Source organism: Oryctolagus cuniculus, chromosome 11 (assembly GCF_051225735.1).
Source record: "Oryctolagus cuniculus isolate XC-2025 breed Fujian yellow rabbit chromosome 11, ASM5122573v1, whole genome shotgun sequence".
NCBI lineage: Eukaryota > Metazoa > Chordata > Mammalia > Lagomorpha > Leporidae > Oryctolagus > Oryctolagus cuniculus.
Window position 1 is genome coordinate 68,374,769 of NC_142877.1, and position 144,179 is coordinate 68,518,947.

Below are 144,179 nucleotides of genomic sequence, written 5' to 3' on the forward strand. Positions count from 1 at the left end.
GGGGAGAATAAAAAGCAAAAAGAGAATTTCATCCAGTGGTAAGTGATTTTTTTAAGAAGGCTAGCAGGACCAGATCAAGTAAGACCTAGATTCTATTATGTACATGGAAAGACAATGAGAGGCTGTAAGCATGAAAGACAAATAAATCTGACTTATATTCTAGACAGATCACATTGATAATATGTAGAAAACGAATCAGAAGGAAGCAGGGGCTGGTATGGGCAAGAGTTGATGGTGATTTGCATTAAGGTGAAAGCATTAAAGCAGGAAGAAAATAGGTAAATTTCCTAATGCATTTTTGGTAGTTTGGATGTGGGGAATAAAGGAAAGATGGGTCAAGAATGACCAGGTCTGTGGCTAAGAAATCAGGCAGCTGGGGGTTAGTGTTATGGCCTAGTGGGTTAAGTTGCTACTTGTGACACTGACATCCTATGAGGGCCGGTTCAAGTCCTGGCTGCTTCACTCTGATTCATTTCCTCGCTAATAATGCACCTGGGAAAGTGGAAGACAGCCCAAGTACTTGGGTCCCTGCACCCACATGGGAGACCAGGATGAAGCTCCTGGCTTTGGCCTGGCTCTACCCTGGCTGCTGTGGTCATTTCGGAAGTGAACCAGTAGATGGAAGATTCTCTCTGTAACTCTACTTTTCAAATAAAATAAATCTTAAAAAAAAAAAAAAAAGGAAAAGAAAGAAATCAGGGCCAGCACTGTGGCTTAGTGGGTAAAGCTGCAGCCAGCACTGCCAGCATCCCATATGGGTGCCAGTTCAGGTCCTGGCTGCTCCACTTCCCATCCAGCTCTCTGCTATGGCCTGGGAAAGCAGTAGAAGATGGCCCAAGTCCTTGGGCCTCTGTACCCATGCAGGAGACCTAGAAGAAGCTCCTGGCTCCTGGCTTTGCATTGGCGCAGCTCTGGCTGTTGCGGCCACCTGGGAAGTAAACAAGTGGATGGAAGAACTCCTTCTCTCTCTCTCTCTCTCTCTCTCTGCCTCTGTAATTCTACCTTTCAAATAAGTAAATAAAAATCTTAAAAAAAAAAAAAAAAGAAATCAAGCAGTTCAAAGAGTAAAAATAACAAGAAACATGAACTTGAAGGCAGAAAAGAATCCTAAGGAAAACAGTTTACCAAATGTGGAAGACTCCTCTATCCACAGTCTGATCCTCATTTAGCTCCCGGAACACTGCAAGAATGAGAGTATCCAGATATACCCTAAGCAGATTTGGTGTCCAGAATACATAAAGAATTCTTACACACTATTAATAAAAGTACAATCAACATATTTTTAAAAAGAGGAGGTGGTGGCAAAGTTCTTAAATATAATATTCTCAAATAAGGTATGCAAATGGTCAATAAGCATATGATAATATGTTCAATAGCATTATTCATTAGGAAAATGCAAATCAAAATCATAAAGAGATACTGCTTCATATCCACTGGGATGGCTCTAACAAGAAAAATGAAAAATAAGTGAGGATGTGTATCTCATACATTGCTGTCAGGAATGTAAAATAGTGTAGCTAGTAAAAGAGAGTAAGCAATAACTCACCATATGATCTAGCAAGTCCACTCATGTATATATCCAAAAGAATAGAAAAAACAAAAACTTGTACACAAATGTTCACAGCAGCACTATTCATAACAGCCAGAAGACAGAAGCAATCCAAATGCTTATCAACAGATGAAACGGAAAAATATATGAGACATATACATCAACTATTACTCAGCCTCAAAACGGAAGGTGTACAGGTTGAATATCCCTAATCTGGGAATCTGAAATCCAGACATTTGTGCTTGCCTGACACAAAGCTCAAGTGGTTTTGGATTTCAGACCATTTCAGATTTCAGATTTTTGAATTAAGAATGCTTAACCAGGGCCGGCGCCGTGGCTCAATAGGCTAATCCTCCACCTTGCGGCGCCGGCACACCGGGTTCTAGTCCCGGTCGGGGCGCCGGATTCTGTCCCGGTTGCCCCTCTTCCAGGCCAGCTCTCTGCTATGGCCAGGGAGTGCAGTGGAGGATGGCCCAGGTGCTTGGGCCCTGCACCCCGTGGGAGACCAGGAAAAGCACCTGGATCCTGGCTCCTGCCAACGGATCAGCGCGGTGCGCCGGCTGCAGCGGCGGCCATTGGAGGGTGAACCAACGGCAAAGGAAGACCTTTCTCTCTCTGTCTCTCTCTCTCACTGTCCACTCTGCCTGTCAAAAAAAAAAAAAAAGAATGCTTAACCAATAAAGTTTATGTAAATAAACTAAAATCTGGAACACTTCTGATTCCAAGCATTTAGAGATACTTAACCTGTATTGATAAATGTTACAATGAGGATAAATTTCAAAAGCATTATGCTAAGTGAAAGGAGCCAGGCACAACACATCATATATTGTATTTCATTTATATGAAAAATCCATTGAGACAGAAAGTACTTTAGCAGTTGATAGAGACTGGGGCTTAGGAAAACAGAGATTGCTTAATGAGTTCAGGGTTTCCTTTGAGGGTGATGAAAATGTTTTGCAACTAGAACTGATATTTGCACACTATAAAATTACTAGATGCCAATGAACTGTATGGTTAGTTTTATGTTTCATGAATTTTGCCTTAGCAGCAAAAAAAAAAAAAAAAAAAAAGAGAGAGAGAGAGAGAGAGAACAAATGGGTAGGGATGGCATGCATGTGAGGAAATGGAAGTAACAACCGAAGGCAAGTATTTCAACAATTTAAGGACCTGAAATAGGTACTTGACTAGTAATTAAGACCTCTACAATCCACACCAGAGTGCTGGGATTCAGTTCCAGGAAGATTCTGAGAGACAGAGTAAGTAACTGAGTTCCTGCCGCTCATGTGTTCCTGGCTTTGGACAGGTCCAGCCCAAGCCAATGCAGGCATCTGGGGGAGTGAACCAATGGAAGGAGCTTTATTTCTCTGCTTCTCAAAACCTTTTTTTTTTTTAATTTTTTTATTTTTCTGACAGGCAGAGTGGACAGTGAGAGACAGAGAGAGAAAAAGGTCTTCCTTTTCCGTTGGTTCACCCCACAAATGGCCGTTCTGGTGGCGCGCTGCGGCCCGGTGCACCGTGCTGATCTGAAGCCAGGAGCCAGGTGCTTCTCCTGGTCTCCCATGTGGGTGCAGGGCCCAAGCACTTGGGCCATCCTCCACTGCCCTCCCGGGCCACAGCAGAGAGCTGGCCTGGAAGTTTCAAGGAGAAATGAAATACATCAGCAGATTGAGAGAAATGTGGACTCAAGGAAGAATTTTTCTTTCCTTTTTCAGTGGGACTTCTGAGAACATATATGGACTGACCCAGCAGAGGAGATTGATAAGGAAGATGCTGTGCCAAATGCAAAGCGGAAAATGATTCAAAACATCAATCAAGAAATTAAGTGTTTGAGGGACTGCTAACAAAAGAAGGAAGAGACTGAAATTCTTACAGACTTGGGTAGTAGGAAGATGAAGATTCATTGGCCCTATTTTTCAAAAAAGCTAAAGTAAAAAGCTTCCTATAATTTTTACTTGGTGGAGTGGGAGAAGGATAGAATGGGAAGAGAAAATTAAAAATGGTCATTTGGAAGAATGGGAACAGAAATTTCTAGGATTGAAAGGTTCAGGAATGCTGCTATCTTCCTTGACCATAAGATACCTAACATACACTTCCATTTTTAGAGTATGTATGTTAGGAGTGCTTAATTTAGTTTGCTGCCTTATTGGTCCATTAGGATGTAAAAACCAGTGACCCTTTCCTTCTGCTGAAACCAGCTTTACAGACAGTTTCCAACTTCACACTCTGATTACAACACTGAGGTCCCTAGGATCTGTCAAAACCAAGTAAGATGAAACCTTGTGACTTTCAGAATATATAGGGGTCTATGACTCACAGAGGGAACTAAACTTTACAAGAGTAAAACGAAGTGCTTGCTATCCTGTCTACAACCTTACTGAATTGTGAACTGTCTCAACCAGGACATGTTGAGGTTCGTCTATTCCTGAGACACTCAGGCTATTGGATAAGTACCAAAGACCAACCCTGAACAATCCAAAACATGCCTATTCAAATGGACTAGCTTCAGAATGGTTTAGCATACAATTTGTAGTAGCACCAAGCCTTCAAAAAATAAAAATGTGGTATGGCAGATTTGCAGGAAAGTTGGTATGGGAATAGTAGAGGACAGCTTTAAAGGGAAAAAGAGGGGCTGGCAATATGGTACAGTTGGCTAAGCCGCTGCTTGCAACTCTGGCATCCCACATCAAGCACTGGTATGGCTGTTCGGTTCCCAACCCAGCTTCCTGCTAACACACCTAGGAAAGCAGAGGAAGATGGCTCAAGAGCCTAGGCCCCTGCCATCCATGTGGGAGACTAGGATAGAGTTCCTGGTACATGGCACGGCCTTGATGTCATGTGGCCATCTGAGAAAAGAACCAGTAGAGAGATCTTTCTCTCACACTGTCTCTATGCCTTTCCATAAATAAGTAAAAATCTTAAAAAAAAAAAAAAAAAAAAAAAAAAAGCAACACATAAACTCACCTTTTTCATCTGTCACCTCACATTCCATTTTCTCTTGGTAATGTTTGGGTACTACCACAGTTGCTATCTCTTTAACATCTTTCATGACAACATCACTGTCTAGTTTGAGAATACTTTTAAGTCTGCTCAGCTCCTTTGGGGCATTCTTTTTTCTCTTTTCAGCACGCATCTTCCTTTTCCACTTACTCCGTAAGCTTTTGGCCATGTTTTACCTAGAAGTTAACAAAAACATACATTCAAAAGTAAATACGGACTATTTTTTTAAAAAAAGGTACGTTCTTAGGAAACCAGGCCAACAGATATCACTACCAGACAGGAACCAGTGGAAGGTAAAGCTCTTCAGGATTTATGAGAGGTCTTAGTGTGCAAGTTTGGGGAGGATCAATGTGACACAAACAGCCATTAAAAACTCAACAGCATATCTAACAGCCTTTCTTAGAATTCTTCAGTGACCTTCTCCCTCATATAGTTCACACCTACAAGGTCACTTATGATCTGCCTACTTCAATTCCATCTCCTCTAACTCCCCATTCCCACACACATCTGCAAGCTCCAATTACATCTGAAACAAGTCCAAATTGCGTCCACGTCGGTGCCTTCACATGTGCTGTTGCTGTCGCCGGGTACTGCTCTTCCCAAAGCTTGCTCTGACGCCCGAGTTCCCTCCTTGTAAATTCAGGCTGCACCCTGAGGACCCCCCCCCCCCGCCCCGCCGCCGCCGCACCGTCACTCCCACTGCACTTCAGGCTCCACCAAGTCGGAGCAGCGAAGTAGTTTTGTTCGCCGTTCGTCCCCCAGTGCACAGCGCTTTGCATTCAGTACAAGTTATACAAAAGCTGTTGAACAGATGGCTAGTCTAGTAACATTTTTTTGAACGCCAGCAATCACAAACTCAAATGTTTCCTTGTCTACAATAAACTGAACCCTGCCAGGAGCCCAAGGGAACCCGAGCATCCTTGACCGACGACGGAGGTCTGCACTTTTCACAATTTCGGGAGGCCAGAGGGCCGCCCCAAGATCGTGGAGGCCCTTCGCCTTGGATGGAGGTCCGCAACTCCAAACCAGAGATCAAGTTTGGTCCCAAAGCTGCCAACGCTTGCCACGAAACTCTATAAGGGCCCACAGTTCCACGGCCCACAGGATCTAGCAGCCCCCAAACTCACCCGAAAAACTTCCAGACGCTCGCGCCACAAGCTGATCACGCCGACCGGACTTCCGCCTTCCGGACTGCGCCGACGTGGGGCGGGCGCACTGCACGAAGGGAGCCAATTGGTCCTGGACGGTGTTGAGAGGCGGGTCTTTGGGAGCCTGGGGTGACGCGCTTCCTGCCTTTGGGGTGAGTAAGGGTGGAGCTAGAAGCTTGACTGGTTGCTTGCGGGTTTAGAAGTCGGATTTGGAGAATGCAGAGTAGCGTCCTGGGCGAGAGGGGCGGCAGTGGGTCAGCCTCACAGACGTGGGCGGGGTAACTTGAGACTCAGGCGGGGAGTTCGAAGGCCACTTTCTTTCTTGCTTTTTTTTTTTTTTTTAAGCTTTACTTATTTATTTGAAAGAGTTTCAGAGAAGCAGAGAGAGAGGTCTTCCATCCACTAGTTCACTCATCAGATGGCCGCAAACGGCGGGAGCTGGGCCCATCTGAAGCCAGGAGCTTCTTCCAGGTCTCCCACGTCGGTGCAGGGGCCCAAGGACTTGGGCCATCTTCTGCTGCTTTCCCAGGCCATAGCAGAGAGCCAGATTGGACAGGACAGGAACAGGCGCACATATGTCATGCAGCACTGCAGGGAGCCCTACCTCCTACGCCCACTTTCAGATGTCAGGCCCGCCTCACCATTCACAGGAGCTTAGGGATTGTCTTAGACTGAGTTTCCGAGATCACGTGTTCTTTCACAGGGCCTGTTATCAACTTTTTTTGCAACCTGTAGATTTTCCCATCAGGAGTGATGATCTCTTAGATGTACACACTTGTCAGAACGTATCAAATTACACTGTTAAGTATGTGTAATCTACGGTGTGTCAGTTATGTGCCAATGCTATTGCCTAAACTAAAAACAAGTTCCCATCCCAAAGAAGATGAGAAAAATGTTGCTTCAGTCCAACCAGTGTTTACCTTTCTGATCACTTCCATAGACAGAATGCTAAACCAAGGCCAACTGTTTAGGTCAGGAACAACACCTATTTTGTGTAAGCTTCCAGTAGCATAAACTTTGCAACCAAACAAATCTGTGCCGTGTTCTTGGTTCAAACACTTGTGAATGGTACAGATGAGTAGTTGTCTTAGAACCTGTATTTCTTGTACCTAAAGTGAAGATAATACAATCTAATTGATCCTAGGTACATGATAAGATCTTAGCAAATGATAAACTCTTCACATTTTAGTTTCCAATATACACACTGTTACCTGTAAGCAGTATTTTTCTAAAGATCTACAACATTATCAAAAACAAGAAGGGAATTGTCTTTACTGATGTCCTGGTTAATTCCCAGGTTTACTGGCTGCTGGTAAAGGAGAGTTCTTTGTGAAACAATTTGTGAGTACCTTCTTTCTTTAAATTCTATCTCTTTAAATTCTATCTTTTAAGAAACTGCATTGTATGGAAATTACTGAATTCAGAATATAGGAAGTTTTTAAGAAAGACTGAAAAACTCATAATGTCTTATGAAAAATAAAAGCATGCCTGAGAAATCTGGTTTCTTTAAATGGGAAATTAAATTCTCAGAGCAATTGAATTTCTGTTTTACAAGTTAACCATCTACATGTACATAGTTTTTTTTTTTTAAGATTTATTTGTGGGGAGCAACTTGGACTAGACTAAGTTACTGGAATTAAGACTTATTCTATGCATCTGCTCTCCCACAATATGGCGCTGGGAGAGGAGTAAACAGCTTCTACGCAGCTGCCTCCAGTTCAACCAATAACCTGCAGGACCTGCTCCTGATTGGAGGAGAGCAGCATACTCGGCGTGTGGGCAGCAGAGTTGGGATTGGTGGAAGAGGACTATAAAGGAGGAGAGAGACAACATGCACGAGGAACATCTAAAGGAAACATCCGGATAACATCTGAGCAGCTCCCGAGAGAGCCGGCCGGCGGTGTGCTGCTCCCCCGCGGAAGTGGGGAAAGTGGCAGGGAGAGCCGCCCTTCCACGGAGGTGGAAGGATCGGCAGCCAACCCGGGAAGGACCAGCAGCAAACCCGGGAAGGGCCGAGCAGACAAAAGAACAGCGCAGGGTCTAGTGTCGTTCCTCTGTGAAGAGGGGGAGCGACATTTATTTATTGTATTTAAAGTCAGAATTACAGGGAGAGAAGGCGGGAAGAGAGACAGATTGTCCATCTTTCTGGCTCACTTCCCAAATAGCTACAATGGCTGGGGCTGTGCCAGACAGAAGCCAGGAGCGTGGAACTTCATCCTGGTGTCCCACGTGTGTGGCAGGGACCAGAGCACATCGGCTCTCTTCCTCACTCTCCCAGGCCCTTGAAGCAGGGAGATGGATCAGAAGCAGAGCAGTGGGGCCTTGAACTGGGCTCATAGAGGATGCCAGCATCACAGCTTAACCTCTGTGCCACATGCTGTCCCCATATATACTTAGTCTTTCAAATTAGAATTTAGCCACCTCTCCAAAGGTGACTTCATTTTAGAGAAAACTCACACTCAGATTGACCAAATCGCCTGTATCTTGCTTACCATAGCAAGGCTTTGTTTTTTAATTGATTGATTTATTTGGAAGTCAGTTACAGAGGAGAATCAGAGAGAGAGATCTTCCATCCTCTGGTTCACTCCCCCAAAAGGTTGCAATGGCCAGGGCTGGGCCAGGGGGAAGCCAGGAGCTTCATCTGGGTCTCCCATGTGGGTTCAGGTGTCCAAGCACTTGGGCTATCTTTGTTACTTTCTCAGGCACATTAGCAGGGATTGGAAGTGGAGCAGCTAGGAATTGAACCAGTGCTCATATGGGATACCGATGTCAGCAGGTTAAGCTGCTATGCCAAAATGCCAGACTTCAGGCCAAAACTTTTAATAAGAAAAGAAATAATAACTTACCTGTTATGAAAATGTGGTGGTGGTACAATACATGTCACAATTTAACATTACTAAAGCTGAATCATGGAATGCACTATTTTAAAAAAGCTTTTTAACTTGTGTTTCCTACCAGTATGTATGTACAATTGTGAAATGGACCTAGTATATTGAAAAAATCCCTCATTCATACATTTGAGAATGTATAGACACTATATACAAAGATGAATAAGTGAAAGTGCTACATTCAGGAAATTTTAATTCCTGATTAAAAATAAAAAGGCTTAAGGTCCAAACTGGACATTGCTGTGGCTCCTCACATAGTTGGATGGAGCTTATGGAATTAGAAACACTGGATAGCCCTGAATCCCTGACAGGAAGTCAGGTGTTTCCTCTTCTAAAAGACGTGCTATACGACTGGCACCACCAGAGAACAGAACCCCTGCAGTCAGGCCTCTCCTATGAAATTCTTGATGTGCATTATCACTTAGTGAGGAACAGGAAGAATTCTGGGAATCAGAAGGTGACTTCTGGTTGTCCAATTCCTAGACATTGGGGGACTTCAAACAAATCTCCACAAAGATAAAAGAAACATGCAAAAAGAGTTGTTAAGTTCTACTTCATCTTTAAAAAGGCCTGCAGCTGGCTGCTTACGCCACTTTTACCAGAACGGTATTAAGAGGACCAAAGCCATGCCTGAGGTCTGCAGGGAAGCAATGAAGATGTGTGCACAGAGCCCCCTGCACCTCCTTCCCCATACTACACTCAATAAATATGATAGTTCCGATACTGCTCTTCTCTCATTTTCCTCCTACTTCTGCCTGTTGTTCCCTTGAATCCTGCATGTTGAGTTGCTTGTTGCACTGTGCATGTTCTGCTTATTCAAGTTTTCAAACATTTCCTGAGTTTGCATATTTTCCCCTTTATTTGAGGTAAAACAATTGAAGTTGTATGTGCTCTTGGATCCAGTAACCCTTTTCTAGATGTATTCCCTATCTAGGCAAACTCTCATACACAGGGAGTTACAGAACACATAGCTGCACTCATTATAATAAAAAAGGAAGAGCCATACAAGATTCATTGACAGAAAAAATGTGTGAATAACTATGGCTCATTTAGAAAATATATTCTATACTGGTATTTTTCAAACTTTTTAAAAAAATTTATTTTTTTAAAGATTTTATTTATTTGAGAGGTATAGTTACAGACAGTGAGAGGGAGAGACAGAGAGAAAGGTCTTCCTGGGGCTGGCACTGTGGTGGAGCGGGTTAACGCCCTGGCCTGAAGCACTGGCACCTCATTTGGGCGCTGGTTCAAGACCCGGCTCCTCTACTTCCAATCCAGCTCTCTGCTATGACCTGGGAAAGCAGTAGAAGATGGCCCAAGTGCTTGAGTGTTTGGGCCTCTGCTCCCACACGGGAGACCCAGAAGACGCTTCCTGGTTCCTGGAGTCAGATCGTCTCAGCTCTGGCCATTGCGGCTATCTGGGGAGTGAACCAGCAGATGGAAGATCTCTCTCTCTCTCTCTCTCTCTCTCTCTCTCTGCTTCTCCTCTCTCTGTGTAACTCTTTCAAATAAATACAAATCTTTAAAAAAGAAAATGGGGCCAGCACTGTAGAGCAGCAGGTTAAAGCCCGGCCTGAAGTGCTGGCATCCCATATGGGCACCAATTCTAATCCCGGCTGCTCCTCTTCCGATCCAGCTCCGTGCTATGGCCTGGGATAGCAGAAGATGGCCCAAGTCCTTGGGCCCCTGCACCCACGTGGGAGACCCAGAGGAAGCTCCTGGCTCCTGGCTTCGGATCGGCGCCGCTGCGGCCATCTGGAGAGTGAACCATCAGATGGAAGACCTCTCTGTATCTCTCTCTACCTCTCTCTGTAACTCTTTCAAATAAGTAAAATAAATCTTAAAAAAAAAAAAAAAAAAAAAAGGTCTTCCTTTCATTGGTTCACTCCCCAAATGGCTGCAATGGCCAGAGCTGCACCAATCCAAAGCCAGGAGCCAGGTGCTTCTTCCTGGTCTCCCATGCAGGTACAGGAACCCAAGCACTTGGGCCATCTTCTACTGCTTTCCCAGACCATAGCAGAGGACTGGATTGGAAGAGGAGCAGTTGGGACTAGAACTGGCGCCCATATAGGATGCCAGCACCGCAGGCGGAGAATTAACCTACTGCGCCATGGCACGGGACCCAAACTTTTTTTTTTTAAGATTTTATTTATTTGAGAAGTAGAGTTAGAGAAGGAGAGGTAGAAAGGTCTTCAGTCCACTAGCTCACTCCCCAAACAGCCACAATGGCCGAAGCTGGGCCAATCCAAAGCCAGAAGCCAGGAGCTTCTTCTGGGTCTCCCACATGGGTGCAGGGGCCCAAAGACTTGGGCCATCTTCCACTGCTTTCCCAGGCCATAGCAGAGAGCTGGATTGGAAGTGCAGCAGCTGGGACTCAAACTGGCACCCATATGGGATGCTGGTGCCACAGGCTGAGGCTTAACCTACTACGCCACATGCTGGCCCCATTGTCAAAGTTTTGGTTTAAAAAAATCATTTAAAAAGTATAAATTAATTACATATTATTTCACTTTTGATTAATACAATGGAATACCTGAGACAGGGTACTTGTGAAGAAAAGAGATTTCTTTTGGCTAATGGTTCTGGTGATCACAGTCTAAGATCCTGCAAGCCCCATTAGTGTGGCATCTATTGAGGACTGTGTATGGTATTGGTGTAATGCTTACTGAGGAAGAGTCACATAGTAAACTACGAAGCTGAGATTGATTGGGCCCAACTTAGGCTTTTATAACCAACCATCTAGCAAGACCTACCTGTCAAGGGCATGCCTCCAGTGACCTAAGAATCTCCCACTAGGCCCACTTCCTAAATACCATAATTGGTGTTTAGTAACCATTAATTTGACTTTGGGGTTTAAAGTCCTGTGTGAAATTCAGGAACCAAATCATGTTCAGATCAAAGCACATATTGTTATTTTTATAAAATAACAACTATTTCCTGAATTAAAAATTACTCAGTAAAATAACAGCTTTGTTTTACACTTTTTAAATGTTAAATCTCTTGTTTAATGTCTTAAGTCACATTTCAGTCTATTTGAATTGAAAATTCTAGTAGCAGCTGGAATTACTTAGTTTACATGATAATCTATCTTATTTCATCAGAATAACAGTCCAATAAAGTAGGGGTTATTATTCCCCATCATAAAGATGAAGCAAAAGTCCTGGTAAGGAAGTACCTTGCCAAGCATCACATAAGCAGTTGGATGCACAGCAAGGATTTTAATCTAGATGCTTGACCCATTTTTTTCTTGTTATACCCTTTATAATTTAATTGCATTGCATCATGCAATTGGGTATTCAACGATTGATAATGATGCATTAAAATTACATTCAAGCACGAGGCTAAATCTGTGTGACCAAATTATTTCAATTTGATAGCCCAGAAATAGTGCTTGGTGAGTATTATGGGCTGACATCTAACCCCCTAAACCCCCAATTCATATGAACTCATAAGCTCTATTATCTGAAAATGGGACTCTATTTGGAAAGAGGTCTTTAAAAAAGTAATTAAGAAAAAGGCCATTCTGGTTGCACCTCAAATATGAATGATGTCCTTTTAAGAGGAAATCTGTACAAATACACAGGGAAGATCATGTGAAGAGACTGCAGGATAACTGCCACATACAAGCCAAGGAGAGAGGTCTCAGAAGAAACCAACTGCCAACCCTCTGGTCGTAGTCTTCTAGCCTCCAGCCTCCAAAACTGGGAGAAAATGATTTTTTTTTTTTTTTTTTGACAGGCAGAGTGGACAGTGAGAGAGAGACAGAGAGAAAGGTCTTCCTTTTCCATTGGTTCACTCCCAATGGCCATTGCGGTCACTGTACCACGCTGATCCGATGGCAGGAGCCAGGCGCCTTCTCCTGGTCTCCCATGCACTTGGGCCATCCTCCACTGCACTCCCCGGGCCAGAGAGCTGGACTGGAAGAGGAGCAACTGGGACAGAATCTGGCGCACCAACCGGGACTAGAACCCGGTGTGCCCACGCTGCAGGTGGAGGATTAGCCTATTCAGCCACGGTGCCAGCCAAGAAAATGAATTTTTGTCATACTTTGTTTTGGCAGCCCTAGCAAACTAGTACAGTAGTTAATTTAGCAGTGCTCTGTGGTGTGTATGTTCCTCCCGTGTATGATAGAAATTGAAGACAGTACCAAATCCTATATATACTATGTTTTTACTATACTTACATACTTATCATAAAGTTCTACTTATAAATTATGGGGCTGGCATTGAGGCACAATGGGTTGAGTCACTGCCTGTGACACCGGCATCCCATTTGGGCACCAGTTCAAGTCCCAGTGACTCCACTTCTGCCCCAGCTTCCTGCTAATGGCCTGAGAAAAGTAGGGGGAAGATAGCTCAAGTGGTTGGGCCCCTGTACCCATGTGGTAGACCCAAATGAAGTGCCTGGCTCCTGGCCTGTGGCAGCCATCTGGGGAGTGACCCAGTAGATGGAAGATCTCTCTCTGGTTTTTTTTAACTCTTTCAAATAAATAAATAAACCTTAAAAAATTTATAAATTAGGTACAGTAAGGTATTAATGATAAAAACTATAATATATTGCAATACATCTATTGTACTCACCCTTTTTGTGTTGGTATGATACAATGCCTATGTGATGGCATAAAGTAAGGTGAATGACACAGGCTTTATGACATGCAGTTAGGTTACTGCTGGCCTTATGATGACGCATCAGAAGTTGGACCATCTATTCTTGGTGATCCTGAATCACTAAGCCATTTGTTGCATATATAGCATGAATACACTGGACAAAGTGATGATCTACATCCCAGATAGGATAGAATGGGATAATGCAGGATTTCACTACCCTACTCAGCTTGCAATTAAAACTTATGAATTATTTACGAAATTTTCCATTGAATATTTTCAGACCACAGGTGCCTGAGGGTAACTGAAACTGGGGAAAGTTAAAGGTAAATAAGGAGGGAGTACTGTACAGTGACAGGATTTGCTAATGCTTCATTGGTCACTGACACAAACTTAACATGCTGTGGGGACCAACACAAAACCACAAGACACTATTTCCAAATATTTTTATTTTGAATTATATATACTTAATGACAGGTGAACCCATATCTTTGGGGTCCTCTAACCACATAAGCTTGGTATAATTTTAAAATGAAACTTGTACTTCAAAAAAACACAAATAATTTGTTTCAAATTTTGTTTTAATATCTAGCTTTCAAGCAAATTAATTTTTAATGAAATGTCACTAACATTTAATATAATTTTAATATAATATTGAATACTTCCCTATGAAATTTACCTTTTATATTTTTTCCTTTCTAAAGGAGATTTATACTTTTAACGGTATTAGTGCCACTAACACTTTAGAATAAAAACATCAATTAGAATAAAAAACACATTAATTTAGAGAAAGTTTAGCTAAAATCACCAAAGTAATAGATATTTTTAATCTAATTGCTCATAAAATTACTTTCAAATTTCAAATGACTAACTTTGTATGCTAGTCTGGGATTGAAAAAAATTTAAAAGAATAGAATTTGGTATTTCTTACCTGAGCATCTAGATCAAGGATTCAGAAATGAGATACAATAAAGAATAGTAATATTTTAAAGCTAAGAAATACACAGAATATAAAGATCATAAAGGTACTTAATACTTATTATATCTTGAACTTTATTACTTAATGAAACAGTTTCTAGAGATGGCTTTCAATTACTTTTTATTAACTGCTTCCAGAAAACGTAACAGGTGCAGGAATAGATTGATAATATCCAAGTAGAGGCTGATGGCAGCTAACACATACTCTTCAGGTGATAGTTTATGCATCAGAGAGTGGGTGTCATAGATGATGAATCCACAGAAAAGAAGGGCTCCAACAGCAGCCAAGACCAACTCCATTGTCTCACTATTAAAAAATGACTGTAGGCAAGAGAGTAAAGAAATATGTTTTATTTGAGAACAGTATTAAGAGCACTTAAGTTACCTCCCCCAATGATCTGTTACATACATATTAAATAATGATATATACAACTTTATATACACAGGCTAGAAGTACAAAAAGGCAAGTCAGGTCCAAGCTTGCTTCTGTTGGATGGAAAGATGACTAGATTAATGGACAGATAGTTTCCTTTCAATTAAATTACCCATTTGATTTGAACAGTAGTATTCCAAATATAAATTATTTTGAAATATATTTCTTTTTCAGAATTAAATGTGTTACTTAGAGGCTGGCATTTAAAAATGAGGGCATTTTTCTATATAACTTTATCTTTCTTTCAGTCATAACAGTGATTAACATAAGAACTTGAGTTTTTAAAAAGATTATGGTACAAATATTCTATATACAAATGTCACAGACAGTTATAATAAGTGTTCTACCATAAGAGTATCTGTTACCCTTTTGATCTTATTTATGATGTGACCAGTATTATAGTTCAAGTTAACCATTCTAATACAACTTACCTTCAAGATTCCTGACAAGCATAAAATCCACAAAACAGCAAACAGTCTATAAAACCAAAATTTTAATAATTTAGAATATACTTCCTTACCAAAACTTTCTAATTCAGAGATTTATCAAAGCTATATGAACAAATGAACAGAAATGCATTTTTAAAACAATAGCAAGTTATTCTGTGAATATATCAAAGTTCACAATGTACTTTCTATTCTTATATATGAAAGAACTTAACTTATATATGCAAATTTGCCATTGCTACAGTTTTACAAGTTACCATTCAATTGTTTAGAAGTCAGTCCTTGGTTATCAAGTATGAGAGGTCAGTGTTCTGTTATCAAATATGAGACATACCTTCCTCCAGGGACCTCAGTGTACACACAATAAATGGGTTATTTAAATTCATAGGCTCTGTTTTAGAAGTTTCTGGTAGAACTTGAACCTCAGGGTTTATAATTTGTGAAACTATTCTCTGTAAAGACAGTACTATGTAAAGACTTAAAAGTCATATCTTGCAAATACATTCTAAGTTGTTATATCTCATTAAACATTTAAAAACCAAAGAGCAAACTCTCTGTGAATATAGGTAAGATTTAGTGAGAAATGCCATAGATATAGTGCTGATTTGACTGACAAAAATAAACTCCATCCTCTTTTCTCCCAACAAAAAGCACAAAATAAGAAAGAGCACACAATAGTTAATATACTGGTAAACTGGCTCTCTGGGGGAAAAAAATAAGTCAAAGTTTGTAGCAATTCCTGATTTTTTTTAATGTAAATACCTCCACCAGGCCTATATTTAAGCTTCCAACAATTTAACATAACTTGCAAGATTCTTGAAAGCTCGTAGTCAGCTGCAGCACACCAGTGACAAGTTTGTATAAGTATCATATGTAGTTCTGAGATTTAATTTCTTTTATGGCAGAATTATACAGTATTAATAATGATGTTACAAAACCATGCGAGCTATTAGTCAATGTATGAAGCAGTGCCACCACTGCCTGCTACCACGGTACATTTATACAGCTAACAAATCTTCCTGAGTCTCTACTATAAGTAGCAAATAAACTTTCTGAAAAATTTTTTTTGAAGCAGTTGTTTTTGCTCAGACTTTATACCTCATGTTGGCCTGAGTCTCCACAACCATTTCGGTTTTGGAGCTTCACAATAACTAGTGCCATTCAATTTTGCTTAAAATGATATAAAATCCCACTTTTAAGTATTTAGTGTACTGGTGAAAATATAATTATTGGGGCTGGCGCTGTGGCGCAGTGGGTTAACGCCCTGGCCTGAAGCACCTGCATCCCATATGGGCGCTGCTTCAAGACCAGGCTGCTCCACTTCCAATCCAGCTCTCTGCTATGGCCTGGGAAATCAGTAGAAGATGGCCCAAGTCCTTAAGCCCCTGCACCTGCATGGGAGATCTGGAGGAAGCTCCTGGCTCCTGGCTTCAGATTGGTGCAGCTGTGACCGTTGCGGCCAACTGGGGAGTGAACCATCAGATGGAAGACCTCTCTCTCTCTCTCTGCCTCTCCTCTCTCTGTGTAACTCTTTAAAATAAATAAATCTTGATAAATATAATTATTAATATTTTGCTAGGTAATCATTACATGTCAATATTCAATAACTTAAGGTAGTAAATGCATTATCATGGTGAATTGGGCTATATCCAATGAGCAGTAGTGAGATGTTTATGGGTTTTAATAGTGCCATGATCAATTTTATATCACCTAGTTGCTTTGTGGATAACAGAGTAGAAACTGGCAGGACTGGAGATGGAGAACTTGTTTGTACTAACACAGGTAAGAAATTTTAAAGGGTTTTGCTTCCAGTATTATAGAAAACAAGGTTATTAAGACCATTTACTGGCACTCCCCCCTCCCCCGGCCCCCCAAAAAAAAAAAAAAAACCTATTAAGATAATGGATTAAAAAGAAAATAATATTTCTTTTAAAAAAAGATTATTTGAAAGGCAGAGTGACACACAGAGAAATTTTCCATCTGCTGGTTTACTCCTCAAATAGCCCCAAAGTCCAGGGTTTGGCCAGGACAAAGCCAGGATTCAGAACTCCATCTGGGTCTCCCACATGGGTGGCAGGGGCTCAAGGACTTGGGCCATCCTCCAGTGCCTCCCCAGCACATTAGCAGGGTGCTGGATCAAAAGCAGTGTAGCCAGAACTCGAACCAGCATTCCAATTTGGGATGCATGCTGGCATCGCAAGTGGTAGACTGCACCCCAATGCCAACCAAAGAATATCTTCTTTTTTTAATTTTTTTTTTTTTTTGACAGGCAGAGTGGACAGTGAGAGAGAGAGACAGAGAGAAACGTCTTCCTTTGCTTTGGTTCACCCTCCAATGGCCGCCGCACCACGCTGATCTGAAGTCAGGAGCCAGGTACTTCTCCTAGTCTCCCAAGCAGGTGCATTGGGCCATCCTCCACTGCACTCCCGGGACACAGCAGAGAGCTGGCCTGGAAGAGGGGCAACTGGGACAGAATCCGGCACACCGACCAGGACTAGAACTCGGTGTGCCGGCGCAGCAGGTGGAGGATTAGCCTATTGAGCCGCGGCACCAGCCCAAGAATATCTTCTTAAAACCATCAAATAACTGCTAAGAATCATCAAGCTAAAATCTACATAAAAGCAGAACCCAAAGTAATACCATGGTATGGTAGTAGCTGGATTTGCCTAAAACCTATCACCTTAATGTTTGGGCAAGCCATATATCTTCTCCTATACCCACCCAGGAACTACAAGGCAAGTTATCGAAGCAAGGGGAGAAGAAAACACCCCTGGGAAATTGTTACCGCAAACTTTCTCTCTACAGATTTGTTGTCCAAATTCATAATGCCTAGTCAGTTGAGAAACATCTTTGGTCATGTATTTTAAGTGGATGTAATTGAATAGTTTCCCCAGCTGCTGGTCACTCAATGTAAGAATGCACCGTCAACCTAGACCTCGAGAAATTCAACAAGTAATTTTTTAAAGAATAATTGTAGGGCCAGTGTTGTGGCATAGCAGCAGGTAAAGCTGCTGCCTGTGATGCCTGCATCCCATATGGGCACTGATTGGAGTCCCAGCAGCTCCACAACCAGTCCAGCTCCTTGCTAATGCACCTGGGAAAGCAGTGGAGGATGGCCCAAGTGTTTGGGCCCCTGCACTCATGTGAAAGACTTATATGAAGCACCTGGCTCCTGGCTTTGGTCCATCCTAGCCATTGAGGCCATCTGAGGAGTGAAAGTGGATGGAAGATCTCTCTCTCTCCCACTCTCTCTCTTAACTGTGCCTTTCAAATAAATAAATAAAAACATCTTTTTTTAAAAGAATAATTATATAGTCAAGAATATCCAAGCATACAAGGGAAAATATCACAAGAATTAATCAGAAACAACAGACACAGATGTATTGATCTCAGAAATATTCAGATCTATATATGGTAATTGCAATTACCAGTTGTGTAAATAAATATAAATTAATTATGAAGAGGCTGAAATATAGGAGAGGCTGTTTACCAGAACAGGATTTTAAAAGACATACTGGAATGGATGGGAGGGGAGCAGTTGGAGACTGGGATGAGAAGAGAAAACAGAGCAAACTTTTCACTATACATACCACACAATTACATAGGTAAAATCTCTTCAAGAAAAGGGGAAAAAGTCTCTCCCAAATCAAACTCCACTCTAATAAAACTAAGCAGCATAATACCAACAATAGTGTTGGTTGATCAACTATATTTATCCCAACAGAGATTTCTTGTAACCTGAGAGATCAAAAGGGGAAAAAAATGGGGAGAGGGAGTTGCAAGAGTAGACTTTTGTTAATATTTACTATTAAAACAGGAAGAACAGAAAATGGTTGGGTGATTATGTGCCAGCAAGAAGCCAGTGTGAGCTTAGCAAAGAGTCCACATTGTCACCAAGAGAGGGCAACACAGTGCCATTCTCCTAATATGAAAAGACCATTCCCTACATTTGTTGAAGGAAGATAGACATTAATCTAGATGGATCAAAAGGTTTTAAAGTTCATGCAGGCATTTCCAATGTCTGGGCCTTTTTCATTGTTTACAAAGATGTGGATGAAGTCTTGGTAACAAGACCAAAATAATTTTGGTAAATTAATAAAGCATATAAGTCTTGCCTCTCAAGAAAGCTGTTTTTTTTCTTTCTTATTTTTATTTTTTTTACATTCACTTGCTTTTATTACACAAGGGAAGCAAATGACACAAGCCACTTTCCATGTCCTTGTATTATCTGGAAGTTTAGGGCCTTGATTTAGTATTCAAAGAATGATTTCTTTTTCTTCTATTTGGAAAGGTAGTATTCAAAGCTAACAGTATAGCACGTTTCTCAAAATTGCTCATAATATTAAAGATTTACATTATATCCAAGAATATATAACTTACCCTGCTCCAAATTTGCTGAAATCTCTCTTAGATTGTAGAGTATATGCAGTCAAACCAAGAAATACTGCAGTAGTCAGTATAAAGGCTTGCAGAACAACATACACATCATAGAAAGTAACTGTAAAATTAAAACACTGATTAAAATCCATATAAACATTCTAAAACAGCTTTTTCTAGTGTTTATAGAAATGATTTGTTTTCTACTCTATAACATACCAATAATTATGAAAAAGCCCTTATCTAACTTGAATATGAGTAATAGAATAAAACCATATCTTTAATGCAATAAACAAGTTCCAAAAATTCATTCATACAAAATAAGGGGGTTGCATGACTATGAAGTTAGTGAAATGGCTAGAGGTAGCTGGTTAGGATTTTAGGGATCTGATAGAGTGACTAATTTATTTCTGTCTCAACTACAGTTGAGACATCTGTGGGGATTTTCCATTATAGTTTAAAAATCAGTAGCCATTGGGGCCTGCACTGTGGCATAACAGGTAAAGCTGCCGCCTGCAGTGCCGGCATCCTATATGGACACCGGTTCAAGACATGGCTGCTCCACTTCTGATCCAGCTCTCTGCTATGGCCTGGGAAAGCAGTAGAAAATGGCCCAAGTCCTTGGGCCCCTGCACGCGTGTGGGAGACCTGGAAGAAGCTCCTGGCTTCTGCCTTTGGATTGGCATGGCTCCAGCTGTTGCGGCCAACTAAGGAGTGAACCAGCGGACGGAAGACCTTTTCTCTCTCTCTCTCTCTCTCTCTCTTTCTCTCTGCCTCTCCTTCTCTCTCTGTATAACTCTACCTTTCAAATAAATAAATAAATCTTTAAAAAAAATCAGAAGGCAGGATTCTAGGTCCTCCAGTTGGCTGGGAATTCCTAGAGAACACCAATTCTAGCAATCAGCTAGTAGGTTGTACCCAATTCATCACCCCAATCCAAGGCAATTGGGCAAAAAAATATTTGGGCTGTCTGGGATTGCCTCCTAATCATACTTTACAGAGAACAGAAACAGACTGTGGGCTTTGCTGGCTGTGTAGCAGTTTCTCTTCTGTAATTTGAGAATAACCACCAGATTTACCATAACTATTATAATAGAAATGCTTAACATTTTAACAGAATGCTAAATTTTAACCTGTTTAAAGGAGGTTCAGTAATTTTTAATTTTCAAGGATGAAATATCCACATTATTTGTAGTCCTAAATGCTACATTGTTGGGCTTTTTTGCATTTATGCCATTATGGGATTAAGAAGGTGAACATGGAAAAGATAAAACATGAAATCGGCCGGCGCCGCGGCTCACTAGGCTAATCCTCCGCCTTGCGGCGCCGGTACACCGGGTTCTAGTCCCGGTCGGGGGGCCGGATTCTGTCCCGGTTGCCCCTCTTCCAGGCCAGCTCTCTGCTGTGGCCAGGGAGTGCAGTGGAGGATGGCTCAAGTGCTTGGGCCCTGCACCCCGTGGGAGACCAGGATAAGTACCTGGCTCCTGCCATTGGATCAGCGCAGCACGCCGGCTGCGGCGGCCATTGGAGGGTGAACCAAAGGCAAAGGAAGACCTCTTTCTCTCTCTCTCTCTCTCACTGTCCACTCTGCCTGTTAAAAAACAAACAAACAAACAAACAAACAAACAAAAAAAAAACACCACAACAACAAAAACATGAAATCAATTTTGTTCTCAGATCACCTTATCTATGTATTTCAAGCCCCAGTTCCAATAATCCTGAAATTTATTTCTCTCCTATATTCCTTATGCATGGTGAGGGGAGTGGGAGAGGGATAAGATAGATTTGATAACACTAATAGATTATATTAACACCAAGTAAATAATAATACCTGCTGTCTATGTTAAAAAGCTTTAATCATTTATTTTAGTATATATTACTAATTATATTGTCTTTCTTTTAAAAAGATAGGTATAGATTCAATGACATAGATGTACAAATTCAACAAAAAATATACATTATGACAAAGCAGGCAGGGATAATTATATTAACCATAGTACTAACAGTTTGCTATTATTGAGAGTCATAGTTAACTTTTTTGGTAGCTAAACTTAACCATTTTAAGACAATCAGAATGTGAATGTTTGCTGTTAATTTATTGAAGTTCTTACTTGAGGCATTACACAGCATATCAAGTAATAACAGACAGCTGGCCTTCAAATACATATTTCAAGTACATATTTAACATGAAGTAAAGAAACAGAAATTACCACTATTTTCTGTCATATCATTTAGTAAAATAAGAGGAGACAGAATGAAAGCATGGTTTAATGCAGGTGATTTTTAAAGGAGCTAAGTTTATATGATGAAAGTACATGGCTCAAAACACAGCTCATGTAAGATCCCTTTAAATTTGGGAGATTAGCTATGGTTGTCTTATTTTCATAAATGGGAAACATAAATGAAATATTATTCTCCTTTCCTTTTCTTTCCCTTAAACTTTTCTACTTACTCTAAGCTCACTGTAGAGGACAATACTTGACTTTTGCTTATACTTTAGGAATTCTTCATCCTATACTCTGTTTTTGAAATATGACATTGCATGGTGTTAAATCTTAAGCCCAAATACTTTTTTACTAAAAAGATTTATCTACATTGTAACATAGAGAAGTGAAATTATGGCTTACCAGCAATGCCCACAGTCAGAGCTTCCAACAGTGTCTAAGAAACAGAATCTGAAATTAATGCATGTAAAATTTACATGTACACTTTCTAATCTTTAGCAGTCCAATGTGATCCCTTATGGACAATCTCATTTTAGATTCAGAGGAGGCCTGTGAATTATATGGGACAGTTATTAAGCTCACCATAATGAAAATAAGACCTCAGTTTAATGGGCAAGGATATGTGGATCCTAATTGTGATTCTATCACTCTTTAAGCCTTAATCAGATTTGTAACAGGAAGATTATGGAAAAAATATAAAAAATTTTTTCTTTGTAATATAAATAAAAATACTATTTTATAAATCATGTACACATTTAGAAAAACCTCAATATCTCATACAAACATAGGGAGAATAAAAATATTTAGGTGGTACTTTGCTGTGATGGAGTCTTGAAACTGTCTCCCAATATTCATTCTCTTCCCCATAACAAAATTTTAGCTGGCCATGTGACTGTTAAGATTAAATTTTTACATTTTTTAGCCTCTCTTGGAAGTACATCTGACCATATGACTATATCCTAGCCAACTTAAGGTGAGTAAAGAGGAGTACTATGTTCCAGACTGTGTTCTAAAGCAAAAAGCTATCTCTCTCACTTTCTTTCTCTCTCTCTCTCTCTCTCTCTCTCTCCCCCCCCCCCCTCTCTCCCCCTCTCCCCTCTCTCCCCTCTCTCCCCTCTCTCCTCTCCTCTCTCTCTTGAAATGCCTGAACCATTGCAGAAGCCTGGGCCCTTGACAGTTTCACTTGGGAGTACTTGGGAGCCAACAGTGGGTCACATAGAAATTAAAGTTGGAAAAGAGAACACAATGAGTAAGTACAGTTGTGAGGTAGAAAAGAGGTATAACAGAACAGGGAAGGGAGACCACAAATCCTGCCTCTAAATTTCCTAAAACAGCATCATTTCTAGAACTTTCTTGCAGTTCCTCTTCTTGAGGCCTGATGAGTTTGAGGATGGGTTCTGAAGCTCGTACAACCTTAAACTCTCTTTATTTGAAATAACTTGGGTTGTACTGACAACTTTACAAACAAAAGAGCTTAAAATTTAATTGAATAATTACTCTTTATAATAGTTGAAACTTCCAAAGACATGAGCTTTTCTTTCACAAAATTAACACAAACTCATTATCAGAATTCACAAATTTCTTTAGTTAAAAGCATTTTAATCTGATCAATAGCTTTTTCACTTATTTGATTACAGATAATTCTTATCAGTTTCAAATGTTTTGAACTAAAATTTTAGGTCAGCACACAAAGTCATAATGGATTTAAGAAGAGACAAAATAATTTTAAAAATACACAACTTGCCTTACCCACTCGTGCTGGTCATAGTCTAAGACTGAGTTTTTAGAGGTAGTAGGTTTTAATTTTAACAAAATTAGAGAAGGAAAGTTTCACAAGGATTATCTACTTAATATTATCATTTTACAAGTGAGAAAATTTAGATACAGTAAGGCTAAATGCCTTACCAAATGTCATATAATCAAACAGTGGGAAAGCCAGGTGATCTAATTCCACTTAAAGATTTTTTTCTACTATATCCTAATGTTAAATAAATAGCTTTGAAACTGACAAGCAATTTAAAATCCTAAAAGACTACAAAATTATAAGTAATTTCCTAAAATACTCTAATAGGAAAAAAACATTAATTTTGTTGTCATTTCATTAAATATGCATTCAGTTAAATAAATACATGTAAAACTCAGAAATAAATGTTAAAGGAATAGACATTTGTCAAAATACTCACAAATCCAAAAAGAAGGTACAGGTTTAGGGGATGCTTATGTCTGTTCAAAGTCAATGCAAAAATGAAACCCAAAGATCCAAGAGCAAACACCAAAATTAAGGCAGGACTGAAAGACATAATAATAAAAATATTTCAAATTTAAAAATAGCATGAATCATATTACCCAACTTAATAAAATTTACCTATTCTATGTGAATATGAAAGTACAGGAAAAAAATGACCCATACCAAACTGGAAATAAATTACTTTTACACTGGAAAATTGGTATGAGGTAGGGAGGAAGAGCAGCAGGACAGAGCAAGCAGCCCACAATGAATAAAGGCTTTTTACTTTATAAACTTCTACCAATTTGAGTAATGTTTGAAATTAGCATACTACTGCTATTAGCATACTATTTTTATAATAAAAATACAATAAAGAAATTAAATAATGAGTGTTAATACTTAACTGCATTTTTAGGGTATTTACCATATGGCTATACTTCAAATTAAAGACTTACTCCAAATAGCAAACTATTCATTTAAGACTCCCCTTTCATAGGTGTGAAAGGGGGAGTAAGAAGAGAAATTCTCTATATCTAAGAAAATATTCATTCTTTACTTTTCCTTTCCTTTAGAATAAAGAAACTATTATTTTTAGCTGTGGAAATAATTATGTTGGAGGCATGAATTATCTTCAATTAGACATGAATCAATTAGAGCTATTTTGAAAATTTCTTGATGAAATTATCCTAGTCACAAACCCAAACTAAAATTAACTCACAGTTTCTAAGTACATTTATTTTTTGAGGATGTCTTCAGCTTTTGGGACAGGGCATAATTTATAAAACTTCATAGAGTAAACTCTTAATACTTTTCCAGGAGTTGAACAGTTGAAAGGTAAACACTATGTTGTGAAACATTTTTCTTCATCAAAAACAAAACTAATCTGACTTGTAAGAGTTATATAATGAAGCATTTTTACATTTTAACCTCAAAAGTTAATAGAAAAAATGAGCTTTCTTTATAATATGCCTTTCTGATGACACACTTACCTTGCATGAACAAATACCCGTATAGATTCACAGTATAAAAAGATTGCAGAGGTCACTGTAGTTAAGAGAACTTGCAGGGAAAGGATGCTGTACACTTTTCTTAGAAAGGCTAAAAGAGAAAAAATTACATGTGACTATATTATTTAGCATTTATCTTAGAACAGCAAAGTGAAATTTCTTAGTCCATATAAGGTGATTTTCATTAAAACCAGAAAAAAAGCTTCCAAAGTAATTTAAAACATTGTAAGGAATCTAATCCTCCAAAAGCATGAGCTTAAAAAGATTAACTTGATGGGGCAAAAGGTAAATGTTTTCATCAGAATAAAAGGAAAGTATTAAATATCTACTTATACACAAGAACATACAACAAAGCAAAAGGTAAAAAATAGAATATTTTAAAGAAATTATTTTATCTTCAATCTGAAAGGCAGAAATAGAAAGCATTCAAGTAGATATAAAATTTTTAGTACATTTAATTTTTTTTATTTTATTGATTTGAGAGAGAGAGACAGATAGGCAGACACAGAGAGATCTCCCAACTGCTAGTTCAGTCTCCAGAGGCCTGCAACAGCCAGTGCTGGGCATCCTGAAGCTGGGGGCCTGGAACCAATTGACATCTCCTCATGGGTGGCAGGGACCCAAGTCTTTGAGTCTTCAGCTGCTACCTCCTGGGGTACACATTAGTAGGCAGCTGGAATTGGGAGTGGAGCTAGAACTCAAACCAGGCATTCCAATATAAGATGCATCTTAACCACTTTGCCAAACACCTACCCCTAAATATTTTTTAAAGTCTTAATTTCCATAGCAGTAAAAATGTTCCCCCAAAATGAAACTTATCCTTTAAAGGCAAATAACATTTTTACTTATGTATTTTTATTTCTTACTTATAGTACCTATCTCTCCAGTTTCTATACAATAGAAAATTTTTCCTTTCAGAATTTTTTAAATAAATCTTTTTTTAAAAGATTTATTTATTTTACTTGAAAGTTAGAGTTACACAGAGAGAGAAGGAGAGGCAGAGAGAGAAGGAGAGAGAGAGAGAGAGAGAGAGGTCTTCCATCGGCTGGTTCACTTCCCCAGTTGGCCGCAATGGCCGGAGCTGTGCCGATCCGAAGCCAGGAGCTTCTTCCGAGTCTCCCATAACAGGTGCAGGGGCCCAAGGGCTTGGGCCATCTTCTACTGCTTTCCCAGGCCACAGCAGAGAGCTGGATCAGAAGTGGAGCAGCTGGGACTAGAACTGGCGCCCATATGGGATGCTGGCACTGCAGTTGGTGGCTTTACCCTCTACGCCACAGAGCTGGCCCCATCCTTTCAGAATATTTTATCACCAATATCCAGAAATCAACACCAAGACTTAATAATTAGATAATACTTATTAAAAAGTTTTCTCATATAAAAAATACAATGACCTTCCAGGAACTCACCACCACCTTCATAAAAAAAAAAAAAAAGTTCCCACTTTCTCCCTGTGTGCACATACTAAGAACACTCCCTTCCCCTCACACTCCTAGCTAACCGCCAGTCATTTCTCAAAACTCAGCCTTTCTCAGTTCCTCAGTCTGGATTAGGTGTTCTTCCTTCATGTTCTCAAGGGACCTTAAACGTACCTCTGTCACTTTATGATCGATAAGCCTACTTGGTATTCACCTCCATTAGACTTAACTTAGACAAAGACTTAATGCTCACTGATAACAATAGGGAGCAAGTCTTTTTCATTTCTATTCACTTGGCACCCAGCCTAGTGGATGGCACAGAATAAACACTCATTAAATTTTATCTGCTTTTAAATAAATTTATATTGGACTAATAAAAGGTACCATTCCCCAAATAATACATTTATAAAGGATTAATATCCAGCATAAATAAGGAAATCCTACAATTCAACCAGCAATAAAATCAACTTGATTTAAAAATGGATAAAGTAATGAAATATCACCTTATACTCATTTTGATGGCTAATTTAATTAAAAAAAAAAAAACATGTTGGCAAAGGTGTGGAGAAACTTGAACCCTTGTGCACTGCTGGAAGGAATATAAAATGTACAGCCAGGATGGAAAAAAAGTATGGCAACTTCTTATAAAATTAAAAATAGAATTATCATACAACCCATTAAGTGTACCTCTAGAAACCTATTCAAAGAATTAAAGCAGGGGGCTGGTACTGTGGCGTAGTGGGCTAAAAGCCTCCACCTGTGGCACCAGCATCCCATGTGGGTGCCGGTTCTAGTCCCAGCTGCTCCTCTTTCAATCTAGCTCTCTGCTGTGGCCTGGGAGGGCAGTGGAAGATGGCCTGAGTGCCTGGGTCCCCATACCTGCATGGGAGACTGGGAGGAAGCTCCTGGCTCCAGGCTTGACAGGCCCAGCTCCAGCTGTTGTGGCCATCTGGGAAGTGAATCAGCAGATGGACAATTTTTCTGTCTCTCCCTCTCTCTGTAACTCTACTCTCAAATAAATAAATAAAATCTTTAAAAAATTTAAAAGCAGATCTTGAAGAGAGATTTGCACACCTATATTCACTAAGAAACCCAAGCCATGCAAATCTCCACCAATAGATGAATGTATAAACAAAATTTGGCAAATACACAGAATGTGATATTATTCAGCCTTAAATAGGAAATTCTGACACATGCTACAATGTGGATGCAACTTGAAACTAATTGGAATAAACCAGTCACAAAAGAAAACAAATAATTGATTCCACTTGTATCTTGAGAAGTCAAATTCATATAGACAGAAAGTAGGGTCTGGGAGAGGAGAGAATGAATTTATTATCGAATGGGTATAGAATTTGACTTTTGCAAAATCAAAAAGTTCTGGAGAGAGGCAGGCATTTCCAGGCCCAGCAGTTAAGACACCTGCATCCTACATCATAGAGTGCATGGGTTTGATTCCCAGATCCATTTTCAATTCTAACTTCCTGCTAATGTACTACTTGGGAGGTGATGGCTCAAGTTGCTGTTTCTGTCACCCATATAGAAGACCCAGTTTCCAGCTCCTGGCTTCAACCTGGCCCAGGCCTGGCTCTTGTGGTCATCTGGGGAGGGAATCGGCAGGTGAAGGATCTCTCTAACTCTGCCTTTCAAATAAATAAAATAAATCTTTAAAGAATTGTTAAAATGGTACATTTTATGTTACATATATTTTACCTCAAACATTTCTGTAAGTGCTTGTTTCGGCAGCACATATACTAAAATTGGAATGAAAAATTTCTTTATAAAAGAAGCTGAGCTCACTTGCCAAAATAATTGCAAAATTCAATTCCAATAATATTGATAGTAGGCATCAGGATTCTTAATAATGCATCAGAACTATCTTCATAAGCTTTCCAGAATGAGTTCCAAATGCCTGCAGAGGTTGAAAATCTGGGGAAGCTTCTGTAATCAAAGGGCTAGAATAATTGTGTGCGATGATCTCTTCTGCGTATTTTAAATTCACAATCATTTCTGCCCACTGGATACTGCACAATAATCTAAACATGGAATTCCGACTGGAAGTTTCCAACACCAGCAAATTCCTCACTAATGCTCAAGCACATTCTACGTCCAATCCCCAAAGAGAGAAAACAGTGAACAGGATAGATACGGGCTCTGTCCTCACACGAGCTAACAGCCCAGTGCGGGAGACAGGCACGTCCACAGCAACTTCGAACTCAAAAACATCAGGCGGACAACTCCTGACGTACACGGCGATCACGTCCTCCACTTATTTCCAATACAACTGTTTCTCTCAAAGATGCCAAATCAAGGGTGCAGACGCTTTCCTCTGCCCCGCGGCGCCGAGGGCCCCAGCTGCGTTCTCTGAGAGGAACGGGAGCACCACCGCTCCCCCAACAGCGCTCTCCCTAGACCCCTGGGGAGGGGAGCGAGCTCGTCCTCCCCGCTATCGGAGCAGGGCGCTCTTCCCCGATCCCTAGGGCGCCCGGAGGGAAGGGGCGGGTAGGGGAGAGCCGACTCTCAGGAGCTGGAAATCCGCCTCCTGAGGCCCAAGGCGCAGCAGGGCGGACGAGGGGCGCCGGGGCGCACGGAGCCAGGGTGCGCGTACCCATCCGGATGTGCACGCTGGCAGAAGCCACGCAGCTGCCGTAGTTGAAGTCATCCTCGATCGAGGAGCGCGGGTAGCGGGGGTCCGGGTCGGCCATGTTGGCAACAGAACCTCCACCCATCCTGGCCGGGCCTGGGAGACCGCACTGACCACAACGGCCTTCAACCCACTTCCGGGATGAGGCAATCCAGCCCAAACTAGCTGAGTTGCCTCGGCGGAGCGAACCCCGAGCTAGTCGATTGCTTCAATTCAGGCCAAGGAGGAAGAGCTAAAGTCATCTAAAGTGAAACTTTTCCCAGAGTTTCGTCAAGAAGGTTTTAAATCCTCTCAAGGGGAGAGTTGTTAAAAGTGAAGGAAGTGATGTCCAATTCATCCAGCCATCCAACAAATATCTCATCCATCCACCTCTTTAATAATGCATTTTAGGCCGGCGCCGCGGCTCACTAGGCTAATCCTCCGCCTAGCGGCGCCGGCACACCGGGTTCTAGTCCCGGTAGGGGCGCCAGATTCTGTCCCGGTTGCCCCTCTTCCAGGCCAGCTCTCTGCTATGGCCAGGGAGTGCAGTGGAGGATGGCCCAGGTGCTTGGGCCCTGCACCCCATGGGAGACCAGGAAAAAGCACCTGGCTCCTGGCTCCTGCCATCGGACCAGCGCAGTGCGCCGGCCGCAGTGCGCCGGCCGCGGCGGCCATTGGAGGGTGAACCAACGGCAAAAGGAAGACCTTTCTCTGTCTCTCTCTCTCACTGTCCACTCTGCCTGTCAAAAAAAAAAAAAAAATAATAATAATAATAATGCATTTTTTATTCTACCATTTTAATTAATTAAAAAAATCATACATTTGTTGAGACTTTCTATAAACCAGGCTTTAGGAATGAAGAAATACTAAATCCTGAAAGGCAAACAGGAGCCCCTCCGGAGAATAGAGTGATTTTCCAAAGCGGCCCGCATCCATAGAGGGGCAGAGCAAAATTTATGTGGCCAAGAGTGAGGCTGGGAAGATGAACAAAGGCCTGATCACTGCATGTCAAATGCAGAGTACACCGCGGAAATCATGATAAAGAAGCATGGAAGAGGAGATACTGAGTTCATCTAAGAGCTGATGGCGGCAAATACAATGTCTCAGAGTGAATATTCATGATATTGTCCTTCCTATGCAAAGATGAAGTGTAGACAAGTACAGAGTCATATCATCCCAGGGCCCATGGAAGTTTTTCAGTGCGTTTTCTTTGATCCACCCCCCTTACCCAGTCCTCACTTTAACCGCAGCACCCAAAAAACTTGGCAAGTGAAGCAGAATAGTTGTGGAACAGTCTATTCTGGAACTAAACCCTTAAACTTGATGTTATCAGAAGTTCTTTTTGAAAGAACTTACAAATTAATAAATTTTAATCCCCCACCTCTTAGCAATCACAAAAACTAAATTCCGGATGGATTGTGGATCTAAATATGAAAGGCAAAACAGTAAAACTGGATGAAAATTATAAAAGAAAACATCTCTAAGATTCGAAGGAAGGCAAAGATTTCTGAAATTAGATATAAAATAGCACTTAACCTCAAAAGAAAAGACGGACAAATTAAACTATGTTAAAATTGGGAACTTCCAGTAATCAAAATACCCTGTAAAAGAGTGAAAAGGAACTAGAGCCGGCGCTGCGGCTCACTAGGCTAATCCTCTGCCTGCGGTGCCAGCACACCCTGTTCTAGTCCCGCCAGTTCTGTCCCGGTTGCTCCTCTTCCAGGCCAGCTCTCTGCTGTGGCCAGGGAGTGCAGTGGAGGATGACCCAAGTGCTTGGGCCCTGCACCCACATGGGAGACCAGGAGAAGCACCTGGCTCCTGGCTTCGGATAGGCGCATCGTGCCGGCCGCAGCGCGCCGGCCATAGCGGCCATTTTGAGGGTGAACCAACGGAAAAGGAAGACCTTTCTCTCTCTCTCTCTCTCTCTCTCTCTCTCTCTCTCTCTCTCTCTCTCACACACACACACACACACACACACAGTCTAAATCTGCCTGTCAAAAAAAAAAAAAAAAGGAAAGGAAAATAGAGTGGGGGAAGATATTTGCCAACATGTAATCTACATAAGGTTCCTTTCCTAAATATGAAAGCAATTGTTACAAATCTAGAACAGCAACAACAAAAGATAGGCAGCCAGTAAAAATGGCCAAAACACCAGAAAACTGCCTTCCTCAGCACACAGAACCAAATGCCGAATAAAAGTGAGAAAAGCTTACTCTCATTAGTAATCAGAGAAATGCAAATAAATGCCAAATTTAGATATCTCTAAGCACCTGCCAAATGATTAAAAGAGATTGATAATATCAACTGTTATCATGACTGTGGATTAATTGGAACTAAAATTGGAACTGGCCTCATAGACATTTGACCTGTGCTATTGATGAGAACCCTGTACTGAAAAAAATCTTACACTTGCTTCAATACTACATATTTTGTCTTGGGATTTGTGTTTTATAAATGAATTCTGCAGGATCAGGAAGCATGACCATGAGAAGAAGAGATATACACAATATGGATGTCCACTGTTCCCTGCTAATCATTAGCATTTAGCACAGGATTTTGTTGGACCTATAATTCATGGGAGTTAATCTAAACTCAAAACCAGTATAAGATGAACATGTCACATCTACAACTCAGGAAAGGGAGTAGGAAAGTACACGGAGAGCCCCAGGAGGCCAAGCAGTTTTTACAAAGTAGAACTTTCTGTGAATGCAGAAAACAAGGCAGTGCCATCCTGAGAAACAAGAATGACCAAGGAGTACTATCACATCCTCTTTTACTTGTGTTCCTTCCTTATATTAGTCACTCACTTATAACATGAAGACAGAGAAGGAAAGGGAAAGATAGGGTGAACATAGTTGCTTTTCTTTTCAGTCCATCCTCATCGGTAAGCTAAAGGTAAAAATGCTGGGTAATGTGCATGTATCAAGAAGTGATATACTGGTGGGCATTTGGCACAATAGCTAAGCTTTAGCCCGAGATGCCCATATCTTATACCTGAGTATCTGGGTTTAAGTCCTAGCTTTGCTCCAGATTCCAGCTTCCTGCTGATGTGCACCATGGGAGGCACAGGTGATGGCTTACATACTTGGGTACCTGCCGCTCATGTGGGAGATCTGGATCATGATCCACACGTCTGGCTTCATGCTGGCCGAGCTGCAGCTGTTACAAGCCATTTAGGAGGTGAGGCAGCAATTGGAAGATTTCTGTCTCCATCTCTCTGCCTTTGAAATAAGTAAACAACAAAAAAGCTTAAACAAAGTGATATAGAATAATTGAGCTAGTTTTTGCAGCTTTTCCACAGTTACTGGAAGAATGAAATATGTATGAACATAAAAGCTATTAAAGTATTGCATAATCTTTGGTGATTCAGCACGTGAGTTAAAGTCCCCTTTATATTTGCATTCAAAACTGGCATTCGAGGGGAGGCACTTGTTGCAGTGGTTAAGTCCCCGCCTGAGATGCCTGTTTCACATATCAGAGTACCCAGGTTTGAGTCCTGGCTCCACTGTTAATTTTGCATTCTGCTAATGCTCACTCTGGAAGGGGCAGTTGACGACTCCCTGCTACCCACATGGGAAGCTCAGATTGAGTTTCCAGCTCACAACTTCAGCCTGGCCCAGACTTAGCTGTTATAAGCATTTGGGGAGTCAACTGGTGATGGAAGATCTCTCTGTCCCTGTCTCTGTTCATTTCAAATAAGTGAAAATCAATAAATAAAATCAATAATTTTTTAAAAAATTGACATTGCACAGGTATAAATCAATGGCACAATTTGTGTTAATAATTTGAAACAATGCTTGTACTTTTATTATTTTTAAAAAAGATTTATTTATTTGAAAGGCAGAGTTACAGAGAGGCAGAGACAGAGAGAGAAAGGTCTTCCATCCACTGGTTTACTTCTCAAATAGCTGCAAAGGCCAGAGCTGGGCTGCTCTGAAGCTATGAGCTGGGAACTTCCTCAGGGTCTCCCACCAGGGTGCAGGGACCCAAGGACTTGGGCCATCTTCTACTGCTTTCCCAGGTCATAGTAGAGAGCTGGATTGGATCAGAGTAGTTGGGACTTGAACTGGCATCCATATAGGATGCCAGCACTGCAGGCAGCTGTACCTGCTGTACCACAGCACCGGCACCATAATGCTTGTATTTTTTTTTCTTTACTTACTTTATGACTTAAAATTGCAAGTAAAAAGCATGGCAAGTCAAGTGGTTGTAAAATAAATGAAAAAATGTTTATATTTTAGTTCCTATGGTTGGGCTTTTCTCCTGCATTTTGGGCAAGAGCTCCCATATTTTCATTTTGTACTGGGCCCCACAAATTATGTGACTGACCCGGTAGTGGAAATGCAAAATTGGGCAATTCTTTTGGAAACTGTATGACAATATCTACCAAAGCTGAACATACACTACAAATTCTATGATTCAGCAATTTTACTCTGAGGTAGAATGCATGCCCAACAGAAATGGGTATGTATGTTCACAAAAGACACATCCATTAATACACATAGAAGCATTATTTATAATAGCCCCAAACTGGAAAAAACCAAATGTGCATCATTGGGAAAATGAGTAAATATATTGCGGCATTTTAATGCAATTGTATGATTTATACAATAAAGATGAACAAAGGGTGCAGATGTTTGTCCTAGCAGTTAAATCATCACTTAGGATGCCCACATCCCATATCTGAGTACTTGGTTTCAAGTCCTAATTCTGCTCCACGTTCTGCTGATGTGCACCCTGGGAGGCAATCGTGAGAGCTAAAGTTGTGATCTCTACCATCCACAAGGGGAACCTGGACTGTGTTCCCAGCTGCCAGCTTCAGCTTTTGCACATATTTGGTGTGGGAACCAGCAGATAGGCACTCTCTCTGTGTCGCAAATGAATAAATAAATACCTTTAAAAAATGAACAGATTTCTATTATCTGCAACGTGGATGAACCTCACAAACAATGCTAAGCCAAAGAAACCAGACACAAACAAATATACATAATAGGACACCATGTAAGGTTGAAAATCAAATAAAATTAATCATCAGAAAATGGTAATTTGGAGAGAAGAAAAGGATGATAATAGAAGGGGGAAGCTTAGAAGGACTTCTGAGAGTCTGGAACTGTACTGTTTCCTGCTGATTGCATTATCATTACTCTGTATAATGTTGATACTGAGGATTGCTGTACTGCTCTGTATACTGCATTTAATTTTTCAGAATTTTTAAAAGTGAAAAAGAAATGCTGCTTCTCAGTTTAGTTAAGAATGCTATCTTGTGGTTATAGGCTGTTTACTTACAGACATGAACTCTAATAACTCCCTATCCTGTTGTCTCTCCATTTCTTTTAAAGCTGTAATTTCAAGAAAAGTGCTTTGTAAATGAAGCTACTTAATGAAATGTTGGTGGTTTTGAGGGCCTATCTGTATGCTTCCTCTTTCTTCCAACCGTCTCTTCATCTTTCTCCCCTCCTTTTTATCTAATGTCATCATTCTACAAATCCCAAGAAAAAATATCTTCTATTCTCAGACTATAGTTCTGTTCTTATCCCTGGATTGATTAGAAAACACATTCTTTTTTGGTTTTTGGATAATAGCATGGATTCCACATTAAAGGCAGTAGAGATCTAAGTTGCAACTATTTTTAAAAATGCTTTTTAATTTATTTATAGAGTTGTATCTACATCTCAATTTTAGGGACCAGAATGAATAGTGGAGTGTCGCTCCCCGTCTTCGTGGAGGAACGACACAGGACCCTGCGCTGTTCTTTTGTCTGCTCGGCCCTCCCCGGGTTTGCTGCTGGTTCTTCCCGGGTTGGCTACCGTCCCTTCCACCTCCGTGGAAGGGCGGTTCCCCCTGCCACCTTCCCCACTTCCGCGGGGGAGCGGCACACCGCCGGCCGGCTCTCTCGGGGGCTGCACAGGTGTTCCTTCAGATAGATGTTCCTGGTGCATGTTGTCTCTCTCCTCCTTTATAGTCCTCTTCCACCAATCCCAACTCTGCTACCCACACGCCAAGTACGCTGCTCTCCTGCAATCAGGAGCAGGTCCTGCTGTTTATTGGTTGAACTGGAGGCAGCTGTGTAGAAGCTGTTTCCTCCTCTCCCAGCGCCATATTGTGGGAGAGCAGATGCATAGAATAAGTCTTAATTCCAGTAACTTAGTCTAGTCCGAGTTGCTCCCAGTTGCTCCCCACAGTGGAGGTTTCTAAGTTTCACTGATTATTGAAAAAGAACATGGGCTTTACAGTCAAATAGATTTAAGTCTGAATCATAACTTACTTGCTTTCACACATATACATAAGTATCTTGAGGCCTAGATTTCTGTACTGTAAAGTAATACTTAGAATATCTAAACTGTGGAATTGATGAAGGATGAAATGTGGCAATACATAAAGCACTCAGCTCTTTTGCTCAATAAAGTTTCCTTTTCTTCCTCTCTCAACCCTATTAGATAGGTCTGATTTGATGTTGCTGTGGTTTGGGTATGTTTTGTCTCTATCAAAGCTCATGTTGAAATTTGAGTCCCAGTGTAATAGAGATAACCAAGTCCTGAATAGATTAGTGTCTTTCTTGAGTGACTGAGTGAAGTCCCTTGGGACTGGATTACCTCTTACAGGAGTGAGATGAGTCTTGAGAGACTGGAATAGTCACCAAAGCATAGGTTGCTGTAAAGTAAGATTACCAATGCTGCTTTGGCCTCTTTTGCATGCATCCATTCCTCACTCCCTTGAGCAGTCCTGCCATGTAATGCCATCTGTCATATTGATGCAGCATGATGCTCTCAATGGATGCCATCACTCAATCTTGAACTTTCTGCCTCCAGAACTTTAGAAGAAATAAACCACTTTTCTTTATGACTTAACACCCTCAAGTACTTTTTTTTTAAAGCAGCAGAAAATGAACTAAAACAGGCAGCTATTGAGGAATGGGGGAGAATATTAGAAGGAGGGAAGAAAAGGGGGAGGAAGAATGACCAGAGGTAGGAATGTACACAACTACCATGAAGTGGACTTCAGAGAGCCCTGGCTCTATTATGTACTAGAGAGACACTAAAGTCTTTTTAGAGGAAATGATAAGATGAAAACTTTAAAAAAAATTGCTATTTGAAAGGCAGAGGCCGGCACCGTGGCTCACTAGGCTAATCCTCCACCTGCAGCGCAGGCACCCCAGGTTCTAATCCCGGTCGGGGCGCCAGATTCTGTCCCGGTTGCTCCTCTTCCAGTCCAGCTCTCTGCTGTGGCCCAGGAGTGCAGTGGAGGATGGCCCAGGCCCTTGGGCCCTGCACCCGCATGGGAGATCAGGAGGAAGCACCTGGCTCCTGGCTTCGGATAGGCACAGCGCGCCGGCCACACCGCGCTGGCCATAGCGACCACTTGGAGTGAACCAACGGAAAAAGGAAGATGTTTCTCTCTGTCTCTCTCTCTCTCTCTCTCACTGTCTAACTCTGCCTGTAAAAAAAGAAAAAAAAAGAAAAAGAAAAGAAAGGCACAGTGATAGAGTGTGGAAACAATATTGTGAAAACTCTTTAAAAAAAAAAAACAACTTGTGTGAAAGGCAGAGACAGAAGAGGAAAGGAAAGGAGGGAGAGGAGAAGAGAGGAGAAAAGGGGAGGGAATAAGAGAGGGGAGATCATCTATCTGCTGGTTCACTCCCCAGCTAGAGCTGGCCAGGCTAGTGCTAGGAGCCAGGAACTTCATTCTGGTCTACCATATGGGTGGCAGGGATCTAAGTACCTAGGCCAGCATCTGCTGCCACCTAGGGTGCACATTAGCAGGAAGCTTGTTTGCAAGCAGAGGTGAGACTGGAACCTAGGCACTCCAATATGGAATGTGAGCATCTCAAGCAGCAGGTTGAGCAGCTGTGCCACAATGTTCAGCTCTGAAAACTATTTAGTGTAGATTCATCTGGAGATAAAATGGATTCGGAAAGGGCTGATGTTTGGTGCAGTGGTTAAAATGTTTCTTAGGATACCAACACATTGGCATTCTGGAGAAGAGAAGGCACAGAAACTCCATGCCCAAGATACTTGCAGACCTTGCCACTCTATATATCTCGTCATTTCATCATTCATTTGTGTCATTTACACTAAAATGACCATCATAAGTATACTGCTTTCCTGGGTCCTATGAGCTGTTCTAGTGAACCAGGAAATTTGAAGTGTGTCATGGGGACCTTAACATTTGTAGCTGGCCAGGCAGAAGTGCAGATAGCTTAGGGATACCTAAGACTTGCAGCTGGTAAGGTGTTTTGTGGGACTGAGCCTGTAACTTGCAGGGTCTGCATTAACTCTGGGTAATTAGTGATAGAAATTATGGACTTTGACCCTAACTTTTGTTAGAATTCAAAACTAGGTTTATCTAGTTGATGTTGGAAAATTGGCAGGAGGTGATGTGTAAAGTACTAACATTGTACCAGGCATGCAGTGAGTGCTCAGAAAATGGTAACTCTAATTGTTGCTGGTTAAAGGCAAAGCCATCACTTCTTTCACTCATTAGACATTTATTAAGTAGTTTCCCTGGCCCAAGCACTGTGAAAGATACACAAAGATGATCATGACTCCCCTGCTGCACATCAACCCTCAACAAGTCCACAGAGGAAGCAGCAACAACAAAAATTTAGGATAGCAATAAGTACTATAATGGGATCAAGAAATAAATGATTGACTTTGAGGAAATTATAAATGGCTTCACAGAGTGTTTCTCCTAGGGCTGCAGTAATAAATTACTATGAACTGGGTGGCTTTAAACAATAGACATTCCTCCTTGTTGGTTCTGGAGGCCACAAGTCTGAAGCTAAGACGTCAATATGGTTGGTTCCTTTGAGAGGCACTGAGAAGAAAACCTGTTCTAGACCACTCCACCAGCTTCTGGGGGTTGCCAGCTGTCCTTGGAGCTCCTTGCCTGTGGCTAGATTACTGTAGTCTCTGCCTCCACTGTCACATGACTTTCCTCTGTGTCCCCATGTCCAGGTTTCCTTCTTTTCATAAGCTCACTAGTCATTGTATTAGGATTGCCTCTTAGTTCATCTGAAAATGAAGCTTATATTCTAGGGTACAGAAGGTTGGGGCTTAAACATATTTTTGAGAGACACAATTCAACCCACAGCACAGAAATGGTGACTTTTTCAATTGAGTCATAAAGGATAAGTAAGGTTCACCAGGTTGGAGATACTGCAGAAATCCAAGCATAAGGTAATGAATATAGACAGATTGGAAAAGATCCAGGCACCTAGCACAATGGCTAATAAAGTGGGTGCTCAGCAAATCCTTCTGAAGATAGTAGTCAGTTTGTCAAAATGACTCAGATTCCCTTGGCCTGTGTGACCAGCAACAAGGAAGTTGATTTTCTAAGAAAAGATCAGTTTGGAGCATGTTGATTTGAGATGAAAGAAGAAAGCAGAGTAGAATTATTCAATAAATAATGTAGAGAGGAACTGAGAAGGGAATCTGTAGGACAAGTTAGGGCTGAGAACACAAATATGAGAAGGGTCCACCCTGAGATAATAGATGAATGCATGTTTCTATTCAGATCAGAGGAGTGTGGATAAGCGAGAGAGATCTGAATGAGATAGGATTGTACTGAGCTACATATTATTGGGAAAATTCCATCACTTTTCAGCTCAAATCTGAGTGCATGGATCATTGCAGTTTTAAGTATGGAGGTCACAGTAGAACTTAGTCATTTGGGGAGAGCATGTAAGTCAATGGAATGGCAAGTGCAAAAGGTTTAATGTGGGATTTCCCTGGTGTGTTCAAGGACCAGCAAGGAAACAGAGTGGTTAAATCAGAATGAAGAGGAGACAATAGCAGAGGGAGAGGGAGAAGGAGAGGGTAAAGTGGGGAGAAGAGGGAGAATGTGGATCATATTAAGACTTAGACTCCTTTTTTATTGTTTTAATTTTTTTTGACAGGCAGAGTTAGAGAGAGACAGAGAGACAGAGAGAAAGGTCTTCCTTTTCCATTGGTTCACCCCCAAATGGCCGCTACGGCCGGCACGCTGCACCAATCCGAAGCCGGGAATCAGGTGCTTCCTCCTGGTCTCCCATTCGGGTGCAGGGCCCAAGGACCTGGGTCATCCTCCTCTGGGCCACAGCAGAGAGCTGGACTGGAAGAGGAGCAACCGGGACAGAATCTGGCGCCCCGACCAGGACAAGAATCCTGGGGTGCTGGCGCTGCAGGTGGAGGATTAGCCTAGTGAGCCGCTGCGCCAGCCTTTATTGTTTTAATTTTTAAAGATTTTCTTTATTTAAAAAGCAGGGTGACAAAGAGAAAGGAAGAGAAGAGCCAGAAAGAAATCATACATCTGCTGGTTCACTCCCCAAATGGCCACAATGGCCAGAGCTGGGCAGGTCTGAAACCAGGATCCTGGAGCTTCTTCCAGATCTCCCATGTACCTGCACCATCCTCCACTGCTTTCCCAGGCACATTTGCATGGAGCTAGGTCAGAAGTGGAGCAGCTGGGACTTGAACTGGCACACATATGGAATGCCAGCATTGCAGGCAGTGGCCTCACCCACTACACCACAATGCCAGCCCCCTCATCAGTAGTTTTAGACAGAGTTGGTCTCCCAGTCCTTCTTGGACATGTTCTTCATTTGACTTCTAGGAAACCATATTCTCTTAAAATTTTCACTTACCTCATGGATCACTCCCAGCTTCCTTTACTGTTTCTCCTCTTCTCTCTGAACTCTTCACATTGGAGTGTCCTAGGATTCAATCCCTGGTTCTTCTGTCTACATCCACTGCCAGTTTCAAGATCTTACCAGGTATAAAGGCTGCCAAATCTATATGTCTAACCAAGATTTCTGAATTCAACTTGAGTCACATTCAAAATTGCCCTCTTGATCATGCCTCATGGACCTGCTCTCCCCTTGTTCTTTACTTCTAGGTTAACAGCATCTCCATCTTTCTAGTTGCTTGATCCAAACCTGTAGTCTCATCCTTGATTGCTTTATTCCTTCACAGTCCATTTTTAAAAAGATTTATTTATTCATTTGAAAGGCAGAGTTACAGAGAGACAGGGGCAGATATTGCAGAGTTACAAAGAGGCAGGGGCAGATATATATATATATATATATATATATATATATAACTCTGCCTTTCAAATATATATATATATATATATATGAGAGAGAGAGAGAGAGAGAGAGAAAGAGAGAGATATTCCATCTGCTGGTTCACTCCCTAGATGGCTGCAATGACTGAAGCTGTGCTGATCTGAAGCCAGGAGCTTCTTCCAGGTCTCCCACATGGGTGCAGGTCTCAAGGACTTGGGCCATCTTCTACTGCTTTCCCAGGCCATAGCAGAGAGCTGGATTGGAAGTGGAGTGGCCGGGACTTGAACCAGCACCCATGTGGGATGCTGGCACTGCAGGCGGCAACTTTACCTACTATGCCATAGTGCTGGGCCCCTGCAGTCCATTTTCAATCCATCAGTAATCCTGTTGAATCTACTCAAAATTTGAAGAATCTTCAAAAATTTTGGGAAAATATTGTGAAAAAAACTACATGTGAATTTCAATTTTTTTTTGAAAATTTCTAACTCTGGCTTTCAAATAAATAAATAAATAAATCCTATTAATTGGGAGCCGGCACTGTGGCATAGCAGGCTAAGCCTCCACCTGCAGCACCAGCATCCCGTATGGTCACCGGTTTGAGACCTGGCTGTTCCTCTTCTGATCCAGCTCTCTGCTATGGCCTGGGAAAGCAGTGGAAGATGGTCCGGGTGGTTGGCTCCCAATTAATAGGATTTTTTCCCTTCCAGCTACACTATAATTCACGTGTAAAGAGCTAACAATGAGAAAATTGGATTTCATCAGGATGGTATGTTTCACAAGCGAGTTCAACAAGGTGAAAGAGAATCTATAGAGAATAGAGGAGAGAACATTATACAAAGAAGTGATGGCAATAATTCAGTGTTGGGACCAGCGCTGTGGCATAGCCAGTAAAGCAGCCGCCCGTGGTGCCGGCATCACATATGGGCACCAGTTGGAGTCTGGCTGCTCCACTTCTGATTCAGCTTCTTGCTAATGTACCTGGGAGGGCAGCAGAGGATGGCGCAACTGCTTGGGCCCCTGCACCCATGTGGGAGACCTGCAGGAAGCTCCTGGCTCCTGGCTTTGTATTAGTCCAGCTCCAGCTGTTGCAGCCGTTTGGGGTGTGAACCAGCAGAAGGAAGACCTTTTTGTCTGCCTCTCAAAGAAATAAATTAAAAATCAGCCCAGCTCCAGCCATTGTGGCCATTTGGGGATTGAACCAGAGGATGGAAGATCTGTGTGTGTGTCTCTCTCTCCCTCTGTACCTCTGCCTTTTAAAAAAAATTGAGTACTGCCTATGTGGATGAGGAGAAAAGTGAGGATGTCAAGAGAGTGGGGCCAGAGAAGAGGCAGAAAGACTTTGGATTAGATATCTGGATAAAGGGAGGATTGCTGGAGTCAGAGAATGGATTCATGAAATAGAAACAGAGAGGATACAGTTATTGATAATGCTAAGTTCTAGGAGATGATCATGGGAGTGAGTAGCTGAAATGAGGAATAGGGTAGAGCACAAGATCATTGGAGGAGAGGAGTCAAGGAACTCAGATGCCAGGGTATTGGAGAAATCATCACCCATTCTACATGCATTTTTAATCACCATGATTTAAGATCAGATTAGTATTGGAGATAGTGAGTGACAAGGAGCAAAGAGCTATAGAGGCTAAAAATGAGGAGGAGAAATTGGAGTGGGAGAGAACAGTGGATGACAGCCACAGGGAAGAGGAGTAGTAGGGGCATATATGTGGCATGATGGTTAATATGCAGCTTGGGACACTTGAATCTCATATCACAGTGCCTGGATTTGATTCCCGACTCTGCTCTTGAATACAGCTTCCTGCTAATGTGGACTCTGGAAGGCAGCAGAATGGCTCAAGTATTTGGATTCTTGCCACTCACACGGTCGACCCAGGTTGAGTTCTGGGCTACTAGTTTTTGCCTGGCTTGCATCCAGCTGTTGTGGACACCTGGGGAGTGAACCAGCAGATGGAAGTTACCTCTGTCTCTCTCTCTTTCAAATATAGTGAAAATAACAAAAGATTGCGAGTGATATAATCTGATGCTATAAAATTCAAACTCAAAGGCAGTTTTAGGAACATGGAGTAAGCATGATCTGATAATACTTGCTAGCATTGAAAACAGGAGATTTTACATAATCTAGCTTTCACGTAAAATCGTTGCATCTTGAGAGTATTGGCTCCACCAATTTTCTTCTTTTTTTCCCCCTAAGATTTATTTCATTTATTCAAAAGGCAGTTACAGAGAGAGAGAGGGAGAGATACAGAGATCTCCCATCCACTTTGGAGTCACTCCCCAAATGACCCCAATGGCTGGGGCTGGGTCAGGGCAAAGCCAGGAGCCAGGAGCTTCATCCAGGCCACTCACATGGGTGCAGGGGCCCGAATCCTTGGGTCATCTGCTGCTTTTCCAGGCTCATTAGCAGCGAGCTGGATCGGAAGTGGAGCAGTTGGGACTCCAACCGAAGCTCTCATGTGGAATGCCAGCATTGCATGCGGTGGCTTAACTCGCTACGCCACAACGGCGACCTCTCCACCAATTTTCAAAGATATTTTTATGGACTACCTTCTCTGAGAACCACTGACAATTTGGGTAGAGGGAGGAAAGGACGGTGTATCACCATTGTTTATCTCTAGGGGGCGCTGGTACTTTTAATTCGATCGCCATTATCCACTCTTCCAGTCTAGGGGGTTGTTGGGATTTTTCTCACCACTTTGGAAGCATCTCCATTTATAATTTTATCTATTTTTATTTGTTTTTGAAGTTGAGAAGCTCCCAACTGCTAGTCCACTCCAAGCCAAATGTCATGGCTGGGTAAATGTGAAAGCCAGGACCCGGGGAACACAATCCAGGTCTCCAGGAGACAGTAGGGATCCCATTACCTGACCTATGACTGTTGCCCCCCCTGGGGCTGCATAAGCAGGAAGCTGGAGTGAGGAGTCAGAGGCAAGAACAGAATCCGGGCACTAGGATGTGGGGTGTGAGCATCTTAAGGGAACTGCTAACTGGGCAGCTCTCGTGTTGTCCATAGCAGTTGCATCATGTCCAGGGTTACAGCAGACGATTTCAAAACAGTCCGCTTTTACTCAAACGCCTTGTTGAAAGCAAACGGAAGAGTCTGTGAAACACTTTGAGGAAGGAAAACGTGGTGGAACACCATTTCATCAGGGTAGCCCCAGGGGAAGAGAAGTTAATAAACCGGAGCCTCGAGGAGGAGGGGCTGCCCCCAGGAGAAAAGGACCGGTTTTACTCTGATGTGGGTGGGCTCGCTTTCGTTTCGCTGTTATTGGTGGCTCTGCTTGTCTTTGTCAGTAAGCCACCTACGCAAGTTTTTCATGTTTAAATTCCGGGACAGCCTGGGAGGAAAGTGTACCAAAACGTGCAGAGTGCTGGTCGTCATGCGTTTCCCAAGTGTGGGTAACTCGAAATCACACACCCTACAGCCGTCCCTGCCAGGGCAGGCAGACGGGGGTGGCAGGCTCTCCCTGGGTTCTGCACTTACAGTCCCTCTCCAGCTCTGCTCAGTCTCCCCTCTCCCACACCTAGGGCAACCGAAGGACCACTGAGCACCGAAAGCACCCCCGAGAAGAGGCCAGCCAGAGGCAGGCAGACCCCGCCGCGGCCCAGCGTCCTACAGGGGCATCTAAAGGGAGCGGTGCTCTGCGTCATGTGGGGCCCGCCCCTTCGAGGGCCCGGGCACGGCGTGTTCCAAGGGCTCGGCCGCCGTGGTGGGAGCGGGACTTCCGTGGTTGGCTAGCGGCGCCTCGCAGGGCGTGCAGAGGGGCCCGGGCGCCGCGTGCGGGTCTCCGGCGGCCGAGCCATGGCGGGGCGCGGCGGGGCCCGCGGCGCGCTGTCGCCGCACACTCTGCTCTTCGACCTGCCGCCCACGCTGCTGGGCGAGCTGTGCGCGGTCCTGGACAGCTGCGACGGCGCGATGGGCTGGCGCGGCCTGGGTGAGTGCGGCCTGGGCGGCGGCGGGGCGAGGGGGGAGCGGCGCTCCGGGGCCCGCTCAGCGCCGCCCTGGACTCCTGGGGCTGGCGCGGCCCCCGGAGCTCCAGGCAGGGACACCTGCCCCGTCCCATGCCTGGGAAGGACCCAGTTACTCCCGAAGACCCAGACATGAGCTCCCCCTTCTCTTTCAGAGAGACTGTGCGGCTCGCTGCCCATCGTCCAGTGAGCTGAGGCTTGAGAAGGACAAGCCCACTGTAAGCTTCCTAGGTTTACCAGCCATTCCCAGCTTGCCCGGCCTGCGGTATTGAAGCCCCACAAGTCTCTCTTAAGTACAGGTGTTTGGGGTTAGATCGGATAACCCATGGTGTCGTATTTAAAGTTAATTGACAATAAATACGATCATATCGAAACAACTTAGTTGTCTGAAATAGTGTTTCTTAGGAGAAAGTTCTCTTTGTTGTTGATAAACGATATAGCCACACTTTATGGAATTGTGGCATAGGACTCCAAGTTGGTTTTGTTTTTAAGATTTATTTATTAGCCGGTGCAGTGGCTCACTAGGCTAATCCTCCACCTGCGGCGCCGGCACCCCGGGTTCTAGTCCCGGTCGGGGCGCCAGATTCTGTCCCGGTTGCTCCTCTTCCAGTCCAGCTCTCTGCTGTGGCCCAGGAGTGCAGTGGAGGATGGCCCAAGTGCTTGGGTCCTGCACCCGCATGGGAGACCAGGAGGAAGCACCTGGCTCTTGGCTTCGGATCAGCGGGATGCGCCTACCGCGGCGGCCATTGGAGGGTGAACCAACGGAAAAGGAAGACCTTTCTCTGTCTCTCTCTCTCTCACTGTCCACTCTGCCTGTCTGTTTATTTGAGAGGCAGAGTCACAGAGAGAGGGAGAGAAGAGAGGAGAGAGAGAAGGATAGGTCTTTCATCTGCTGGTTCACTCCCAGGGCTGGGCTAGGATTAAGACAGAAGCCAGAAACTCCATCCAGGTCTCTCACATGGGTGATGGGGGCTCATGTACTTCTGCCATCATCCACTGCTTCCCCCAGGTGCATCAGCAAAGAGCTAGATCAGAAGCAGAGCACCTGGGGCTCAGCCTGCACTCTGATAGGAGATGCTGGAATCCAAGTGCCAGCCTAACCCACAGTGCTGCAACACCTACCATGGCCTCTAGCTTTATAAAGATTGTTTATCTATTTTAAGTTCTGTAACTTGAAATTATAGCACTGCTGGAGTAAAAATCTTAGAGAAGTGTACCTTACTCTGCTTTCTGGAAAAACATAGATTTCCAGTATGCATTTAAAGGAGAAGACCCCTCACCCATCAGATCTCTCTCAGAAGAATCAGGGCATGATCTGTATTTGCACCCACATATTTCCAAGAGTTACTGACTTTGTGGAAGGAGAAGATTTTTTTGTCTGGACCCAGGTATGTGTCATCAGTGTGTGAAGCAGCCTGCTAGAGGTGATGAAAATGGAAGAACATCTATGCCATCCGAAAGGGGCAGGAAGCCAGTTGGTCTAGTGGTTAAGCAGCCCACCTACTATATCTGGCTTTGAGTTCCTGCTCCAGCTCCCTATCCCAGCTTCTTGCTAATGCAGATCCTGGAAGGCAGCAGGTCATGGCCTAAGTACTCCTGACAACCATGTCCAGGAGACCTGGTTGAGTTCCTAGCTCCTGACTTCAGCCTGGCCTATCTCCAGCTATTGCAGGCATTGAGGGGAGTGAACAAGTGAATGGGCAGTATCTCCAGCACCTTCCTCTCTCTGTTCCTGGCAATGTAACCCAGGCACTCATTTTTTAAAAAAAAGATTTATTTATTTGAAAGGTAGAGATAGAAGGGGAGAGAGAGTTATCTTCTGTCTGCTGGCTCACTCCCCAAATGGCTGTAGAAGCCAGGGATGGCCTAGACTGAAACCAGGAGTCAGGAGCTGCTTCTGGATTTCCCACGTTGGTGCAGGGCCCTAAGCACTTGGGCCATTTTCTGCTGCCTTCATAGTTGCATTAGCAGGGAGCTGGATCTGAAGTGGAGCAGCCAGAACTTGAACCGGCACCCATATGGGATGCCAATATTGCAGGCAGAGGCTTAACCTTCTACGCCACAGTGCTGGCCCCTTGACACTCATGCTCTACATGGCTTATCTCGTATAACCCCATCAATCACCCTGCTAGCGATTCAGGTGCTATTATTCTCCCCATGTTATAATAGGTTAGGAGACTGTGGTAACTCACCTAGGTTCACACTGCGGGAAGTGGCAGGGCCAGGACTTGAACCTGGCAATTCAAGCATGTGCCCTTAACCACAGCCACTTCAAACATCCCCTCACTGCTTTGTTCTTTACAGCTGCACCTCAGAGCCTCGCTCAAGTACAGCTGCCCCTGGTCACCTTGTTTTCCTAGTTGTGGAAATAAAAGAAGATCACATAAATGAGAACAAGCACAGGCTATTCAAAGCGGGTCAGCCAGCCACTGTTATTGAGCATTTGACTGATTAAAAAGGCAGGGAGAGGATGGGAAAGCTTTGGGAATGCCTGATTGCAGGTTATTGGCATGGCAAAGTGTTAAGGGGTACATATTTGGCTTTATCCAATTGGTCCTAAATTGAAAGTTGACAGATTAAGATTAAGGAAGCTGTCGGTTATTCCTGATTGGAACCAACTGCTACAAGGATTATTTGGCTTCCTGGACTTGTTACAGGTAGCAGTTTGACTTCTTGGATGAGTTACTATAAGATAGTGGGTTGGCTTTTTGGGTTGGTTGATGTGTGTTCTGACTAGAGTTCTATTTTATATATAGTCTGCCCATTGCCACTTTGTATATTCTCTTCTAGGGGAAGGATCCAGAAGGCTTAGTCTTTGATTCTCCAGCTAGTATTCATTGTACAGGGAGCTGTATCTACTGACCGCCTGCTCCACATAGCTGGAACTGACCAGCAGTTTCACAAGTTGTTGGTTCAGCAAGAAGGGCAGGCTGGTCCAGTTCAGGGTGTAAAGGTCAGCTTCCCCGGGTGAACATGCTGAGTTTGCCTGTGGGTGTAGGCAAGGGAGAAAGAAGGGAAGGGAAAAGGAGAAGGAAAACCTTTGACGAGGGAGGAGAGAATGATGGAGAACTGAACCAAAGTGACAGGCCCCTCTGTGCTCAGGACAGCTGGGCGCCTGAAGGTACATACGGCCCACAACTCCAAATAGAAAACAACTGTGATGGTTACAGGCACAACTGTCTGAGGCCAATCATGATTCTTGATGATGTTGCGTATCAGGCTACGGTTAGAAAGGAAGCTCAGACGAAGGCAGATCATATAGCAGCCTTCATTATACGGTCAGTGTGTGGGGGATAATGTAAGCCAGTCCTTCCCAAACTGGAATCACCTGTGCAATTGCCTTTTACTCCATTTTAAAAATTATTTATTTGAAAGTCAGAGAGAGGAAGACAGAGAAATCTTGTATCCATTGATTTACTCCCAAATGCCTGCAACAGCTGGGGCTAGGCCAGCCCCAAGCCAGGGGCTAGAGAATTCAATCCAGGTCTACCATATGGGTGGCAGGGCCCCAAGTACTTGAGCCATCATCTGATGTGTCTCAGTAAAAGCATTAGCAGGAAGCTAAATCAAAAGTGGAGCCAGGACTTGAACCCAGGACTCTGAGATGGGGTGCCAGTGTCCCAACTGGCATCTGAACTGCACCAAATACCAACCCCTATGCAATCTTTTAAATATACATGTGCCCAGGCCCCAGGTCTGGAGCTTCTTGGTCACTGTCTGGTGTGTTTCATTTTTCTTACTCAGCTCTCCAAGTGAATCTGATGTGCAGCCTGATTTCTCTTCTTTATAGCATCTGCCTATTACAGTTCTTTGATTACATTCTTTCAGTACTTAATTCTTTTTGTCTTAAGCATATTCTGCATATTACTCTTCAGCTCACTTGTGTCAGGTGTGTTATTAAAAAGTGTTATCTGAAGATAGCATGCTATCCAGTTGACTTTGATGACTTTTTGGCTTTATAGTGAAAGTGGGAATCCAAATTGGAAAATGTTATTTACTTTACAGAGATGATAAGGTGTATACAGAACCTCTGATGATAACTCACTTCATTAAATTAACACAGATTGGCATTTATTTAAATTAAATTGGAGTAGCTTACATGGTAAAACCTCAACACTTACACTGAGAGAGAAACCATTTTTACAGACACTTTGCACTAGGTCAGATGTTATTTTTTTCCTCTCAAAAAGCAAAGGAAAGTATCATATAAATTATTATTTAAAACAGATTAAATGTAAAATCACACTAAATGTACATTTGAATGTGCAGTAATTTAAAATGATAGCAGTAATAATAATGGCTGCCTCCACTTGCGTGCTCACTGTGTGTCAGACACTGTGAATTGCACGAGTGATCTAACTGACTTACCACAACATTTCAATAACGTATTTACTCCTCCTTTTCACATGTTATAGGTAGAGAAACTGACCTGAGAGATCTTGAGTAATTTGCCTTAAGTCAGTCTGCTGAGTGACAGACTAGGAGTCTAAGCAGAATCTAAGGCCTATGTCCTCTTTGCTATTTTACATTTTAAGTGGTCTTTGTTGTTTAGAACTGTTTTAAATTCACTGAAAAAATTGGAAGGTAGTTCAGAGATTTCCTCTCTATTCTCTAAATCCTCCCCATATGCTGTGCACCCAGGTTCTCCAGTAATTAACATCTTACAGTAGTAGGGTGTGTTTGTTGCGGAGACGTTACTTCATTCACATGCCTTTGTCTTTTACCTGGCATCCTTTATATTATAAGTGTTCATCCAGGATACCACGTTGCACTTCTTTTATTTGGTTTTAAAATTTATTTGCTTGAGAAACAGAGAGATGGAGAGGAAGAGACAGATAGACACACAGAGAAAGAACTCTCATTTGCTGATTCAATCTCCAAATGCTCACAACAGCCAGGAGCTGGGAACTCAGGTCTCCCACATGAGCCATCATTGCTGCCTCCCAGGCTCTGCATTAGCTGGAGTCAGCAGCTAGAGTGGGCATTGAGCCCAGGTATTCCCATGTGGGATGTAGGTATCTTAACCACTGGACCAAACACCCACCCTCATACTGCATTTACTAGTCATGTATACTCCAGCTCCTCTTGACTGTGGTGGTTTCCAGATTCTTCTTTTGTTGACCTTGACAGTTTTGAGGAGTACTGGTCAGTACTCGTCGACTGTTGTTGAGTGTTCCTTGATTGACATTTGCCTGTTGTTTTTCTTGAGATCAAACTGAGGTTATGGATTGTGGAGGAAGACCATAGGCATGAAGTGCATTTTCATCCTATAATATCAGTGTATATATCATGTACATGAATTACCACTGTTGATATTAGCTGTAGCTGAGATAGTGTCTCTGAGGTGTCTATACTGCACAATTATTCCCTCTACCAACCCATATTTTACTCTTTGGAAGGAAATTACTGCACAGTGTCCACTTGAGGAGTAGAGAAATGTGTTTCCCATCCCTGAAGGTGCAGTAACACCTATTTTTGTGCCCACTCTGTTTTTCCCATCTACCTGTGTTCTCACTGCTACTCTAAGCCACCACCCTGTATCTGTGTTCCCCTGGGGATTCCTCTTGTCAGAGGTCACTGTGATTAAATCCAGTGATCAATACTCAGTCTTTATCTCTTGACACAGTTGACCACTCCTTCTTCCTTAAAGCACTTCTACTTCTGAAACATTAACTCTTTGTTTTCTGCTCACAGATTCCTGTCTTTTTGCAATGCCCCTGGGCTTAGTCCACAGACTCCATCTCTTCTGTTTATTCACTATAGTTGCTACCTTGTATAAATTCCATCTTTATGCTAATATCTCCCAAATTTCTAACCTGAGTCTCTCTCTTGAATGTCAGCATCATCCATGTAATTGCCTGCTGAACAGACATCTCCAGCATTGCACCCTCTGCAAAACAACATCTGAAATTAATGGCAACACCTTCCTTTGTTCAGGACAAAAATATGAGTCTCTTCTAATTTCTCACCTTCTCTCACAAACCACATCCCATCTCTCAGCAAAGGATGCTGCTGACTCTGCCCTCAGGTTCTTATCTCATAATCTGACCGCTTCTACCACTGTTACCACAGCCATCCTGGTGCAAATCACCATCAGAGTCTACCTGGATTATTCTAGCAGTCTCCTAACTGGATGCCCTGCTACTGCTCTCTCTTGCCCTTCTTAAGTTTCTTTCTTTCTTTCTTTCTTTCTTTCTTTCTTTCTTTCTTTCTTTCTTTCTTTCTTTCTTTCTTTCTTTCTTTCTTCCTTCCTTCCTTCCTTCCTTCCTTCCTTCCTTCCTTCCTTCCTTCCTTCCTTCCTTCCTTCTCTCTCTCTCTCTCTCTCTCTCTCTCTCTCTCTCTCTCTCTCTCTATTTGGAGGGGGAGGGAGAGAGAGAGAGATCTCAAGATCTCCTATCCACTGGTTCACTCCAGATGCCCGCAGCAGCTGGGATTGGGTCAGAATGAAGGCATCACCTGCTACTTCCTTGGGTCTGCCTTGGGAGGAAGCCAGAATTGGAAGCAGAGCCAGGACTCAAATCTAAGCACTCTGATATGGAATGTGGGTATCCCAAATGGCATCCTTACTGCTACACCAAACACCTGTGCTTTGTGTTTCTTTACAACACAGCCATCAGTGAGTCTGTTAAACACATTAAGTATATTATTTCACTATTTAGAACCCTCTACTAGCTCCCCATCTCACCCCAGGTGTTGTGGAGGCCCCATACCTGGGTCTGCTTGCCTGAAGTACAGCAAGCCAAACACTGACATCAGGGTGGTTGGGAGAAAAGTGTGTGTTTATTAGCAGAGCCCAGAGCAAATCACGTAATTCCTGGGCTCCTTGAGAGGCTGGGTGTAAAGGCTCAAACAAACTGAAGTTGGGATTTAGAGGTGCACGTTCATCTCACGTGCCAGTCTCTGGTTGGCCCACAGTGCTTGTGGCCCTCCTTTGATTGGTTGATTACATCATTTTGGGGGAGAGAGGACAGATTTTGATGATGGCGAACTGGGATTCAGTCAGGTGGAAGTTACTCAATGCCCAGAGCCTGCAGTTTCTGGAAAAACCCTCAAGACAAGATCAAACATCAAAATTTTAGCTACAGAGGAAATAAAGGACTTCATAAGTTTTGTGATCAAGGACCCTGTGGAGCCCACCGTGCCACCCCCTCAGTTTAGCGAGTTAACTTACTAAGAGGTTGATTTGCAAAGAAATTTTAATATAAGAAGAGAGGCGAGGGCCTAATAGTATCTGGTATCTACATCAGAGATGCTGTATAGCAGCTTGATTTCAAACATAGACACTGGAGGCAGACATTAACCTAATGGTTGGGAAGCCTATGTCCCATATCAGAGTGCTTCATTTGATTCCAGACTCCCTACCCCTGACTCCGGCTTTGTAACAATGCAGGCCCTGGGAGGCAGTGGTAGTAGCCCAAGTAATTTGGTTCCTGCCACTGATGTCAAATACCTAGATTCTGTTCCTGGTTTCTGGCTCTGGCTCTGACCCTGGCCCAGTTTGGTTCATCAGAGGCATTGAGGAGTGACCAGCAGATGGGACAGCTCTGTCGCTCCTCTTGCTCGCTCACGCTCTCTCTCTCCCTCCCTCCCCCACCCCATCTCTCCAATAAATAAATTTAAAAAAAAAGCGAACACTGAAATCTTACATGACTTTTTTTTAATTTGAGAGGTAAAGTTACAGACAGGGAGAGAAAGAGAGAGAGGTCTTCTATCTGCTGGTTCACTCCCCAGATGGCTGCAGTGGCCACGGTTGGGCTGATCGAAGCCAGGAGCCAAGAGTTTCTTCTGGGTCTCCCACATGGGTGCAGGGGCCCAAGGACTTGGGCCATCTTCTACTGTTTCCCAGGCCATAGCAGAGAGCTGGATTGGAAGAGAAGCAGCTGGGACTAGAATGGATGCCACAGGCGGAGGCTTCAGCCCATTATGCCACAGCGCTGGCCCCTACATGGCTTTTTTTTTTTTTTTTACCCCCACTTTCTTTTCCTTCTTGTTTACTCAACTCCAGCCACATTATCCTCCTTGAACATGCAAGGAGTATTTTTCTATAGGTCACTTTGAAGTATGCTTCTTCATTTCCTTCATGTTTTTGCTTAACTACAAGTATTATCTACCATGACTGCTTTTTAAAAATTGGCACCCTCCCATTCCCTTATTATCCTTATTTTTGTTCTCTATACAACTTAGCAACTCTCTCATACTTCATATATTTGAGTGTGTGTGCATGCTTGTTTGTGTGAATGCTTGTTTGTGTGAGCGTGTGTTTATTGTCCACATAGAAATAAGCTTCATGATGTTGAGTCCGGATCGGAGATCCTCCCCAAAACAACCCACAAAAGGCAGGCTGGATGCAACAGCAAGAGGATTTATTTGCAGCTAGCTGGGGCTCCTGCTGGCATCTATGACGCAGTGCAGTGCTAAGGTGAGAAGCCCTGTCTCTCCCCTTCCCAGCATTTTCATACACTCGAGTAAACAAGTACATACGTCACTACACACGTAAGCGAGTTCCTTATTCTCTATATGGCAATTACCTAAATTTATGCATTTTATTGATGCATTTGAGCAACTCGGGGGCTAGGCGTCACACAGGAAAGTGGAAGAATCTAAATTCCAGGAATAGTTTCACACCCATACCCTTGGGCCTGTCTTTTTTCTGGCTCAAAATGAAGCCTGTCATGGAGGAACTGCGGTTCTCTCAACAGGTCCTAAAAGCTCCTGAGACCAAGAGTCAGCTTGACTGCAATATATCACCCCATATTCTACATCACTAAAACGTAACCTTAACATACTACATCACCTATCACACACTGTGAAGTCTTAACTCCAAATGTACTTAATCTAAACTAACCTACGGTTTGAATTAATTACTTAAAACTTGGGCCGGCACCATGGCTCACTTGGTTAATCCTCCGCCTGCAGCGCTGGCATCCCATGGGTGCTGGGTTCTAGTCCTGGTTGCTCCTCTTCCAGTCCAGCTCTCTGCTGTAACCTAAAGGGCAGTGGAGGATGGCCCAAGTGCTTTGGCGCCTGTACCCACATGGGAGACTGGGAAGATGCACCTTGCTCCTGGCTTTGGTTCGGCACAGTGCCGGCCATGGTGGCCATTTAGGTAGTGAACCAATGGAAGGAAGACCTTTCTCTCTGTTTCTCTCTCACTGTCTATAACTCTACCTGTCAAAAAAAAAAAAAAAACAACACTTCACAATGAGGGCAGGAATTTTTACTTGCCTTATTTCCTGTTCTCATTGAGAGAATTGGATAAATATCTGCATTTTGGGTAAGTTAGTTGTGGGGAGCAACTCGGACTAGACTGTTACTGGAATTAAGACTTATTCTATGCATCTGCTTTCCCACAATATGGCGCTGAGAAGGGAGTAACAACTTCTACGCAGTTGCCTCTCGCCAACTTGAGTGATGACCTGCAGGAGCTGATCCTGCTCCTGATTGCAGGAGAGCAGCATACTCGGCGTGTGGGTAGCAGAGTTGGGATTGGTGGAAGAGGACTATAAAGGAGGAGAGAGACAACATGCACCAGGAACATCTAAGGGGAACACCTGAGGAACATCTGAGCAGCCCCCGAGAGAGCCGGGCGGCGGTGTGCCGCTCCCCCGCGGAAGTGGGGAAGGTGGCAGGGGGAACCGCCCTTCCACGGAGGTGGAAGGGTCGGTAGCCAACCTGGGAAGAACCAGCAGCAAACCCGGGGAGGGCCGAGCAGACAAAAGAACAGCGCAGGGTCCTGTGTCGTTCCTCCACGAAGACGGGGAGCGACATAATGGTGCCGTGACTCGGATAGGAAACCTAGGCAGGGTTTAGTGTCGTTCCTCCATGAAGAGGGGGAGCGACATTAGTGAGCAAGCAGACATCTGTTAAACATCCAAAACCTTGTTGGGCAGAATCATAGAGCACTGTACTAGAGGCACTGTTGTGGTTTCTGCTTGTAGGGATTTTCTAATTTCAGGCAGACAACAAGCCTGGATAAAGAATGCATGAGGAAATAGTATTCATCTTCACTTAGGTCTGATGTTACTCAGCTTTTGAGGTGTAGATTGCAATGCCAGTGTTGAGGGTAAGCCACTCTGAGGTCTGTCCCAGAGGTTAGTTGACAGTAGGTCCTCACATGGGTCTACAGAGGATACTGGGGAAATAATGCACAGGCCTCCCCCGATATGGAATATGAGTCTTATTTGGGTATGGGGTAGAAAGTACACAAACTTAAGTATGAACAAGTATTATTTCTGGTAAAATTTATGAACTAATGGGTTTTAATGCTTATGATTTTGTCTGAGGAGCAAAGCTAATGTACACTTTTGAATTTCATTTCAGTTTTTTGGAAGCAAAACTACCTTCCATGACCCTTCTGAAAAATTGCCTAGTATCTTTGTATGCTTTGTAGAAAGAATGAAAAGGGGTATCTTTGTTCTCCCCATTGTGCTGCCTGAAAACAAGCTTTGCTAGAATGTAGTCTTCATTTTCTAGGGGTTTTAGCATGTGGTCATAGGCAAATACAGAGTCCAAATAGGGGTGTGTTGCATTATTCTAAAAAACCCCTTCAGTACATATTTGCATACAGAGATGTGATTTCTGTAGCTGAATTCCCCAGTGGTTAGCACTACTAGACAGCCCTACACTCTCAAAACAGCATCCAAGAACCTGTGCACATTGAGCGATTATTAAGCAACCAGTATGTTGAGATAAACTGGTTTCTGAACTTCTCAGGTAGACTTTTTTTTTTTTTTTTGGTTTACATCATGCCATGATGTCTTTCAATAAAAGGCTTACCTTCCAAAAAATGTTTTAAACAATGTTTAACACAGTGTATTTTTCTTAATTTATCTGTTGAGAACGCTCTTAACCTTAGCAACACAATTACTCATTGAGTACTTTCATTTTTATTTTTATTTGATTTCTATTTTGCGTAAACAAAGTTTTGTGTTCTGGAAGGGAATAAGTAAGCAAGAATTGGAGAAAACTATAAACATTAAAGAATGTAATTAACATGTTAGAGTTGGCATTCCTGTTGCATCAAATTGGAGCTATTTTATAGAATTGGATCTAAAAGAATTATATATTTTATAGATGTTAATAATGCTCCTTACTGATTTTGCTATTCAGAATGCATCATCATTAGAGGAAAGCTATTAAGGTTGTACTGTGAATCACCAGTGAGAGAAAGAGAAAACATATTTCATCTCTAGTCCTGGAAGCAATCCATGTGTGCAGGCAATATCCATTTTAACTTAGCCAGATCAGTTTCTCACCATGGACTTTTACTATTACAAAAATACTTTGCCTGATATTGCCTTTTTTGTGTTTAGTGAAAACTCAGAAGCCTTTGCCTTCTGGTCAGTGTTAGGGAGCTAAAAGCCCCACCTCGCTTGGCACCTGTGTTTTCCTGCTCTGCCGAATCTCGGAAGTGTGCTTAAGGGCAAGTGCCTCTTAGCGGTTTCTGAGCTAAGTCATGGGATGGGAAAGGACGGGGTCATCGCCTGCTGCACTTTTGAGAGGGAAATTCCAAAACTGAGAAAAAGGGAAAATAGAGAATGGGGAATGGAATTATGTGGGAAAGCTTACATCTGCATGAAACTTAAAAAGTTAACTCTGGATCCTGTTAATAAACTATTCCTTTCTTATTATGACAATAAAATGTGTCCACCTTTTAATGTATAAATATTATATACAAGATTCCTGCTGCTATTGCTACCAGATGGATCTTGCAAAATGTAAAGCTTCTGTTTTTATGTCACTTTCTTGGACATCTTAGTCAGGTCCCATTGCTTTCAGAAGGAAGTTTAAGTTCAAGACCTGTGTCTGTTATTCAGTAAATAGCTACTATATGCTAAGCATGTTCCTGGAGACACAGAGGTAATGTGGAGACTTCATGGGGCATCTTCTCCTTTTCTTTAACACGAACCTTCTGCTTTAAGCATGCTGGTCTCCTCTCTGTTCCCTCATTCCCTTTCCCCATTTCTGGACCAATCCCACTTCCTTCACTCTTCCCTCTGCCTAGTTAAACCTTGCCCCCATCCACCCCTGTTATGGAGGTAGCAGATGTCTGGTCACCTTTACTACCTTCCCTGACTGCGATAGCCCACAGAGCATCTTCCCTCTTCACTCCTGATAAATCACATGCATGTGGCTTACTGCAAATATTCAAAGTGCAGAGGGGTACCAGTGTTTGGCACAGGAGTTAAGATGCCACTTGGGAAGTTCATGTTCCACATTTGAGTGCCTGGGCTCCAGTTCCAGCTCCTCTGTTGGCTCCAGCTTTTGGCTAATGCACCCCCTAGGAGGCAGCAGGTGATGGCTCAAGTAGCTGGGTCCTGCTACTCGTGTGCGAGGCTTGGATTGAATTCTCAGCTCCTGGCTTCAGCCTGACCTTACCCCAGCTGTTGCAGGCATTTGGGAAGTGAACCAATGGATGGGAGATCTCTGTCTCTCTCTCTCTCTGCCTTTCAAATAAACTCAACAAGTAAATAAATAATTTTTTAGGAACTCTTAAAATATAGAATTAATTATTGTATTTAAAAAATAAGCCTATCGGCCGGTGCCACAGCTCACTTGGCTAATCCTCTGCCTGCAGCGCTGGCACCCTGGGTTCTAGTCCCAGTTGGGGTGCTGGATTCTGTCCCGGTTGCTCCTCTTCCAGTCCAGCTCTCTGCTGTGGCCCGGAAAGGCAGTGGAGGATGGCCCAAGTGCTTGGGCCCTGCACCCGCACGGAGACCAGGAGTAAGCACCTGGCTCCTGGCTTCGGATCGGTGCAGCGCGCCGGCCGTAGCGGCCACTTGGGAGGTGAACCAACAGAAAAGGAAGACCTTTCTCTATGTCTCTCTCTAACTCTGCCTGTGAAAAAAAAATAAGCCTATCATAGTATGCATATACTTGTTATTACTAATCTGTATGGTGCGTTATGCCTAATAATCATAAATTATCCCATTAATTTTCTAATAGGAACAGTTGAAACCTAACCTTTCCCTTTGGTGAAATTTAATATTTAGGAAGCTTTCATTGCAATGTTAACTTGGAAACTAAGAAATATTTTAAAGTCAGTGTTCATATAGTTGGCAGGCCAGGGAAGAGAAACCAAATTTAGTAAACAAGGATGTTATTACAATTTTGTGGAAAATACAATTAAAAGATAGGTTTACTTCAGCATAAAGAAATTTTGAAATGTATGCATAGTTTTTCATAATACACATTTCCATGAACTTTTTGGAAACTTAGCATAAGGATTTCCAAATGTTTTTGCATCAAAATAAACCTGTTTTCTTCCATTTTCTGTGAACTTTTTAAAGTACCTCTGTATGTTCAGTACAGCTCTAAAATACTTATATCAGACCATAAATAACTCAGATGCACCATTTTTGAGCAATTAAAAACCTAGGATACTAGTGAAATATTTTCCATTTCTTACCAGATAGTAGCTTTTAACTCCTCAAAAATGCACATTAGTACAATGTGAAACAAACATCTTAAACACCATTCCATGAAAGCATCAACAGCTGAGTCTAAGTGTACTGCAAATGAGTGATAAGGGGATGAGGAAGAAAAGCATTAATTTCAGTAACTTCAGAAAACTGCATCTTAACTGGATGCTTGAGGGGCTAAGGCCAAAAAGGATCACTGTGCTCTAATTTGGTTCATGTGTTTTTCACAGGGATGTGGGTTAGCAATTCTCAAAATTATCTGTGTGTTTAGTAGAATCAAACAAGTAAATATGGTGTCCATAGCAAGAGCAGTTTCTTTCTATTCAACAATGGAATAATAAATTAAGGAAGACTAGACCACAGCCTGAATGGTTGGATTGGAATCAGAGGTATCAGGATAAACTCTTGGTTTTTAATATGGGTACACAGAGATTGAGAAATACAGATGCAGGGGGTTAGTGTCTGTGCATTTATTTAAAGGGCCTAGAGGCAATGAAACCCTATCACATCCAGTACCGTTGTCCAATAAAGTCCAGAATCCTTGAACAAATAATTACAGTGCTGCAGAAGGGGAAACACAAAATGAACCCAGAGTACCTTGTACAGCAAGCAAATAAGGAAGTGCTAAAAAAAAGAATTAAGAAAAAAAATTGTTAAAAGAACACAAGAGCCAACCAATGTGGACAAGGATAGAACAATTTTAGCAACAAAACAAATAATCCTAGTATTGAACTTCAACCTACAGAATGAAATCACTAACCAAAAGTCCATACTTATATAAATGAAAAAGTGAATAAATAAAATAAGGGGGGAGGGAGATATGATAGTTCTTTCTTATAGAAGAGTTACAGTTAAATGAACATAGAAGGAAAATTCAAAATAAAAAATAAATTCAAAATAAAAAGTTGCAAGTAAAATTGAGTAAAACGTAAGGCACACAAGAAGAAGTATTCCAATAAAGATAAAATATTTGCTTCTTTCTACTGCAATTTCCACAGCGGAGCGGCTTTCAAACAGTTGGCTAGATGTTCGTCTTATTGAGAAATATGTAGACCAAGGTAAAAGTGGGACAAGAGAGTTACTTTGGTCCTGTGCACAGAAAAACAAAACCATCGGAGACCTTTTACAGATTCTCCAGGAGATGGGACATCATCGAGCTATCCACTTAATTACAAACCATGGTAAGCACTTATTCTTATCATGTGGCTCCAAATCCATCTTCAAGGAATTGTAATTTGTAAATGTAAATATTGCTTTATATCCAAGACATTGACTTGTCAAGGTAGGTCTGTGATTCCTTACCTATCACTTTTATCTGGAGGGGACCTTGCAACTTCACATTTTTTGGTGATTCTTTCCCCCCTTATTGACTAAAATTCAACAGAGTCCTTTCTACCACTTTACACTTTTGTTTTCTTTTTTTAAAACTGTTCATTACAACTTTACTTTTTAAAATATTTCATTTTTGGCAACCAATAGAATCAACTTTCTGACACAACTCTAAATCACTTTGAGTCCTAAACAATGAAGAAAGATAATGCTACCCTTTGTCTTGTTGTGTTATTTGAAGTAAAACTGTAATTGGCTTCCCTCTATCTTGGTGCAAATGATACCTCCAGAAGAAGCCTGGGACTTTCCTTTTAGTGCTGGTGTTAAGCCACAGCTCAACCTTGCTTGCTGACCATCCATTCCCCAGCACGCTCATTCTTTCCATTTGTCTTATTTGTTTTTGTGTCCTCACTTACTTAGAAAAATCTGATAAAGTTCACAAAGTCTTCTCTTTTTTCAGTAAAATAAAGTCTTAGTATCACCTGTTCTATTTATTCCACTGAGATTTATTCACTTCAACAATAATAATCTTGAGTGAGCCTTTTGTTGTAGATTCAGGGTTATTCAGATAGAAAATCTTTTATTCATTATCCTGTGGTTCTTCCATATATATATATATATGTAATATAATATTTATTTAGTTTATTTATTTTGAGAGGAAGAGATGTTTTCCTATCCACTGGTTTACTCCCTGAATGTCTGCCACAGTTGAGGTTTGGACCAAGCCAAAGTCAGGAGCAAGGAATTCCATCCCAGTCTCCCATGTAGGTGGCAGGAACCTAAGTACTTGAGCCAATACCTGATGCCTCCATGGGTCTGCATTAACAGGAAACTGGAATTAAGAGCAGAGACTGAATTGGAACACAGGCACTCCAGTGTGGAACACAGGTGTCTCAAGGGATGTCTTAACTGCTGGGCCAATGCTCATCCCAATCCAGGTGTATTCTCCATTCTGTATATTTGCACACCTGTTGTTTGTTAATATATTTAGTGTACATAAGCCTCTTCCTAACACCCAAATAAGCTTTGCACATATAAAGAAGAAATGTTGAGAGATTTGTATGAGAAAGCTGTACCTTCAGATTGATTTTTATTATGTAGATTTTTCATATTAACAGGATATTACTTCCTAGGCTTCCATCATGATATTAACTGTATAATTTGGCTAATCCCTTTTGTCTTTTGCACATTATTTCTTGACTTGGTTTACTGCATTAGAATGTGTGACTTTAAAGCTGACTGATCAAATCCCTGGGAACTGTATATTCAATGCTATTTTATTATCTGAGCCTTTTCCAACCACCGAACCACCCACAGGGCTTGCTGTTCACAATATAAACTCACACCAATTTAATAGGACTCATGGGCAATGTTTTATACTTCAGTGTTCTGGAATATATTTCAGAGTATATTTACACTCTCCATTTGTTTATGCAGCAGAGAATGATTTGTACTTTAAATAGACAAAAATTTCACATTCTTCTCTTAGTCTGTTGCACATGCAAGATTGATTTCTTTTTTTTTTTACATTGTGAGGTTAGCTAATTGGTGGGAAGATAATCATTGACTGCCTTAGAATGAAGACACATCGAAAAGTTTTTAGAAAAATTGAATTCACAGATGAGTTTATTTTGGTGCCAAAATTTTTGAAATTCATGCATGTGTGGGGTTTTAAAACTATTTATGAATGATTTTTTCATAAAAAGTATGTGGATGTCTTTTTTTTTTTTTTTTTGACAGGCAGAGCTAGACAGTGAGACAGAGACAGAGAGAAAGGTCTTCCTTTTCTGTTGGTTCATCCCCAAGTGGCTGCTATGGCTGGCGCGTTGTGCCAATCCAAAGCCAGGAGCCAGGTGCTTCCTCCTGGTCTCCCATGGGGTGCAGGGCCCAAGCACTTGGGCCTTCCTCCACTGCCTTTCCGGGCCACAGCAGAGAGCTGGACTGGAAGAGGAGCAACCAGGACAGAATCCGGCGCCCCAACTGGGACTAGAACCCAGGGTGCTGGCGCTGCAGACGGAGGATTAGCCAAGTGAGCTGTGGCGCCGGCCAAGTATGTGGATTTCAAACACTGTTGGAACCAAAATAAACATCTTTAAATTCCATTTTTTCATAAATTTTCTTGAAGTGCCCTCCAGAAAGAGGTAAGTCTGAGATGATGGAAATACTACTATACTCTTTGTCCTTTATTAAAGAAAATAGCATTCTTTAATTGTAATCTATTGAGTTGATGCCTTGAATTAAATTATCATTTTGAAAAGATTCATTACGGAAATCATTTAAAGTAAGACGTGTGGATTCCTTGGACATACCAGTCTACTGAACAGGTTGTGTCCTGTGGAAGCTACTTGCTGAATTAGCAGTTGAAGCTCCTAACTGAAAATGCATAAACAGATTTAGTCTTTCTTTGCTGTTGCCATAGACAGATTCACCAGTTATCCAAATAATTGATTTTTGCCTATTTTTGCTTGAAATTTTATTGTTTAGTGGGATGGTTTTATTTTGGAGGAATTTTGTTAAGAAAGCTTTTATTTAATGAATACAAATTTCATAGGTACAGCTTTAGGAATATAGCATTTCTTCCCCCCATACCCACCCTCCCACCCCCACTCCCATCATGACATCATGGAGGAATTTTTTTAAAGATTTATTTATTTATTTGAAAGGCAGAGTTACAGAGAAGCAGAGAGAGGCAGAGAGAGAGAGAGAGTGAGTGTCTTCCATCCACTGGTTCACTCACCAATGGCTGCAATGGTCAGAGCTGTGTTGATCTGAAGTCAGGAGCCTGGAGCTTCTTCTGGGTGCAGGGGCCCAAGGACTTGGGCCATTTTATACTGCTTTCCCAGGCCATAGCAGAGAATTGGGTCAGAAGTGGAGCAGCCAGGACTTGAACAAGTGTCCATAGGATGCTGGCACTGCAGGTGGTGGCTTTACCCACTATGCCACAGCGCCGGCCCCTGGAGGAGTTTTTTAACCTTACACATTCCAAACTCCAGGTGTCACTTCGTAGATTTAGATTTTCTCATCAGTTTCCTCCCACATATTATTTCTGCCATTCAGATAGCTACCATTGGGAGGCTTCTTCACATCCATAAAATCCTTCAGATTTCAGGGTAGAACTGAGTTGTCCTTATGTGTCATATTTTGCATCTATATTCCAATGATCAGCAGTTCTTTCCCGGTTGTGACATACATGTACAACTTTCTACTGTCTTGTTAGAAGACCATTTTGAATCTCCCATTTTATGACAATGAGATACGCTCTCTCTCTCTTTTCATTAAGGTCTTTGACTTTTAGGGCCCTTACAGAAACCAGACTTCAGATCTTCTTCTGCATAGCAATACCTGATTCAAAATGTTTGCAATTTCTTTGTTTTTTTTTTTTTTGTTTGTTTGTTTTTTTTTTTTTTTTTTTTTTTTGACAGGCAGAGTGGACAGTGAGAGAGAGAGACAGAGAGAAAGGTCTTCCTTTGCCGTTGGTTCACCCTCCAATGGCCGCCGCTGCAGCCGGCGCACCGCGCTGATCCGATGGCAGGAGCCAGGAGCCAGGTGCTTTTCCTGGTCTCCCATGGGGTGCAGGGCCCAAGCACCTGGGCCATCCTCCACTGCACTCCCTGGCCATAGCAGAGAGCTGGCCTGGAAGAGGGGCAACCGGGACAGAATCCGGCGCCCCGACCGGGACTAGAACCCGGTGGAGGATTAGCCTATTGAGCCACGGCGCCGGCTTGCAATTTCTTTTCTTGCCTAATTGCCCTGTTAATTTTCATAGTACAACACATTAAGGACAAAGATCCTACATTGGGAGCAAGTGCACAGTGACTCCTGTTGTTAATTTAACAATTGACACTCTTATTTATGACGTCAGTGATCACCTGAGGCTCTTGTCATGAGATGCCAAGGCTATGGAAGCCTCTTGAGTTCACAAACTCTGTCCTTATTTAGACAAGGGCATAATCAAAGTAGAAGTTCTTTCCTCCCTTCAGAGAAAGGTACTTCCTTCTTTGATGGCCTATTCTTTCCACTGGGATCTCACTCACAGAGATCTTTCATTTAGGTCATTTTTTGCCATAGTGTCTTGGCTTTCCATGCCTGAAATACCTCTTGGGCTTTTTAGCCAGGTCCGAATGCCTTAAGGGCTGATCCCGAGGCCAGAGTGCTGTTTAGGGCATTAGTCATCCTATGAGTTGGCTGTGTGTCCTGCTTCCCATGTTGGATGGTTCTCTCCCTTTTGTATTCTATCAGTTAGTATTTGCAGACACTAGTCTTGTTTATGTGATCCCTTTGACTCTTAATCCTATCTTTATGATCAGTTCAAACTTAAACTGATCACTTTAACTAGTAAGATGGCATTGGTACTTGCCAACTTAATGGAATTTGGAGTCCCATGGCAAGTGAAATAAACATTTTTTAAGGTGTATCAAAATATTAGCAATGACAACAAAATATGAATTGCTTTTAATTTTGTATGGGAAGCTACATAGATTATCTCAGCTCAGACAGATCTATAAAATCAGGACTTATAGTCTACATTTGGCTGATACACACACACATACACACACATTTGCATTCACACAGAACCATCTTTAATACCTATGGCACAAGATGGCATAAAAAATTAACCTAAGGAGGTAAAAATCTTATAATTGTAAAAATTTTAAATATATTTACAAACAGTTGATAACATTGTTGTATTTTATTTCAATTTTCTCCCTTATACTTTATATTATTGTTACATATCATTAAAAATATTAAAGTAGCTATTTATGTTTTGAATGAACAAATGTATGTTTTTATATTTAATCACTAGAAGCATATTTCACATATGTAAATTTGTAATCATTCCACAGGAATGGGAATTGAAATTAAGCTTTGGAAATGAATGTTACTAGTAAGGTATTTATTTTCACAGTGTCAGAAAGAGGAAAAATCAAGGTTTTGGGAACATAATATTTTTTGTTTCTAACTCCCTTTATTTCTCTTTCAGGCACAGCCTTGAATCCTTCAAAGCAAAGTCATCAGAAAGAGAGATTTCCAAACATGCCAGCCAAGGTAAAGCAGGTGTGTATAAAAAATGACTGTTGCTTATGGATTTTAGCATAAGAAATAATGTTATCCAAGAGAAAAGATGCTGGATTCACAGACACTTTTTTAAAAACCAAAAATGTTTCCGTTCTCTCATTGTTTTTTACTTAGTTGAAGATTGAGGAAATTAGAGAGTTGTAACCATTGAAAGAGATGAGAGCTTCCTCTTTCACAGACCTGTCAAGAGAGGAGACTTAGAATTAAGGTTGATGTGAATTATGCATTTGCCTTAACTTTTAATTTTCCTTTTCTAGTTGGCCTTTTGTGTGCTACTCTTAGTTTTTATTAGAGCAAATTAGCAGTGATCATTTTTATAGCATTAGAAGTCATTTCAAATTCGCTATTTGTAACTATGGCATTGATACTTGAGTTTTTACAGTTGATATGGAAGTCTTAAGTATACACTTACAAATAGCAATAAATGCTATTGAATAAAGTGAAATAAGTTTGCTTTCTACTAGCTTTCTTCTAAATTGGATTCTGCACGATTGTACTGTATAGTCCCAGGGGGAGCTTTGAATTTCTGTTGCGGTTCTGTTCTTTCTAGAATTATGAAATAGAATTACTTTAGTATGTATTTCTTCTCTTAGGAAGCAGCCAATGTCACAGTGGGTGATGTTCTTATTTCTGAGCACAATAAAAAAGGTAAAAACCATAATAACATAATAACAAAATATTTTTTATATCTTGCTTTCATTTAAGGGAATTTAGAGGGGAAAATGTCCAATTAACTTATTAATCATTTATATTCATGCTCAGAATAAAATTTGCATAGAAGTCAAAATATTTTCAGTTTTGATTGAAACTCATAGTTCTGATAGATGACATATTATTGTTTTGTTGAGAATCCATCGGCTGGGGTGGGCTTTTGGCCAGCTGGTTGAGATGCCAATTAAGATTTTTTTTTTTTTGACAGGAGAGTGGACAGTGAGAGAGAGAGACAGAGAGAAAGGTCTCCCTTTGCCGTTGGTTCACCCTCCAATGGCCGCCGCGGCCAGCGCGCGGTGGCTGGCGCACCGCGCTGATCCGATGGCAGGAGCCAGGTACTTATCCTGGTCTCTCATGGGGTGCAGGGCCCAAGTACTCGGGCCATCCTCCACTGCACTCCCTGGCCACAGCAGAGAGCTGGCCTGGAAGAGGGGCAACCGGGACAGAATCCGGCGCCCCGACTGGGACTAGAACCCTGTGTGCCGGCGCCGCAAGGCGGAGGATTAGCCTAGTGAGCCACGGCGCCGGCCAAGATGTTTCTTATACTTGAGTTCATTTCCTGGCTTCACCTCCTGATTCCATCTTCCTGCCACTGCAGACTCTGAGAGTCAGCAGTGACAGCTCGGGTCATTGTGTTTCTGTTACCCAAGTGAGAGAGCTGGATTGAGTTCCCAGCTCTTGGCTTCAATCCTGGCCGTTGTGGAGATTTGGGGAATGAACTAACAAATGGGAGCTCTGTCTGGCTCTTTCTACTTCTCAGAAAAAACTTATCAGTTAATGAAGATCATCATTGTGATCTTTTCACATAAGGAATATTTTTTGTTGTGGTTAGTAAAATTTGCTATTTGTATGTCTCATAATAAAGCATTTTTAGAATTATGTCAGATTTTTATATAGTCTCAGAAATTTTCATGGTACTGCAGAAATATTTCAAGATGATTATAGAGTAGTGCTGAGAGTCATTGTAAAAATCAAGTTACTGGGGCTGGTGCTGTGGCTTAGTGGGTAAAGCCACCACCTGCAGTGCTGGCATCCCATAAAGGTGCTGGTTGGAGTTCCGGCTGCTCCATTTCTAATCCAGCTCTCTACTATGGTCTGGGAAAGCAGTAGAAGATGGTCCAAGTCCTTGGGCCCCTGCACCCACGTGGGAGACCTGGAAGAAAACTCTTGGCTCTTGGCTTCAGATCAGCCAGGCTCTAGCTGTTGCGGCCATTTAGGGAACAAACCAGCAGATGGAAGTCTCTCTGTCTCTCTCTCTTCAGGAACTCTGCCTTTCCAATAAACAAATAAATCTTTAAAAAAAAAATCTGGCTATTTTCCAAATCAACTTTGCGCCCTTCTTAAAAGGAAGAACAATTTACTACCACCTGGGAATCATTCTGCAAATGTTAAAGACTATTTCAGACTGCCTTGCCTAATGTCACTAGATCTGATGCTTCTTTGGTTGAAAAGACAATTAGACGTTAGATAAGCTTTTGGTTCTTTAACAGTAAGATCTAAATCAAGCTTTAAATGTCTTCAGAGACTATTTCATATTTGCTGTGGAAATACAGCCAAAACTGGGTTCTGAATGATTTAGCCAAGCTTTCTCTTCGTGGTTAGTATTTGGTTACCTTTTAAGTGTATTCTCCCAATCTCTGCTTTGGATGATTTCTTTTTTTTTAAGCTAATGCATCTTTCTAATTTACTCTGAAGAAGCAATTTAGGCATTCAGAGGATCTGGCTAATGAAAAGTATTTATATTAGTCAGGCTTGGAGAATTTTGTTCAGTCCTATCAGGATTCCCACTTCCATAGTTTTTTCATGGTTTTAGATTCAAAATGGGTTAACAGTAAATGTTGACCTAATGACAAGGAACAGAATCTTAGGAAAATTGCCCCAGCTAAGCTTTTATATCAGCATGTTATTGTGTAAGTGTTTTTAAAAAACCATTTGCTCTGTGGAATGGTGGAAGCCTGGCCCAAGTAAATGTGCGGAAAACATGTGGTGGGCTTCCCTGTGGGCTCTGTTGAATTGCTGAGCTCTGGTGTGTTTCTTTTTAATTGATATCAATTTATTTTCATTTAAAGCATAGAGAGAGAGAAAGATAAAATAGAGATAGGTAGATAAGTAACTTCTATCCACTGGGTCACTCCCCAAATGCTACAACCAGCATGACTGGGCCAGGCCAAATATGGGAACCTGGAAGTCAATCTGCATCTCCCATGTGAGATGACAGGGACCCAATTACTTGAGATTTCTCCCTCACCTTCTAGGCTGTGCATTAGCAGAAAGTTAGGACTAGGAGTGGAGCTGAGACTCAAACTCAGGCACTCCAATATGGGATGCAGACATCCTATGTAACATCTTAACCACTGCAGCAAAGATCTCCCCTCTGATGTTTTTCTAATATAGTATGGAAGTCCTGGTTATAATAGTGATGTTGATGCTTAGAAAGAGAAAAGATAACTTACCTCTGCTCTTCTTCTTAAGGGATGTTGCTTAAATCCTCCATCAGCTTTCAAAATGTTGTAGAAGGAACTAAAAATTTCCACAAAGATTTCCTAATTGGAGAAGGAGAGATTTTCAAGGTATACAGACTGGAGATTCAAAACCGAACATATGCTGTTAAATTATTTAAACAGGTATGGAAAGAATTACTATCACAGGATATCAAATCCATTTATTTGCTCATATTTCATATTAAAATGTGTCATTTTTCATCACCATTGAAAAGAGGTATATATGAAAGTAAAATTTCACGAATGGAAATAAGATATATAACTTCAGGTGACTGGAAAAATAACTGAGACATGAATGCCTGTCTTGCAAGAATGTGGAAGTTAAATCCTACTGGTCCATAGATGTATTAACATGAGAAAGACTTATAAAAAGCTTTGCAGGCCTCTGAAACTTTGCTTGTGAGAGTCAAATTGTGCTGGAGGGATCAAACTCAGAAATCAGTAAGAGATAGATATCTACAAAGAGTTACTCTTAATTTTCTTGTTGTTAGTCAACAATCAAAGAGTATTTGCTAAACTTCTGTTGGCTGAACGTCTGACCATGGGTGAAATGAATAAGCCGTAATTATGTCCTCAGGAGCAAACAGTCTTCAGGAGAAATGGTCAGGTGAACAAATGATTAAACTGTTGTGAGAGGAAGGCTTTAGCAGGGGTTTGTCAAAAGGTCTCAGAGCACATAAAAGATAACAACTCTAACCACCCAGAGGATGGGTATATCTGGCATTGAGGAGACTATCTGGCATAAAGTATCCCCTCATAAGCATCTCTCAAAAGCCAATGAAAAAATTGATGGAAGGAAGTGACCTTTCAACTGGATTTTGATGGATGAGAACTTTGGTTGATAGTAAAAGACAGGAAGTACATTCTGGGTGGAACAAATAGCAGGTGCAAAGACCTGGAGGTTCATGTATGAAAACATAGGTCTTACTCATTGAATGAAGTAGAGTGGATTGTAGGAGGCAGGAAGGTAGGTAAAAGACATATATGATTTTTAAGTAGGATAGTGAAAGTCTTAGGTTTTTTTTGGACAGGCAGAGTTAGACAGTGAGAGAGAGAGAGACAGAGAGAAAGGTCTTCCTTCCGTTGGTTCACCCCTCAAATGGCTACTACAGCTGACGCGCTGCGCTGATCCCGAAGCCAGGAGCCAGGTGCTTCTTCCTGGTCTCCCATGCGGGTGCAGGGCCCAAGTACTTGGGCCATCCTCCACTGCCTTCCTGGACCACAGCAGAGAGCTGGACTGGAAGAGGAGCAACCGGGACAGAACTGACGCCCCAACCAGGACTAGAACCTGAAGTACCAGCGCCACAGGTGGAGGATTAGCCTAGTGAGCTGTGGCACCGGCTTGGTTTTGTTTTTTAAAGTACAGTTTTGAATACAGGTTGAAAGGTGGATTGGAAGTTGGCAGAGGGTTTTGGGGAAAGAACTAGATTGCAGGCAGAAGGACTTGGGGGAGAAATATTTCAGCTATATAAGCTAAGGAATGGAGAGAGTTTAAATCATTGTTTTCAATGCTTAACTGTGTATTGGAATCACCTAGGGAACTTTTAAAAAACTAGCTTCAGGGGCAGGCATTGGGTCTAGCAGTTAAGATGCCCACACCCCATGTCAGTATACCTGGATTCAGTACCCAGCTCCATTCCTGATTCCAGATTCTTGCTAATATGACAGTGGGGGCTCAAGTGATTGGGTTCCTACCATCCACATGGAGACCTGGATTAAGTTCCTGGCTTAAAATTTTGGCCTGTCCCTGGATGTTATGGGTATTTGAGGAGTAAGCCAGCAGATAGGAGTGCATGTTGTCCTTCAGTGCCTCACAAATAAAATACAACAAAAAACTAGCTTCATAGCAGTTGGTTAAGTCAGAATGGTGATGATGAAGGCAGGCATCAGTAGTTTTTAAAGCTTCCCAGGTAATTCATGTATATAGTCAGTGTTGGAAACCATTGCTGTAAGCCAGGAAAAGGTTAATGGGTTTAGTGAGGGGAACTAAAAAGAAGTGAAAGGAACAAAATCTAGTGATCTGTTGGATAAGACCAGGAAGTGGAGGAGAAAAGGGATCTAAAGTGATTCCTAGTTGACAGCTTATTTAACAGAGCCTTTAAAAAATTATTAGCGTGATGTCTCCATTTCCCCATATTGCATTTTATATCACTTGAAGATTCCTGAGAAGAAGAACAGTCTAATAACAAAGCAATATACTGGCAAAATCATTCAACAAATGGACCGTGGTTGCTGTAGAGGTGACCCAACTGAAACCTGTGCTCACCTGTCCCTGGGCTTTTTTGTACACTGTCTTATTATGGAGGCCCAGAGTCAACTCTCAAGAGGGTCCGTGTAATCTAATTTCTACTTCTCTCTGAAGCTGCCCCTACATCACCATCCCTTTTGGAATTTTCTTTCCATGGTTCTGGCTTTAGAATGAGGTCATTGCTTCTTGGTCCCCTTCCCTTCCTGTCCTAAGGCAAATATTACTTCTCTGATTACCTCTGACCCTTCCAATGTAACTTTGGTGACCTTCCTATGTATAGCCATAGCATCATAGAATTATCTCAAAGCCTTAGTTTCTTCAGCTGCCTCTACCAACAGACTGGATGGCTTTCTTTGAAAAGCTCTGACTTATCTTTGTTTTCTAGTGTCTTATTTAGAGCTGGGTCCATAGTTGTTGTTCAGTTCCTGTTTGTTAGATGACTTGAATGAAGCATACATACGTTTTTCAGGAATTTGGTTGCATTCACTAGGCATAAAAACACCCAGAAACTGCAAAGGAATGGAAAAGTACTGTACCTGGTCCTACTCTACATTTTAACTCTCTTTTTGGGTGATGAGTAGAAGTGTGCTTGGATTTGTGCTCTCTGATTCTATCTCCTTCCCCTTCTCCAGCCATGCAGAGACATAGATGTACACACATACTCATATACATACATAAACACGCAAAGACATGCACACTTTTAAGGAAAGATGAGATCATTTAGTAGAACCTTGGTCAACATTTTTAAAAATAAATACAGTTTTGTAACACTGGGACATTCTCTTCAGTGACCTTCCTTGAAGGGACTAATGTGAGAAATGGTACTGGAGAGCTTGTGCCTCTGGAAGTTTAGTGTGTGCTTAATCATCTGGCAGTCTTTTCGCAATGCAGATTATGACTCATCAGCTCTGAGCAGGAGCTCAGCAGAAGGTGCAGCGTTTCTCACCAGCTCCCGGTAGAGCTGCACTTGTTTGTGCATAGACCACACTTTTAAGCACCTGGTATTAGAGCACCAAGTTAGCATAAACTAGCCCCTTCATTTTTCACATTAAGAAAACTGTGACTTCAGGGAGATTGACTGACTGATAGCAAGTCACAAATAGCAAGTGTTTAGAATGGGCCTGAGACCCAGTTTACTTGGCTGCTAGGACCATGGTCCTGTGAAATGTAAATTCTGATGGAGTGGCTCTTGGAAATGATTTGTTAGCCTGGTTTATTGTTACTGACTTCCTGGCTTAACTTGGAAAATAACTTCCAGAATTCCTCTTGGATTTCTCTCCTTTTATTCCTGAGGACACAGCTCTAAATACTCTGCCCTCAGAGCCAATGCCAGAAGCTTACAGCTGGTGGGACTGAGGAGCATACTTTAACCCCTTCCTGGTTGAAGTTAGGAACTTGAGATCCAGAGACATGCAATGACATAAAATGTGTGCAACCATCAAGAACAGTGCCAGGAATAGTGTAGGTGCTTAGTATGTCACTGAGTTCAGTCATTCACCCAGTATTCATGTGTCAGGCTCTGGACCAGCTTCTGAAGCTTCTTTGAAGTGAAGAGTTATAGTTCATTTGCTGAGGAAGCCCATCTTTCCAAACTTAATGCAAAGGTGAACTGCAAACATCTCAACATGACTCTAGTAAATGACAAATTAGTGAAATTTTGATGGAAAATAAGGAAACACAAATTGGATTCTCTGTGAGATCAAGCAGGGAGTTTTTTTTTTTTTAAACTGTCAAGGGGTTTTCATTAATATATGTAATATTTTTGAATTTGTGCAAATGTATGTAAAATATGATGAAAGTCTGAATATGAAATTTGGCAGTGTGATGTATAGCATGAAAAACTTTTAACTCAAAAGCACTCGTTCTAAATCTGTTTTGAAGTTAATGGATTTTTAAAAACTCTTTTGAAAGCTGAAGATCCTCCCCCCAGGAAAATGTTCATATGCGTTTCTACCAAAGATTTCATTTAATTTCAGGGACTATACAGACTGTGTTAGGAATCCCAGATATACAGGCCCTTCTCTTAATTTTTTTTTCTGTGTATTTAGGAGAAAAAACAATGGAAGAAATTTTTATCAGAGCTTGAAGTCTTACTACTGTGAGTATATCTTATCCAGAATTTTCCCTGCCTTGTGCTCTGATTTCATCTCTGACCATCTTTGATTTTATGACACAGTGCTTGGCATGGCTGGTATTTAATAAATGTGGGTTGGAAGTTAGAACACTGGGTAATTTTTGACATCTGCTTCAGTGTATTCTTTAAAGTATATTTTAATGTAGACCATTTACATAATTCACTAGAACATATTTTAACAAGAAACTGTCACAAGGAAGTGGGTTAAATCGGGTGTGACTAACACAGCTGAATAATAGTTCTTAGAACATTCGAATTGTATATATTTCACTGTTTCCACCCTTCCCTAGAGACATTCCAGTCTAGAAACTGTTTCATCAGTTTAACTCTCCTCAGGAAGAGAGTTTTATTCAAAGAAATCAAATGCTTTTGATGTGTATATTATTTTCTGGGAATTCATTCATGAGTCTGAGAGCCCATGGAGACAAATAAAATGACTTCATTTTCATATATATTCATATCTGCAGCTGTGCAGCCTTCCTTATTGAAGGTCACTAACCCAATAGAGTTCACTCATCACCCTTTACAAACAGAAAATGTTCTTTTCAGATGTCTTCTGGACTGAGATGTAAGAGAGAGGAGTGAGGTGAGGTGAGGAGGTATTATATCATTTTGCTGAATTCCTTTGCTTATATATGCAGAACCAGAAATAAAAATATTAGAGGTTAATTATAAAAACTTTATATCACTCAATTAAACACTAAATCCAAAATTGTAATAGAAGAGTTTTATATTTAAGGTGTTATTTTTGCTTACAAAAGTAAAATTCACATATTTCAAAATTCCAAAACTACAAAAGGTAAACCAAGAAAAGATTTTCTCCTGCTATTATCCTCCAACCACTGAGCTGACTGTTCAAAGGAACACTGTTATCAGGCTCTTGTCTATATTTCCAGAGATAGTTTATGCATAGGCAAATGTCTATTGTGTTTTCTGATTTTCCTCTGTTTACCCACAGCGTAGCATAAACATTGTTCACTTTCTTCATTTTTGCTTTGTATATTTTATTGTTACTTACTGAATGTTCTTCCATTGGTGAATTAGATTTTTTCTAATCTCATTATTCAAAAATGATACTACAAGATTAAAACCTCTGTCTATTATTTTGTGCCTGTATGAGTGTATCTGTAAGATAAACTCTTATGAATGAAACTGTACCATCAGATGTTTATGTGCATTCATAATAACAAATGGTATTGCGATAGTAGTTGTGCCAGTTTTATGCTTATACCAGTCATGTCTAAGAGTTCCTGGTTTCCCACATTCTTGGCAACCTCTTTTTTTTCAGCTTTTAATTGTTTCTAATCTGTTAGGTAGAAATAATTTTTAAATATAATTTTTTGAAAATATTTACTTGACAAAAAATGTATATGTTCACTCTGTACCTTGTGGTGATTTCATATACATTGTGTACTCTTTATCTCAGTCAAATTAATTAACACATCCATTGCCATTCATGCTATACTTACATCCTTAGTATTTGCTCATCCTATCACTGAAAGTTTGTACTCCTTGGCCAACGGCTCTCTATTTTCCTTAGCTTCCAGCGCTTGGTATCCATTTTTGTATTGTGTGATTCTGTAATTTTGACTTTTTAATTTGCACATGTAAGGGAGATCATATGTTGTTAGTCATTCTGTGTCTATTTTATTTCACTTAGTGTGGTATCTTCCAAGTTTGTCCATATTGTTGCAAATGGCAAGGTTTCCTTCTTTATATGGTGAAATAATAATCCATTATATATACTTACATACATATATGTAAATATGAATATATATGTATGTGTATTACAGATAAATAATCACTTTTTTCCCCGAAGAACCTTCATAATAGCTGTACCAATTTACATTCCCACCAATAATATGTAAGCATTATCTTTTCTCCACACGCTGGCCAATTCTTGTTATATTCTAACACTCCTGTTGTGATTTTTTATTTGCCTCTCCCTGATAATTAGTGATATTGGGTAACTTATCATATACATGCTGACCATTTGTGTGTCTTCTTTGGAAACATGCATACTCAGGACCTTTTTCCACTTTTAAATCAAGTTATTCATTATTTTGCTGTTGAGTTGGGTGAGTTTCTTACATATTTTAGATATTAACCTTTTATCAAATATATAGTCTACTTATATATTTTCCCATCCTGTAGGTTGCATTTTCATTTTGATGACTGTGCCTGAAGTGAGAGGAGAAAAGCCCAAAAATAAACAGGCAATTTCAGTAATAAATTAAATGATAAGATGATACCTTGGGAGCTGGGCAGCAGAATGGGCTCCTTGAAAGAAGTAATATCTAAGCTGACACCAAGGGACGGTATTTTTTGTTTATCACATAGATAACGTTAAGTGCTAAAATGATCCTATAAATAGGACTGTTTTATTTATTTTTATTTATTTGACAGGTAGAGTTATAGACAGTGAGAGACAGAGAGAAAGGTCTTCCTTCCATTGGTTCACCCCCCAAATGGCCGCTACAGCCGGCACTGTGCTGATCTGAAGCCAGGAGCCAGGTGCTTCCTCCTGGTCTCCCATGCGGCTGCAGGGGCCCAAGCATTTGGGTCATCCTGCACTGCCTTCCCAGGCCATAGCAGAGAGCTGGACTAGAAGAGGAGCAGCCGGGACTAGAACCGACGCCCATATGGGATGCTGGCACTGTAGGCAGAGGATTAACCAAGTGAGCCATGACACCAGCAGGACTAAGTGTTTTAAAATAATAATAGAAAGAATAAAAAAAGAATGAATGCTGCAACATGGGAAGCAGTCCATACAGCAGACTCAAAGAATGACAATCACTTCAAATAACACTCTGACCTCAGAATCAGCCCTTAAGGCATTCTGGCCTGGCTGAAAAACCTATGAAAGCATGTCAGACATGGAAAGCCAAAACACTGTGACAAAAATGTCCCACATGAAGGATTTCTGTGAGTGAGGCCCCAACAGAAAGAAGTGGCCTTCAAAGAAGGATGTACTTTACTCTGAAGGGAGGAGAGAACTTCCACTTAGCCCATGGCCCTGTCTAAATGTGGAAGGAGTCAATGTATTGAAAAGGCTTCCACAGCCTAGTCAGCTCATGTCAAGAGCCTCGAGTGATCACTAACATAACACTAACATAAGTGTTAATTGTTAAATTAACAACAGGAGTCACTGTGCACTAACTTTCCATGCAGGACCTCTCTCTTCAAAGAGTTAACAGAAAAACTTGATTGTAAAGATTTACCTTGCTTTAGTGTATGAAGTGGAGGTCATCATACATGCATCATAAACTACAGTAATGTTCAAGTGCTCACAAAAACGCACCATCTTGAGTTTTTCTCCAAAATTAATTCCCTGAGAAAAAAATAGAGAGAGAGAAGTCAAATCTCAGAAAGGTTTATTTTTATTGAATCAAAAAGTACTTTCTTGCGTCATTGTAAAAACAAGCCTGTTGGTATTCTATTGCACAGTAGGGTAATAATAGTTAACAATAACATACTATACTTTTCTAAATAGCTGTAAGAAAGACTTCTGAATGTGCACACTACAAAGAAACCTTGAATATATGAAGCAAGGGATGCTAATTATTCTAATATGATCATTAAAATGTATGTATGTGTCAAAATATTACATCATACCACATAAATATGTCCAATTACTGTTTGTCAATAAATAACAAAATTTTAAAAATGACATTACCTTAAGAATTATTAACTCCTTAGAATTTGGCTTCTCTTTTTCTGCCTCCTTCCTTAGGGGAAGGAAGAGAAGCTAATGATTTCTAAGGATCTTCCATTTGACTATGGATTTAACCTTTTCTTTAATTTTTTATGAATAACCTTAGAAAGTAAGTGTTTTAAATTATTGCTTCTTGTTGAAGAAACAGGCTAAGAGAGATGAGCTAACTTGCCCAAGTTCACATGGTTGATAGAAAGAACATACATTCAAACCCAAGTTTGCTTGTGTTCCATCCTGTCTGCTCTACCACACCGTATCTTGCATTGTTTTGTCTTCAGTAGGCACTAAGAAATGCTTGCTGAACTGATTTTAAAAGATATCAAATCTGCAAAGCTTTAGCTCTATAATACGTAAACTCCTGCTGATTTAACAGTTTATAACTAAAGAAAAATTGGTATGGGTCTGTAGGCTTAAAATTTTTCTGTGTTTCATGCCATGCTAACTTTTTTAAAAAAGGTTAATTAATTTATTTAAAAGGAGGGTTACAGAGAGGCAGAGTCAGAAAGGTCTTCCATCTGCTGGTTCACTTCCCAAATGGCTGCAATGGCTGGAGCTGGGCTGATCCGAAGCCAGAACCTTTTTCTGCATCTCCCACATGAGTGCAGGGGCCCAAGCACTTGGGCCACCTTTTACTGCTTTCTCAGGTGCATTGGCAGGGAGCTAGATCAGAAGTGGAGCAGCTGGGTCTTGAACCAGCGTCCATATGGGATGTTTAATCTGCTACACCACAGTGCTGACCCTAAAAATAAAAGTCCACGTGTTTGTATATGTATTTATGAGGAGTTTTCAGAAAGTTCACAGAAATACTTATTATGGAACAAATAATGCATATATTTTAAAAGATTTTTTTTGCTTAGCCTTTAGTCCCATTTTCCTATAGACATTCTGAAGTATCCTTATGTGTATGCACCTACACATGCATGAGTGTATATGTTTATATGCGTATATGTGAACCTTTTTTCTACGAGAAAAAACTTACTAGTTAATTTTGTTTTCCAAGAAACTTTCTGAAGTACCATCTTGTGGGGAGCAACTGGGAGCAACTCGGACTAGACTAAGTTACTGGAATTAAGACTTATTCTATGCATCTGCTCTCCCACAATATGGCGCTGGGAGAGGAGGAAACAGCTTCTACACAGCTGCCTCCAGTTCAACCAATAAGCAGCAGGACCTGCTCCTGATTGGAGGAGAGCAGCGTACTCGGCATGTGGGTATCAGAGTTGGGATTGGCAGAAGAGGACTATAAAGGAGGAGAGAGACAACATGCACCAGGAACACCTGAGGAACACCTGAGCAGCCCCCTAGAGAGCCGGCCGGTGGTGTGCCGCTCCCCCGCGGAAGTGGGGAAAGTGGCAGGGGGAACCGCCCTTCCACGGAGGTGGAAGGGACGGTAGCCAACCCGGGAAGAACCAGCAGCAAACCCGGGGAGGGCTGAGCAGACAAAAGAACAGCGCAGGGTCCTGTGTCACTCCTCCACGAAGAGGGGGAGCGACATAATGGTGCCGTGACTCGGATATGAAGCCTAGGCAGGGTTTAGTGTCGTTCCTCCATGAAGAGGGGGAGCGACACCATCTTGAGTGTGTATACATACACACACACACACACACACATATGCACATAGAGGGCATGTATACACACATACTTATAGGAAAGTTTTACTACTAAAAACTAAAGAAGCTACTACTAAAAAGTAAGGAAGTAAATAATAGACCTTTATAAGTAGAGCTATTTTGATAGCTTTATTAATTTAAATACCCACAACCACACCCAGGACACATTATTCAACAAATAATTATTGGATTCAATTGAGTTCATAGTATGAGCAAATTTTACAATTTTTACTTCATAGTTGCTGCCCTGGTTCCATTGATCTTCATGATGACATGTACATTCAAGGAATAGAATTTTTATTAATAACCTAATAAGTGATAATTAGGAAAGGAACATGAATTATGTAGGTTATATTGACATCACTATTCATCTGCTATTTAAAATCAGTGATAACAGAGCAGGTGTTTGTCCTGGCAATTAAGATACTGTTTGGAATGCCTACATTCTGTGTGGGAGTGCTTGTGTTGGAGTTTCAGCTTTGCTTTTGATTCCAGCTTCCTACTGTTGTACACCCTGGGAGGCAGCAGGTTGATGTTTCAAGTATTCTGCCACCCACGTAGGATTGAGTTCCAGGCTCCTGGCTTTGGGCCAGCCCCAGTTGTTGGAGGGTGAACCAGCAGGAGGAAGAACTCTCTCTGCTTCTTGAACTTCCAAATAAAATATAAATAGTTTTTTAAAAAGATTTATTTGAGAGACCAGGAGAAGCACCTGGCTCCTGGCTTCAGATCAGCTCCGTGTGCTGGCCGCAGCGGCCATTGGAGGGTGAACCAACGGCAAAGGAAGACCTTTCTCTCTGTCTCTCTCTCTCATTGTCCACTCTCCCTGTCAAAAAAAAAAAAAGACTTATTTATTTGGCAGAGTTTAGAGAGAGACATAGAGAGAGATCTTCTATCCACTGGTTTACTTCCTAAATGGCTATAACAGCCAGAGCTGGGCCAGGCCAAAACCAGGAATCTGGAACTCCATCTGGGTCTCCCACAGTTATGTATAGTATAGTATGTTATTGTTAACTATTATTACCACAGGGACCCGAGCATTTGGGCCATCTTCCGTTACTTACCAGGTTCATTAGAATGGAGCTGGATTGAAAGTGGAGCAGCCATAATTTCTTTATCCAGTCTATCGTTGATGGGCATTTAGGTTGGTTCCAGGAACCAGTGCTCATATGGGATGCCAGTGTTGCAGGTGAAGGCTCATCCTGCTGTGCCATAATGCCAGCCCCAATATGTAGTTTTTTAAAAGAAAAATTAGTGATATGCTTTTCCACATCAAACTTGACTAACTGTATAGATTGTAACTGCAAGCTGGAGCTTTGTGAAGACATTGATGTTTCTCTCCAGCTGGTACCTGTTACAGTATCCAACATACTAGTGCTTGAATGGAAGTAGCGATTGAATAGAACTAGCCTTCTGTATGTTCATGTTTTGTGATTTCACTTAAATATGTACACGTCAGTCAAATGAACAATGTCAGCTGCATTATCTTTCTTTAATAAATAAGTCATATTGTGTTTTATAATGATAAAAGTAAGTACCAAATAGTATTGCCTATATTTTATAAAGTTTCCAACAGCCCAAATATTTTGAAATTGTACTTTTTAAATTTCTCCGTCTTGGCCGGTACTGCAGCTTCCTAGGCTAATCCTCCGCCTGCGGCCCCAGTACCCCAGGTTCTAGTCTTGGTTGGGGTGCTGGATTCTGTCCTGGTTGCTCCTCTTCCAGTCCAACTCTCTGCTGTGGTCCGGGAAGGCAGTGCAGGATGGCCCAGGTGCTTGGGCCCTGCACCCACATGGGAGACCAGGAGGAAGCACCTGGCTCCTGGCTTCGAATTGGCGCAATGTGCCAGCCATAGTGGCCATTTGGGGGGTGAACCAATGGAAGGAAGACCTTTCTCTCTGTCTGTCTCTCTCACTGTCTAACTCTGCCTGTAAAAAATAAAAACACATGGAGACTGAACAACATGCTCCTGAATGAACAATGGGTCATAGAAGAAATTAAAAGAGAAATCAAAAATTTTCTGGAAGTAAATGAGGATAACAGCACAACATACCAAAACTTATGGGACCCAGCAAAAGCAGTGTTAAGAGGAAAGTTTATATCAATAGGTGCCTACATCAAGAAATTGGAAAGGCACCAAATAGATGAGCTTTCAATGCATCTCAAGGATCTAGAAAATCTGCAGCAAACCAGACCCAAATCTAGTAGGAGAAGAGAAATAATTAAAATCAGAGAAGAAATCAACAGGATTGAATCCAAAAAAAAACATTACAAAAAATCAGCCAAATGAGGAGCTGGTTTTTTGAAAAAATAAACAAAATTGACACCCCATTGGCCCAACTAACCAAAAAAAAAAAGAAGAGAAAAGGCCCAAATCAATAAAATCAGAGATGGAAAGGAAATGTAAGACACCACAGAAATAAAAAGAATCATCAGAAATTACTACAAGGACTTGTATGCCAGCAAACAGGGAAACCTATGAGAAATGGATAGATTCCTGAACACATGCAACCTACCTAAATTGAACCAGGAAGACATAGAAAACCTAAACAGACCCATAACTGAGACAGAAATTGAAACAGTAATAAAGGCCCTCCCAACAAAGAAAAGCCCAGGACCAGATGGATTCACTGCTGAATTCTACCAGGCATTTAAAGAAGAACTAACTCCAATTCTTCTCAAACTATTCAGAACAATTGAAAAAGATGGAATCCTCCCAAATTCTTTCTATGAAGCCAGCATCACCTTAATTCCTAAGCCAGAAAAAGATGCATCATTGAAAGAGAATTACAGACCAGTATCCCTCATGAACATAGATGCAAAAATCCTCAATAAAATTCTGGCCAATAGAATGCAACAACACATCAGAAAGATCATCCACCCAGACCAAGTGGAATTTATCCCTGACATGCAGGGATGGTTTAATGTGCACAAAACAATCAATGTGATACACCACATTAACAGACTGCAGAAGAAAAACCATATGATTATCTCAATAGACGTAGTGAAAGCATTTGATAAAATACAACACCATTTCATGATGAAAACTCTAAGCAAACTGGGTATGGAAGGAACATTCCTCAATACAATCAAAGCAATTTATGAAAAACCCACAGCCAACATCCTATTGAATGGGGAAAAGTTGGAAGCATTTCCACTGAGATCTGGTACCAGACAGGGATGCCCACTCTCACCACTGCTATTTAACATAGTTCTGGAAGTTCTAGCCAGAGCTATTAGGCAAGAAAAAGAAATTAAAGGGATACGAATTGGGAAGGAAGAACTCAAACTATCCCTCTTTGCAGATGATATGATTATTTAGGGGATCCAAAGAACTCTACTAAGAGACTATTGGAACTCATAGAAGAGTTTGACATAGTAGCAGGATACAAAATCAATGCACAAAAATCAACAGCCTTTGTATACACGGGCAATGCCACGGCTGAGGAAGAACTTCTAAGATCAATCCCATTCACAATAGCTACACAAACAATCAAATACCTTGGAATCAACTTAACCAAGGACGTTCAAGATCTCTACGATGAAAATTACAAAACCTTAAAGAAAGAAATAGAAGAGGATACCAAAAAATGGAAAAATCTTCCATGCTCATGGATTGGAAGAATCAATATCATCAAAATGTCCATTCTCCCAAAAGCAATTTATAGATTCAATGCAATACCAATCAAGATACTGAAGACATTCTCAGATCTAGAAAAAATGATGCTGAAATTCATATGGAGACACAGGAGACCTTGAATAGCTAAAGCAATCTTGTACAACTAAAACAAAGCCGGAGGCATCACAATACCCGATTTCAGGACATACTACAGGGCAGTTGTTATCAAAACAGCATGGTACTGGTACAGAAACAGATGGCTAGACCAATGGAACAGAATAGAAACACCAGAAATCAATGCAAACATCTACAGCCAACTTATATTTGATCAAGGATCCAAAACCAATCCCTGGAGTAAGGACAGTCTATTCAATAAATGGTGCTGGGAAAACTGGATTTCCACATGCAGAATCATGAAGCAACACCTCTACCTTTCACCTTACACAAAAATTCACTCAACATGGATTAAAGACTTAAATCTACGACCTGACACCATCAAATTATTAGCATTGGAGAAACTCTGCAAGATATAGGTACTGGCAAAGACTTCTTGGAAAAGACCCCAGAAGCACAGGCAGTCAAAGCCAAAATTAACATTTGGGATTGCATCAAATTGAGAAGTTTCTGCACTGCAAAAGAAACAGTCAGGAAATTGAAGAGGCAACCAACAGAATGGGAAAAAATATTCGCAAACTATGCAACAGATAAAGGGTTGATAACCATAATCTACAAAGAGATCAAGAAACTCCACAAGATCAAAACAAACAACCCACTTAAGAGATGGGCCAAGGACCTCAATAGACATTTTTCAAAAGAGGAAATCCAAATGGCCAACAGACACATGAAAAAATGTTCAAGATCACTAGCAATCAGGGAAATGCAAATCAAAACCACAATGAGGTTTCATCTCACCCCGGTTAGAATGGCTCACATTCAGAAATCTACCAACAACAGATGCTGGAGAGGATGTCGGGAAAAAGGGACACTAACCCACTGTTGGTGGGAATGCAAATTGGTTAAGCCACTATGGAAGTCAGTCTGGAGATTCCTCAGAAACCTGAATATAACCCTACCATACAACCCAGCCATCCCACTCCTTGGAATTTACCCAAAGGAAATGAAATTGGCAAACAAAGAAGCTGTCTGCACATTAATGTTTATTGCAGCTCAATTCACAATAGCTAAGACCTGGAACCAACCCAAATGCCCATCAACAGTAGACTGGATAAAGAAATTATGGGACATGTACTCTATAGAATACTATACAGCAGTCAAAAACAATGAAACCCGGTCATTTGCAACAAAATGGAGGAATCTGGAAAATATTATGCTGAGTGAATTAAGCCAGTCCTAAAGGGACAAATATCATATGTTCTCCCTGGTCGGCGACAACTAACAGCACCGAAGGGGAAGCCTGTTGAAGTGAAATGGACACTATGAAAAACAGTGACTTGATCAGCTCTCGTCCTGAATGTTGATGTACAATGTAATACTTTATCCATTTTAGTATTTTCTCTTTGTTTTGTTCTAGTACTATTGGTTGAACTCTGTGATTAACACACAATTATTCTTAGGTGTTTAAATTTTAACTGAAAAGTGATCTGTGTTAAATATAAGAGTGGGAATAAGAGAGGGAAGAGATGTACAATTTGGGACATGCTCAATCGGAGGACTTGCCCCAAATGGTGGAGTTAGAATCATGCCAGGGGATCCCAATACAATCCCATCAAGGTGGCATGGACGAATGCCATCTCACTAGTCCAAGTGATCAATTTCAGCTCACAATTGATCAGTTCACACTGATAGGTCTAAGAGTCAAAGGGATCGCACAAACAAGTCTAGTGTCTGCTAATACTAGCTGATAGAACCAAAAAGGGAGAGAATGATCCATCATGGGAAGCGGGATACACAGCAGACTCATAGAATGGCAGATGTCCTAAATAGCACTCTGGCCTCAGAATCAGCCCTTAAGGCATTCGGACATGGCTGAAGAGCCCATGAGAGTATTTTAGGCATGGAAAGCCAAGACACCCTGGGGAAAAAAAAAAGGAAGACCTAAATGGAAGATCTCTGTGAGTAAGATCCCAGCGGAAAGAATTGGTCCATCAAAGAAGGAGGTACCTTTCTCTGAAGGGAGGAGAGAACTTCCACTTTGACTCTGACCCTGTCGGAATAAGATCGAAGTCGGCGAACTCAAAAGGCTTCCATAGCCTTGGCAACTCGTGACTAGAGCCTACGGAGATTACTGATGCCATAAACATGAGTGTCAAATTGTTAAGTCAACAACAGGAGTCACTGTGTACTTACTTCTCATGTGGGATCTGTCCTTAGTGTGTTGTCCAATGTGAAGTAATGCTATAACTAGTACTGAAACAGTATTTTACACTTTGTGTTTCTGTGTGGGTGCAAACTGATGAAATCTTTACTTAATATATACTGAATTGATCTTCTGTATATAAAGATAATTGAAAATGAATCTTGATGTGAATGGAATGAGAGAGGGAGCGGGAGATGGGAGGGGTGTGAGTGGGAGGGAAATTATGGGGGGGGAGCCATTGTAATCCATTAACTGTACTTTGAAAATTTATATTTACTAAATAAAAAAAATAAAAAAATAAAAATAAATTTGTCTTATATTTGGGTATTTTATTTGTGTTGATCACAATCAAAAAGAGTGACTAGTATTTGCTAATATTCTTTATGCCAGTTTGAAATGCAAAACTGCATCATATGTCTAATGCCACATCCCTGGCCAAATTTGTATGCTGTTAGATCTTTTCCCGATCCCATCTTCTTGCCCCTAAACCTGAACATTGTGTGTTTTCTATTTGAATAAACAATTTGATAGCTTTAAAAATCTCTTTCCAGGTTTCATCACCCAAACATACTGGAGTTGGCTGCGTATTTTGCAGAGGCTGAGCAGTTCTGTCTGGTTTATCCATATATGAGAAATGGCACACTTTTGGACAGATTACAGTGTATTGTAAGTCATACTCATTGTTCTGCTTGGTCCTTTGACCCTCTGATCCCCCAAGGGAACTGCTGAACCCCTCTAAGAGAGCTGAGAGGACATCAGGGGATGGCCATGAGTGGGTTTCCTAAGGAAGTAGAGGACCTCTCTAGGAATTCTTTCTAGTAGAAGACTGCATGAGTACCTGAGTTACAGTGTTCTGTGTAACGTGGTTACCAAAAGATTTGCTAGGTCCTTCTCCTTGTTGATTACATTCTCCCATTGAATTTATATTGGCTGTCCTTATTTTTCAGATAACTTTATTTAGTGTAACTTTATACAAAGTATAATTCAATACAAAGGATAGACATAAAAAGTCTACTAAAGGGTTTCTTGTAAGATGCTTTTGAAGGGTAAATCTAAAAAGAGATTCCAAATAGGTGAACCTTGAGCTAAGGATGATAATAAAGCAGATATTCTCAATCATCCACACTATTGTGCAACAAATAATTTAAAAATATTATTTAATGAACTTTGTAAAATGATTTATTTGTTTTTTAAGAAAGCTTTTATTTAATAAATATAAATTTCATAGGTAAGGCTTCTGGAATATATCAGTTCTTCCCCCCATATCCACCTTCCCACCCCCAAACTGTCCCACCTCCTACTCCCTCTCCCATCCCATTCTTCATTGAGATTCATTTTTAATTATCTTTATATACAGAAGATCAACTCAATACTAAGTAAAGATTTTAAAAGTTTGCACTTATACAGACAAAGTATAAAGCACTGTTTGAAGACAAATTTTACCATTAATTCTCATAGTACAACTCATTAAGGACAGAGGTCCTACATATGGAGCACAGTTACTCCTGTTGTTGATTTAACAATTGACACTCCTTTTATGATGTCAGTGATCACCCACGGCTCTTGTCATGAGCTGCCAAGGCTATGGAAGCCTTTTGAGTCCACAAACTAAAATTATTTAGACAGGGCCATAATCAAAGTAGAAGTTCTCTCCTCCCTTCAGAGAAAGGTACCTCCTTCTTTGATGGTCCTTTCTTTCCACTGGGATCTCACTCACAGAGATCTTTCATTTAGATCATTTTTTTGCCATAGTGTATTGGCTTCCCATGCCTGAGAAACTCAATTGGGCTTTTAAGCCAGATCCGAATGCCTTAAGGGCTAATTCTGGGGTCAGAGTGCTATTTAGGGCATTTGTCATTCTATGAATCTGCTGTGTGGCCTGCTTCCCCTGTTGGGTAATTCTCTCCTTTTTAAGTCTATCAATTATTATTAGCAGACACTTGTTCTTATTTATGTGATCTCTTTAACACTTAATCCTATATGTATGATCAGTGTACACTTAGTATGATCACTTTAAAATATGAGATGGCATTAGTACATGCCAACTGAATGGAATTTGGAGTCTCATGGCAATATTTTAGCTTTACCCTTAGGTGTAAGTCCGTGGGAACATGTGCTGAACTGTGTATCTCCTCCCTATCTTATTCCCACTCTTATTTTTAACAGGGATAGATTTTCCACTGGATTTAAACACCTATTTCTGTGTTAAGTAAAGAGTTCAACCAATGGTATTAAGTAGAAAAAGAATATACAAAAAAGAATAAAATAGTAAGCTGTTCCTCAACAGTGAGGACAAGGGCTGATCAAGTCAGTTTCTCATAGTGTCCATTTCACTTCTACAGATTTCCTTTTAGGTCTCAGTTAGTTGTCACAGATCGGGGAGAACATATGATATTTGTCCCTTTGGGACTGGCTTATTTCACTCAGCATAATGTTTTCCAGATTCCTCCATTTCGTTGCAAATGACCAGATTTCATTTTTTTCCCGCTGTGTAGTATTTCATAGAGTACATATCCCATAATTTCTTTACCCAGTCTTCCACTGATGGGCATTTAGATTGATTTCATGTCTTAGCTATTGTGAATTGAGCTGCAATAAACATTGAGGTGCAGACAGCTCTTTTATTTGCCAATTTAATTTCTCTTCAGTAAATTCTGAGAAGTGGGAGGCTGGGCCATATGGTAGGACTATATTCAGATTTCTGAGGTATCTCCAAACTGTCTTACATAGTGGTTTTACCAGTTTGGAGTCTCACCAACAGTGGGTTAGTGTGCCTTTTTCCCCACATCCTTGCCAGCATCTGTTGTTTTTTTGATTTCTGTATGAAAGCCATTCTAACCAGGATGAGGTGAAACCTCATTGTGGTTTTGATTTGCATTTCCCTGATGACTAGTGATCCTGAACATTTTTTTCATGTGTCTGTTGGCCATTTGGCCCATCTTTTAAAAATGTTTGAGTCCTTGGCCAATCTCTTAAGTGTGTTGTTTGTTTTGTTGTTGTGGAGTTTCTTGATCTCTTTGTAGACTCTGGTTATTAACCCTTTATCAGTTGCATAGTTTGCAAATAATTTCTCTCATTCTGTTGGTTTTCTCTTCACTTTCCTGACTTTCTTTTGTCATATAGAAACTTCTCAACTTGATGTAATTCCAGTTGTCAATTTTGGCTTTGGCTGCCTGTGCCTCTGGAGTCTTTTCCAAGAAATCTTTTCTGTGCCTATATCTTGCAGAGTTTCTCCGATGTTCTCTAATAATTTGATGGTATCAAGTCATAGATTTAATCTATGTTGAGTGGATTTTTGTGTGAGGTGTAAGATAGGGGTCTTGCTTCCTACTTCTGCATGTGGAAATCCAGCTTTCCCAGCACCATTTGTTGAATAGACTGTCTAATAAACTTTTAAATAGTGTCATCATGCTAGGCATTGTTTATGAAGAAACTGAGAACTGTTATTGGTGATAGAGAGAAACCCATTTAGAATTAAAAATAGATTGTGGTAGGGCAGACATTTAGCTTAGGAGTTAAAACACTGAGTTAAGACATTGTACATTGGAGTGCTTGAGTTCACTACCTGGTTCTAGCTTCTTTTTTTTTTTTTTTTTTTTTTTTTTTTTTTTTTTTTTTGACAGGCAGAGTGGACAGTGAGAGAGACAGAGAGAGAAAGGTCTTCCTTTGCCGCTGGTTCACCCTCCAATGGCCGCCGCTGCAGCCGGCGCACCGCGCTGATCCTGGCAGGAGCCAGGAGCCAGGTGCTTTTCCTGGTCTCCCATGGGGTGCAGGGCCCAAGCACCTGGGCCATCCTCCACTGCACTCCCTGGCCATAGCAGAGAGCTGGCCTGGAAGAGGGGCAACCGGGACAGAATCCGGCGCCCCAACCGGGACTAGAACCCGGTTTGCCGGCGCCGCAAGGTGGAGGATTAGCCTATTGAGCCACGGCGCCGGCTCTGGTTCTAGCTTCTGACTCCAGTTTCTGCCAATGTAGAATCCAGAGGCAGCAGTAATGGTTCAACTAGTTTGACCACTGCCACCCGACATGGGAGATCTGCACTGAGTTCTCGGCTCTCAGCTTCAGCCCAGCCAGTCCCCGCTGTTACAGGCATTTTGGAGCAAACCAGCAGATGAGAGAGATCTTTGTCTAGCTGTTACTCTAACTCTCAAATTTAAAAAAGTAGATTGTGACAAGTTAAGACATCTTCTATTTTGGGATACTACTATACAATGAATCTCAGTGGCTTTTACTCATAAAGCATAACCAAACCAACTGTTGTTATCTTTTTAGGGTGACACAGCTCCACTTTCTTGGGATGTTCGAATCAGTATATTAGTAGGAATATCTAGAGCCATTCTGTACCTGCACAACATTCAACCATGCTCGGTCATCTGTGGCAGTATATCAAGGTAAATGGTCCCAGAACTTTAGCTTACACATAACTCCTTTCTTTGTCACAGGTAAGTCACACTTCACACTATTCTGTCCCTAGCTTTCCTGGTATGTATGTATGCATATTAAAAAACTTCTGAATATTTCACATCTGACCTTTTCATTAATGAAAATGTATCTACTGAATTTAAAAAGCTACATTTATGTTGCCAAAGAGAGTTAATATTATCTTTGGGAATTATTAATGAACAATGTAGATAGACAGTTCTGTGTATTTTATTAATTATACCTATTTGCAGACTGGGGAATGAGCCTGTATTAATCTCACAATTTTAACTGAGGCTTAAGGAAAGGTTAAGGTGACTTATACAGGGACTCCTAGAAAGATAACAACAGTAAGTGGCAATTAAAATTCTTTGTCCTTGAGTCACTGATGCCTTGTTCATTCAACTGAGCCTTCAGCCTGATAACTTTATGTATTTATTTATGACAAGCCATGCAGCAATCCCAGTGTGTATTTTTGATAAATGATGAAATTATAAACAACATCTTCAGTCTGTCTTCTCCTTCTTCAGTGGGCATAAAGAATCATTCAGATAGAGTGAGTACCCTGTAGCAAAAAGCCCTCTGGTGGATGTTTCCTGTGTACTCTTTATCTTGAATCTATCCAGAAGTACATTAATATACCTGCACTGAGTATCAGGGAAAACTGGATGGAAAAGACTGCTGGCTCCTCTGAACCTTTTCCTAGAATCTTAAAGCTTTTAGTGTGCTTTTGACTTCAGTAGCAGAGGGACTTATTGCTTCCTTATTTGTTCTTTTCCCTCTGGGGAAATGAACTCCATTTGATAAGACTCTAGATTTTTAGTTAGTCTTGGATGAGCGGAGGGAGCTCCTTGTAGATGTATGCCCCTGTTCTGGTGTGGAAAATTATTTACTTTTAATGGCTCCAATCAACACAAAATTGATGCACCCTTATGGAATCTGGACATAGAGGTATTGGGAACATCCCAGCAGTTGGTGAAATCATTCATTAGGGTCAGTTCCAAAGGGCAGAGGTGACCACTCTCAACCTAAACAATTTCTTTCCATCTTGTAAGCATCACTGAGGATATACATTTTACTGAGTCAATAGCTGTCCAGAATTTTGCTGTCCATATTCTTCCTTTGGCTCAAAATAATCCTGATTTTATTTTAAATCCCATGTATCAATATATTAATTTTATTGTTTCCTTTTGAGTGGCTGTGTCCATCAAGTACTTTTCTGGAAGCTGAGTTTGAAGGAGAGAGAAGAGAGGTAGAAGGTTCTAGGTTCTGATTTTTAATGGGGAAATGGGGCTGGGCATTGTCAGGCAGCATATTAAGCCATTGCCTGCGATGCTGGCATCCCATATAGGAGTGCAAGTTCAAATCCTGGCTGCTCCACTTCTGATCCAGCTCCCTGCTATTGTGCCAGAGAAGGCACTAGAAGATGGTCCAAGTGCTTGGGCCCCTGCCACCCATGTGGGATATAAGGATGGAGTTCTTAGTTCCTAATTTCATCCTGGCCCAATATTGGCCATGGCAGCCATTTGATGTAGTGAATTGGTAGATGGAAGATTCTTTCTCTCTCTCTCCTTTCAGAATAAATAAAAAATTTTAAAACATAGACGAGAGGGACAAGGAGGACCATCAGCTAGAGCAGAGAGCAACATCTAGATGGGGAGGGGGCAGGCTTAGGGAAAGACTAAGGATAATGGGTAAAGACTTGTGCATGTAGATCTTTTAGTGGGAGCTTATGGTAAAGAAGGGAAGTAAGACAAAATTGGGCAGCTGGAGAGCATGAGCTGGGCTCTTATAAAAGAGGTCTCTGCTGATATCCTGGGGAAGTTCTGAAGCTGGAGTGGTCTTTCAGAGGTATCCCCAAATAAAAGATAGGGTGCTTGGGCTTTGCTTCCCCGTGTCTGTCCAGTCATGTTGTGGGGCTATAATTTGGATGAAGTAAGCCTCCTACCAAGGACAATTCCCAGGCTTGGTCTCCATTGTGGTCATCATCAGCCAGTCTTCTTTTTAGGGGAGCAAGAGCCTCCCAGGCACCTGAGGAGGGAACTAGGAAATGGCAGTGGAGGGAGTGACACTACACAGTCACACAGTCATGGAGGAAGATTTGACTGGATGGAGCTTTGAATAATGTGACCCAAGGATTTTTCATTTTTTGTGCTTTCCTCCTCACCCTTCTCCCATCTTTTCCTTTTAGCTGAGTATTTCTTAATGTTTCAACAAGAGACTCTAATTTACAAAGCAGATGTTCCACTTGAAATATGACTCTAAACCAATTGCTTAATGTCTATAAGTCTCGGTTTTCCCTCTACAGAATGCTAGTAGTAAATGATAGCTTCCATCTATTAGGAATAAATGACATAAGTTACTTGTGATCCTTAGCAAGGAGTACACACTGACCCCATGGGAACTCCTGCCATTATTGGTCAAGAAACTGTAGGAGTTGCACGGACAGGCTAAGCAATATGGTAGCTGATCAGTCTATTTTACTTTCTACTCTTTCACTTACAACCATCGTCAATTTACTATGTTTGGAAGTACACCCAAAAACCAAGCTCTAATTTAAGAAACCTCACATGTGTATTAATATGTCTATCAGATATTTTGAGAATCACATTCATTTTAGTTCACAAATATTTTTGGAACATCTGTTAAGTGCAGCAAATTGTGTTAGACCATAGTGGGGGAGATGTTGGTAGTAATAGTCTTGTTCTTGAAGATTCAACCTGGCGATCAGGGAGATAACACACAGAAACAGTGTACCTTTACAGTAAATGTGCCCAAAACATCATTGGCCTTAGAAGGCTTTCTCTGTTTAAAGAGTTCCAAGCCAAGTCCTGGACAGAGCAGGTCATGGCAATGGACTGGCTGAAAGAGGGGGAGGGATATTCCTGGTGGAAGCCATTATCTTTTCAAGAAAACTGAGCTAAGATCTGTCAAGTACATAACAAAAGTAAGAAAGGAATGTTTGGCTAGAGAGGAAAGAACAAGATGGGAGGAAAGCTAAGAGGAGGCTTGAGAATATGGTGGGTAGGGGAATCATATTGAGCCTTGAACACCAAAAGGGCTGAAGAACTATGTTTGATAAACTGGGCTCTAGTGAGAGACTCTGAGTATTGTCTGGGATATAGGTGGGCAATGAAAGATTCTAGAGTCTCATTGGTCATCTCATAACCTAAAAGGCAGTCAGTTCTTCCAATCCAGTGCCCCAGTTACTTATTTGAATATGCAAAACTAGAAAATCCTTTAAACAGCACTGATGGACAGAACACCCAAGGGGTAATAAAAATATGGTATGATATGGAAGAGACAGGGCTTGAATAAGAAATGTAGCTACCAATGCTTTTGATTTTTCAGTTGGTAGAGGGGATGCTGATGATTGATGCCACAAAAATACCTGAGAGGAGCATCTTATGAAGAAAGAAGGGTTATTTTATCTTATGGTTTGGAGGTTCACAGTGGCCACATTAATTCAGGCTTCTGGTGAAGCGGGAAGATGGTGGAGGGACAGTCACATGGAGAGTCATGAAGCAGAGAGGGAAGCTGAGCCAAACTTAGATAACCAACCCTCTCTCAAGAACTACCTTCCAAGGGCACACCCAATGACTTAAGGACTTCCCATTGTGCCCATTTCCAAGATGCTGAAACAAGGTTAAATCTTCACCCCTAATCCATTAACCATTAATAAAAGACATTAAGATTGAAATATCTGTGTGAATGTGTGGAGCCAAATCCTGCTTAAACCATCATAATGCCCTTCTGGGTTCTCCAGAGTTTGAAGACTCAAATGTAACATATCCATGCATGTACCTGCCTATGTCAGAGTGTGGTCTGCCAAAGTTGTGTGCATCCCATTTGAGAATTGTGGCTTTGCAAGGCTGCATGAATGTGAATCTGCCTGTTCCAGAGCACATCAGCTCCTTCCACAGCCATTGAACTCTCGCCCTTTTGCTGAGCTGCTAGCAAAGATGTTAATTAATGCCAAGTATAACTATAGATATCCTCCCTCTTATTTGCGATGTGTACACCTGTTCTCTAGAAACTGGAGTGAGACCAAGTCAGTTCATTCAAGCCGCAGAACATCTGTCAGATGGTAATGACATTCACTCCCCAGAGGTCTCTGTGAAATGTGAATTGGCTGACCCAGTTCATCCTCCCAAATCTCTTCTAAATGAGTCCTACATTTTGCTCTAAACCCGGGCCTCCTTGATTCTTGGTCTCTTTCTGTACTGCCGAGAGCTTTTAGGAGGGTATGAAATCCTGCCTCTTCTGCCTTTGTCATACTAATTTTCTGAATCTTCAAGGAAAGACAGCTTCTGGGAGGGAATGCTGTTTTATTGTACAGCTCTGATATTTGGCTCAGAAAAGAACATCTCAAAATCTATTAAACAGTGACCTTTTCTATGGATAAGTCAAAGATTTGTTTTTGTTGGTGGAGTGAGAAATGCAAGATTTTTTTTTACCTTTCTTTTCTTTTTGAAATTCAGGCTTCAGACCAGTGAGTCACAGAAGAATGTGTCATAAAATCATATGCCATTATTAAATCATGTTTTTAATGGTATGAAATAACATAGAACAATGTTTATAAAGTGAGACTAAAGGGAAAAAGCCAAATTGATGTATTACACAGCATATAACTTTGTAGAGCTACAAATTCATGTATTAAAGAAAGATTAAGACATACAAAAATATCAATCAGGGGCCAGTGTTGTGACTCAGCAGGTTAACCTGCTGCTTATAATGCTGGCATCTCATATCAGAAAACCACTTCAAGTCTAGCTGCTCCACTTCTGACCCAGCTCCTTGCTAATGTGCCTGGGAAGACAGCAAAAAATACCCAAGTACTTGGGCCCCTGCTTCCCATGTGGGAAACTCAGATGGAGTTCCTGCCTCCTGGCTTCTGCCTGGCCCAGATCTGGCCATGTGGGGAGTGAACCAGCAGATGGAAGATCTCTCTCTTTCTGTCTCTCTTTTTCTGTCACTCTGCTTGTCAAATAAATACATCTTTTTTAAAAATGGTCATGTCTTTATTTGGATAGAAAGACTATGGCTTATTTACTTTAATGCCTTATTTTTTTTTACTTCTGCTTTATGTTTTTTAAAGTTTATTTGAGGACTATGTTCTCTTATAATAAAATGTAATCTATTAGAAAAAATAACTTGGCATCATATATTTCTCCCTCAAGCCAAATAATTGGAAGTTGTTACAAGAGAGTTTCATGTTACTAAGTGAAATTCTGAAGTTATTATTTCCATCATTCTCTTTAATTTAGTCTATATGTACTGAATCTTAATAACTGTATGCCTTTATGGTTTTTAAACCTTTTTTAAAATGAAAATTTGTACAACTACTCTTCAGCAGCCTGGAGCCCAAAAGTGTGAGCCACACCTTTTGTCTCAGCAGAATGAAATAGTGTCTACACTGTCCCTGCAGAAGAGGACGGATGATGATGTGGGAGGGGTCCCCAAGTCTGTAAGGTCATGCTCTCTGGTCACAGTCTTCCCATTCGGACACTCAGCACCAACTATATAATCTGTACATATTCTTCCCTGTACTTCAGATCATCTCCACATTACTTATAATACCTAATACAATGTAAATGCTTTGTAAATAGTTGTTGTACTGTATTGTTTAGGAAATAATGACAAGGGAAAAAGTCTGTAGCTGTTCAGTACAGATCCAGCTGCTGTAGGTTTAAATACATAGTACACAAAGACATGTGAGGTGGACAGAGCTCCAAAAGGTGTGCTGAAGAGAAACAGAGGATGCATGCCACGGCAGAGGCTACAAAGAGTGTGCCTACACATCACTTCATGGGCGAGAATTCATCATAGTGCCAGGCACACAGTGAATTCATTCATGTATGATGTGGAACTTCCTGGGATTTTTTTTTCAAATATTTTTAATCTTTGTGTGGCTGAATCCACAGATGCCAGACCTGGTGATATGGAGAGCCGACTGTAAATTGAAAGAGTACTGAACAAGGAAATGGGAGAGCTAGGTTTTAGTTCTGACGCTACCATTAAGTTGTTTTGCATAGAATAAGCTGTGTCAGCCATGTGGGCCTCATTTACTGCATGTGACAAAGAAGCCGCTATTCTGTGGCAGTGATGACAAATCAGTTTCGTTTCACATTCCATCTTTGATTGATTGGTAATGACTTCCCAAGGGCAATGTTGAAAGGGAAGCTACAGTGGATATTTTCTGAACTCAACTTGTGATGTCTGCCAAGAATACAGGAGAATGTTTTGTCAACATTTGGGCCACATATTTGTCACTCCTGTGCTGCATGGTCTAACACTAACTAATGGTTTCAAATCCTCTTAACCAATTGATTATATCAACCAATATTTACTTAATATCTTTTGTAGACTTGACATTATGCTTATGAAAGCAACACTAGATGGTCTTTGTGAATATGCCAAATGATATGGTTCAGGGTGTCCAGTAGGATCTTAAGAAAGGAGAAATACCAGAATTCAGAGTCATTGAATGAAAAGGTCATAGGAGAAGTGAATCTTAGGGTTGCATGAAAAAGTTGGATAAAAATAAAGGAGGGGGAATGCTTTTGAGATGAGAGGAATAGCATAAAGCAAACTCCACAGCAGTAGTAAGCACATAAAGTTTATCTTGATTGCATTGGTGGGCACTAATATATTGGTCAGGTAGTTGATAGGCTGCAGAGAGCTCAGGGAGCTCAATGAAAACCAAAGGATTTTAGACCTGACCTCCACACCCACTGAATCACCTGTTTTTAATCCTCCCAGCAACCCTAAATTTAGGAATTATTGTTATCTCGATTTGACATGGAGAAAGCTGAGGCTTACAGGGTTAGTAACTGGCCTCTGTCACAGGGCCATAAGTGGAGAAGGGAGATGCAACAACATGTTTATATGAGCCTGACCATCGTGCCCTTACTAGAGAATTAAAGGTCAGGATTATGAGATCATGTTGGCTTCATCGGAAGAGACAGGGAAATTGGAAAGGAGAGCATAATTAGTGTGTGCAAATTTTGACATGTTGACAATGGACTCTAAGTGGAGATGCCGGTTGGCACTTGATGGGCAGATGATGCACTGGCAATCTTCACTTATTCAAGCAGTGAGAGTAAGTGGCTTTCTAAGGAAGAAATTGTCGAGGGCATGGCTGAGGAACACCCACCGGAGGAAGCAAATCCCACATTTCAGAGGTATTTTCAGCAAGTCTGGTGGTTTATTTAGCCCAAAAATGTCTTAGTAATTTGAACCCTTCAAAGAGAATATTATAAAAACAAAATTCACTTCCAGATGGTGGAATTTGAGGAGGAAGGGATTTAAAGAAAAGAATCTTGAAGAGTTGCAGTCTGTACTCCTGGCAAGAGTCCCTCACATTTTTATTTGGGAAACGAAGATGTTTTTGAATTACAGGATCACATAAAAGCATCTGAAAGTAGTAAACCTCCTTGTTACTCCCATCCAATGCCTTAGCAAGCTTAATTGTTTTCACATTTATGAATGATTTCAAATTGAAAGGCATTTTATCCTCAGCATTTTTTATCCCAGACATGCATCCCTGCTGATGTTTCCAAAGCAAGGAGATAATCTTGGGGAACATTTCTGATGTTTCCCATAAAATCATGTTGTTTAATCGGTATTACCATTTGTCCCCTGCCAAGTGAAACAATCTTGCATACAAGGGAGGTGGTCTAGGAAGGAAAGGAAGGAAGAAACCATTTAAAATGGATTTTTTTAAATGAAAGTTGATCAGAGATGTAGGGTCAGAGAGAGTGAATGTGTGGAGAATTTCCTTTGTGAAGGACTAGATAGATGGAGTGGTTGGGAAGAAGGGCTGGGGAGCTGCCACAGGCTGATGACTTCCAGCAGTCAGGACACACTCACTGCCTGAGGACCCAAGTTCCTCCTACCTCTACCCTCTAGACCTAAGAGGAATGCCCCTCCTGTGGGTGGGCCACATGCTGGCAAGGCCACACTCCCACGGGTATCAGGATATCAAAGCCTGTGGGAATGCAGTGTGTTTCTCGGACTGATCAATAGTTTCATTAACCAACCTCCTCTTTTTCCCTCTTTCCTCCCCAAAAACCTATTTTTATTTTTCAGAAACATTCTAGATGTCAACAATTCTTTCCCCTCAGAGTTTCCTATTTCCCCCCAGTGTCTTCCCTTCTCTAAAACATCCAAATATGCTCATTTTCCCAAGAGATGCCAAAACAATTAAATATTACACACGAGTAAATTGAAACTTCCCCTATTTGTTCTGTTTGCTATCACTGTACCCAAATCCCCCCACAGCATTTGTTTATATACACAGAGATCTATGTACATGTAGAAGCCATGCCAAATAGTTTCCTTTTCCCTTCATTAGCTTACACTGTCTAGAAATGTGACTTCAGTTAGGTCTGTCCAGGCCATCTCTGTAACTATTTTGACGTTTAGCTGACTCCTTGAAACTAATTAACCCAAGAGTCTTCAGATCTCCAGGGTCATCCTACAGCTTCCTGTACCTCTCTGTCACTTAAGTTGGTGTCTCTTTTAGAGATACCCAGACAACGGCCGGCGCCGCGGCTCAATAGGCTAATCCTCCGCCTTGCGGCGCTGGCACATCGGGTTCTAGTCCCGGTCAGGGCACCAGATTCTGTCCCGGTTGGCCCTCTTCCAGTCTAGCTCTCTGCTGTGGCCCGGGAGTGCAGTGGAGGATGGCCCAAGTGCTTGGGCCCTGCACCCCATGGGAGACCAGGAGAAGCACCTGGCTCCTGGCTTCAGATCAGCGCCGTGCACTGGCCGCAGCGCGGTGGCCATTGGAGGGTGAACCAACAGCAAAAAGGAAGACCTTTCTCTCTGTCTCTCTCTCTCTCACTGTCCACTCTGTCAAAAAAAAATAATAATAATAATAATAATAATAGAGATACCCAGACAAGCATTTTGGGATTTAAAGGTAGAGTAGTGAATGTAGGATAAACAATGGACACCCACATCCTTTAAAGCCCATTTTAGGGACCTTTATATGTGTCATAAACCCTACTTACTCATCTTATTTAGTGCTTGTAGGAAGCTGAAGGGGAGGGAGCAGGGGTTTGGTGCAGAGGTTGACACCCACATCCCATATCTGAGTGCCTGGGATGGATTACTGGCTCTGCTTCAAATTCCAGCTTCCTGCTAATGCACACCCTGGGAGGCAGCAGGTGAAGGCTCAAGTCCCTGGGTCACTGCTAGCCCAGTGGAGTTCCAGGTTCCCTGCTTTGACATGGCCCAGTCTTGGCTATTTTAGGTATTTTGGCAGTGAATGAGCAGATAGAAATAGATCTCTCTGTCTCTTTACCTTTCAAATAAATAAAGATTTAAAATAAAAAGGACACAAGGAGGTACACATTATCATCTGTTTACTAATGTGGAAACTGAGGCTTAGGGTGGTATTGTGATAGTGTGGTTAGAGCTGAAGTTCTACGTTTAAAAAGGAGCACCTCTTTTTTTTTTTTTTTTTTGGTAATCCTTTGAAGGAATGAATTTCTGAATTCATAGCATTTATACTTTAATGAACATTTGGTTTTATAGTACTAAACTACTTGGTAGGCCAATCTATTTGAAAATGTCTCAGTAATATCACAAAGCATCTTTCATAGTCTCTGAATTGAAACAATTTAATATACCAAGAAAAGAGTAGGGAAAACAAGTATAATGTAGTTGCATTGATCCTGTTCCTTTAAGCACAGTGATAACAATACACAGATGAGTAATATGAACCTAGTCCCCTGGCTCTCAGAGAAGTCTCTGCAACCCTTTCTGATTTGATTCTGTGTTTAGATCATGACTCTTGCCTTCAAGTTCCTTCACTTACTATTATTTGAATTTAGAGTTCATTCATGGATTCCTTCATTAGTAAATGTTTATTGACTACATAGTAGGTGTCAATCATTGGAAAACGTGGAGTTTTTAAAGGATTGATAGTCATTTAAAGCCCTCAAACCATCCGTTACGCACTGTTAATTTCCCTCTAAAAACACCCGCTTGTCATCACCACTCCTGATCTGTCCCATTCTGAACTGTGTTTAGGAGGATTTGCTGCCCTAATTAATTCTCAGTGCCTAGCTCCATCCCACTGATCTCCATCTGGTGGAATCAGTCCAGTAACCTGCAAAGAGGATATCTGGATAAAATACGATTGGGTGGATATTTACATCTTCTCAACAGTCTGCCTGACATGCTGCTTTAACAAATTTAAGTAATCAGAGAAAGTATGTATATATAAATGTATGTTAAACTATGTTAGCAGAAAACAATGTCATGCTAAAATCTACACAAGATGGTATATTTGAAAATGTAGAATCAAATGAGTTCAAGGCACTAAAAATGTGAAATAGTAACAACATATTTATTTTCAGCTTCCTAATATTAGAAATTAATAGTGGTCGTGACCTTAGGTTTCCTTTGGGCCATTAGGAGAAACATTAAGTTATTTAAGGTTGAGGTCCTTCTTAAAAAGGGAACACCTCTAGTGACTGGTCCTTTACACAGCAAGCTCAGGCTCATCAGGCACCAATGAGGCTAACACAAGTTTTACTACTATCGCTAGGTCCTGCCTAGGTTTAATGGGGGAAGAAAGACAAAGTTTCATAATCCACCAAGGGAATCAAGAGTTTTAGTTCTTATCAATCCTGGCAGGATGCAGTGTACACAGAAGTGCAGGAGTGTTGTGTGTGTGTGTGTGTGTGTGTGTGTGTGTGACTTTTCCTGTAACTTGTGGGCCTTGGGGAAACTGGAACTTGCTTTATGTAGTGAGGAGAGGCACAATATCTGGTGAGGGGTACCTTGGTGTTGCAGCAGCCATGATACATACAGCATTGTGTGTCCTGTTGCCTCAGGGTATCCCAGAGGGGTAAGTGAGGGATAAATTGGGTGGAGTCCTGCCTTTTCCCAAGAGTTTCCAGGCACTCTGGAGCTATGCTACTGTGTACCAATAACTCCCTGTAAAAATAATTTCTCTGGCTGGCACCATGGCTCAATAGGCGAATCCTCCGCCTGTGGCACTGGCACCCTGAGTTCTAGTCCTGGTCAGGGCGCCGGATTCTGTCCCAGTTGCTCCTCTTCAATCCAGCTCTCTGCTGTGGCCCGAGAGTGCAGTGGAGGATGGCCCAAGTGCTTGGGCCCTGCACCCGCATGGGAGACCAGGAGGAGCACCTGGCTCCTGCCTTCGGATCAGCGCGGTGCGCCGGCCGCAGCAAATCGGCCACAGCACGCCGGCCACAGCGGCCATTGAGGGGTGAACCAACGGAAAAGGAAGACCTTTCTCTCTGTCTCTCTCTCTCACTGTCCACTCTGCCTGTCAAAAAAATTTTTTTTTCTCTTTAGGTAGCATGTATTTAGCCTGTTAAGATGCCTGTATACTACATTTGTGTGCCTGGGTTGTATCACCAGCTCCTGCCCCGACTCTGGCTTCCTGCTAATGCAGACTCTTGGAGCCAGCAGGTGATGGCTCAACAAACTGGACTCATGCACCAACATGGGATACCTAGATTGAATTCCTGGCTCCTGGCTCTGGCCCCAGCACAGCACATCCATTGTGGGCATTTGAGGAGTGAGCCAGAAGATGGTATCTCTTTTTGTCTGTCTCTCACTGTCTTTCCAAATGGAGGAAAAATACACACACACATATATGTATATATACGCAATAGTGCTCTGACATGTTAAAATGTTATTTTCACTTAAATTCAAATCCTGCATTATATTCTACAGATTCTCTTTGATTTATGTCCTGGTAAACCCACTGTGAAGTTGAAACTACCATGAATCAAAAATGCATTTACGGCCGGTGCTGCGGCCCACTAGGCTAATCCTCCGCCTTGTGGTGCCGGCACACTAGGTTCTAGTCCCGGTCGGGGCACCGGATTCTGTCCCAGTTGCCCCTCTTCCAGGCCAGCTCTCTGCTGTGGAGGATGGCCCAAGTCCTTGGGCCCTGCACCCTATGGGAGACCAGGATAAGTACCTGGCTCCTGCCATCGGATCAGCACGGTGCACCAGCCGCGGTGGCCATTGGAGGGTGAACCAACGGCAAAGGAAGACCTTTCTCTCTGTCTCTCTCTCTCTCACTGTCCACTCTGTCTGTCAAAAAAAAATGCATTTACTATATCTAACCTACCGAACATCGTAGCTTAACCTTGCCTACTTAAACCTTGCTTGGAACACTTACATTAGCCTACAACTGGGCAAAATCATCTAACACAAAGTATGTTCTATAATAAAGTGTTGAATGCATCATAATGTATGGAATACCAGAATCCAAAAACTGCTGACAGCCGAGAACACTGTGGAGCACTGGTGGTTTTCCCTTATGAACATGGGACCTCTGGGAACTACGCTCACTGCTGCTGCCTGGCATCATGAGGGAGCCTCAGATATTGCCAGCATGGGAAGAGAACAAACTTCAAAACTGGAAGTGCGATTTCTACTGAATGCATATCACTTTTGCACCATTATTTTTTGAAGAGATTTATTTATTTATGTGAAAGGCAGAGTGATAGATGGAGCAGAAAGTCAGATAGAGAGATATCTTCCATCTGCTGTTCACTCCCCCAAATAGATGCAAGAGCCAGGTCTGGTCCAGACCAAAACCAGGAATGTGGAACTCCATCCAGGTCTCCCACGTGGTTGGCAGGGATCCAGGCACCCGGGCCATCATCTGCTGCCTTCCCAGGTGCATTAGCAGGGAGCTGGGTAGAAAAAACTCTTTGTGCCTTTATATAGTTAAAAAATAATAAACTGAGCCATCGTAAGTTGGGGACCATCTATAAGTATGTACCTTTGGTTAGGTTTAAGGCCCAAGAGTTTGAATGAGAGAAGAGTGGGAGACCGTAAAGAAGCTCCTGGCTCCTGGCTTTGGGTTGGCCTAGTTCCAGACATGGTGGCCATTTGAGTAGTGAACCAGCAGATGGAAGACCTTTCTCTCTCTCTCTCCCTGTCTGTAACTCTGCCTCTCAAACAAAGAAATAAATCTTTAAAAAGGGGTGGAGAGGAGAAGACAAACTGGTGAGCAAAGAAAACAATTCTCACTATCAAGTAGTTTTGATGATTCAGGTTCCCCAAAATAACTGTTCTAGAAACCTGTCTTAATAGAGAGATTAAGAAATGTCCCCAGAATTGGGATACAAACTCACCACCTGTGTAAGATTCTCCCCACTAGGGCCAGCATTGTGGCATAGTGAGTTAAGTCACTGTCTGCAGTGCCAGCATCCCATTTGGTACCAGTTAGTGTTCCAATTGCTTCATTTCTGATCTACCTCCTGCTAATACTCCTGGAAAAGTGGCAGAAAATGTTCCAAGTGCTTGGGCTTCTGCACCCACATAGGAGACCTGGAAGAAGCTTCTGACTCCTGGCTTCTTCCCAGCTCCAGCCATTGCAGAGATTTGGGGAGTGAACCAGCAGACAGAAGATATTCATTCTCATTCTCATTCTCATTCTCATTCTCATTCTCATTCTCTCTCTCTCTCTCTCTAATTCTGCCTTTCAAATAAAATACATAACTCTTTGAAAAAAAGATTCTCCCCACTTCCTCAATGTACAACCCAGAATCTTTCTGCTGAAAGAATGATCTAGAGAGGTGGTGGCCTCCCTTGCAGGAAATAGTCTTATGGCAAATAGTAGGAAATACAGAATATAGGAATATTAAATTCAAGGTGTGGACCAACACCTGTCTCTTGCCTGTTTCTTTGGTGGCTACCATAGTTAGCAGTCTGCCCTTGTGTGTTGTATTATTATGATTCTAATTATTTTTATGTTGTCTTTATTAGTCTGTTTTCATGCCACAGCATAAATCTATTCAGTTGACCTCTATGGTAGAACATACTTTATGCTCGAACATTGTATTTAAGTTTGAAGCAGGGGAATTAATTAGGATAGAAATTGATTGTTCAAGTGCTTTTTGCAAATTTTACCTCCCTGAAACAGGACATCCTTCTTCCTCAGCTACCATTAACCTTTATTTACAACAGAATAATCGCTGGGCTCAAAATTTAGGTAAACACTGAAGTCTTCTGGGAAATGACTTGTCTTTCCACCAAATGTCACTGTTCAATGTGTAAATGCATCCTCTGAAATAACTTCATGTCCTGTTGGTGACCTCTCCCTGACCCGAGGTCCTCTGTGGTGTTTTTTTTCCTGGTGTGTGACACATTGTGGTTCCTCCATTCACCCCCGACTAACTTTCACAGCAATGTGACTCATCAGCTGCTGACAGTGGTTTCCTGGTGTCACTGAATGTCCAATAAGTGGACTAGAATACAAGTTTTGTTGTTACTTTTACTTTTTTAAAAAAAATTGCACTGAGAAAAGATTCGGGGATTTTTAGGTGTTTCACAAGTTCATCTTGGCCTTCTCATCAGTGTGAATTGTTAATAGGGTTTTATAGCTTCTTTAGAGCTGGGGTGTAGGATGAAGAGGGCTTGATGTTTAACACTGAAACATCTGGCATTCAGAGGTGTATGTTTGGCCTGGCAGATAAGACACCACTTGAGAAGCTTGCATCCCATATAAGAGTGCCTAGTCTTAAGTCTCAGCTCTAATCCTAGTTCCAGCTTTCTGCTAATGCAGAAACTGAGAGGCATCAGGTGATGGTTCAAATACTTTGGTTCCTGACACCCTCATAGGAGACCTGGATTGAGTTCCCAGCTTTGGCCTGGCCCAACCCAGCCATTGTAGGCATTTGGGGGAATGAACCAGCAGATGGGAGATTTTATCTCTCTGGGTGTATATGTGTCTTTCAAATAAAATAAAAAATAATTTTTTTTTAAAAAAGGAAATAGAATCTGGAATTCAGAGCTTTTCTACACCACAGTGAGGGCTGTGGAAGTGGCCCTCCGTGTGGCAGAGAAACTGGAGGGCAGCAGCTTGGGTCCTGGCGATGAGAACTGGTGAAACTTTCTGCCCAGCTCCCTGTCCTGGTCAGTCTGGAAAACTCTTGCTTTCTCATACCCCAGCACTTTGAGACAGTGCAACGTCAGAAGCCCCAGGCTTGATATGAGTGAGTGCTGTACACACCTGTGGAAGAAGTCATTCTGAACTAAATGCCCTTGTCTACTGCTGGAGAGAAAGTGGAATCTGACTCTAGACATTTAATTCAGTATGTCTTTATTTTGTCTTCAGAGGAATGTCAGGATGGTCATGTTCTAAATGAGAAAGTGAGCAAACTGGGGAGGGATGGAGTAGAAGGTGCTGTGCAAGACCCATACTCCAGGAACTGCTTGGTTTTGGGGGAGAAAACACAGGCAAGGAGAAAGATAAGGACTGTTCTCATTGATAGAAGTCCTGGGGTCAATCCTCTCTTTCTCCCCATAAATGCACGAAGCACACAACAGATAAAGAGCCCTAGGCTCATGCCTGGGGTGGGATCTTGGGATTTTTTAATTGTCTTGCCACCCTTAGAGGAGAAAGAAGTGAAATGAAGTTTAAAGTGTGTCTTTCTATATCTTTAAGGGATCCTTGAGAGTCCCTTCATTGTGTCTGTTGTCCTGTCAGTCCTAGACAAAGTCTGGATTAGAATTCTTGAGACACAGCTTCAAACATTGGGCTGTGCTCCTAAATCCTCTAAATAGAAGGAGGACCCTGCATCCTCTGGATATTACTAACACTGAGAATTCAAATTTGTGGAATTAGGGCCTTTCTGATGGCCTATTTGTATAGGGACAGCAAAGACTTCTGAAACTTGTATGACCCAGTATTTGTTCAGAATTAAGAATCCCAGTAGCTGTTACCACCTTTATTTTTTGTTTTTAAAAAATTTCTATCAATTTATCTTCATTTTATTTGAAAGACAGAGAGAGGACAGATGGAAAGAGATAATGCATCCCCCACTTCACTCCTCGAATGCCCACAATAGCCAGGAACCTGGATCTCCATATAAGTTTCCCACACGGATGGCAGGGACCGAAATACTTGATTCGTCATCTGCTGCCTCCCAGGGTGTGCATTAGAAGAAAGCAGGAGAGAAAGCAGGTATCCAGGACTCAAACCAAACACTTCAAAATGAGGTACGGGTGTCCCAAGCAGCCACTTAACCACTGTATCAGATATCCACCCCACTGTTACCACTTTTAATAATAGTATATAGTACACAAATATACTTCTTGGCTTCTTAGCTGGGCTGGGCTGGCCTGGCACATGAGATCTTCAGAACGTTTGTAGAAAATATTTATTATGAAAAAAACGATACATGATTTCTGAAAAAAACTCTTCACCAATAAACTTGTCTTTTATATCCTTTTCTCCAAAAGATTTTTTATTTACCCCATAGTAAATACTTTCATTTCAGGAAGCCAAAAGCAAGATTTGAATAGCCTACCTGCTCTGTCAATATCCATCTGCTCTCTCTCAAAAAAACCCTGAAAGGCAGAGGTGGGAGGGGGGGAGAGAGAGGGGAGGGGAGAGGAGGGGAGGGGAGAGGAGGGGAGGGGAGAGGAGGTCTCCCATTGGCAGTATCTTGGGGCTGGTCCAGGCTCCTGGTATCCCATATGGGACGCAGAGACCCAGCTACTTGAGCCATCAGCTGCAGGAAGCTGAAATCAGAAGTAGAGTCAGGACTCGAACCCAGGCACTCTGATACAGGGTACAGTCATCTTCCAGGCAGTATCTTAACTGTTACATCAAATTCCAACCTCTATCTTCTAAGTGATTAATAATCGTTATTTTAGCTACTTTTAGCATTAGCATGTGCTAGGCAGTGCATTTTAACTCCCCCTGTAAGTCTATAAATTCTGTTGCTCTCCTCCTTTCACATGTGGGAAGAGAAGGCACTGAGTTTTGTGGAGTGAAGTAATTTTGTGTGACCAGTGGTCACACAGCCAGGGAAGGGCAGAGTTGGACCCACTCCCAGCTGTGCCCTATGTGACATGCATCCCTCTCTTGGCTTCCCCTTTCCTGTCCCTGCTCTTACAGCCCTAGGAAGGTAAAAGAAATCTAATGCTTATCCTCACCAAGATGTCAAGTGATTATTAAAGTTTTCATGTGATCATTGAATATAAGCATTTTGTCTTTGCTTCTGTAGTTGTTTATATTTTAAATGAGATTCAAAGACAATAAAAGCCCAAGAGATACAAAAATGATGCAGGGCTCTCATTAAGTCAGGGCCTACAAAAGATTCCTGAAATCATTCCAGGTGAGTGGCTCTGTGCCAGGCATTCCACAGTGCAGTTCTGTGCGCTTCACACTTGTTAGGTGCTTAACACTTAATTCACATTCTCCTTAAGTGTAAGAAAAGTATGGAGAAAGCTGCACTGGTTATCTTATCTTTAGCTTTTCTTATTGACAAATCAGTGGCTTTATTCACCATCTCCTTTTATGTGTCTACAAATTTGAAATGATAATTATGACCATGTCAGGTTTTCATTTTAGGTTTTATGCAATACTTGGGCTTACATCTTAAGAAAAATGAAAAAAGTGTTCTTTAATTCATGGGAATCTATGTTTGACTTTATTATATCAACATTTCTAATTAACCAGTTAAAAAGTTGAGGTTGCCCTAAAATCTTTCATGGAAACACCTTCTGATGTCTTGTCTTGCTTGTTGTTTTGATCACAATTTTAGTGCAAACATACTTTTGGATGATAAGTGTGAACCCAAACTAACTGATTTTGCCATGGCACACTTCCGATCCCACCTTGAACACCAAAGTTCTACCATAAGCGTGGCCAGCAGCAGCACTAGACATCTCTGGTACATGCCAGAAGAGTACATCAGACAAGGGAAACTCTCAGTGAAAACAGACATCTACAGCTTTGGGATTGTAAGTACCAACAACTAGTTAACAAAGGAGCAGAATGCATTGTCAAGAGGATTCTACATTCTAAAAATGCATTTTCTTTCAAAGAACTTTAACTTTTAGACTTACTGATTTCGTGTTATTGTCATACACATTAATTTTGCATAATCCATGTAGTAATATAAAATCATCCTTGTCATAATTAACAGTCACAAGTTGTGCCTATAAATTTAACATATGCTTTCACTTTCTATATATTTCTTGTAGGTAATAATGGAAATCTTGACAGGCTGTAGAGTGGTGTTAGATGATCCCAAACATATTCAGCTGGTAAGAGCTGCCTTCATACTGGCATCTATCTTTTGGTCACTTTTCTGATGGGGTTCTAAATGATTGGGTTGTCTCCTCTTCTTAGAGGGATCTCCTTATGGAATTGATGGAGAAGAGAGGCCTCGATTCATGTTTCTCACTTCTAGATAAGAAAGTATCTCCCTGTCCTCGGAATTTCTCTGCCAAGCTGTTCTCTCTGGCAGTCCAGTGTGCTGCGACGCGAGCAAAGTTAAGACCGTCAATGGATGAGGTGCGTGTATGCATGGCTTTATTCAGAACTCATAAAAATGCAAATTGAGTGAGTTGTATACATCAGTGATGTTTCTGAAGATTTATTTATTTATTTGGAAGGCAGAGAAGGAGAGGGAGAGACAGAGAAAAAAAAGAGATCTTCCATTCACTGGTTCACTCCCCCAAAAGGCCATAACAACCAAGGCTGGACCAGGCTGAAGCCAGAAGTGAGGAACACCACCTAAATCTCTTACATAGGTAGTAGGGGCCCAAGCACTGCTGCTTTTTTATGAAAATTAGCAGGAAAATGGCTCAAAAGTAAAGCAGGTGACATTTCAATATAAGATGCCAGCTTTGCAAGTGGTGGCTTGATGCACTGTGCCACAATGCTGGCCCTATTTAAGTGAATTGTTTATTGATGTGACAAATTCTCCAACGGAGAATTCAAACTTACTAGCTTTTCTATTTTAAAAATTCACATAATTTGAAACTATGTGAGAGGTCACTATTGGATGGAACCAGAGCACTGTAAAACAATTCAATGATGTTATAAATTAGTAGTTTATAGAGAATATTTTACTGAGTCTTTATTAAGAGATATGGCCCATTCAAAATGCAGTATAAATATCTTTTTTTGTGTGTGTCAATTTCTTTTATTTTTTTAAAATTTATTTGTCCCAGAATTTAATCATGGTTCCATTTATTTATTTACATGAATAAACAAAAATTTAAAGTATGTCCCAACAGTGACCAAGACTCAGTGACTCTCAAATTCAGTCAGAAGGAGTCAGGCCAGTAACTGCAATTTTAGTCTAGTAGGATAAGCGTCATGATGGATGTAGCTCAAGCTTATGTGGGAGCATAGTGTCAGAATACATGCCAGCCTGTGGAAGCTTCTGGATGGAAGTGACGGCTTAGGTCTGGTCTGAAAGGCAGCTGGATTTAGGTAGCAGTAATTCTTATCCGATCAGCGTCTCCACAGGCTCTGCGCATGGTGCTCAGAAAGTTAAGAATTTGGAGGATTTTGGATTTCAGATTCTTAGATTAGGCATGCTCAACCAGTAAAATCTGTGCAAATCTTCCAAAACCTGAAACACTGCTGGGCCTAATCATTTTGGATAAGGAATACTCAACCTGTAATAATGTCGTTTGGGCAGCTTAAGGAAGATAAAACACATGAACATGCTTTGTAAATTGTAAAGCTCCCTTCGTGAATTTTTCAAGTAATGTGTGTGTGATGGTATATTGTATGTTTTATTATATTAAGTGCAGGGTTCCCAAATCTGGCTGCACATCCAAATATCTGGAAAGTTTTTTAAATACTGATGCCTGAGTCCTTGTTTCCTTGTTTTTTGAATGACAGTCTTTAGGTGGGGGCCAAAGGATTTGTGTTTTAAGAAAGGTCCTTGTCCAGCACCACGGCTCACTAGACTAATCCTCCGCCTTGCGGCACCGGCACACCAGGTTCTAGTCCCGGTCGGGGCGCCGGATTCTGTCCCGGTTGCCCCTCTTCCAGGCCAGCTCTCTGCTGTGGCCAGGGAGTGCAGTGGAGGATGGCCCAAGTGCTTGGGCCCTGCACCCCATGGGAGACCAGGATAAGTACCTGGCTCCTGCCATCGGATCAGCGCAGTGCGCCGGCCGCAGCGCACCAGCCGCGGCGGCCATTGGAGGGTGAACCAAAGGCAAAGGAAGACCTTTCTCTCTGTCTCTCTCTCTCACTGTCCACTCTGCCTGTAAAAAAAAAAAAGAAAGAAGAAAGGTCCTCTGGGTTCTGGCATTTAAGAACTACAAATTAGGTCCACCATTCCAATTCCCCACATACTGCGATTGAAGTAAAAAATGTAAAGAGAGTTTCTTAAGGCCACAAAGCCATTGGATGGCAAATCAAGGGCTAAAATTGGGACATTTTATATATAATACATTGCCATTTCTTTTACATTTTGCCTCCAGTCACTTAATTTACATATCAGAAATAAAGAGGTTTAGCAGATCTTTAAAATCCTTTCTAATTCAAAATTTTATACTTTAAAATTTAATGAAAACGAGAGAAGATTCTTTAATAGGCAGATAGAGGGAAGGTTATTCAAGCTTAACTCAGTGTTGGTTTGCTTCTTTGCTCTTTAGGTCCTGAATGCCCTGGAAAGTGCCCAAGCCAGCTTGTATTTTGCCGAAGATCCGCCCATGTCCCTGAAGTCCTTCAGATGTCCTTCTCCTCTGTTCTTGGATAATGTACCAAGTATTCCCATGGAAGATGATGAAAACCAGAATCATCATTCACCACCTCATGATAAAAGTTTGCAGGAAGATCGAATGACTGAGAAGACTCCTTTTGAGTGCAGCCAGTCTGAGGTTACATTTTTGGGCCTGGACAGGAACACAGGGAGCAAGATTGCAAAAGATACTTTCAACACGCCCATTTCCTGTGAAGAAAGATGGCTCCCAGAGCATGCAGTTCCCTCCCAGGACTTAGGGGCCTCTGAGATACACACGAGCTCCTCTTCAGATGCTCCAGACCATTCTTGTAGGAGCAGGCCAGTGGGGGCCAGCTGTTCCTCTCAGGTCTTCTTGACCAAACATGAACAGTACAAAAATGAGTAAATGTCAACAGAAGATAAAGAAAAAGCAAGCGTTGCCTAAGCTAAGGATAGGTTTTGGCTTGGGAAGATGCTCCCTCCTGTAAATAATGCTGAGAGTGATCAACAGTGAATTTGAGTAATGCAAATGAACACTGGGAAAAATTCCATTTCTTCATTCCCACTCCAACAACAGAGTGGCTTAAAAAAACCCTTCTATCAGGATAATTGCCTCATGGTCAAACCCAGGCTAAATATGAACCATTCAAAATTGTTCGAGATCATCAGTTCTGACGTCAGCCAAACAGATCAAAAACTACTAGAAAGGGACTGGATTCTCCATCATCATCAGTGACTTCTGAGAGCCTCCGTCTGCTGAGTACATTCCGTTGGAATCCATTGTTTGGTTTAGGTCTCCTGTCTGGGATATAGGAAGTATTTAATTTGTAAATGTTAATAGATCCTTTCTGAAAGAATTACCTTTGTATTTTGATTGGCCCTTAGTATATTTCCATTCATCCCTGTTGAGCCTGCTTCTCTGGAGATGAGCCAGATTCACATTGGCAATGACATATTCTGTGTAGAGAGGGGATTTCTGCCTAAGATCTGTATTTCTGTGTTAAAACACTTAGCATGACTTATCACATACAATGAAACTATTGATTCCTATTATAGTTGTATTGTTGCCTTCTTTTTGCAAACTTGGAGACCAATAATTACATATTGAATAGAATGTATGAAATTTTATTCAAGTATTTTTGTTCCTGAGAGAACAGTTGATCACAAGGGCTGAACTCAGCTCTTTTAAAAAAAAATGATTAAGTTGTAAAGTTTCATGTATTTCATGTATATGGATTTAGGAACATAGTGATACTCCCCACCCATTCTCCAATGCTTCTCCCACCTCCCTTTCCCATTCCTACTCATAATTTTTATAAAGATCCATTTTAGGTTTATTTAATGACCAAAAAGTTAACCCTATACTAAGTAAAAGAGTTCAACAAATAGTGTGAAGAAAAAAACACTGTTCTTCAACAAAAGAGAAAAGGGCTGTAAACAATCATTGAATCTCAAAGTGCCCATTTCACTCCAATACATTACATTTTAGGTACTCTGTTACCTTGGATCAGGAAGAACATATGATATCTGTCTTTTTGAGACTGGCTTATTTCACTAAGTATAATGGTTTCCAGTTGTATCCATCTTGTTGCAAAAGACAGAATTTCACTTTTGGTTTACAGCTGAGTAGTACTCCATAATGTATATATGCCATAATTTCTTTATCCAGTCAACAGTTGATGAACATCTGGGTTGATTCTGTATCTTTGCTAGTGTGAATTGTGCTACAATGAACATGGGAGTACAGATAACTATTTTTTTAGAAACCTTTTATTTAATGAATATAAATTTCATGAGTATATCTTTAGGAATACAGTGATTCTTCCTACCATACCCACCCTCCCACTCCCACTCCCTCCCCTACTCTTCCTCCCTCTCCCATTCCCAGTCTCATTCTCCATTAAGATTAATTTTTAATTAACTTTATACACAGAAGACCAACTCTGTACTAAGTAAATATTTCAACTATTTGCATATACACACACACTAAATATAAAAAACTGAGAACAAGTTTTACAGTTGAATTTCATAGTACAGCTCATTTAAGAAAGAGGTCTTGCATGAGGAGTAAGTGCACAGTGACTCTTGCTGTTAATTTAATAATTAACACTCTTATGTATTATGTCAGTGATCACCCGAGGCTCTTGCTGTGAGTTGCCCAACTATGGAAACATTTTGAGATCACAGTCTCTGTCAGTATTTAGGCAAGACCGGGAGCAAAGTGGAGGTTCTCTCCTCCCTTCAGAGAAAAGTATGTCTTTCTTTGATGTCCCCTTCTTTTCCACTGGGGTCTCATGAAGATGCTTTCTGTAGGATATTTTTTAAGATTTATTTTATTTATTATTTGAAAGTCAGTGTTACACAGAAAGAGGAGAGGCAGAGAGAAAGAGAGATCTTCCATCCAATGGTTCACTCCCCAATTGGCAGCAATGGCTGGAGCTGCGCAAACCCGAAGCCAGGAGCCAGAACCTTCCTCCGGGTCTCCCACGTGGGTGCAGGGTCCCAAGGACTTGGGCCATCCTCTACTGCCCTCCAAGGCCATAACAGAGAGCTGGACAGGAAATGGAGCAGCTGGGTCTTGAACAGGCGCCCATATGGTATCCCTGCACTTTAAGCTAGGGTGGTAACCCACTGCGCCACAGCGCCGGTCCCACTGTAGGATATTTAAAAAAATTTTATTTGCCACAGTGTCTTGGCTTTTCATGCCTGAAATGCTCTCATGGGCTTTTCAGCATGACCAGAATGCCTTAAGAGCTAATTCTGAGATCAGAGTGCTATTTTTTTTTTTTCAGAGTGCTATTTAAAGTGATTGTCATTCTATGAGTATACTGTGTGGCCTACTTCCCATGTTGGAGCATTCTCTCCTTTTTATTTCTATCTATTCTTATTACTTGACACTAGATCATATTTATATAATCACTTTAACACATAATTTGGTCACTTTAATACTTGAGTTGGCATTTTTACCACTCAAGTTAATGGGATTTGGGGTACCAAAGGAAGTTTAAACTGTACACTTAAAAGTAAGTCTGCAGGCGTGTATGCAGATCTATAGAGCTTCCCTCTCTTATTCCCATTGTTATTTCCTGAGATTTATTTTTTAATTGACTTTATACACATATGATTAATTCTGTGTTAGGTAAAGACTCTAACCAATGGTATTCAGAAAGAAAAAAAAAACTAGAGCTGTTCCTCAATAGTCATGATAAGGGCTGTTCAGGTCATTGATTTTCAAAGTATTCAAAGTGTCAGTTTCACTTTTTCAGGTTTCCTTTTAGGTGCTCTATTAGTTCTCACCAATCGGAGAACATATGGTATTTGTGCCTTTGGGACTGGCTTATTTGACTAAGTATTATGTTTTTTAGAATATTCCATTTGTTGCAAATGACTGGATTTTCAGATTTTTTTAACAGCTGTGTAGTATTCCATGCAGTACATATCCCGTAGTTTGTTTATTCAGTCTTCAGTTGATGGGTATTTAGGTAGATTCCATGTTTTAGCTAAAAATGGGGGTGCAAACTCTTTTTTTTTATTTGCTGATTTCATTTCCCTTGGGTAAATTCCAAGGAATGGTATGGTTGGGTCATATGGTAGGACTATATTCAGATTTTTGAGGTTTGTCCAAACTGTCTTCCATAGTGATTTACCAGTTTACATTCCCACCAACAGCGAATTAGAGTGCCTTTTACCCCACATCCTTGTCAATATTTGTTGTTTGTTGATTTCTGTATGTAAGCCATTCTAACAAGGGTGAGGTGAAACCTCATTGTGGTTTTTTTTCATTGCTTTTTTTAACTTTTATTTAATAAATATAAATTTCCAAAGTACAGTTTATGGATTACAGTGGCTTTGCCTGTGTATACAAAGGCTGTTGATTTTTGTGCATTGCTTTTTTTTTTTGTGGCTATTGTGAATGGGATTGATCTTAGAAGTTCTTCCTCAGCCGTGGCATTGCCTGTGTATACAAAGGCTGTTGATTTTTGTGCATTGATTTTATATCCTGCTACTTTGCCAAACTCTTCTATGAGTTCCAATAGTCTCTTAGTAGAGTTCTTTGGATCCCCTAAGTAGAGAATCATATTATCTGCAAAGAGGGATAGTTTGACTTCCTCTTTTCCAATTTGTATCCCTTTAATTTCTTTTTCTTGCCTAATAGCTCTGGCTAAAACTTCCAGAACTATATTGAATAGTACTGGTGAGAGTGGGCATCCCTGTCTGGTACCAGATCTCAGTGGAAATGCTTCCAACTTTTCCCCATTCAATAGGATGTTGGCCGTGGGTTTTTCATAAATTGCTTTGATTGTATTGAGGAATGTTCCTTCTATACCCAGTTTGCTTAGGGTTTTCATCATGAAAGGGTGTTGTATTTTATCAAATGCTTTCTCTGCATCTATTGAGATAATCAGATGGTTTTTCTTTTTTTTTTTTTTTTTTTTGGACAGGCAGAATGGACAGTGAGAGAGAGAGACAGAGAGAAAGGTCTTCCTTTGCCGTTGGTTCACTCTCCAATGGCTGACGCGGCCGGCACGCTGCGGCCGGCGCACCGCGCTGATCCGATGGCAGGAGCCAGGAGCCAGGTGCTTTTCCTGGTCTCCCATGGGTTGAAGGGCCCAAGCACCTGGGCCATCCTCCACTGCACTCCCTGGCCACAGCAGAGAGCTGGCCTGGAAGAAGGGCAACCGGGACAGAATCCGGCGCCCCAACCGGGACTAGAACCCGGAGTGCCGGCGCCACTAGGTGGAGGATTAGCCTAGTGAGCCGCGGCGCCGGCCAATCAGATGGTTTTTCTTCTGCAGTCTGTTAATGTGGTGTATCACATTGATTGATTTGTGAACATTGAACCTTCCCTACATACCCTGGATAAATTCCACTTAGTCTGGGTGGATGATCTTTGATGTGTTGTTGCATTCTATTAGCCAGAATTTTATTGAGGATTTTTACATCTATGTTCATCATGGAAATTGGTCTGTAATTTTCTTTCTTTTTTTAATTTTATTTATTTATTTTTTATTTTTTGACAGGCAGAGTGGACAGTGAGAGAGAGATAGAGACAGAGAGAAAGGTCTTCCTTTGCCTTTGGTTCACCCTCCAATGGCCGCCGCGGCTGGTGCGCTGCGGCCGGCGCACTGCGCTGATCCGATGGCAGGAGCCAGGTGCTTCTCCTGGTCTCCCATGGGGTGCAGGGCCCAAGCACTTGGGCCATCCTCCACTGCACTCCCTGGCCACAGCAGAGAGCTGGCCTGGAAGAGGGGCAACCGGGACAGAATCCGGCGCCCCGACCGGGACTAGAACCTGGTGTGCCGGCGCCGCAAGGCGGAGGATTAGCCTAGTGAGCCGCGGCGCAGGCCAATTTTCTTTCAATGCTGCATCTTTCTCCGGCTTAGGGATTAAGGTGATGCTGGCTTCATAGAATACTTCTGAATAGTTTGAGAAGAATTGGAGTTAGTTCTTCTTTAAATGTCTGGTAGAATTCAGCAGTGAATCCATCTGGTCCTGAGCTTTTCTTTGTTGGGAGGGCCTTTATTACTGATTCAATTTCTGTCTCAGTTATGGGTCTGTTTAGGTTTTCTGTGTCTTCATGTTTCAATTTAGGTAGGTTGCATGTGTTCAGGAATCTATCCATTTCTGATAGATTTCTGTTTGCTGGCATACAACTCTTTGTAGTAATTTCTGATGATTCTTTTTATTTCTGTGGTGTCTGTTGTTACATTCCCTTTTTCATCTCTGATTTTATTTATTTGGGTCTTTTTTTTTAGTTAGTAGGGCCAATTGTGTCAATTTTGTTTATTTTTTCAAAAAATCAGCTCTTCATTTGGCTGATCTTTTCTAACATTTTTTTTATTAAATCCTGTTGATTTCTTCTTGGATTTTAATTATTTCTCTTCTCCTAGTAGTTTTGGGTCTGGTTTGCTGTAGTTTTTCTACATTTTCTACATTTCTGCATTGGTAGCTCATTTATTTGGTGCCTTTCCAATTTCTTGATGTAGGCACCTATTGCTATAAACTTTCCCTTAACACTGCTTTTGCTGTATCCTGTAAGTTTTGATATGTTGTGGTGTTATCCTCATTTACTTCCAGAAAGTTTTTGATTTCTCTTTTGCTTTCTTCTGTGACCCAGTGTTCACTCAGGAGCATGTTGTTCAATCTCCATGTGTTTGCATATGCTCTAGGGCTTCCTGAGTTGCTAATTTCCAGCTTCATTCCACTGTGGTCTGAGAAGATGCATGATATGATTTCGATTCTTTTGAAGTTGCTGAGACTTGCTTTATGGCCTAATATGTGGTCAGTCCTAGAGTAGGTCCCATGAACTGCTGAGAAGAATGTAAATTCTTTAAGCGTAGGATTAAAACTTCTATAGATATCCGTTAGATCCATTTGTGCTATAGTGTCGATTAAATCTGTTTCCTTGTTGATCTTCTTTCTGGTTGATCTGTCTATTGAGAGTGGAGTATTGAAGTCCCCCAATACTATTGTATTGGAGTCTATTTCTCCCTTTAAGTCCCTTAACATATCTTTTAAATAAACTGGTGCCCTGTAATTAGGTGCATAAACATTTATAATAGTTACATCTTTCTGTTGAATTGATCCCTTAATTATTACATAGTGCCCCTCTTTGTTTCTCTTAACAGTTTTTGTGTTAAAATTTATTTTGTCTGATATTAATATGGCTACACCAGCTCTTTTTTGGTTTCTGTTAGCATGGAATATCTTTTTCCAGCATTTTACTTTCAATCTGCATGCATATTTGTTGGAAAGATGTGTTTCTTGTAAGCAGCAAATAGATGTGTTTTGTATTTTAATCCATTCAGCCAGTCTGTGTCTTTTAACTGGAGAGTTGAGGCCATATATACTCAATGTGACTATTGATAAGTAGTGACTTTGCCCTGCCATTTTTCTAAAGATTTCTAATATATGCTTTGAACTTCCTGTGATCTTTTACTGGGAGGTTTTCTTCCTTTATCTTCTTTCATATTGATGGCCATGTTTCTGTGTAACACATCTTTAAGCATCTTTTGTAGGGCTGGACAAGTGGTGACAAATTCTTTCAATTTCTGTTTGCTATGAAAGGTCTTCATTTCACCATCATTCACAAAGGAGAGCTTTGCAGGATATAATATTGTGGACTGGCAGTTTTTTTCTCTCAATACCTGGACTATATCTCACCATTCCTTCCTAGGCTGTATGGTTTCTGATGAGAAGTGTACTTTGAGTCTAATTTGAGATCCTCTGAGAGTAATCTGGCGTTTCTCTCTGGCATATTTTAGAATCTTTTCTTTATGTTTCGCTCTGGTGAGTTTTATTTCAGCATGGCATGGTGAGGATCTCTTTTGGTCATGTTTATTGGGGGTCTTATGTGTTTCCTCTACTTGGATGTCTCTGTCCTTCTCCAATCCCAGAAAGTTTTCTGCTAGTATCTCACTAAAAAGGCCTTCTAATCCTTTCTCTCTCTGCATGCCTTCAGGAACTCCTAGAAACCAAATGTCGGGTGTTTTAGTAATATCCTGTAGATTCTGAACAATGTTTTTTAGATTTCTAATTTCCTCTTCTTTTCTTTGGTTTGACTGTATACTTTCATGTGCTCTATCTTCTAAGTCTGATAGTCTCTCTTCTGCTCCACTGATTCTGTTTTTAAGGCTCTCAAATGCATTTGTCATTTGGTCTATTGAATTCTTCATTTCATTTTGACTTCAATATCACAATTTCATGTTATACTATATTCTTCATTTCATTTTGATTCCTCCTTAAGATTTCATTTTCATGAGAGAGATTTTCTATCCTGTCCAGTAAGGATTTCTGTAGTTTGTGAATTTGTTTTTGAGAACTTCTAAATGTTCTTAACATAAATTTTTTGAGATCCGTATCTTGCATTTCTTCTATCTCATCATGTTCATAATCTTGTATTGGAGTGTCATGTTCATTTGGGGGTGTCGTAATGTCTTTCTTGTTCTTGTTTCCTCGGTTTCTGCACTCATTGCTTGGCATTGTGGAGATATTCTTTGGTTTCTTTTTTATTTTTTCCTTGCTGTAGTGGCTTTTCTTGTTATACTATGACTCTAGATTAAGTGGACTGTCTGCTTTTGGTGGATCTTTAGAGGCTTGTGGTGGGTGTGGCCAGAGAGCTCTGTTCAGTTCTTCCAGGTTTAGAGTATGCCAAAGTTGACACACCAGGTTTGGCATGGTAAATCTCTCTCTCTCTCTCTTTTTTATTCAGAAGGGAAGTAATTCTACACAGCTGAGCTATTCTCCTTGAAGGCAATCAGTGCCTGTTGGTATAATATTCGTCTGCCCTGTCCCAAGGACCACACAAAGGATCTGTGCAGTCCTCATGTAAGCTCAGATTCCCCTGCAATCTCCCACCAGGTTGCCAAGGTTACCAAATTTGTGGCATCTCCCACCGAGAGTATGTCTCAGGCACTCCGTGAGTTCTCCCACACACCCTCATTTTTTTTTACAGTCCCAGTTCATAAACTCCACACATTCACTAGGTCTTAACCCCCTGTTATTTCTCCCCACCAGAGTTAGGTTTTTTTTGTTTGGCTGAGGGTGGGCGCAGCCCTGAGCTGTCGTATCTGTTACGTATGTCCAAAATGGCACCTGCTCTGTCTTGCTTGCCTTTGTAAGGTGAGTGGAGAGAGAGAATCGTGTCCGTACTGGTCCCTTTTATTTTTTTTTTCTCTCCTCTAGTTAGCCTGGTGAACTTTCCCTGATGGGGCGTCAAGCCTCATTCCCTCTAGGCTCTTCCTGCTGCTTTTCCACCAGTGTCTCAGGCTACTGTAGTTTCACCTCACCTTCCTTCCCAGCGCTGGTGCATAGACTCGGCAGCTGAGGTCCCAAGCCATGGGCACCCGTGCCTTCTATGTAGGTCCACCATATCCCACTAGTTCTAGAAGAGTTTCCTCTGCAGTTTTTCCCCTAACTCTTCCCTGAAACTACAGTAGCTCCACTTTTATTTTACTATCTTTTCCTGGACTATCAGTGCACTCCCTCCCTATTGCGCCATCTTGGAGCCCCTCCACCTTTCCAATTTCTTTTCTTTTCTTTTCTTTTTTCTTTTTTTTTTTTGACAGGCAGAGTTAGAGAGAGAAAGGTCTTCCTTTTCCGTTGGCTCAACCCCAAAATGGCCGCTACGGCCAGCGCACTGCGGCCGGCGCACTGCACCAATCCGAAGCCAGGAGCCAGGTGCTTCCTCCTGGTCTCCCATGTGGGTGCAGGGCCCAAGAACTTGGGCCATCCTCCACTGCCTTCCCAGGCCACAGCAGAGAGCTGGAATGGAAGAGGGGAACTGGGACAGAATCCAGCACCCCAACCAGGACTAGAACCCAGGGTTCTGTCGCTGCAGGCAGAGGATTAGCCTAGTGAGCCATGATGCCAGCCTCCAATTTCTTGATATATGCATCTATTGCTACAAACTTTCCTCTTAACACTGCTTTTGCTGTATCCCTTAAGCTTTGATATGTTGTGTTGTTATCTACATTAGCTTTCAGAAAGTTTTTGATTTCTCTTTTGATTTCTTCTGTGACCTACTGTTCATTCAGGAGCATCTTGTTCAATCTCCATGTGTTTGCATATGCTCTAGAGATTTCTGAGTTGCTGATTTCCAGCTGCATTCCATTATAGTCTTTGAAGATGCATGGTATGGTTTCGATTTTTTTTAATTTGCTGAGATTTGCTTTATGGACTAGTATGTGGTCAATCCTAAAGAAAGTTCCATGCACTGCTGAGAAGAATGTGTATTCTGCAACTGTAGGATGAAATGTTCTGTCAATATCTATTAGTTCCTTTTGGTCTGTAGTGTCGATTTAATCTGCTGTTTCCTTGTTGATTTTCTGTCTGGTTGATCTGTCCAATGCTGAAAGTGGAGTATTGAGACCTCGATATTGTATTGCAGTCTATGTCTCTCTTTAAATCCCTTAACATTTCTTTTCAATAGCCTAGTGCCCTGTAATTAGGTGCATATATGTTTATAATAGTTACATCTTCCTGTTGAATTGACCCCATAATAATTATATAGTGCCCTTCTTTGTCTCTTTCAACAGTTTTTGTTAAAGTCTAATTTGTCTGATTTTTTAAAAAATATTTTTTATTTATTTGAAAGAGTTAACACAGAACGAGGAGAGGCCACGAGAGAGGGAGAGAGAGAGAGAGGTCTTACACGTGATAGTTCATTCCTCAAATGGCTGCAACGACTGGAGCTGCACCGATCCAAAGCCAGGAACCAGGGGCTTCCTCTGGGTCTCCCACATGGGGACAGGGGCCCCAGTACTTGGGCCATCTTCTGCTTTCCCATGCCATCACAGAGAGCTGAGTGGGAAGTGGAGCAGCCGGGTCTCAAACGGGTGCCCACATGGGATGCTGGTGTTTCAGGCTAGGGTGTTAACCCAATGTGCCACAGCACTGGCCCCTAATTTGTCTGATATTAAGATGGCTATGGGAGCTCTTTTTTGGTATCTGTTGAAATGGAATATCTTTTTCCAACCTTTCACTTTCAGTCTGCATGCATCTTTGTTGGAAAGGTGTGTTTCTTGTAAGCAGCAAATAGATGTGTTTTGTTTTTTAATCCATTCAGCCAGTCTGTGTCTTTTATCTGGAGAGTTGAGGCCATTAACATTCAATGTGACTATGGATAAGTAGTGACTTTGCCCTGCCATTTTTCCAAAGATATTTCTAATTTATACTTTGAACTTCCTGTGATCTTTTCGGAAAGATTTTCTTCCTTTACCTTCTTTCATACTGATGACCATGTTTCTGTGTGTAACACATCTTTAAACATCTTTTGAAGGGATGGATGAGTGGTGACAAATTCTTTCAATTTCTGTTTGCTATGAAAGGTCTTTATTTCACTGTCATTCACAAAGGAGAGCTTTGCAGGATATAATATTGTGGGCTGGCAGTTTTTTTCTCTTAGTACCTGGACTGTATCTTGCCATTCCCTTCTAGCCTGTAGGACTTCTGATGAGAAGTCTGCTGTGAGTCTAATTGGAGATCCTCTGAGAGTAATCTGGCGTTTCTCTCTTGCACATTTTAGAATCTTTTCTTTATATTTCACCGTGGTGAGTTTGATTACAATGTGTCCTGGCTAGGATCTTTTGTGGTCATGTCTATTGGGAGTTCTGTGTGCTTCCTGTATTTGGACATCTCTTTCTTTCTCCAAACCTGGGAAGTTTTCTGCTAGTATTTCACTAAAAAGGCCTTCTAATCCTTTCTTTGTCTCCATGCCTTCAGGAACTCCTAGAACCCATCTACTTCCACTAGGCCCATGGGCAACTGCTAGCAAATGCTAGCACTCAGGGCTCTGGTCCAGACTCATGCCACACACTCCTTCTGGCTATATCACTGCAGGTTGCTGCAGTTGGTCTTACCTCCGTCCCCAAACTGCCACCTGCTCCGGCTCTCAGCTACTGCAGTCGTGTGTTGTGTCCATGTTTATGCTGCACGTCCATACCTTCCACACAGGTCCACGTCATTCCTCTTCCTCTTGTAGGATTTCCAGTGTGGTTTTATCTCCTTTCTCTCCAATCTCCCCTGAAAGTGCAATTCCTACACTTTGTTTTATTAACTATTTATCCCTAGCCTAGTGCAGTATGTCATCCTCTAATCTGCCATCTTGGAAGCTGTTTTTGGTTTTACACTCTCTCCTCTATGCTTTACTCCTGCAGTTTCCTGGATCTCCTCCTCAGGGAATCCTACCCCATCACTAGTGCTCTGCAAAATTGATGTCCTCCAGGAAGCTTCCCATATCTGTCCAGCCCAGAAGTCCTCACTTTGCTAGCATTTCCATAGCAATGTCTTTGTATTTCTGTTTCATACCTGTCACTTTCTGAACTCCATTGAAGTTGTTCATGTTATTTTACTAGATTATAAACTCCTCCCTATATTAGTGTTGTATTGTTGCTCTAACAGATTGTCACACATTTATGGTTTAAAGTAGCACAGATGAATGATTTTACATGTCTTGAGGTAAAAAATCTTTGCTGTTGCCTCTGGAGGCTCTAGGGGGGGAATTTGCTGCCTTGCTTTTTCCAGCTTTTACAGGCCATCTGCAACCTTGGCTCACTGCCTCTTCCTCCATCTGCAAAGCCAGCAATGTTACATCCTGAAATCTCAATCTCTCTCCCTCTCCCTCTCCTTCTCCCTCTCCTCTCTTCTTCATACCTTTCTTTTACTCTGACCCTCTTGTCTGTCTTTTATAATGGCATCTTGTAATTGCATTGGGTCCACTCATATAATCCAGGAAAACATTCCCATCTCACGATTCTTAATTTAATCACATTAGCAGAGTCCCCTTTCTCTTATATAATAACATGTTCACAGGCTTCTGAGATTAGGACATAAGCATTTTGAGGGGCTTACTCTGTCTATCACAATCCCTGAGTGTGTAGGGAGCATTTCTTCAGGGCCTACCATTTTATCCTACCTGGAGCAGGTGTTTCCCTGAAAATTAAATTGAATTAAATTATCTGTGAGCCTATATAATAAAAAACTGTTATGATAAATATTGCTCAGTAAATTAATGAAGTAGAGATAGTGACTCTCCTTGTGGTGATGGATAGAAATATTAGAAGAAAACCATTTCTAGAGGATAGAAAGACTTTCCTTCACCAGGAAGTGAATAATGAAGGGATAGACCTCTAGTTTTTTGAAGGTCAGAGGACTAGGCTCATGCTTTCTGGAATGGGAGTAGGGAGTAAATAGGTGCACTTGCGAAGGAGTCCTGGATCAAGAACAACTAATCAAAAAAGGGAATCTTCAGGAATTAGGGTCAGGTTAACAGACCAAGGTCAGGAACATAGAGATATAATTTTTTTAAAAAAATATTTATTTATTTGAAAGGCAGAGCAAAGAGAGAGGAGACGGAGAGAGAGAGGGAGAGAGGTATCTTCCATCCTCTGGTTTACTCCACAAATGGCCACAACATCTGGGCTGGGCCAGTCCAAAGCCAGGGGCCACTTTATGGGTGCAGGGGTCCAAGGACTTGGTCTATCCTCAGCTGCTTTCCCAGGTGCATTAGCAGGGAGCTGGGTTAGAAGTGGAGCAGCCAGGACTTGAAGTGGTGACTTTATCCACTATACCACAGTGCCAACCTCAGAGGTATAATTCTCTGAAAAGGCATGAAGTGAGTTTAAAAATAAGCCCTAGTCTGGTTGACAAGCCTAACACAGGCTTCCATCAGTAGATGGGCACATCAATGCTCAAAAGCAGGTAAGTGTGTGTGGCACCTGACTGCCAGTGCTGCCATCCCATCTGATCATCATATCACATCTGTGTTAACCATGTTGACAGTCTGCCATGTGCTAAGGCTAGCTGAGGCAAGGGTTGGACTAGACTTTATCTATTTCCAGTCTTGTGACCTGTCCTAGTTTGGCAACTCTTGTATATACATGCTTCCTAGGGTGTGGCTATTTTAGAAATCTAAAAGCCCAAGTCTGATTAACTGAAAGTGACCTGGTTAATGATGTGGTTCAGAGTCCATCATAGCTGGAAGGTACTAAAATCTTCTATTGAATGATTCAGTTCTCTTGACTTGATTTGCCTTCTAAGTGGGTTCGCTAATCAATGTTAATTGGTAGGAATGGAGTATCACATCTCTCAATGGGGCTAAGAGAATACATTCATGGTTTCATTAAATGGAGACTAAGCTTCACAAAGAAACCATAAATGAGCCTCCAAGTGTTCCCCTTAGCAAACATGAATTAGTAAAGAATTTCACTTATCTCACTTATCTCCATCCTATGAGGTACCATGGAGCAATCCTTGAGGAAAATTCTATTTATTGTGCCCCTTAGGGTTTTGTCCCATCTTACAATATCTCAAAACATGAAGAAAATATTATGTTGTTTTAAATATATATAAGGATTTCTTACAATAAATTCTGTTGAATTTTTGAGAGTAGCAAGGACCTGTGACTCACTGTATAATAGTCTGGGGTGGGCCCATCAGCCTCTGCAGAGCAACTCTTTTTTTTTTTTTTTTTTGACAGGCAGAGTTAGACAGTGAGAGAGACAGAAAGAGAGAAAGGTCTTCCTTTTCCATTGGTTCATCCCCCAAATGGCCGCTATGGCCGGCACGCTGCGGCTGTCACGCTGTGCCGATCCGAAGCCAGGAGCCAGGTGCTTCCTCCTGGTCTCCCAAGCAGGTGCAGGGCTCAAGCACTTGGGCCATCCTCCACTGCCTTTCTGGGCCACAGCAGAGAGCTGGACTGGAAGAGGAGCAACTGGGACAGAATCCGGTGCCCCAACTGGGACTAGAACCCGGGGTGCCGGCACCACAGGCAGAGGATTAGCCAAGTGAGCCGCGGCGCTGGCCCAGAGCAACTCTTATGACCTGAGGTCTGCTGGGTAAAGGAGTGAGGTTATCATCAGTAACATACTCTTTCAACTTATTGAGAGGCAGAAAAAGAGTGTGGGGAAGAGATTGTTCCCAAGCACTGGTTTAGTCCTCAAATATCAGCAACAGCCAGGACTTGAGATCAGGCCAAAGCTGGGAGCAATAATTTCAATCCAGATCTCCCACATGGGCCCCATAAATCTAACCATTAGAATCATCACTGCTGCCTCCCTGGGTTCACATTAGCAGGAAGCTGGAGTCAGGAGCTGGAGCTGAAAATCGAATCCAGGTACTCCAATATGGGACAAAGTTGGTGTAACCTCTATACCAGATGCCCACTCCATCAAGACTCACATTTAGTAGTCACTTGTTAAATCAAGGCACTGTGTTAGCCACTAGGGTTCTAAGTAATGAACAAACAGTTTAGTAAGAAAGAAACCCAATTTAAGTTCCATTGACATCTGTTATTTGAACCACACACTAATGGAACTGTAAGAAAATGCTGAAAGTTGAGAGAGAAGAGATTACTGGTGTCTTTTGAACAGGTGAAGAAGGCTTATTGGAGAAACTTCTTGTGGAATGGATTAAAAGAAGCAGAAAAGATAACTGAAGCACTACTCCAGGAGAATTATCCAAGGAATTGTGGCCCACAGTTCTGCTAGATCTCTAGGGCCTGAAAGCTGGGGTGAGGGTAAAGGGAACTGAGTCTGGAGCTTTGCTTGATTTTTTCTTTTTTAGTCCTCACAGCCACCCTGAGGGTATGAATCCCATCACGCAGGAGAGGAAACTCGCTCAGGAAAGTTACATAATTTGCATAGGGTCCTCCCAGATTTGGAATAGCCAGGATTTGAACACATACCTGTCTGATTTCAAAACCTGTGATCTTTCTTCTACTCCACGTTCAACAAAGGAGCCACTACAAGTTCAAGTTCCTATAATAAGAGATGTGTGTGAACATCATGAATTGATTCCACAAAGTTTAGTAGGCTCACCATATCTTCTGCTCTCTACACTAACCTGTTTTTGTGCTATAGGCATCCAAACACCTCAGTAGTCATTACATGTGAATTAAATTAATTCATTTATCCATCATTCATTCATTGAAAGTGCATATACAAACCTCACTTTACTATCACATGCAACAGCACAATTTCTTGTGGAGTTGCCTTTCCTTCTCCACCAAACTGAAGCTCCTGGAGGAAGGGGCTGTGTCCGCTCATTTTTGTATGCCTAATTGATATCACAGTATCTAACACACAGTATGGCCCAACAAATATTTGTAAAAATAATGAACAAATATTCCTTCAAAACATCTTCAAAATCATTAGTATCTATTGTATCAAGACTTTCTTTTTTTTATTTGACAGGTAGAGTTATAGACAGTGGGAGAGAGAGACAGAGAGAAAGGTCTTCCTTCCGTTGGTTCATCCCCCAAATGGCCGCTACGGCCGGCACGCTGCGGCTGTCACGCTGTGCCAATCCGAAGCCAGGAGCCAGGTGCTTCTTCCTGGTCTCCCAAGCGGGTGCAGGGGCCCAAGCACTTGGGCCATCCTCAACTGCCCTCCGGGACCACAGCAGAGAGCTGGACTGGAAGAGGAGCAACCGGGACTAGAACCTGGTGCCCATATGGGATGCTGGCACCACAAGTGGAGGATTAACCAAATGAGCCACAACGCTGGCCCATGTAGGGGCCAGAATTGTGGTACAGCAGGTTAAGCTGCTGCCTGCAGCACTGGCATCCCATAAGAGCACCAGTTTGCATCCCAGCTACTCCACTACTGATCCAATTGCATGCTAACGTATCTGTAAAAGCAATGGAAGATGGCCCAAGTGCTTGGACTCCCGCCACCTCTGCCATCCATGTGGAGGACCTGGATGGAGTTCCGGTTCTTGGCTTTGGCCTTTTTTTGGGGGGTGAGTCAGTGGATAGAATATCTCCCTTCCTCTCTCTGTGGAACTCTACCTTTTAAATAATTAAAACTAAAACTAAAAAAAAAAAAAAAACAGACTGTCATCTGGATTGCAAATAAAATTTGTTTTTCTATTATCCAGAATATCATCAATCATTTGCTTAAATGGTCACATTTGGCCATTCGTGGGTAGAAGTTATTAATTTCAAATATTAATATCTGAGATGTCTTTCAAAAGAGAAATTAAATATGATATAAGTTGTTTATAAATCTGTACTATGGTAGAAGATTATCCATAACCATGTGTAAAGCAATGATGTTTTGGTAGAGAATAAGCTGATGTTTGTTATACTTTGTTCCTGTCTTCTTATCCCAAGTTAGTTACATATTTTTATGATTCATGGAATTGAGTTGCAATATTTTCCTGGGAGGCATTTTTATTCCCAAGATCTATGCTGCCTACCAAACTTAAGAACCTTCTTATAGATGTCATTTTCTTCCTTGCAATTTTTGTGCTTTTCTCGAAAAAAAAATAGAGAATATTTACAGAGTCTGTCATTGGCTCCTTAATTTTAAACTAGTATCATAGACCAAATTTCACTGAAATGACAAGTAAGAAAGTAGAATGAGCTTACTTGTAGGAGATACAGACTCGCTCACCACTGTTGCATCTTACAGTGTGCTAGATACATCCACACATGATTTAAGCTTTAGACAACCTATTGAGCTGGGTTGTGTTACCATAAGTTGAAAAAAAATAAAGCTCAAAGGAGGTGACTCTTGCCCTGAGTCATGTCCAGCATGGAGTAAAAATATAAACTAAAAACCATGTCCAGCAGATATCTTTTCTGAAAAGGGATAACATGAAACTTAGATATATCTACTATTTGGAAATGAAAACAGCTAATAAATTTATCTGTATTTATTATTTATTATTGCTATTAATTTTGTCCTCCAGTTTGGCAATTTTAAAGTAATTGGTAAGAATATATATGGGCACATGAGCATTTTGCTTACTGCTGGCAGGGATGGAAATTGATACAACCTTTCTGGAAGGCAATTTGGTAATATGTATAAAAAATTTAAGTGGATGTACTTTCACCCAGCAGTTTATTTAGGAATTTATCCTAATGAATAAAAATTGCATATATTTTTAAGGAGGAGCTAAAAAATACACTTTGTGACATTTCACAACATTAAAACGTTGGGAATAACTGAAAAACCTTTAGTAGAATATGGGTTAAATTGTAGTATGTATATACAATCGAGTTTTATGCGACTGTCATTAAGAATTTGGACCTGTTTTTATTGCTGTGTATATTTGTCTCTGAAATATTCTTGAGCAAAAAAGCAGACTGCAGTATAGCAAGTTTAATGAGAACTCATTTATAACATTGAATATTTCAAAATAGTATGGTTTGCTTAGAGATCTTTGCCAAATATTAATTATGTGGGCTTTTTTTTCTGAGCTATGATATTTGGATGCTCTTTACTTTCTTTAGACTTTTATGTATATGAACAATTTATAATGAGCCTGTGTCATTTTTATTATCAGAAAAGAAAAAAAACGTATAGTTTGGAAAAAAAATTCCTTACATTTCTACATTTGCTTGGCTCTTTGCTTAGATGTGCCCATGGCAACAACTGACAACTAATAAAAATACTTCTGTTGCATTGCCTTTTATTATCTTCATCTTCCTGCATTAGTGACAGAAGCTACAAAATGAATGTTTCTAGTATCCTCTGAGTCATAAGCTTTGAGAGCCCATGTGCAAAAGCAATTAAGAAGCAAAAGCCAGATAAGCTGAATATAGAATAGTACAGAACAGATCACATTACAAAACAGAGTGTTCTATAACTAAATAGTAGTTGATTTTGGTAAAGTCTTTAAAAAATTACCCTTTGATACTTTCAAATCAGTGCTTCAAGGAGTTACCTACAGCTAAGTGAAAAGACTTTGGGGAGATAAATTTTCACCATCAGGTATTGATTCCCCACTCTCCATTTTTAGCCCATGTATAATTTTTTAAGTTTATGAATTTAGTAGACTATAGGCTGTAGTTATCAGTTGAAAATAAAAATTGCAATGGTTCAGGGAAGATGTGACTGAACATAGTGACTAAACACAGCACATAGAGTTGGAACCTATGTAACCATGTTAATGGGAGCCACAATAATGCATTAATTATGAAGGGAAATATCAAAGTATACTCCAGAGTAAAATACCAATACTAGTGAGTTCTATCTGGAGGGACTGTTTTGTGGATATAACTAAGTCACAATGTGTACATATACAAATGGGGGCCAGTGCTTTGACACAGTAGCTTAAACCTCCACCTGCAGCACCAACATTATATATTGGCACTTGTTCAGGTCCCGGCTGCTCCACTTCCCATCCAGCTCCCTGCTAATGACCCAGGAAAGCAGTGGAAGATGGCCCAAGTATTTGGGCCTCTTGCACCCACATGGGAGACCCAGAGAATGCTCCTTGCTCTTGGCTTCAGATTGGTCCAGCTATGGCTCTTGTGGCCATTTGGAGAGTAAATTAGTAGACAGAAGACCTTTCTCTCTGTCTCTCCCTCTTTCTGTAACTCTGCCTCTCAAATACATAAATAAATCTTTTAAAAAATGATAAAAATGCCTTCTAGGAAAATTCAACTGAAAGATGTTTTTAAGAGCATAACAGAGGCCGGCGCCGCGGCTCACTAGGCTAATCCTCCACCTTGCGGCGCCAGCACAACGGGTTCTAGTCCCGGTCGGGGTGCCGGATTCTGTCCCGGTTGCCCCTCTTCCAGGCCAGCTCTCTGCTGTGGCCAGGGAGTGCAGTGGAGGATGGCCCAAGTGCGTGGGCCCTGCACCCCATGGGAGACCAGGATAAGTACCTGGCTCCTGCCATCGGATCAGCGCGGTGCGCTGGCCGCAGCACGCCAGCCGTGGCGGCCATTGGAGGGTGAACCAACGGCAAAGGAAGACCTTTCTCTCTGTCTCTCTCTCTCACTGTCCACTCTGCCTGTCAAAAAATTTAAAAAAATAAAAAATAAAAAAAGAGCATAACAGAGCCAGAGATTTTATTCTTTCGATAACAGATTAATGTGTTGGAACTGTTTTCTACTTCCTGGAAGGGAAATGCCAGGTAATGCCAATGGTACTATCACTGCAAAGATTTCAACAAGAAAGATAGTAGGGAACCTGATAATACAATATAAAATGGAACCATTGCTAAATAGCACATTGAAATGAGGTATAAGTAACCTCTGATGGTATTGTTAATCTTCTTAATACCATCATTCACTAATAATTTTATTCCATTGTTGAAGTGTATAAGCTGATTATAGTGTAATTGCTGGACCATTAAAAACTGAATTTTGTGATAATTCCATTTTACAATCATAACACAGGATTTTTTAAAAAGAGCTGCAATGATCAGCCAATGGTAAATATTAATCCATGACCTTTTATTGTTTTTATTTTGTATACCCTGGAGGGAGTTTTGAGATTCTGGTACTCATGTTTATATTATCTCACTGCTGGCAGCTCCAAAGCTATTGCTTGAGACAGCAGGCAAAGCATCTGTGACATTTTCATTATGCATTAGTCTAACAGTTTGAAGAGGGTAAAATTATATACTACCCTAACTTGGCCATTAAAATGTATTGACCTAATAAAAATTATCACCTTATTTTTGAAGACTACTCTAACATGTCCCTATCTTTCTCCTTATTTCACTTCCTGATATTATCATTTCTGATTTCAATAGTAATTTGAATGAACCGAGTAGTAGCATTGATTCATAGTTAGTAAACTTCCTCCATGATAGTGAAACTACACTTCCATTTCATATTGACCCCTATCCTGAGTTCACACTCTAGATCCTACCACCACTTGCAATTGCTACACAACAGAAAACATTGACCTTAAAAAGACATGCTGTAATTTGATCTTTCAATTTTTTCCCCGGACTCTGAACAACCATCCTCTTCTTTACCTTTCTACTCCATGTTTTTCTTTGCCTAGGTTAGGCCATTAGTTTGTCTGTATCAATAATTGTCCTAAGGGGGAAACAGATTCCCTAATAAGTATTTCTAACAGAATGAATTTAATATTGGGAATTGATGATCAATCTATTGAAAAAGTAGAGGGGAAGACAAAAAGGAAAATATGAATATGTAGAGAAAGGTAATCACAGGAAGCCATTCTCACTCTTACAGATAAAGAGGAGAAAGGGAAACCTGTGTAACTAAGAGCTCATGACACTGTGCTTGCTGCTAAGGCTCCTGAGAAAGGGGAGCCAAATGGGAAGGCAAGAACTGACCACCAGGGCTTTGCCACTGTCACTGCCAGAGACCCAGGAAGAAGCAGAGAGGGGATAAACTTTTCCAGCCCTTCCGTGTTCCATAATGAGAAAAATGAAATACCATTTTGTCTGAATCACAGAGCAAAGTACAGGGGGGGCAAGAATGAGGCTAAGAGCCAACAGACAAGTCCTATCCTTTGCTTATTCTGAATTTATCCTCACCCTTCTACCACCTATCTTTTAAAGTATTTGTTTGAAATGCAGAGTAACAGGATAGAGAGAATTTCCATATGCTGATTCACTCTCCAAATGCCCGCAACAGTCAGGGTTTGGCCTGATCTTCTCCAAGAGTCTGGAACTCCATCTGGGTCTCCTCTGTGAATGGCAGGGACTCTAGTACTTGAACTATAATCCACTTCCTTCCCAGACTCAGAAACATGAAGCTTGATTGAAAGCAGAGGAGTTGAGATTCAAAGGCACTCTGATATAGGTTGTAGATGTCCCAAGCAGTGACTTAAACTACTGTACCACAATGACCATCCTATTCCACCATCTATATAAACTTCCCATAACACTACCAGTATTATACAAATATCCTTCAAATAATGGAAGATGCTGTCATGTTCCTGAAAGAGGGAACAGAAGGGCTGCCATTGTGGTGCAGTAGGTTAAGCTGCCAACTGCAATGCTGGCATCTTGTATTGGAGCGCCAGTTGAAGTCCTTGCTGTTCCACTACCAATCCAGTTCCCTGCTAATGTGCCCGGGAAAGCAATAGAAGATGGCCTAAGTACTTGTCTCCTGCCACCACCTGGGAAACCCAGATGGAGTTCCTCGTTCTTGGCTTTGGCCTGGACCAGCCCTGGCCATAGTAGCTATTTGGAGAATGACCTGCAGTAGGAAGATCACTCTCTGTGTTTCTTTCTCTCTCTATCAACCTACTTTTCAAATAAATTAATTAATCAATTTTTAGGAGTTGATACAATTTCTCAAAAATCATCATTTCTATCTCTAGGTCACCTTAATATTTTTTCCCAGTTTAGTTACATTACAACTGAATCTCCTAAGAACAAAGTAATCATCACCAACATTTCTTATATAATATAGAGGTAAGGAGAGATAAAAATAGGTAGTTAATATTTACAAATGAATACCAAAAAAGAGGATACATGCATGACTGCTATAGATTTGTTTCTATGATTTGTTGTAAGGCTTAAATTTGTATTTATACCATGTTACCATGTTTTTTTCCACTACCCTTTGATGTTTCCTATGCCTTAGTTTGGCACATTGGTATTAGTCAGAGTTCTCCAGAGAAACAGAAACAATGGGATATTGTTGTTATGTAAGGGGATGTTTATCATGGGAATCAAGTCCACAAAGCTAGAGGTTGAGAAATCACACCACTCAGGTGTAGTCCAGTCTGTGGCTGAAAGCCTGAGCAGGGAGGTGGGGCCAGTGCCCCTAGAGTCCAAGTCCAAAGACCCAAGAACCAGGACCTCTGATGGCTGAAGGCAGGGGAATATGAATGTTACAGCCCAAGAAGAGAGAGCAAATTCACCCTTTCTTCACCTTTTTGTTCTGTCTGGGACCTCAATGGCTGGATGGCACTCATGTGTATTGCTGAGGGCAATCTCCACTCAGTATATCAACCTGAATACTAGCTTCTTCCAGAGATATCCTCAGAGACACACTTGGATACAATGTTTCATATGAAACCCCAGGAAAACCAACACCGAGTTAATCATCACAGTTGTTAGGGCTCCCTCCCCTCTTGGTGGGCACCAAACCCTCATTCTGAAGGGTCTGAATCCATAGTGGTCCTGTTTTTCTTGAATGGCTATTATTTTTGCATTAACTTTCACTACTGCGTATGGAACTGATAGTACTCAGAATTCCCTATAGATTATAAACTTATACTTCCACGCCTGCACTGTGCTCATGAGTCTGATTCCACCTCAATAATTGTGATCAATACCAAGAGCATATAATAGCATTGTTCTCCCTTAGTTTAGTGGCAATCATACCTCAAAATTACATTCTATTAACCTCCAGGCTGTGAAACCACTGTTTTGTTCACATGGAATCATTTCTCACTTGAGAGAAGTAGCCAAAGCATACTGCTAAACACTACATAAAATAAGATCCTACATTTTGCCAAGAAGAATCATATGGATACATAATAGAAAAAAATGAGAAGAAAATAGAGCATCTAAGATGTTTTTAAATTTTACTTAAGTTATACAAGTTTCATGTATTTCATATATATAGATTTAGGTACACAGTGATACTTCCCACCTTACCCTTCCTCCCTCCCTCCCTCCCAGGCTTCAACCCTTCTCCCTCCTCCATTCCCACTTTAAATTTTTACAAAGATCTATTTTCAGTTTACTTAATGATCATAAAGTTAACCCTACACTAAGTAAAAGAACTCAACAAATAGTATGAAGAACAAACCCCACTGTTACTCAATGGAAGAGACAAAGGCTATAAACAATCATCAAATCTCAAAATGTCTATTTCACTCCAATACATTACATTTTAGGTACTCCAGATCAGGGAAAACATATGATATCTGTCTTTTTGGACTGCATTATTTCACTAAGAGTAATGGTTTCCAGTTGTGTCCATCTTTTTGGAAAAGACAGGATTTCATTGTTTGTCATAGTTGAGTAGTACTGCCTAGTGTATTGTAGATTCTGGTTATTAATACTGTATCAGTTGCGTAGTTTGCAAATAATTGCTCCTATTCTGTCAGTTGCCTCTTCACTTTCCTGACTATTTCTTTTGCTATACAGAAACTTCTCAGTTGGAAGTAATCCCATTTGTTAATTTTGGCTTTAGCTGCCTGTACCTCTGGGGTCTTTTCCAAGAACTCTTTTTCTATGCCAATGTCTTGCAGGGTTCCCTCAATGTTCTCTAATAATTTGATGGTGTTGAGTCATAGATTATATCTTTAACCCATGTTTAGTGTTTTGTGTGTGTGTGTGTGTGTGTGTGTAAGGTGTAAGGTAGAGGTCTTGTGTTATACTTCTGCATGTGGAAATCCAGTTTTCCCAGCACCATTTCTTGAAGAGACTGTCCCTACTCCAGGGATTGGTTATAACTCCTTGATCAAATATAAGTTATTTGTAGATATATGGATTGATTTCTGGTGTTTCTATTCTGTTCCATTGTTCTATCTATTTTTGTACCACTATCAGGCTGTTTGGTTTATAACTGCCTTGTAGTATGTCTTGAAATCTGCTATTGTGATGCCTCTGGCTTTGTTTTTGTTGTATAAAATTGCTTTAGCTATCTGAGGTCTTCTGTGTTTCCATATGAATTTCAGCATAATTTTTCTCAATCTGAGAATAATGTCTTTGGTATTTTTCTTGGTATTGCATTGAATTTGTAAATTATTTTGGAAGAATGGACATTTTGATGATATTGATTCTTCCAGTCCATAAACATGGAAGAATTTTCCATTTTTTGTATCTTCTTCTATTTCTTTCTTTAATGTTTTATAATTCTCATCGCAGAGATCTTTGATATCCTTGGTTAAGTTTATTCCAAGGTATTTGATTTTTTTAGTTATTGTGAATGGGATTGATCTTAGAAGTTCTTTCTCAGTCATGACATTGTTTATATATACAAAATCTGTTAATTTTTGTGTATTGACTTTATATCCTGCTACTTTACCAAACTCTTCTATGAGTTCCAGTAGTCTTTTTTATATATATGGAAAACTTTTATTCAATAAATATAAATTTCAAAAGCACAACTTTTGGATTATAGTGCTTTCCCCAAAACAACCACCCTCCCACGCACAAACCATCGCATCTCCTACTCCCTCTCCCATCCCATTCTTCATTAAGATTCATTTTTAATTATCTTTATAAACAGAAGATCAACTCTATACTAAGTAAAAATTTCAACAGTTTGTACGCACACAGACACACAAAGTATAAAGTATTGTTTGAAGACTAGTTTTACCATTATTTAGCATAGTACACCACATTAAGGACAGAATTCCTACTTGGGAAGCAAGTGCACAGTGATTCCTGTGGTTGATTTAACAATTGACACTCTTATTTATGACATCAGTGATCATCCGAGGCTCTTGTCATGAGCTGCCAAGGCTATGGAAGCCTCATCAGTTCACAAACTCTGTCCTTATTTAGACAGGGCCATAACCAAAGTAGAAGTTCTCTCCTCCCTTCAGAGAAAGGTACCTCCTTCTTTGACGGTCCCTTCTTTCCACCGGCATCTCACTCACAGAGATCTTTCATTTAGGTCATTTTTTTTTTGCCATAGTGTATTGGCTTCCCATGCATGAAATACTCTGCTGGGCTATTTAGCCAGATCCGAATGCATTAATGGCTGATTCTGAGGCCAGAGTGCTGTTTAGGGCATCTGCCATTCTATGAGTCTGATGTGTATTCCGCTTCCCGTGTTGGATCATTCTGTCCTTTTTAATTCTATCAATTACTATTAGCAGACACTGTCTTATTTATATGATCCCTTTGACACTTAATCCTATCTTTATGATCAGTTATGAACTTAAACTGATCACTTTAACTAGTAAGGTGGCATTGGTCCCTGCCAACTTAATGGGATTTGGAGTCCCATGGCAAGTTTTTAGCTTCACCCTTAGGGGTAAGTCCAAGGGAGCATGTGCCAATCTGTACATCTCCTCTCTCTCTTATTCCCCCTCTTATTTTTAACAAGGATCAATTTTAATTGGATTTAAACACCTAAGAATAATTCTATGTTAATTAAATAATTCAACCAATGGTATTAGGTAGAAAAAGAAAATACTGAATAGTTTCTGATGAGAAGTCTGCTATGAATCTAATTGGAGATCCTCTGAAAGTAATCTGGCATTTCTCTTGTGCATATTTTAGGAATCTTTTATTTATGTTTTATTGTGGTGAGTTTGATTAGAATGTGTCACAGAGAAGATCTTTCTGGTCATGTCTATTAGTTCTATATGCTTCCTGTACTTGGATGTCCCTTTTTTTCTCCAAACTAGGGAAGCTTTCTGTCATTATTTTGCTAAAAAGTCCTTCTAATCCATTCTCTCTTTCCATGCCTTCAGGAACTCCTAGAACCTGTATATTGGGTTTTTTTTTTTTTAAAGTATCCTGTAGATTCCCAACTGTGTTTTTTAGTTTTTCAATTTCCTCTTTTTGTCTTTGGTTTGACTGTATACTTTCCTGTGCTCTGTCTTCTAAGTCTGATGTTCTTTTTTCTGTTTCACTGATTCTGCCATTAAGGCTCTCTACTACATTTTAAATTTGTTCTGTTGAATTCTTCATTTTATTTTGATTTCTCTTTAAGATCTCAATTTCATGGGAGAAATTTTCTTTCATGTCCTGTACAAATTTCAGTAATTCATGCATTTGCTTCTGATAACTTCTATGTAATGTTATGATAAATTTTTTGAATTCCATTTCTTGCACTTCTTCCATTTCATCATCTTCACAATCTAGTATTGAAATGTCGTGTTCTTTTGGTGGCTTCATGTTGTCTTCCTTATTCTTTTTTCTTGAACTTGTGCATTTGTTGTTTGGCATTTGTGGAATTACTTGTCGGTTTTTTCTTTCTTTTCTTTTCTTTTTTTTTTTTTTTTTTTTTTTTTGCTGTGGTTGATATTATCTTTGTACTATGACTCTGTAGATAAGTGGAATGTCTGCTTTCAGTGAATGTCTAGAGGCTTGTAGTGGATGTGGCCAGAGAGCTCTGTTCAAATCTCCATTATAAAGGGCATACCTAAGGTGATGCACCCAGGTTTGGCATGATAAATCGTCTCTCTCTTTTTTTTTAAACAGAAGGGAAATTTATTCTGCTCAGCTGAGCTCCTCTCCTCAAAGGAGACCAGTGCCTGAGCGCTAGCCCCAGTGGGTATAATATTCATCCACTCTGTCCCAAGGACCACACAAAGCATCTCTGCAATCCTCAATGTAAGCTCAGTTTCCCCAGCAATGTCCCTCACCAAGTAACCAGGAAATCCTGAACATGTGTTCCCACTGTGACTGCTCAAAGTACAGCCACATGGTGAGTCTTCCCACACACCTTCAGTTTTTTTCACAGTCCTGGTACAGAAGCCTCACACAGTCTCAAACTCCTAGTCCCTGTTAGTTCTCCCCACCAGAATCTGGAGTCTCCACCCAGCTGGATGCTGGACACAGACATGAGCTGGCACAGCTGTTACATATGTCCAAAATGGAGGCCACTCTATTGGCTTGTTACTGGATGCCCTTGTAAAATGATCAGGAAGAGAGAAATGTGTCCATATGTCCATTTTTTTCTCCTCTAATTTTACTGGTACAGTATCCCCCACAACGCTCCAAGCTGGGTTCCCTCTAGGCTCTTCCTGTGGCTTTTTCATCAGTGTTTTGGGCTGCTTTGGTCTGGTCTCACCTCACTTTCATATGTTTGTGTGTAGGCTCTCAGATGCTGGAGTCCCAAACCGTGGGCGCCCACATGCTCCACATAGGTCCTCTGTGTCCTTCTAATTTTGGTAGAGTTTCCTCTGCCATTTTCTCCCTAACTATTCCCTAAGACTACACTCTCTCCACTGTTTTTGAATTATCTTCTCCTGAGCTAGAGCAATAAGTTCCCTCCCTACTCTGCCATCTTGGAACTGCCAATTTCTCTCTTGATTTCTTTTATGATTCACTGTTCATTCAGGAACATGTTGTTCAGTTTCCATGTGTTTAAATATCATCTAGAGATTATTGAGTTGTTTTTTAAAGCTTAATTCCATTGTGGTCAGAGAAGATGGGTTGTAAGATTTTGATTGCTTTGAATTTTCTGAGACTTGCTTTATGGCCTAGCATGCGGTCTATCCTAGAGTAAGTTCCATGCACTAAGAATGTATATTTTGCAACTGTGGGGTGAAAAGTTCTCTACCTATCTGTTAGGTCCATTTACTCTATAGTGTCGATTAGCTCTGTTTTTTCTTTGTTGATTTTCTGTCAAGTTGATCTGTCCATTGATGAATGTTGGGTGTTGAAGTCCACCATTACTGTTTTGTTGGTGTCTATGTCTCCCTTTAGAACCATTAACATATTTTAAATAGCTAGGCACCCGGTAATTGGTTGTGTATACATTTATTATAGTCACATCTGCCCCTTAGTCATTACTTGGTGCCCTTCTTTGTCTCTTAACAGTTTTTGTGTTAAAGTCTATTTTGTCTGACATTAGAATGGCAACAACTGCCCTTTTTTGCTTTCCATTTGCATGGTGTATCTGTTTCCATCCTTTCACTTTCCCTTTCTTTCTTTCTTTCTTTCTTTCTTTCTTTCTTTCTTTCTTTCTTTCTTTCTTTCTTTCTTTCTTTCTTATTTTTTTTTGACAGGCAGAGTTAGACAGTAAGAGAGAGAGAGAGACAAAGGTCTTCCTTTTCCGTTGGTTCACCTCCCAAATAGCCACTATGGCTGGCACGCTGTGCTGATCTGAAGCCAGGAGCCAGGTGCTTCTTCCTGGTCTCCCGTACAGGTGCAGGGCCCAAGCACTCGGGCCATCCTCCACTGCCTTTCTGGGCCACAGCAGAGAGCTGGACTGGTAGAAGAGAAACTGGGACAGAATCCAGAACCCCAACCAAGACTAGAACCTGGGGTGCCGGTGCCACAGGCGGAGGATTAGCCTAGTGAGCCATGGCACTGGCCATTCTTTCACTTTCAGTCTGCGTCTAACTTTATTGGTGTGATGTGTTTTTATAGGCAGCAAATAGCTGGGTCATGTTTTTTAATCCACTTGGCCAGTCTGTGTCTTTTAATTGGACAGTTGACGCCATTTACATTAAAGGTGACTATTGATAAGTAATGACTTGGTTCTCTCATTTTTCCATACATATTCCTATTGTTTACTTTGGATTTCCTTAGTACTTTTAGTGGGAGATTTTTCTGCATTCACTTTCTTTCATAGTGATGGCCATTTTTCTGTGTTTCTCTGTGTAGCACATCCTTAAACATCTTCTGTAAGGCTGGATGAGTCCATGACAAATTATTTGAATCTCTGTTATAGAAGGTTTTGTTTCACTTCCATCCATAAATGAGAATCTTCCAGATACAGTATCCTGGGTTGACAATTTTTTTTCTCTTAAGACTTGGACTATCTAGCCATTCTCTTCTAACATGTAGGGATTCTAATGAGAAGTCAGCTGTGAGTCTAATTGGAGATCCTCTGAAAGTAATCTTGCATTTCTCTCATGCACATTTTAGAATCTTTTTTATGTTTTACTGTGGAGAGTTTTACTAAAATGTGTCATGGTTAAGATCTTATCTGGTCATGTCTATTAGGCGTTCTAATTGCTTCCTGTACTTGGATGTCCCTTTCTTTCTCCAAATTTGGGAACTTTTCTGTAATTATTTCACTAAACAGGCCTTCTAGTCAATTCTCTTTCCCTACCTTCAGGAACTCCAAGACCCATATGATATGATAGTGTCCATGGATCTCCAACAGTGTTTTTAAGTTTTCTATTTTTTTTTTATGGTTTGACTATAAGATTTCCAAAGATTTGTCTTCTAATTCAGATATTCTTTCTTCTGTTTTGCCAAGTGTGTTGTTAAGGCTTTCCACCAAATTTTTTATTTGATATTGAATTCTTCATTTCAAATATTTCATTTTGTTTTCTCTTTAAAATCTCAATTTCATGGGAAAATTTCTCATTCACTTCATGCATGGTTTTCTTTCATTTTTTGGATTTGCTTCTGATGCCTTTTGAGTAATCCTATGATGAATTTTTGAATTCTGTTTCCAGTATTTCATCAATCTCTTCATCTTCACATTCTAATATTAAAATATTGTTGTGTTCTTTGAAGGGGTCATGGTGTCTTCTTTATTCTTTTTCTTAAATTTCTACCGTTTTTGTCTTATGAGTAATTAATTTTGTTTTTGCCTCTGATGGCTTTTATCTTTGAGCTGTGCCTCTGTGGCTTAGTGGAATGTCTACCCATTCAGTGAATACCAATAGATGTGTGGTGGGTTTGTCCAAGGAGCTCTGGTCAGTGCTCCAATGTGTGGCAAGTATCTAGGGTATCACCCAAGTTGATCATAGTAGATCTTGTCTTGTTAAGAGAAAGGGAGGAATGGTCACTTCTTTGGTGTGATCACCCCATCACCTCCTCTCCTTCAAGCTGAGCAATGCCCAGGTGTTAGCCCCAAGTGTATTCAACACTCATTCACACTATACCACCCACACATATGCTCTGCCCAGTGCTTACTGTGAGAACCTCTGCACAACCCACATCAACCAATGAATGATCCATAGCTGCAGCCAGGGTCACCATGCCACGAGGTACCTGCAAACCCATTCTGAGACACCCAAGGACATTATCAGAGATGACTAGATATAAAGAAAATACACTGACACAACTACATTAAATCTGTTCTCTTTAAATTAAGAAACCCTTCCATACAAATAAAAAAGGAAATGGAGATTATTTCTTTAAATGGATTTAGGAAATACAGAATAAAGAGCATGTGTTGGAGGAAATAGAAAAATAAAAGAAGGATAGAAAATATACTGACACTACCCACATGAAAGTGACCACTTAGTACCAAAAGCTAACACAATCTATCCCTCCAATACCCTAGAATATATCATCAGGAAAAAGTCTTTTACTATGAACAATGTTTTATAAAATAGATAAAGACACTGACCCATCAGAGGCACAAATGTCAATGCAGGGATGTAAGAAGCATGGAAAAAGAAGATAGCACCTTGTTTCCAAGGAAACAGAACTCTAACTATGGTTTCCAAAGGAAAGAAAATCTGAATTGCCTGAAAAATAATTCAAAATAATGATTTTAAGAAAAGTTATTAATATTTAAATAACACAGATAGACTGACTATTCAACAAAATTAGGAGAAATTCAGCAAAGAAATAGCATCAGAAGACTCTAAGGGTTTGTGCCCCTGCCAGCTACACGGGAGACCCAGATAAAGCTCCTGGCTTCTGGCTTTGGCCTGGTCCAGCTCTGGCCATTGCGGCCATCTGGGAAGTGAACCAGATGGAAGATCTCTCTATCCTTCTTTCTCTGGATCTCTGACTTTCAAATAAATTAATACATAAATCTTTTTTAAAAATCTTGGCAATGTCCTCAGTTTCTTTTTTGCCTTATCTGATTAGCAAAATTCCAGCCTTATGATCTACTGGCCTTGTTCCTGGCCCTGAGCACTGTGAAGTCACCCACAGCTCCAATGCTGCCTCAGACCATGCAGTTATGGTCTCCATTTTGATGAGTCCCTCTCCATGCTATTTAGAATTCTTTGCCCATCTTAGGTCATCTGTCACCCACTCACCACCCAGCAGTTGTTGAAAGGCTTCTCTTCAAGTCTGTTTGCCTTTTTAATCCTCCTGACTCCAAGTCACGATCCTTGCTTTCAATATCAGAGGGAGAAAAGCAGACACTGTGTTTGACTCTTTATTCTTTCCTTTGCTTTCAGACCAAACCACATATCAAGCATTCCTCCTTCCTTCCTCCCTTCCTGCATCTATCTTCTTGACCAGCCCAAACCTTTTATTCTACACTCCAAATCCTTTGTTTTCCTAATGATCCTTTCTGCTTTACCTTCAACTTCTTACTTCCCATGTCTGCTGCTCCTCAATTTGCAAACCTGATTTTTTCAGTATTTAGGAGGAAAACCATATTCTTTAGTATATTCTTTAGTCATATATCTTCATCTAACTTCTTTCTCACTCAGTGAGGCTCTTTAGTAAAGCAAACTGTACTGTTCAATCCTTCTTTCACATCCTCTTTGTTCCTCACCTTCTTTTATAAATGGTTTGCCCTCCTCCAGCTCCCCTATAATTTTTCTCTCTCAGACCATCAGTGATCTTTTAACTGCATTTGACATTGTTTAATATTTTCTTCTGGAGTCAATCTCTCTCTCTCTCTCTCTCTCTCTCTCTCTCTCTCTCTCTCTCTCTCTCTTCCCTTTCTCTCTCTCCTCCTTTCCCCACCCCACCCCACTCCACCCCACCTTCCATTACCCCTCCAGGACATTGCCCTCTCTTTGTTATAATTCTACCAGTTTGGCCCCTTCCCCTCTGCTTCCTTCTTAACCTTTTCCTCTGCTGCCCCATTAGATGGCTCTATTTTGGGCTTGTACTTCTCTCTCTTCTTACTCTCATGGCCTCCCTTAATTAATTCATTCACTCTTCTGACTTTAATCACCTTACATTTTCTGATGACCCCAAAAATGCTGGGTCTCTGGCCCAGTGAGAAGAGCATGGTGGATTCAGCATTGATCATCCACAAAACTTTCCAGCTGAGTGAACTCTGTAAGTTCAGTTTCCTCACCTGTGCAATGGGACTAATAGTACACTCCTGGTGGGCTTATGGTTCAGCTTAAAGTGGTGTAGAGAAAGCACAGCTCCTGAACACATGAATGATGCAATAAATGGTTCCAAGAACACAGTCTGGGGACTTGATCTAATATGATAAAGTCCATGCCCTGCAGCATGTTATGCCCTGGTCCCTGCCTATTTTTCCAACTATATCCACTCTAAAGTACATGCTCATGCCCCATCAGATGAAACTACTGAAAATTCTCAAAAGCTATCATTCTTCTCTGTGTGGATGTCCTTTCTCTACTGCTGCTCCCCTCCCTGCTGCCTCTCCAACTGCTTCTCTCATCTCATTCCCAAATTAGCTACTTCCACCCTTTCATTCCTATGTCTCTGATCAATCTTTTCTGCAATACGTTGTTCTTTATAATCCTGAGCTTCATTTTCAGTGACGTTTCTGTCCGCAGAATCCAGCACAATGCCTGGTACATAGCAGACCTTTGCCATCTATCTCTATGATAGATAACAATCACTGGAGAAATGTTCCATCGGAATACCACTAGGGGTCACCTTCTCTACATTTTTAGGCAGAAACTGCAGGCACTTGGTAAATCAACTCTGAAAAATTCAGTTTTGTGTTTAATTTTTAAAGTCATTTCTGTTTATTTAATGGAAACAAATTGTGTCATACTGTACAAGCCTTGAGGCACCGTAAGACTGCCAGCTCTTTCTGGTTTTATAGGTAGCATCAATATTTATGTATGTGAAACAAAAAGTGAACATGGCATTTAATTTTGCATATTAAGATTTCAGATCACTGAATTCATATAATTCATTCTAGGTTAATATCCTTTGATAAAGCTAATATTTAATTAGCTCATTTAAGATTATGTATAGGATTATCCCAAAGATCCATTCTTCTAAGCTTTATTTCTCTTCTACATTTATTCTCATTTAACCTCAGTTGAAAAATTAATGGTGTGTCTTCACTGATAATCTTGATCTGCTTAATACCAGAGATTTTAATAAGGGGAGCTCTTGAACATTGAGAAACTGAATTTTATTAGCAATTGATAGACACTTAAGTGTAATACAAATACACATAGTACAGATGTAAAGCTTTAATAATTTCCTTACATCCTCAAATGCAATATTCATGACTGGCCTTCAAATTAACCATGGTACCAGCATTCTGGTTTTGTAGGAAAATATTGTTTTCATCAGCATTGAGCATGTATGTAATGACACAGCTAGTATATAAACACTGAGCTCACACTCACTGAAAACCTTTTAGAAAATATGGAGACATCCCCAAATGAGTGCATTGACAGAACATGCAATCAGTGCTGTGGAAGCAATGGGAGAAGTGCCTAGAATATGGTTGTTAGATGGATGGGCTGTTGAAAGTATTTCCTGTAAGCTTTGGGAAAGCCCGTGAAATGTCTCCCTTTATAACAGAAGCCTCTCATTCCTGACTATATTTGTGGGCTATTTCTCCATAGTATGTCAGGAAAACTGTATGCACATGAAGTAAGTGTGTGTGTGTGTGTGTGTGTGTGTGTGTGTGTACGAGCATTTTGCCTAGGGATTTTGGTACTAGGGATGTTCTCACCATTTTGGAAAGCCCTCAACAGTCACTGACCTGCAGGAGGGGCTTGCTTCTTCATTTTGTTTTCTTGCCTATCCTGTATCAATTCTTGGAAGAATTTGTAGAGCACTCCTGGCATGCTTAAGTTCTACTCTGAATCCCCAGACATGTGTTTTTTTCACATATGGGACTGTGTGCTCTTCCTGGAGTGGTCCACCTGCCCACAATGGAGTAAAGATAGCCTCTCCCTGGGACCTGAACAGAAAGGCTTGGTCTCCATTCTTGTCTCAGGGAAAATCTCTGACCACTCAGACTCTGTATTAAGTGCTCTTATAACTCTAAACACTCCTTTGCAACACTTAGCACGGTTGCATTTTGTGTTGCTTTTCTGCTAATTTTTGATTAATAACTGTTCCTCAGACTCATTCAACTAGGAATGGAATTGCTGTGTCATTTGGTAACTATTTTTTCAACATTGTGAATAGCTGCCAAGCTGTTTCCAAAGTGGTTGCACAATTTTGCCAACCATTGGCAGTGTAAGAGGGTTCCAACTTATACATAGCCTTGGAATAGATTTGTTTTCTGTTATGAGCATGAAGTGGTATCTTATTATAGTTTTGATTTATATTTCCCTAACTAATGATGTTTGCATATTTTCTTTGGAGAAAGGTCTATTCAAATCGTTTGCTCAATTTTAAATTGAGTTATTTGTATTTCTATTGTTGGGCTAAAATAATTATTTATATACTTTGGATTCTCTCTTACCTTGTTAATTATTTGCAAAAATGGTTTCCCATTCTGAGTTGTCTTTTCACTTTCTTGGTGACATCCATTGAAATACAAAAGTTTTTAATTCTGATGAAGTTCAAGTTCTCTTACTTTTCCTTTGATAATTGTATTTTGTATCATATCCAACAAACAAATATCCTATCCAAAGTCTTGAAGATTTACTCTTTTTCTCTTCTAACACTTTTATTTTTCTAATCTCCTATTTCTAGGTATATGATGTATTTTGAGATAATTTTTATCCATGTTTTGAGAGAAGTGTTCAACTTCATTCTTTCCCACATCAACATCTAGTTGCAGAAATGCTTTATTTATTCTAGTTACAGGCCTATGTTGGTTTTATATATTGCAAATGCCCTTCTATTTTGTGGCTTGTTTTACACTCTTTTGTTTGTCATAAGATGATAAATTTAAGTGCATTAAAGTTGAGAATTTCTGAGGGGGGTGTTTGGTGCAACAGTTAAGAGATCACTTGATTTGCTCAAATTCTGTATTGATGTGCCTGGGTGTGAGTCCCTGCTCTTCTTCCCACCCAGCCTCCTGCAAATGCACACCATGGAGGCAGTGGTGATGGCTAACATACTCGGATCCTTGCCACACATGTGGAAGTTGTGGATCTCTCTATTTATATTTCTGTCACTCTACCTTTCAAATAGATTAAACTGAATAAATAGCACTTCAAAAAATCTGGATAAAGACCCTTCATTATCTGTCTTCTATATAATTTTAGTTTTTTAAAAAATATTATTTAAGTTATACAAGTTTCATGTATTTCATATATACAAATCTAGGAATATAGTCACATGTCCCCCCTACCCTCCCTCCCACCCATGCTTCAACCCATTCTCCTCCTCCCTCTCACATTACCACTCTTGATTTTTACAAAGACCTATTTTTTTCACTTTTATTTAGCAAATATAAATTTCCAAAGTACAGCTTATGGATTACAATGGCTCTTCCCCCCATAACTTCCCTCCCACCCGCAACCCTCCCCTCTCCTGCTCCCTCTCCCCTTCCATTCACATCAAGATTCATTTTCAATTCTCTTTATATATAGAAGATCAGTTTAGCATATATTAAGTAAAGATTTCAACAGTTTGCACCCACATAGAAACACAAAGTGAAAAATACTGTTTGAGTACTAGTTATAGCATTAAATCACATTGAACCACACATTAAGGACAGAGATCCTACATGAGGAGTAAGTGCACAGTGACTCCTGTTGTTGACCTAACAAATTGACACTCTTGTTTATGGCATCAGTAATCTCCCTAGGCTCTTGTCATGAGTTGCCAAGGCTACAGAAGCCTTTTGAGTTCACCGACTCTGATCTTATTTAGACAAGGTCGTAGTCAAAGTGGAAGTTTATTCCTCCCTTCAGAGAAAGGTACCTCCTTCTTTGAAGACCTGTTCTTTCCACTGGGATCTCACTCGCGGAGATCTTTCATTTAGGTGTTTTTGTGTTTTTGTTGTTGTTGTTGTTGTTGTTTGTTTTTTGTTTGTTTGTTTGTTTTTTGTTTTTTTTTGCCAGAGTGTCTTAGCTTTCCATGCCTGAAATACTCTCATGGGCTTTTCAGCTGGATTCCAGGTCTACCTACTAATTTGACATTTGGTTTGTTGTGTTTTTCTAGGATCATGAGATGCATTATTAGCTCATTTATTTGGAACCTTTCCAATTTCATCATGTAGGCACCAGTTGTGATAAACTTTCCTCTTACCACTGCTTTTGCTGTATCCACTAAGTTTTTATATGATGTATTGTCATCTTCATTTGTTTTCAGAACTTTTTGATTTCTCTTTTGATTTCTTCTATGAACCACTGTTCATTCAAGAATGTGTTGTTCAATCTTCATTTGTTTATATATGTTCTAGAGATTCTTGAGTTGTTAATTTCCAGCTTCATTCCATTGTGGTCAGAGAAGTTGTATGGTATGATTTAGATTTTTTTTTTTAATTTACTGAGACTTGCTTTATGGCCTAACATATGGTATATCCTAGAGATAGTCCCATGCACTGATATGAAGAATGCATATTCTGCTATTGTGGAGTGAAAAGTTCTGCAGATGTCAGTTAGGTCCATTTGGTTCATAGTGTCAATTAGCTCTGTTGTTTCTTTATTGATTTTCTGTCTAGTTAATCTGTCCATTGATGAAATGATGGGGGAGTGCCACATTTCTATTTTATTGGAGTGTATGTTTTCCTTTAGATCCATTAAATTTTCTTTTAAAAGGCCAGCCTCCCTGTAATTGGATGTGTATACATTTATTGTAGTCATATCTTCCTGTTGAATTGATCCCTTAGTTACTACAAAGTGCCCTTCTTTGTCTGTTTTAACAGTTTTTATGTTAAAGTCTATTTTATCTGATATTAGAATGGCAACACCTGCTCTTTTTTGCTTTCCATTAGCATTAAACATCTTGTTCCATCATTTCACTTTCAGCCTATGTGTATTTTTGTTGGTGAGGTGTAT

The 144,179-nt window shown here is 41.0% G+C and overlaps 3 protein-coding genes across 15 annotated transcripts in view; 1 reads left to right on the forward strand and 2 right to left on the reverse strand.

Annotated features, from left to right (window-relative positions):
- The window catches only part of LLPH (LLP homolog, long-term synaptic facilitation factor), a 6,791-nt gene extending 1,069 nt beyond the window's left edge, over positions 1 to 5,722 (reverse strand). Inside the window, exons 1-3 of one of the 2 annotated variants that reach the window (XM_089308624.1) lie at positions 5,674 to 5,722; positions 4,511 to 4,722; positions 1,126 to 1,180 (exon numbers count right to left, since the gene is read on the reverse strand). In XM_089308624.1, the coding sequence (XP_089164750.1) occupies positions 1,126 to 1,180; positions 4,511 to 4,715 (260 nt within the window). In that variant the 5' untranslated portion in view covers positions 4,716 to 4,722; positions 5,674 to 5,722. The remainder of the gene's footprint in view (positions 1 to 1,125; positions 1,181 to 4,510; positions 4,723 to 5,673) is intronic. The other variant, XM_051845647.3, reaches the window with a different exon arrangement.
- A 7,895-nt stretch (positions 5,723 to 13,617) lies between these two features.
- Positions 13,618 to 29,055, reverse strand: TMBIM4 (transmembrane BAX inhibitor motif containing 4). Its single transcript, XM_002711316.6, has 7 exons — positions 28,903 to 29,055; positions 24,862 to 24,970; positions 23,829 to 23,934; positions 22,048 to 22,081; positions 19,424 to 19,541; positions 15,029 to 15,074; positions 13,618 to 14,485 (listed from the first exon to the last, which is right to left on the reverse strand). The coding sequence occupies exons 1-7, from the start codon at positions 29,021 to 29,023 to the stop codon at positions 14,279 to 14,281; spliced, it is 741 nt and encodes a 246-aa protein (XP_002711362.2). The 5' UTR covers positions 29,024 to 29,055; the 3' UTR covers positions 13,618 to 14,278.
- A 14,233-nt stretch (positions 29,056 to 43,288) lies between these two features.
- IRAK3 (interleukin 1 receptor associated kinase 3) lies at positions 43,289 to 111,354 on the forward strand. Of its 12 annotated transcripts, XM_051845651.3 has the most exons (13): positions 43,767 to 43,905; positions 44,095 to 44,157; positions 58,359 to 58,541; positions 63,671 to 63,744; positions 64,359 to 64,413; positions 66,949 to 67,100; positions 71,274 to 71,323; positions 83,169 to 83,283; positions 86,891 to 87,009; positions 104,599 to 104,797; positions 105,041 to 105,103; positions 105,189 to 105,353; positions 107,459 to 111,354. In XM_051845651.3, exons 3-13 carry the CDS (start codon positions 58,502 to 58,504, stop codon positions 107,930 to 107,932), a joined length of 1,506 nt encoding a protein of 501 aa, XP_051701611.2. In that variant the 5' UTR covers positions 43,767 to 43,905; positions 44,095 to 44,157; positions 58,359 to 58,501; the 3' UTR covers positions 107,933 to 111,354. The 12 variants fall into 12 exon arrangements, with proteins under 12 accessions (XP_089164752.1, XP_051701610.2, XP_008254975.2 ...); XM_089308626.1 differs by lacking the exon at positions 44,095 to 44,157 and having other exon boundaries at positions 43,289 to 43,905; positions 105,250 to 105,353; XM_051845649.3 differs by lacking the exon at positions 44,095 to 44,157 and having other exon boundaries at positions 43,316 to 43,905; positions 63,671 to 63,735.
- The last annotated feature ends 32,825 nt before the right edge of the window (positions 111,355 to 144,179 follow it).

Excerpts from the sequence above, each read along its gene's own strand:
- IRAK3 (XM_008256751.5), top strand. The coding sequence starts at position 43,773 with ATGGCGGGGCGCGGCGGGGCCCGCGGCGCGCTGTCGCCGCACACTCTG. Across the intron at positions 63,745-64,358 it reads TGCCAGCCAAGGTAAAGCAG|GAAGCAGCCAATGTCACAGT; the intron begins GTGTGTATAAAA and ends TTCTTCTCTTAG. Across the intron at positions 67,101-71,273 it reads CTGTTAAATTATTTAAACAG|GAGAAAAAACAATGGAAGAA; the intron begins GTATGGAAAGAA and ends CTGTGTATTTAG.
- TMBIM4 (XM_002711316.6), bottom strand. The coding sequence starts at position 29,023 with ATGGGTGGAGGTTCTGTTGCCAACATGGCCGACCCGGACCCCCGCTAC. Across the intron at positions 23,935-24,861 it reads CGGGTATTTGTTCATGCAAG|TCCTGCCTTAATTTTGGTGT; the intron begins GTAAGTGTGTCA and ends TATGTCTTTCAG. Across the intron at positions 19,542-22,047 it reads TCTGACTGTGGGCATTGCTG|TTACTTTCTATGATGTGTAT; the intron begins GTAAGCCATAAT and ends TTAATTTTACAG.